This window comes from Lates calcarifer, linkage group LG23, assembly GCF_001640805.2.
Source record: "Lates calcarifer isolate ASB-BC8 linkage group LG23, TLL_Latcal_v3, whole genome shotgun sequence".
NCBI classification, from domain to species: Eukaryota; Metazoa; Chordata; class Actinopteri; family Centropomidae; genus Lates; species Lates calcarifer.
The window spans coordinates 13,674,117-13,781,696 of NC_066855.1; the positions used below are offsets into that span (position 1 = coordinate 13,674,117).

The 107,580-nt window shown below is 40.3% G+C and overlaps 5 protein-coding genes and 1 long non-coding RNA gene across 9 annotated transcripts; 2 read left to right on the forward strand and 4 right to left on the reverse strand.

The window, feature by feature from the left end:
- The first annotated feature begins 5,826 nt into the window (after window positions 1-5,826).
- glud1b (glutamate dehydrogenase 1b) lies at window positions 5,827-22,839 on the forward strand. The gene is made up of 13 exons (XM_018675538.2): window positions 5,827-6,399; window positions 10,372-10,452; window positions 10,718-10,773; window positions 11,429-11,492; window positions 13,001-13,095; window positions 13,920-14,099; window positions 15,735-15,872; window positions 16,043-16,180; window positions 16,309-16,389; window positions 17,457-17,580; window positions 19,254-19,345; window positions 20,548-20,610; window positions 21,783-22,839. Exons 1-13 carry the CDS (start codon window positions 6,003-6,005, stop codon window positions 21,900-21,902), a joined length of 1,629 nt encoding a protein of 542 aa, XP_018531054.1. The 5' UTR covers window positions 5,827-6,002; the 3' UTR covers window positions 21,903-22,839.
- Window positions 17,578-19,080, reverse strand: LOC108882845 (uncharacterized). The gene is made up of 3 exons (XR_001960841.2): window positions 18,925-19,080; window positions 18,552-18,616; window positions 17,578-18,452 (listed from the first exon to the last, which is right to left on the reverse strand). It is a non-coding gene; the product is annotated as an uncharacterized LOC108882845 (long non-coding RNA).
- Window positions 22,840-24,110: 1,271 nt separating the features above from the next.
- On the reverse strand, window positions 24,111-34,816 carry sncgb (synuclein, gamma b (breast cancer-specific protein 1)). 2 transcript variants are annotated; one of them, XM_018675568.2, is made up of 6 exons: window positions 34,294-34,816; window positions 30,364-30,405; window positions 29,798-29,925; window positions 28,399-28,416; window positions 27,413-27,454; window positions 24,111-26,501 (listed from the first exon to the last, which is right to left on the reverse strand). In XM_018675568.2, the coding sequence occupies exons 1-6, from the start codon at window positions 34,412-34,414 to the stop codon at window positions 26,493-26,495; spliced, it is 360 nt and encodes a 119-aa protein (XP_018531084.1). In that variant the 5' UTR covers window positions 34,415-34,816; the 3' UTR covers window positions 24,111-26,492. The 2 variants fall into 2 exon arrangements, with proteins under 2 accessions (XP_018531084.1, XP_018531094.1); XM_018675578.2 differs by lacking the exon at window positions 28,399-28,416 and having other exon boundaries at window positions 34,294-34,797.
- A 2,131-nt stretch (window positions 34,817-36,947) lies between these two features.
- On the reverse strand, window positions 36,948-50,737 carry ldb3b (LIM domain binding 3b). 2 transcript variants are annotated; one of them, XM_018675549.2, is made up of 9 exons: window positions 50,426-50,737; window positions 46,497-46,648; window positions 46,059-46,134; window positions 43,034-43,056; window positions 40,987-41,184; window positions 40,033-40,056; window positions 38,397-38,566; window positions 38,197-38,233; window positions 36,948-37,629 (listed from the first exon to the last, which is right to left on the reverse strand). In XM_018675549.2, the coding sequence occupies exons 1-9, from the start codon at window positions 50,519-50,521 to the stop codon at window positions 37,533-37,535; spliced, it is 873 nt and encodes a 290-aa protein (XP_018531065.1). In that variant the 5' UTR covers window positions 50,522-50,737; the 3' UTR covers window positions 36,948-37,532. The 2 variants fall into 2 exon arrangements, with proteins under 2 accessions (XP_018531065.1, XP_018531072.1); XM_018675556.2 differs by lacking the exon at window positions 40,033-40,056 and having other exon boundaries at window positions 50,426-50,736.
- A 5,124-nt stretch (window positions 50,738-55,861) lies between these two features.
- LOC108882805 (melanopsin-A) lies at window positions 55,862-78,629 on the reverse strand. Its single transcript, XM_018675527.2, has 11 exons — window positions 78,166-78,629; window positions 71,509-71,645; window positions 71,172-71,305; window positions 67,592-67,795; window positions 65,210-65,381; window positions 64,602-64,763; window positions 63,569-63,676; window positions 62,830-63,001; window positions 62,519-62,710; window positions 60,816-60,887; window positions 55,862-59,081 (listed from the first exon to the last, which is right to left on the reverse strand). Exons 1-11 carry the CDS (start codon window positions 78,286-78,288, stop codon window positions 58,881-58,883), a joined length of 1,677 nt encoding a protein of 558 aa, XP_018531043.1. The 5' UTR covers window positions 78,289-78,629; the 3' UTR covers window positions 55,862-58,880.
- A 7,296-nt stretch (window positions 78,630-85,925) lies between these two features.
- LOC108882795 (GTPase IMAP family member 8) lies at window positions 85,926-90,434 on the forward strand. Of its 2 annotated transcripts, XR_001960836.2 has the most exons (6): window positions 85,926-86,075; window positions 86,166-86,852; window positions 87,323-88,066; window positions 88,180-88,383; window positions 88,466-89,934; window positions 90,173-90,434. XR_001960836.2 is itself a non-coding variant. In XM_018675506.2 (5 exons), exons 1-5 carry the CDS (start codon window positions 86,051-86,053, stop codon window positions 88,675-88,677), a joined length of 1,872 nt encoding a protein of 623 aa, XP_018531022.1. In that variant the 5' UTR covers window positions 85,926-86,050; the 3' UTR covers window positions 88,678-90,434. The 2 variants fall into 2 exon arrangements, 1 of the variants encoding a protein (XP_018531022.1); XM_018675506.2 differs by having other exon boundaries at window positions 88,466-90,434.
- Window positions 90,435-107,580: the final 17,146 nt, after the last annotated feature.

Consider the following 107,580-nt stretch of genomic DNA (forward strand, 5'->3'; position numbering starts at 1 on the left):
TGAACTGACCCTTTAATGTCCACTGTGCCTTTGTTAAACAACTCCAGAGAAACAAAATAAATAGAAACACAAAATCTAAATCATACAAATACAAATTATTTAACACAAATTATTTTAAAAATATATCAAACACTCAGACACATATATTTGCTTTAATAATATGTTGGACATTTCTTCTTACTATTATTATTATTATCATCATCATTATTATTTTGCCTGATCCAGGAATCTCAGCTTGGTATGAAGACTGTGTACCTCAGTGAACTTAAATCTTTACACTGATGCAGTCAGACCACAGCATGCAGGGAAAGATACTTGCTCCATCTAGTGTGTAACTCTTGTCAGTGCAACAAAACACATGCTGCAGGCAGCAACCACCACATGGCAGCCATGTTCCTTGCCTGAGGTTTGCATTGAAGCAAAGCAAGGATGACTAGAAAACCTTCACCTACTTCTGAACAGGTATGAATAATATCAAAGAAAGTATAAAGAACAATTTCATTGTCAAATCAATGGGTTTTGGCTTGTGGCCCTCATTGGGGTCTTTTGGACTTTGCTTAGGCCTTGGACATGTGGGCTAAAAGATTCTTTCACAGACTCCTATGTTTAATTTTTTGGGAACTGTCAGACCCCTAATCATTTTTCCTTGCTACTATGTCAGAGAACAAGAGACTGAATAACTTCAAAACAAATAACTGATGTAAAAAGTGCTCTGCAAAAACACATTAGTGTGTCAGGTATACCTAGCCACATATTTGCCTGTTAGAAAACATTACATAATCAAACCAGCATTGATCTAGCTTGGCCCTAGCCAGTACTGATCTCTTTATTGCTGATTTATTTGTGTATTTATTTGGATCCCCATCAGCTGTTACCAGCACAACCTCTACTCTTCCTGGCATCCATGGGAAGAGTCACAACAACAGCCTAATGTGATTATGAATTAGTTTAGTTATGGTTGTATTGCGTTACAAAAAGCTGCCTTGTCGTGTCATAATTTTTAGCCTTAAGTCTCTTCTTTGATCTCTACTGATCATTTACTGTAAATAATGTCAAGTCCCTGCTCTGTCTGTCTTTGATTAAAGGATATAAAAGATGATTGTTTTCAATAATCTTTTTATCCAACCCGCATGACCATCTAAGTATTAAGTCATTCATAAAGTCACAGCAGATTTTGAGCTTTTACTTAGCCAAGGAAAGTCACATGAAGTTTGCCAAATGGGAAAAAACATGACACTGTTTTTTGTCCTTTGAGTTTAAAGTGCTTCTTCATAACTTGGCTCTGGGAGTTTGTTTTTTTTTTTCAGCACGTTGCATTAGTTAAACTGCCATTCTCTGGTTGACCATGTCAGTTTTCAAGGTGACCCTTTGGAATTTGTGTCACCAAATGTTGTTTCAGAAGCCTGATCACTCCAGCATGACCCAGTATGAGGCACGGAGGGCGGAGATAAGAGGTGGAGGAAGTCACGGTGGCGGGTTGAGGGTTAAATTCCATACTACCATGAGCTTCCATGTCGAACATAAAACTTTCACAACCTTCACATGCATATGGGACCGTGGCCTCTGTTCCTCCAAGCTCTAGTGCATTTCCAGTGAAAGTACCACGTGACCCAACTGAACAGGCCCCTGTTTACGTCAATCCCCATATTGCCTCTTCTTACCCTCCTCTCCTCCCCCAGTCACACCCCTATGGTTGGGTGGGTGTTGTCAGGCTGTAAGCCAATGACATGACAGTGCTCAGCCTTTGAAACACAACTGTGATAAATCAGTGTGTGTGCCAGTGTGGGGAGGAAAACACAGAGGGGCAGCAACAGGGAGGATGATACAATTAAAGATAAACTGGGGCCACACGGAGGGAAACACTGGTGGGGTGATGAAAGCAAGAGCTACATGTAATCAAAGGGAATCTAAGTTCTAGCTTTTCATCTATATATTTGCATTTAATCATTAATCATCTTTTATTGAAGTCATTATTTTATTGTGTAATTAATATACGGTATAAAGAAAGGGTGCAAAAAACAGACCTAACTGAAACTGACCTTTGGTGCAGAGTTCACTGTTCAAAGTCTTTTGACTGATATATGTTCTACATGACAGGTAAAAAAAAAAAAAACAATATCTGGTTGATTCCCTGGTGTGCAAGCAGGAACATGCACAAGCTTAAGAATTTGTACAGGATTTTTTGTATGACTGTAGCAAAGTGGGAAAAAAATTCCATAAAATTGAAAAACACTTCAAGAGAAAAATTTAATCAATCAAAATGGGGTAAAATGAAATATTAGTACTTCCAAAAGTACACATAAATATGAAATAAGGGAAATAAATGTGCAGGAGAAGAGGGATGTTTCTAGAGCTGATTTGAAAGTAGGTAAGGTTGGGACATATTTAAAGGTGTATGGGCTTTGGGATAATTTAGGAAAGTCATTCATTTTATTAATAAGACAAATCTCTCAATTTTTGACTACTCTCTACGCTTTGGGTTTTTTTTTTTTTCCTCTTTTAAAATCAATTTATGGCAATCAGTCAGTCAAAGCAGAACACATTTTGGCCTACATGATCTTCGCCAGGCAAAAAAGCTCTTATTTATTTTGTGGAAAAAAGCTCTTATTTTGAAAAAAAAAAAAAAGTATTGCAAACAATGTAAAAACAGCAAAAATGTGTACATAGGTTGTGTATTGACAACAATCCTTTCTTTATAGGACATGTGTCCTAATTGTAGACGCAGCTGTCATTTTTGGTCTGCATATATTGCCTGCCTGTCTTTTTCCCACATGGATATCTGATGAAGATCTTGTAGGTCAAAACGTTTGCTTTAATATATTCTTAGCAACCTGCAAATTTCATTATGCTGACAATCTGTCCTTTTCCTTTACTTGTTGTTTTTGGACTGCACCTGTACTCAGCTAGGGTTGGCTCCTTTACTTTGAAAGCATGTGGTTGGTTACATGAGTGAAGCAAAGTGAACTATTTTTCAAATAATGGGCCTCTTAAAACATAAAAAGGCAGCTGTGTTCAGGATACATTTCTGAGGTGTGACTGTTGGATATGGAGCTTCAGATTATCTTTACTGCTGTTTGCCTATCTCCCACTAAGATCAGAACAAACAAGCATAAAATATTCAGATATTACTGTATATCCGTTTTGTCTTTCTGTTTGGTCAAAAATTTTGCAGTTTCATCTGTCAGGATATCAGCCTTTGAAAGGCAATAAAGCTATATGGCCCTGTAGTCTACCAACAGAACAATACAGTGATAAGCTCTTCCATTATTGCATTAGTAATCCTGAGACATTGCCTTGACTTTGTGCCAGATGCAATGGGTAACATAGTTACTATTGATTACTTTGTCCAGCTGACATCAGGGAGATGATACATGATGTTCAGAACATACAGATTTACAATCTGACCACGCGAACCTGCACCAAACCTGTGTGCTTACATATATTTAACATACTGTATGCATAAAATCACACCTAATTGAGCCATAATTCAATTTGCTTTTCATATTTTGCAATCATGCGTTTGTACCACTGTTTAGTATGAATGTGTATTTGCATGTGTGCCCGGGGGGAAGGATCTAATCTTATCTCCTGTGCAGAGTCCACGGGTGTAAGCCCAGGTCAGGGCCTTCGCTCAGACGAGCTCAGCACTAAGATTCTGCCTCTGTGTGCCATGTAGAGTGCTGGACAATGTTTGCATGTACTGTATGTTAGAAACAGACATGAAAGCAGTTTTACATAAGAGCCACTTTGTACCTCAGCTGTGCTCAGACTGACTGCTCATCCCCAAGAGTTAAAGTCATATTTAAATGTGTATAATTGCTCTCACATGTTGGTCGCTGCGTAGTAGCAGAGATTTACTGCAGATATTCAATGATGCTATTGTTGGAAACATCGCTGTGTATGCAATGAGCACAAAGTAGGCTATAAAAAAAGCTCTGCTGATTGGCTGATCAGTAGGTTGTACCCATGTACCTTGCCCCTATGCTGAATCAAGAAGGCTCTGGTGAAAATTATCTTGAGCAGCCTGGTAGTGCTGTCGCAGCTCAGTGGAAGACAGCAACCCCTCAGCTCTCCTCCACACACACACACACGTTCATCTGCCTTGTTCCAGCTGTCTCTGAAATGCTTTCCAGCAACCCCCTATTCACACACACACAATGAGTGACCTGCTGCCCTATATTATGTTGTCTCATATGGACACATACAATTGTGCACACATTAATGCACCATAGCACACATACATCTGGACAGAACATGCATAGATGGGCTGGTTTGTCTCCATAAAGTATCAAGAAACTTTTTGGCTTTATAATTAAGCTTAACAAGAGGATAATCACCTCAGCCACTGATGTAAAGGTTCAGCTCCTTCAAGTTTCAGGTTGGCTTTCTGCAACACCAGTGCTGTTATTTTTCAGTGGAAATTGTCAGTCTTTTGTTTTGAAGATCAAATTCCCAATTTTCATGCTTTAATTTTGTAGCCAGGCTAGCAACATGGGTCTGAGGATGATAATATCGGACTGTCTGTTGGTTGGCCCACCACTTTGTGTGGACATTTTGTATGTTCATGGTTCTCAGAGGTTGTATCCCACTGACTTTTTGCCACAAGGCCAAACTTTTCACTTATCCAGCAAAATCTCTCAATGTCTGCTAGATGGATTGGCACAAAATTTGCTGTAGATATTCATGGTTTTCAGCATGTGATCAGATAGTAAAATGTCTCAACAAATATTGGATGGAGTGCCCTGAAGCACAGGCAGACATTTACATTCTCCGTCAGGACGAATTGTAATGGCTTTGGTGATATCTGAACTTTTCATCAAGCACTGTCCAGTATTGGTTTATGTTAACTAATGACATTCCCATCAGCCACAGCTTACCTTTGCGTTTAGTTCTTATTAATAAATGTAGTAAAACACCCACTACGTTATCCAGTATTGTCACTGTGGCCATGTTTAGCATGCTGATGTTAGCATTCAGTTAGTAAAGCTTATAGTTATTTCTGCTGATAGTCACAAACTGTACATCACCAGTACAACTCCCCATTAACTGTAGCTACCTATAAGGGTGGTTAATGACTGATGCAAACACAATGGGCCTTTACAACATCTCCCACCTGACCCCCCCACCCCCTTCTCTCTCTCTCTCTCTCTCTCTCTCTCTCTCTCTTTTTCCTGTGTCACTCACTCAACAGATCAGGGAACTGCTGATGACAGCAGGGCCCTGCAGAGATCCTTTGATCAAGCAACAAAGTACAGAACTGTAACACTGTGGTTGCAGTACAAAAGCTAATGAATGACCAGGCTGATACACTTTGTATCCGCCAGCTTATGTTCCCATCAACTTAATACAATTATAGTAATGTTTGTAAGTGCTTATAATAAGGTTGTAATGTGCAGTTTTTGTTGGAACTGTGTTTAAGAGGTGCTGATTCAGTGTGATTATTTTGGAGGCTGTAGTCTGTGGAGCTGTTGCTTTATACAGAGAGAGGTGTTTCTGTTATTTAGCCTTCCCTCATTGATTCAGATGGAGTGGAAAAAATAATGGGAACACCTGTAAATAGAGTAACAAACTAATGCGGTTTAATAATAATCCTCACGAGGATATGATTTGTTGCAGGACTGCTGAATTAGACTACATCACTCTTATCTGGTTGTACCTATTAAACTGACAACTGAGTGAACACTTGGCCATTAAAACTGACCCTGAAATTAACGGTGCAAACTCGGGAGCGCGCACTGTCAATTGCCTCGCACGAGCACGCGCACGCGATGGTCCTCCTCTTCCGCGTGCATCCCGAGAAGCCCCTGTTGCCTCCCTTGGCTCGCGCTGCCTTTTAAAGCAAACCGACACAGCATGCCATTCCCCACTCGGCCAGAGGACGGGACACGGTGAGGAGTTGCTGTGTCGCTCATTCTACCCCCCTCTCCTATCGTCACCCCCATTGTCCTTGTTGTTTAGTTGCCTGTTTATTTGTTCGTTTACACGGTTAGCTAGTTTCAGTCATGTATCGTTATTTCGGGGAGCTGCTGAGCCGCTCTGCGGGTAGTGCCCTGGCCTCCGGGTGCGTGGACTCCGCTCTCCCGGTGTCCTCGTCCCTGATGCGGGTCCGTCACTATGCCGACGCAGCCGACAAGCCCGACGACCCCAATTTCTTTAGGATGGTCGAAGGCTTCTTCGACCGCGGCGCCGCCATCGTGGAGGACAAGCTGGTGGAGGATCTGAAGACCAGGGAGAGCCCCGAGCAGAAGAGGAACCGTGTGAGGGGCATCCTGCGCATCATCAAGCCCTGCAACCACGTCCTGAGCGTGTCTTTCCCCATCAAGAGGGATAACGGAGAGTGGGAGGTGGTGGAGGGGTACCGCGCCCAGCACAGCCAGCACAGGACACCATGCAAAGGAGGTACGAATCTACCCCCGACCGGCCCCTTTGACAGCTAGCCAGCCAATTAGCATTAGTTAGCAGCAACGTTAGCTACTTAACAGCACAAAACACAAGGCAGCTGCTGTGAACAGCAGCAACAGTAGCTTACCGTTACACATAGCTACACCGGTTTTATCCGGAGATAACCAACGTTACATCTGTATTGTTTAGTTGCTCATATGTGCTGTTTACAGTGACCTTCCTGCTCACCTGTGGCTCTAACGTCGCTTTTGTTTGCTAGCTAGAGGACCAACAGCGAGCTAGCCGTTAAAATAACAAATCTGTTGAGTTCGAGCCATTAATCTTTAATATTATCTTTCATGTACAGTAATTTTGCCAGCAGTTTATCATATTCCATTGGTTTGACCTCGATGGTTGCACTAGTGTATTTACTGTCCAATCACCAATGTAGTCTATTCTTACTGTAGTTTATGTGGCACAGTTTTAATATGATAGAAAAGGCACACCTCAGATTGTTGATGTCATTGAGCATTTCAGGCCCTGACATTTCCACATGTGCTGCACAAAACACATGGCTGGCCATTGAAGACCTATTGCTTATCTGTCAGGTGATCCGTGCACACAGACAAACCCCAAGCGTCAAAAGCAGGGCAAGTACACAGAATGTGGCCCTCGCCCATTCTGTTGACACTACACTGTTTAAAAGGAGCTTTATGTGCAGGGTGTCAGGTGTGGGCAGAAAAAAATATAATATGACAGAGTGACATATGCTCTTGGGTTCAGAGTTAAAGGTTCAAAGCAGGAGCATTATGGGCTACTGTTGCAGTGCACTCTGGGTAAATTGTGAGTGGAGGCATATGATGTATAGGAAGACAGGAGGCGTTAGACTTGGGGAGGGGGTGGTTGTGTTTCAGGCACTCCTATTTGTCAGCACTGTGACAGGTGGGGGAGGGTGCTGTGGAGAGGAGGCATTCTCAGCAGAAAGAGACATGCTCTTCAGTCAGCCAGTCTAAGGGTATGTTTGAATGGTGTAGAACGCACATTGGCCTGGTATTAACACTATGAAACCCTCCACCACACCTGCTTGAAGTGGCAAACGTAGGCCTATTCTTGGGAGGACTTATTTCTGCTCATGGTGCTTTGGCTATACACAAGAACTGGTTGACAATTTTTTTAAAGGAGTAGATTAGAAAACTGAGTCAGAGTGGTATCTTTTATATCACCCAGATAAAATATCTGCTACAAATTTCTCCATCAGATCACTTAACAGTAATGGATCAGTGCATGTCTTTATGAATTTACAGTGACACAGACTGTCCAGCCAAGAGGCAATATAGGTAAAAATCAATAACTTTAAAAGAGCGTCATTGCCTATATCCATCTCATAAAAGCCTGAGAGGAGCTTAGCAACACTCTAAGTCAAAGCTATTTGAAAACCCATTTTAACATTAACAGGCCTGTGGTAGGAGTATTACTAAAAAACTTCCTCTTTCTTGTATTGTGATTGAAGGAATATTTAACCAGTTGTTACAGTGGTAGGCCACACAAATCACAGTAAGTGTTAACTTGTGACTCATGTAGATGTCATAAGTCATCTTTTTGATTTATTTGTCAGCCTGCCAATTGCAGTTAAACTATCTTGCACATATTGGAATCACTGTAAGACCACAGCAAGTATTAGAACTGATCTTACTATTAATTTGGCCAACACACTTAACTACCTGTAATGAAACCATTTTGTTGTAAGTGTGGCACAATAAAGTCTGTTAGATCCCCTGTGTTAGACTTCAGGATAAAAGCTGTCCAGCATGTTTAATCATTGATATGGTGCATAGACCCCTGCCTGTGTTCAGATCAAACTACAAAGTGCAAAGGCTGTTTCTGTGTGGGCATGTGGTGCTCAAGCTCCAGCTTTGACAGCCACACAGAGCTACAGCTGCTGGACTGGGCTGCACTGCTCTCTACTGACTACTGAGAGAGCATCTTAACTCAGGAACATCACACAGGGAGTGTGAGTGAATACATGGTTGTTCACACACCTCCAGAAGTGAATGTGTGAAAATTGTGGAAAATTGTCTTGTTGGTAAAAAGTACAAGCCACACAAGTTTTGTTTAGTCTGCTAAATTGTCAACATCCTTCTCCTTTCTGTGCAGAAGTGGAATAAATCTGTGGGTGTTTCATGTCACTGTTGTCACATGAAAAAACATCTATTAGTGCAGCAGTTGGTCTAAGTTGCATAGGTATGTAATAAAAGTTAAAAGCCATTCAGTAAAAATGATTTGTCAAATGGAAATTAGATGCCACATGGTTTAATTAAATGCAGTGTCAGAGTCATTTTCACACTAGTCAAAATCTCTCCTGGACAAGTTCACATTTCAGACACTTTTTGAATATTTGCAAATTATTGTATTTAGACAATATCCTATTCATGACTATTATTACTGCTATTATTTAGTGTTGCGTTGTTTGAGAGATCTTACTTTCACTAGAATTGAATTAATTTTCTCCATAATTTCCTTTAAACATCTTTAAACATGAAATACAGCTGCCATTACTACAGCTTCCAATGCCATGGATCATTGCCAACATTAGTGAAATACCACACACACAGACTTACTAAAAATGGTTATGAATAAAAAGAAAAAATATTCATGATAAGACAACAATAATAATATAAAAGATACAGTCATTTAAACCAAACACGCATTAAGCAAAAGCCTCAAAATGTGTTTTAAAGGAGTCTGTATGTGTGGCAGGTTGCTGTTCAGAAGCAGAAAGCCTCATCACATCAGGCCCTATGTAGAAATTCAACTGCAGTGACTCTGACTGCTTCATAAACTCTGAATTTCAGCATAGGCTCAGTTCATTTCCAGAAAATCTGCCCTCCATTTCAGAGGAATGTGTTTACAGATATGTTTTGATTCTTGTTGCCGTGGTGGGCTGTTCGTTGGGCGGATAAATGGATGGTTTGATGGGGGATGGGTAGGCAGCCAGGCTCTCTTTTTTCCCCCTTTTAATTTGATCACTGAGCTCAAGATTGTCCTCTGCGACCCGAGGTTACCCGGCTCGGTCTGTGGATGAATAGAAATGAAGATAAGAGGGAGAACCACAGCAGCGCTGTGAAAGATGGAGCTTTGCTTTGGGATGTTTGATCTTGACTGCAGTAACACAAATGAAAGTAGCTGGGCATGAAATGATGTCAAACTTAAAGGTTACATCATAGTGGGTGGGATTTTACTTGCACTTCCTGTGTTTTTGCTTGCAGTTGAATATGCACAAATAGACACACTGTGCTTTTGTCTCCTTAAAGCAATCTGCAGTCTCCTCTTTGTGTTGTTTGCCCTTGGGTTTCTCTGTGGAAGCTAATATATGCTATATTTGGTTTTGCTGGTCAAACTCACACATACACACAAATACACACTGTGCCAATGAGACGGAGTAGCGTGACTTGTGCAGTCTGGCTGTACCAGTAGCTGGCTATATGATCTCATGTAACACTGCACACAGACTGGCCCACACATGTTACTCTGGCAACGGTAGTAAACTTCAGACAACAGGAAAAAATGACTGCAGCTTGAGGGCTGTGGTAAGAATGGAGGTCTGCGATTGGCTTGTTCAGTCTCCACCCGCCCATTTCTGTTACTATGACTGTCAGACACGTCATTGACCTCTGACCTGTGCACATGGTTTGGTGTGGTGGTGGAAGAACACACTGCATGTGATCACTGGCCCAATCCAGTCTTTGGCAATGCTCTATCTATCCTACTCATTTTCTTATTATGTCATTGAGCTGCACATGTAGTGGAGACAGTTTAAATGTAGGCTCATGAGTTCCCCCTCCATCAACTAGTGTGTGTTTGATGACAAAAAATCTATTTAACATAACAAATCCACTAGGCCATTCATACATTTATTTTTTTTTCCAATTTTTGTTTATATGGTCAATGTGTTTTAAACCTCCCCCTGCATATGTGTGTGTGTTTCCTCAGGTATCCGTTACAGTACAGATGTGTCTGTGGATGAGGTGAAAGCCCTGGCTTCTCTGATGACCTACAAGTGTGCTGTTGTTGGTAAGAATTAAAGTCTAAGCTTTTCACAAAGCCTCTTGGTGGTTATCCCAGTCTCCACATATATGTGTGTACACACACTCATATATTCATTAGGTTGTTGATCATGCAGCAATAGCAGAGTTATCAATCTTTTGTTTTGCCTTTTCTTCCTCTGATTGCACCTTAAAGATGTGGTTCTGCACATGTATCTTAATGTCTTGTGTGTTGGCGCACGCATATGTACTATATGTTCCTGTGGTTTTTAAGCTGTATTATGCTCCTCCAGATGTGCCATTTGGGGGAGCCAAAGCTGGAGTCAAGATCAACCCTAGGAATTACTCTGTAAGTCCTGTAATATCAGTCCCCCTCCCCCACCCTCTCACGCATATGTAGACAGGCATTGTTTAACTGTGTCCTGTAATGCGTAGAGGAAAGCAACAAAGCCTAAGATGAGCACTTAACATTCACAAGGCTGGCAGACAGTGCAAAGGTATCAGTTTTCTTGTGCCTCTTTCTCACATCCAGACAAACCCAGAGGATGATTCAATCACACAAGAATGCAAAAGGCAGGGCTGCAGATTCTCATCCTTTCATGTTGTATTTGTTCGTCCACACAGTGAGGGGAAAGGAGATAAATGTGCCTCTGTATCTACCTCTGTATCTGTAGTGGCAATAAATGACATACAGTATATGAGTATTTTGAGGTTCCAGTTAAATTTTCTTGTGCCTGCCCTGCCTTTTATTGGATTATAGTTAGAGATTTTATTTTATCTGTTGATGGATACAGCGAGATAAACAGTTTTAAAGGTCACTGATGCCCCTGAGCTCAGAGTTGACTGGAAGGAAAACCTAAACAAAAACCTGCCAGTTTTATCAAAACACCCAAAGCATCTCTCTAAATATCAGATTGAAACTATTACTTTATATGGAAAATACACTCATTGGTTCAAGTTGACAAAACGTTTTCCCTAAACTCCACACTTCTTGTCTGTTGCAGGATAATGAGCTGGAGAAGATTACCAGGAGATTCACCATTGAGCTCGCCAAGAAGGGTTTCATTGGTGAGTTTTTGTGTGTTCATTTAAACAGTTTAAATTATTTATTGCACTGTTTTGTATTTGGTTCATTACTTGAACTGGTGTCCTTGTCACCCCTTTGACTCCATTGAAATAGCTGTAGTGATTGATATTTCCATTCAGAGAAGTAAACATTTCCTGTCATCTAGTGCTGTTTATTCAGGTTGAGGTTAGTGCAGGGTGCGCCTGTGCCAATGCAAGTCAAAAACATTTAATCACAGGGAATAAGTAAGGGACTGGGCTAAAAGTTTAACTTGAATTACCGGTGACAAAAGCAGAAATAACAACTTACCTGCTAATGTACATTCTGTATGCAGTGGTAGAAGTAGTACCTGGACATTTTACTTAAATAAAAGTAATAAAACTACAGTGCATTCAAAATTGAATTTAAGTTGAAGTATAAAAGTATCAAAATATAGGCTACTTAAAGGATCAAAAGTAAAAATGCTTGCCATAATGGCCCATTTCAGAGTACTGCATAATATTAATATATTACGAATAGTTTTATTGATGTATCAGTGTGTATATTACTTTTATGTTGCAGCTGGTAAAGTTGTGGCTAATTTTACCTTAAGTACCGTTAACTATATATTTAGTATTTGTAATCTAAATCTGCAAAGTAATTAAAGTTATGTACTGTTATGTAATGTAATGTAGTGAAATAAAAAGTACAGTATTGGGGACACGAGAAGCGATGTTAGCTTATTTAACCTGTAAACTTAACATTACAGACATTGAATTAGTTTCTGCAGGAAGTTGTAATATTAGTGTTAACTATGTTGAGCAAGATCACGCAATAACATATACACTGGTTCAACAGGTTAACATCCCCTTATACAGGCTCTTTCTTTCACCCCTGCCTGGATGCATGTTAATGTTTATAATGTGTTCAGTTCAAACACAGCAAAGAGTGATATGACACTGTCTGTTATGTCTATGTTGGCTTTTTTATATGCTTGCAGACAGCAGTAGTTGTTTCATTTGGTGAGGTTTTATAAAAGGGCCTTCACTAGTGAATTCTTATACATCCTGGAGGTAAAGCAGTACCCATTGTACACATCACTGCCCTGTTCTGTCATTGTGAGTGTAACATGGTCAAACTGCCCCTGCTGAGAGATTCAGTCATCCTTTTCTCTCTCTCTCTCTCTCTCTCTCTCTCTCTCTCTCTCTCTCTCTCTCTCTCTCTCTCTCTCTCTCTCTCTCTCTCTCTCTCTCTCTCTCTCTCAGTAGTCCCATCCCCCACCCCTCTGCATGCCTGCTTCTGTTTTTGGACCTTGTTTCAGGATACGAGACACCCGAGAGCACATATATACATGACACAAGGACACAAAGCCTGGTGCTCACTTTTTCCCCTGCCATCCAAATCTCTATTGTCACTGACATAATGTTTATTCACATTTTTAGGCTCAGGAAAGGTACACAGTGACTGGCATGCTTTACAGAACTCTCCCACTTTTCCCTCCCTTCCTCTCCTACAACTCTTTGTTCACCAGGACCTGGCATCGATGTCCCAGCTCCAGACATGAGCACAGGAGAGAGGGAAATGTCCTGGATTGCCGACACATACGCCAACACCATTGCACACACTGTGAGTTCTCAACAGAACCTTTCTGTCCGACTCGGCTGGTTTTTTGGCACAACTTTTAAAATAGGCCAAATTAAAAACAAGGAGTGACTCACATGTAAACCATGAGCAGTGGTTTCCTGCCTCTCCCTTCCCAGCTGACCACGGAGACATTCCCACTCCCTTAAAAGTAGCTTTACAGACTTGAGGCCTGTGTGTGTGTTGTTGTTATCCGTTCAGTCAACCAAGAAAAAGGGTTTTAGTAGACACTTATTTTCCCTTTCCACCCTCCTCTAACCTCCTCTCACCTTATCCAGTCGTGTGTCCTCTGCTCCAGATACCCCTGGCAGGTTTTTGGAGTGGGTGACACATTCCTGCTCTGGGTATCTGAGGGCAGAGGATTATGGGTAGTGTGTACTGATGTTCAGTCAGCTGCTGCACTGCCTGGTGCTGTAGCACTACACAACCTTTTAGTGTGCGCATGTAAAGCAGTCAGAACCATGGTCGAAAACTAAAGCTGGTGCAGGAGGGGCCTTAAGATGCAGTACCACTGATGGCCACTAGATGCTAGTTTACAGAAATGTCAGACTGTATTGAATTTCATTGAAACTGTAGTAGGTTTCCTACTGAAATATAACAATTTGTTTCTTGCTAAAAGAAATGGTCTCAGTGCTGGTTTCAAGACATCTAAAGGAGATCTTACTAAGTTGAGGCTATAAGAGTTGCATTGCTTGACTGATCAACCCAAAATAAGGCTTCAAAAATTGGGCAACAATGCCAGTGCTGTGTACATAATTTTCCACAGTTTACAGTCTATGTTTTCTGATCTTCTTTGCGTGTCTGTGCAGGACATCAATGCCCATGCGTGTGTGACAGGAAAGCCCATCAGCCAGGGAGGAATCCATGGACGTATCTCAGCCACAGGTCGTGGAGTTTTCCACGGCATCGAGAACTTCATTAACGAGGCGTCCTACATGAGCATGCTGGGCCTGACCCCCGGCTTCCAGGACAAGACCTTCATTGTCCAGGTACACACAAACACACACATGCAGAGACAGAAATGAGAGGAAAGAGACCCTAGATGTGTTGTAGATATTTGCCCACATATACTCACAGGATTTAAGGTTTCATTTGAAATCGTGATGAGGGGTTTTAGAGCTGCGCCTCAATCAGAGCCATGCCATCTGTTTTACTCTGGCTCTGATCTCCTCATACCAAGCAGACAGCAGTGAACTGAAGGAGCTTCTCTTCTTTGTTCATGGGAAATGATTCAGTATGAGAGTAAAACTAATTAACAGTCTTTTGCGAGAAATGGGCCTGCTCTGCTCCTCTAACTCCTGCATTTCCAACTTTGTGAGACTCATTTAAAAAAATCAGTTATATGGTTAAGTTCAGTGGGGGGGGGGTTGTTATGACGACAAGGGTTAAATGTAATCAGTGGAATATATTAGCGGAAAAGTTGATGAAAATAAAATTCACATAACACAAAAAAGTAAAAGTCGTAAATCAAGAGGCAATAGAAAAACTGTTAAACATTAAACTAAAGCCTTACTTTCTTTAAGTGTGCCACTGATTTAAACTGTAAATTTGTAAGAAGAGAAGTGTGTGTGTGTGTGTGTGTGTGTCTGTGGGGACAAAAAAGCAGCATTCTCCATAGCAGTTTCACTTCTACTTGTCACATGGCAGCTCCTCACGTGTCATGGACTCACAGACACACACAGACACACTGACACATGGCAAGGAAACCCCCAGGCACTGGCCTCCACTGCTTTCCTAGAATTCTTTCTATAATTAACACATTTTCATGTGAACAATATAATGTGGTATTCTTGATTAACAACCCTGTATGTTTCAGTGTTTGTCAGGTTAGCTGTAGCCTGTGTAACCTTAAGACACGAAAGAGAGAGAAAGATCTGTTAAACTGTTAATACTTGTTTCTTTACAGGATGCAGATTGCACCCACAAATATTACAAATATCCTGTACTTGTTTTATAGAGATTTTCAAACAGGCATGTTTTCAGAGCAATGATAAAGACATAGTTGGAGAAGTTGATAGGAGATGATGTTTGTAGTGGGGGTATTTGAGTGGTGATGGGGTCATGTGTCACTGAGGGGGTGACGAAGTGGAGACAACAGCTGAATCATGACGTAGATTTTCAAAAAGCTAATCCCTCTCTTTGTGTGTGTGTGTGTGTGTGTGTGTCTGAGGATTAAGTTGTGCTGAGATTACATTTTCTTAGAGATTTATTAGTGAGAGAGGAGAGAGCAGATCTTTAATATGGTATCAGCATCAAAGCAGGAACAACAAAAAAAAATCTAAAATATGTATATATATATCATTAGATGTATCATGATTTATGATTATCCATATCTACCCATAATATCATCTGAATAATCAAGTAACCCCAACAGTCATTCTCTTTTTCCTTTCAGGTCATTGTATTAGAGCAGATGATGATGTTATAACTTTAAATGTCCACATGGTGGCACCAGAGTATGTAGTTACATGTAGCTGAACTACACTTTACAGTTTAGTAAAATGTGTATAACAAGAAAATAAAAGTTTACTATTATTATCAGTAATTATGTTTGATGGTGTAAAAGTAATTATCTTAGTGATCTTGGACCATGGCAATCATTACTTCGCTGTGACTTTTCACAGGGCTTTGGTAATGTGGGTCTCCACTCCATGAGGTACCTGCACAGGTTCGGCGCCAAGTGTGTGGGTGTTGGTGAGATTGATGGAGCCATCTACAACCCAGAGGGCATCGACCCCAAACAGCTGGAGGACTACAAACTGGTACCAGCACAACTGCATTGCCCTCACTTTTTTTCTTAGTTAATCTGTTTTTCCTCCCAGAATACTTCAATTCTCCTTTTTTATATTTTATATAATATTATTATCAGATTACTTTTCTGTTTCTAACCTCCTGATATTTTTGTGTGTGTGTGTCTCTGTACTTTCTGCAGCAACACGGCACCATTGTTGGCTTCCCGGGAGCCAAACCCTATGAAGGGAACATTTTGGAAGCTGACTGCCACATCCTGATCCCTGCTGCAGGAGAGAAGCAGCTCACACGTAATAATGCCCCCAGGATCAAGGCTAAGGTAAACACTCAATCTGATTTACCCAAAGTGCGGTGCTTTTTAAATTGTCATTTGGAATAATAGGAGTAAGGACGGAGTATCTTGGACTCAGTCATGTGAAGTGCATGTTTGTTTTTTGTTTGTTCTAGATCATTGCTGAAGGTGCCAATGGTCCCACCACCCCAGATGCTGACAAGATCTTCCTGGAGAACAATGTCATGGTTATTCCTGTAAGTATCACAATGCACACACACACACAGACATGCAAACTAGACAATTTTTAAATATTTGGATGGAAACATTGGAATCACTTTCTGTACTCTATACACTACTGATCCTGATTTTAAGCAGTTTTGAATGAATTAAAAACTCCACATTTGTACAGTTAAAGTGAAACTGGTTTCCTGAATGTTGGCCATGAGACAGACATGACTAGAGACTAGATCTTGTCAACATTGTTTTCGAAGATGAAAGTACAGTGCAGATTTTAACATGATAGGGTGTTAAGTGCTGAAATAACAAAACATAAGTTTGATGCAAAGAAGTTTTCAGAACATTTTTACAAGAGTGCTCTGTTGTGGCAAGTCAAGTTCAGTGAATCATTAAAGGCCATGAAAACCAGTTTACTCAATCAGTTTCTTATTGAGAGTGATGGTGTTCTACATGAACACACAGCTTTCTTCCAAGGTTGGAGGAGTTTTTTTTCCTCTTAGAGCTCCTCTCACTGGTTTGAAGGGGGTGGGGCTTAGTTATGACATAAATGTCACTGAGCCCCAGTCAGAATGTAGCTGCAACTGAATCAAAATCTGATGACAGGTGTTGAGATTGTTTGCTTATGTTTCCAACACTGTCAACAAATATGATCAAAGCCCACTCACACTCCTGATGAACATTAACCGAGTTTTGAGTGTTAAGCTCTAAATAACACCTAACTAATTGAAACTTGAAACACAAATATGTCAATACAATATCTAAACCTAAACATAAAACAGGATGAATTATTCTGAAAATAAGAAACAAGTTTGTAATAGTCACATAAACAACTTCAGTCTGCTTTTATTCTCATTTTCACTGTTCTTGCACCTGTTTTGATTTGGATTTGTCAAATCAATAATTTCACAAAAGCATTTCTTTTACAGTTTACTCCAGTGTATTTATTTGTAAATCATCATAAAACATCATAAACCATCAAGTAATTTCCCCCCACAATCAAATCTTAAAAACATGTTACAGTACAGAGGAATGGAGATTGTTCCAAACAGGCAGATGTCTGAGTGTGTGATGCTTCATGCTGCAGGACATGTACCTGAATGCTGGTGGTGTGACAGTGTCTTATTTCGAGTGGCTGAAGAATCTCAACCATGTCAGCTATGGAAGACTGACCTTCAAATATGAGAGAGACTCAAACTACCACCTGCTCAGTGAGTACAAGACTGCTCTTTAATTCCTCTGTAACTTGCAGACAGAATATAATGTGCTATGGTTATAAGATACAGTCATAAGATACATCATCATTACATTTCCTTTACATGTGATGTTAAATTTTCGATTATTGTGGCATCATTCTAAAACAGGATGTAAAGACCAGAACCAGAAATTGTCAAAGATATGCAGTGTATGACACACATACGCAACACATGCAAATCAGGAAAAATATGTGATTGATTTTACAACCCAGTCACCCATTCATGAAATAAATTTGTGGGAAAAAGCTTTAATTGGAAGTGATGTACTGCATAATGATCATATGGTTTGTTTTTTTTTCTGGTCTGTCTGAACTTGCTAAACAGACCTAAGCTTTGTCTTTTCTCCCTGTTATTTTATTTCGGGAGAGGGACTTTGGTCCCTGGACATTGATCCCTGCCTCATCAGAATGTCATTCTGTTTCACGATTGGATTCAAGCCTCATTTCTTTTGTCAGTCTTGTTACTGTTTCTGTTTGCATCTCTTCACGTAGCTTTTCAAAACTGATTACAAATGCTTCAAGGTTTTCTGGTGTACCTTGTATCAGAACCTTTCCACTAGGGAATATGCATACAGTGCCCTTGTTGTCGGAGAGATCCAGTTTGATTTTACCCTCTGGTCGACTTTTCACGGTCCCAGGATAAGCATTGCATATTACAGTTTCCCAGTCTTCTTTAAAATGAGTAAAGAAGATGAGGTTGCACCTTGACCCATCTGCTCTAGTGTCCTCAAAGAGAACATCTGCATGATTCATCAGAATCTTCTCTTTGTACTGTCTCCTGGCGTTCTCTCCAAGTCCAGCAGGGTATATAATTCTTGAAACAGCCATCTATATTAAAACAGAGAGAACCATTATGTATTGTAAATTAACATGCTAGTGATAAATGGAACCACACATTCAATAATGAAGCTTGCTGTGGTGTTATACCTTGTATTTCTCTTGGTGTTGTGATGGTCTGGTTTTCTCTCTTGGATGGTTGATTCAGCTGCTTCCTGAAGGCACAAGAAAAACCTCGTAACAGGATTTGTATTGAATGAAGATGTTATAAAGGCAAACCCACCCATAGTATATCTCCTCTTATCTCTCTTCTTTTACTGCAGCATGTATTTCAGGATGTTGTATGTTCTGTGTACACTGAAATAAGCTTTTACAAAATAGTATCCTTAAAACCCAAGTTTTGAAGTCTACAAGAATCATGGATAACTTCCAGTCCTTGCCAAGTAGTATATGATACCTGAAGGTTATGCATCCCTAACAAGGCTGCTAATGTATCTTAAATGCAGGATTAATAAATTCTTACCGAATCTGCAGCAGTTCAGGTGGCGTCGGTGATGTTGCTTCAGAAGCTGGTGTCAGCTGATGTGAAAACTGTGTCCAAGACAAGGGACTGCTCTGGACAACCGCTTCACTTTTTATTTATACTTTCTCTCTTGTTCACATACAACCAATCATAAAATGGCAGAATATTTTTTTTTTACCATACATAGTAAATATAAATTTGAAAAAAAAAAAAAAAAGCTGTAAAGCTGTAAAACTAGATTAACTAGATGAACTGTAATGGTGTGTCATTACTGATATTTGCCTCTGCTTTCTCTTTCATTTCTCCCTTTCCTGTATTATCTCTTCTAGTGTCTGTGCAGGAGAGTTTAGAGAGAAAGTTTGGCAAGCAGGGGGGACCCATCCCCGTCGTACCCACTGCTGACTTCCAGGCCAGAGTTGCTGTGAGTAACATCTGCTGACATGCACTTATCCAAGCACAGACTAGTACTGATGAACCAATCATTCTTTTCTACTGATACTTTTGCGGTACTGATATGTATCAGGTCTCCCCTTGTAACTTCTGCTTTCAGAAAATTGTCACACGTTTGCAGACTAACAGACTAACTGTTAGCCACATTATGGTTACAAACACTGATGACAAACACCAGAATGATACCAGAGTCAGAATGTAGTGCTTATTAGCCTGTGTTAGCTTGATAGTATTCCCTCCACCTGCAGAGTTTGGAGAGACTCACAGCTGTAGTTTGGCTGATATTTAGACAACTTTTAGTTCCTGTTGTGTTCATCATAGTTTTGCATTTTGATTTCAATACATCACCAGGTCATTTCTTATTCATTTTACTGTTACGATACAACATATATATGAGTTGAGTTTAATTTGTTACAATAAGTAAAACACTTAAGAAGTTATGACTTTTCTAGCGCTTACAGTTGTGAGCTAGGATGATGAAGCATATTGTTTTACTCTTCACGTGATACCAAAATTTCATGTCAGTGTGCCCTGGAAACTACTGGCCTGAAAGTTGCGCAACACTTGATCCTCAAAAACTGGAAATACTAGAAATGCTAGAAATTCATTTAGACACAGGAACATTGAGACAGCAGAACAAACCTTCCCACCGCTGACACAAACACTGAATGTTTGCATGTTTTTTTTTAAAACAAGGCTTATTATCAGAGGACATTCCTACAGAATGTCACACAAAGGGAATAGGAGTGTCCCATACTTTCTCAAATCAAAGAAAACATTTTTTAAGCCACTTGATTGACAATTCACTAACAACAGTCTGTCATGAGTTGCCATGATATATGAACCCTGACCATCTGGAAGAGCGAATGCTAATTGTATGTGACATTAATAAAGGTCTCAAATTGCTGACACACAACAAATGCCCATCACAAGTTATCAGAGCTATGTTTTATGAAGTGAAATATTCAATTTACACTTATGTGAAATAGCAAAAAGCACCACATTCTTAAATGTCAATCGATAACTAAGCTAATATTTGTTATTGCTAATAATGATACATTTTCTGCTGAATGACTAAATGACTAATCAATTTAGGACTGCTCGGCATACATAACGTCTAAAAAGTGTCCTTGAGATTGGTTAAGTGTGGTTAACATTCGTCTCTCTTTGCAGGGTGCCTCTGAGAAGGATATTGTTCACTCTGGGTTGGCCTACACCATGGAGAGATCTGCTCGGGTAAGTGATCATGCCAGACATCACACTGTCAAACGTGTTTGAGTGAACAGGTACCAGATGTAGTATAGTAAATTGAGGTGAAACATATGATGTGCACTTCAAAAATCTGAAAATGTGAGCTTAGTACAGTGCTTCTCAAACTTCATCATAATCCCCATGGTACTGTAAACCAGGAAAACTTCTACCAACCATTTACAATGCTGGGAAAATTTGTGGAAACACAAGTCAAATTGAACATTATTTCAATGTTCAAGGATGTGAACTGGATGTTTCCTTCAAAAATTACATTTGTTTTTTATTGTGTAAATGAAAACTTAAAAGTTAAGTTAACCTTGACCCAAGTTTACACAAAAAAAGACACAGGGCTCTCAAACTGAAAGTGATCCCTTAAGTAAGATAGGCTTTGTAATATTTTCTTAACTTCAGTTTTGACTGCCATATTAGCTTGATGAGCTCCACCTTCAAAACCTGTCCATCATCTATATCCAAAGCCTTGCTAGTGTGTTTTGTTTATTTTGTCCAAATTAATCAGACTTGAGTCACGTCTGTATTGTTGTATTTGTGCAGTCTGTGCACTTCTGTATTCAAAAAGAATGTTTTTTTTTTTCCCCTCTGTCATTTAGTACATCAGTGCTCTCTTTTTTGTCCAAATATACAGTCTCTATATGTTACTGCATAAAGCTTAATGGGAACATTTTTATGCACTGTAACTTGAGTCCAGCGGTGCTGACTGTAAAGCAACATTACCCAACTATTTTACCTTAAAATAACAGCCTCAAAATCATTTTATTACAGTGACTTATAATGGTGCCTCTGTCATTCCCACTCTGCACCCTTAACACCTGCTCTTCCTCCATGTATCTTTGGTGAGTGGGTGTAATCTCCCTCTAACTGAGTGATAGTCAGTAGTTTAAACTACTGGACTCAGGCCCAGCAAGTTCAAAAGAGCTTGATAGGCTGTGTTTTCTGTACATGAAAGCAATTAAACTGTGCAAAGTTGGAGCACAACAGAATTAATTTCCACTTGTGGCTGCAGAGGGCGCTGCTGCTCATTAACATTAATTTTTTTTCTTTAAACATTCGCAAGCACAAGTAGGAAACTCTTGAGATCTTTGAGTGGTTAGTATGTCTGTTAGCCAACATCTGTACCGTGTGTTCTTCTGCCTTTTTAGCAAATCATGCGCACAGCAAGCAAGTACAACCTGGGTCTGGACCTGCGGACAGCTGCCTATGTCAATGCCATCGAGAAAGTCTTCAAAGTCTACAACGAGGCGGGGCTCACCTTCACATAAATGACCAATCACGACCCACACTTCCTACCCCCACCCCTTGTCCCCTTGCTATTGATTGCCCTTTCCTGCCTTCTTCCACCTACAGCCTTCAGAACATATCACTGTTTACCGCTGCTCTTCAGCTCTTTCACACACGCATATACAGCGTCACATTGGCTAGCCTAGTGTTTATCCCGTGATCTTTGTGCTGCCATTATACTCAATCTGCATCTCTATTTAAATATTGCCCTGTTCTTGCTTTTGCCTGAGGTTACTTTGAGGAAAAAGCAGATGGAGAGCTACGTCCTGAGAGAGAAAGAAATACCCTGTCCTCCCTCAGCCCTTGTATAAATGTTATATGATGTTGTATGGCAGCCATGTTCAAAACACCCTTCTTGTGATCGCTGAATGCATGTGTGACCCTCCTGTTGCAATTGTTTCAGTTGTAAGCACTACAGATGCCTTATTTCAGAGAGAGGTCTCCTGTTAACAGGGAGCAGTTTAACTTTAATCGAAAGGGATTTAGATTTAACTTCATGTGAATAAGAGAATAGTAATGTTATTACTCTTGAGTTTGTCTTCTCACCCGTAAAGGTGTAAAGGTTAGTAGTGATGTTGCCAAGATTCCCAACAAGGATTTTTTTTTGTGTCATAGTTAATGTTTTTACCTCTCAAGATTCGATAGATGCTCTCCCACTCCTCGTCCCTTCCTTTTTTCCTCCTTTCCCCTTGCTTTTCCTCATCTTAAAAGCAGATTCTCCCCGATTCCTCCGCTGGCCAAGAAAGGGGAGCAGGGAGGGGACGAGGTGTCACTGTGACCGTCTTGTTCCCTGGTCGAACTTTCCTCAGTTTTAACCGTCCAGTTCCTCAACATAGAAATCATTTTGGAGGAAATTACTTTTTATTTTTATTTTATTCATTTTGTGGAAACCAATAAAATGTTCAGAAAAAGGTAAAACTGTGTTACGTTGAGTTTACTGAGTTAAACTAGAATGACGGTTGAAAGGGTTAAAGGTGTGTGTGATGCATCCTTTTCAGAAAAACTCATGGAATGTCTCTAAACAACAGTTTGCCAGTTCACAGAGGTTTATGAGCTGGATTATTTATTGGCTGGTACTAGTTGCCAAAGAAACTAGTACAGACTCCAACAAGTCAGTGCTCCTGGCCAAGAAATCATCCAACCCATAAATCTCTGCAAAGTAACAACGTGTCATTTGCACTTGAACCTTTTGTACGACTTAAACAAACAACACTTTGATGTAATAATAATATCCTGGGAGCTGCCTGCCATACACCTGTCATTATAAACACTTGAGGTGTTGAGGCATGAATATAACTATCTAATAATGTATATAATAGTGTAGTCTACCCTTGGGATTTAATTGTTAAAATGTCTTGATGGTGCTCACTGAAGACAAAGCTCATGCTAATCATAGAACACAGTCTGAGTTTTATAGAATGAATTAATCTTTGATGGACACATTAAAAATGATCCATTGATTTACCTGACAAAGCAAGGCTGGATTGCAAATAGTGTAAAGACTCTCAGGAATCCCAAAGGCCCCAGATTCACTGTGAGTACTTCTGTATGTTGATTAACTGCCATTAACTGCAAGTACAGTATAATCTAAAATAAAGGCCTCAAGATGCCTCTTTTGTCTTTATCTTATCCTGAAGCCCTGTCTTGTTGAAGGGCTTTGTATTAAAATCTAGTTTTAATAGCTTTATATGTCAGTTGGTTTTTTGCATAAATGCTGTAACTTCCACACAGTCAGGGCCTTGTTGACATGATGAAATTGATGTCTCTCTCATGTGCATTAAGTATTGATCTTGAACTGACAGGTGATTAGCTTAGCGGAAAGACTGGAGACAGTCTGTGTCAGACATTCCAAAATATGCTATGCACCTTCAAAGCTAACTAATTAGCACACTGTATCACTTTTGTTTAATCTCTACATAAAGAGAAATGTAAAAACACTAAATGGTACATTTGGGTGGAGTTACGTGCCAATTTTACTTTTCTGTTTGTATCCATTTTAAACAAAGAAGATACAACAGGTTAATGGGTATGCTAATAGGCTAGCTGATGCTAAGATAATTTAACCACTTTCCAGCACAGACATAAAAAAGTGATAGCTTTCTAGGTTAGCAGACCATGTATTTTCATTCAAGCAGTGTTCACTCAACGCTCAGCGATACACCCCTTCAATAAATTGTTGACACAGTTGCTGGATTTCAACAAAACCTTTTTAATTTCACTGGTACTGTTTATAAAATCAGCAAGTCTGCTTTGATGCCAACTTAAACATGGTGTGTGATTTGTGTGTTGCATTTGAGGTGGGATGTGTGATTGTGTTTTGTTTAGAGTGTATTGTGTGAGTGTGTGTGTGTTAGTAGGTGTGCCGTGTATTGTATGGTCTACGTGTGTGTGAATGTCAGATTGCTTAATAAGGCAACATGCAGTCATCAGTTTCCATTGGCCTCAAAGTAAAAACACACAAACCTGCTCCAGACACAAACACACACACACACACTTTGCTGGCTGAACCCATTCTATGTTAACACACACATATACACACACATACAGTGCATTCAGACACACACTGACACTGGGCAGATGAGCAGTGAAAGGTGGCGTAATACTGACTGACAGAAGGAGGGAATCGTGTGATTGACTGAGACAGTTGATGAGTGGGAGCTTCACAACAGCTGGGGTTCAGTCAGACTAGCTAGTGTGAAATAAAAACTACCCTAAAAAACAACTACATATCCCAGAATTCAAACTGTACATGGAACTACACATAAAGCTGATCTACAATAAAACCCAAACCTTAATTCTCAGCGGACTGATTCCCTCACTGAATAACAACTGACTGATGTCCAGACTGCTCGTTTTTCTTGGCTCGCATGCAAACCAGTTTCACAAAGACCAAAAAGCTACACATCTACAGGGCAAGAGGTGATCATTATCAGCTGCTCATTTTTCCCCTTTGAGCTCCCTGAAAACCCTTTTCATCCCTTTAAACCCAATTTTCCCTTTTAATTACGCCTCTGTGTCTGTGACAGCTGTAGCTAGAGTTGTGATATTTTCAGGTTTTCCGTTCCACTCTTGTGAACACGACGTCTCAAGAACCCCCTGACAGAATTTCTTCAAATTTGGCACAGACATTCACTTGAATTCAAGGATAAACCTCTAAGATTTTGGTGGTCAAAGGTGAAGTTCACTGTGACTTCACATGTATCCCATTCTTGCAAATGTGATATTTATCAGGAACACCTGTCATATTTGGAAACTTGGGGATCTCTACTAGGATTTAAAATAAAGTTCTGCAGCTTTAATGTATTCTAACTTATATACGTATACTAACATTATTTTCTGCTAAAGTTAGGAAAACACTTGTTATTTCACAGATTTTGGGCAGGATTGTGGCAGAATAGAATAGAAATCAGGGATTTCCTTGAACCAATCAAAATTTAGTGATCAAATCTGATTGTTGAACCAAGTCAAATCAAACCAACAGTTACTTATGCTAATTAATTTTTAGCTCCTATTTTTTTTCTTTGAACTTTAACTTTGTTTTTTTAGCCACGGGTATTTAATGTTACAGTTAAAACCTTTGGAAGTTTGATACTAAATCAGAACTGCTCGTTTTCATGAATCATAGCTGAGAAAAATGAGCTCTGTGTATTGCTTCTTGGTTGATGACACTGTAACAACCCTGTTTCTAAATGTTGAGGCGAAAAACACACTGAGCCAAAAGCTACACAGAATAGCTGCTACTCTATAGTTTCAACACGTTGACAAGTCATTCTACACATCTGTTCATGCAGTCTACTGCAGCTAACTAACTACTGCACACACAACAGAATGATTATCTGCCATCAATGCACGATTCCCTGCACAAGCCTTTGGAGATTTATTATACTTTATACGCCAGCAGCTACACATGCACACACAAATATGAGTTTACGTGGACACACAAGCACACAAACAGCAGCTCACACGCCCTCTCACACCTTGCCTCAGTCACACAGTGAGTTATTGTTGTGGACTGCCAAGCCTTAACTGTATTTACACACCCAAAATTTCATTTTCTGCAGTTGTCAATCATTTGCCCAGTGTGTGCGTCTGTGCTGGCATTTATCGTATGTACTGTATGTGTGTGTTTCATGCATGTGCCTAATGAAGGTGTGTCTCTTTTTGTTAGTGTGTACGTGAGTGTTTGTGTGTGAGGTTTCCTTATCAGTTGGTAGGCATGGGGGCAGTAACAACATCAGGGTTCATATCGGGACGACACTAACACACGGGTGAGGTGAGGGTAAGACGGGCAGTGGAGGAGAAGCTACAGGCTGCAGAAAATCAGAGGGGAGGACAAGGGGGTGGAGACAGGTGACAGAGGGCTGCTGAGGGGGCGTAAAGGGAGGGGGGGCATCGGGGAGTGCCGAGGCAGAGGGGCAGATGGGGGCTGAGGTGCGGCATCCGGAAGAGTCTGTTTTAGTTGATTTTGGTTCTGTAAAGTCACAAAAAAATATGTTGAACATCTGGAGTCTGCGAGGCGAGGGGAGCGGGGAGGCTGCTGGAGAGGATGGGAGGGGAGGTCCTGAAGACGACTAATAACCCTTGGAGGAAGTAAAGAAGGAAAAGATAGAAAGATGTGTCAGATGTGTTATTTGAGTAAAAAAATAGCAGTAACACAATGTAGTAAAAAATAGACCATTACAAGTTAAGGCGCACTCCACAAATAATACACATCAAAGTAATTTTACTGGACATGAATAAATAAATAATTAGCAGCTAAATGTATTTCAATATCAAAAGTGAAAGCACTCCTTGAAATAATGATCCCCTTGAGATTGTCAGAACATTTTTGTTGCTCTTCCTGTTTTACAAGACCTGTCATTTCTTCCTTTGCTGATGGGCACAGCTAGTCTTTTTCAGTGGCTAAGGAGTCATTTTTAATAATTTTTCATGAGGTAATTGAACTTTTTGAAGGAAAAACTATAATGGGCACAAGTTATTATTGAAGGAATATTTTTATGTTGGTGGCATTACTTGAGTCAGTATCGTGTGGAGCTGAGGACTGCATGTTAAAAAATGAGAAAAATCAGTGGCGTTAGAAAGACATGAGGTTACCAGACTTTTGTAGCCCATTGCTAGTGTAACACACCCAAATCTCCTCCTGAACTATTGGTGTTTGGAGTTGCAATGTTGGTAGCAAGAAGAGGAACTCTGTACTTTTTGTTCATTATTGTCATCTGTGGCAACCTGTGCATTTACAGCATAGGTTCCACAGAAGTGTAGTGGAAGAATGTGTAAAGCCTCACACACTGAAAATAGTCATGCACAAGGATCACATAGTTATATATAAGTGCAGAGCTGGGGAAAATGTATTTACTGTCCATCTCCGAGAGACACTCATATTAATGGTGCACTCAGCAAAGTGTCACCTATAATTTGATCTAACTGAGCTGCTGCTTACAAACTATCTGCTCTGCTTTAATCCCAGCAACACTCTGACTTGTTTTCTCACCTCTCCTCCTTCGCCACCCTGCTCCATTCCCCCATATTCTCCCTGTCGAAGGAAAGAAGAAGAGTGAGAATAAATTAGATATTAAAAAAGAGGTGGAGGAGACTTTTCTGAGAGGATGAAAAGATGAGATTATGGCAGGGCGAAGGGCCACAAGCACCGGCCATTTATCTAGCGCACATTTTCGCTTTCTCCAGCTCTAATATAATAATGCAGTTAAGACTACAGGGACCATGCTGTGCCGTTGACTCAGTTATTATCATGCTTAAAACACTTCCCAAGGGAGGCCAGTTAGTTGATTAGAGCTTCACAGCATGTAAGAGTAAAACCTCCACCTGCCAGGCTCCAGGTGCACAGGCCTTGTTCAGCCTGAGCAGTGCATGAAGCTATTTTCGGTGCATGCCATGAATTCAGCATATTATATACTGGCTTGTCTGATGTGCTACACAGATCTACATGGTTAGAAATGGAAAATTTTAGTATTTATTGTTGCCTAAACCACATTAATGAGTGCATGTCAAGAGGTCAGAAGAAAGTGAGCGCAATATATAGAGTAAGAACTTGTGACATATTACGTCACATATTTTTATTCAGTTCAGTTATTTAATGGAAGCTTTTATCCAAAGCCAAAATACAACAGGATTTGCTCATTTTAACTTGAATAACAGCAGCTTCTGTTTCTTCTTTAACCTCTTGACACTCACTTAGTCTGCTGTGGGCTATTAGCTAATATACACTGGGTTACCAGATTATTAAGTACACCTGTACAATTTAATGTAATCCAGTGCAACTGTCCTGCAATAAATCCCACCTCAGAACATGATGATTCTGCACACAAAAAGTCAGATTTATTGCAGGTTTGTTGGATTAGATTGTACAGATGTACCTAACAAACTGATAACTTGGTGCATGTAGCATGCAGAGTGTCCCCTCTTTGTCTCTCCTTCACCCCAGCCCACCCAGGATGACCTATGACCCCACACTGGCACCTCGTATACAGGCTCCTCCTATCGGGGAAACACAGATGAGACACAAACAGCATAGAAAAGAAAAAGTGAGAACAACAGCAACACAGAGTGACACACACCACAGAAGCATTGCCACAATATTTTTAACAAAAGAAGCAACACACAACACGCAGAAAACCATAAATCAGAAAGACATACACAAAAGACACAAATGTTGGATGTTCTTACATCTAACATTTGAAACGTAGGTTTGACAACAGAGTTCATATTATAAAAGCACAAGAAGGGAAATCAGTGTTAAGTGCTGTAAATTAAATTAACCCACTATTTTGTACACATTTTTACAAACAACTGTATGATTATAGTACAACTTCAATAATCTTGATAGAATAGAATAGAATAGGCTTTATTTTTATTTTATATTAGCTAAAAAAATGCAACAAAGCAACTAATTAAGTGCAGATATGTAATGGTTTACAAATCTATTTTTATATTGGTCATTTTAGGTCAGAAATTAATAGCTTTGTGACTTTGAGTGACTCTTTGTATTTATCATTTTCTGTTTTATTTTGAAAGGTCCTCACTTATTGGTTCTGCTTCCTGTCCTTGTGTGTTTTTTTCCCTCCAGTTTTTGACACCCTCACCTGTTCCCACTTCAGTCCTGCAGTCACCTGGTCTCCCCTCACCTGCACCTCATTCTATAATCAACCTGCTCTTCCTGCTCTTCCTCCTTTGTCAGTTTGTGTGTTCTGTTTCCTTGAGCTATCTCATGCTTTTGCTTTTGGGTTTTTCTTTTTGGTGTTCCTGCTTCCTGCAAGGTTTTTTTTTTATGTCTACCAGTGCTCCTGCCATCATTCCCATCTGCTTGTAAGCCTGCTCTTTTTGTTGTTTAATTTTCATCACTAAACCTGCCTGCTCTGAACTCTGTGTTTGGGTTCAACCACAACACCTTGAGCTTTGAGAGATTGTGATCTACATGTTTCACTTTTAAAAAATATATGTTTTTGAGTTTAAAAAAATGAATCAAATGTAAATAATAATAATTAGTAGTAGATTGTAGATAATAATAAATTGTACATTTTGTAAGCAACATTATGTGTATAGTATTACGGTGAGATTTCTTTGACAAAGAGCTCTATCTAGTGGCTGACCTCAAACCAGGAAAAAAAACAAACAAACATTAAGTGTCAGTTTTGGGAAGAATTTAACTTTCGGACTTGTGTGTATAGTCAGGGTTTAGTCTGTTTTTCTTCTCATGGTGCTGTACACTGACATATTTTTGAGATACTTTTGTTATGCCTAAAAAGATTTTATTGTTGTTGTTTTCAGATGTGTGCTCTTGTCTCTGGCTAACCTGGTGGCAAATGACTCAAATCTGTGAGATCCGATGATGTGACCCGCTGTTGTCATGACTACTGACCTGGCTGATCATCCCGGTCGACGCGGCGACATTCTCGACGCCCTCCACGGTTGCCTGTGACGCCTCGTTGGCCCCGGCAGCCGCTGTGTCTCCCACGATATTGGCCTGGTCCACGGTCCTGTTGGCCACTGGGCAGCAGAATTGAAGACGGTAAGTTGTGAAACTGAGACTCACTCGCATGCACTGGCAAAGTACACAAACTTAAATACATGGTGGTTCCATTTGTGACCTCAATGCCCTGTACTTTACTTGGTGACTTTTGCGTCTTTTCGTGGTCTCATGTGTGTTAACCTTCGGGCCATGGTAGCGTTTAAATCTGGTATTTCCTCTCTCAGAAAAGTGCGCTGAACGTTGCACGTTAATGGAGATGGGGTGGTCAACCAAGCGTTTAGAATCGGTTTGCCTTAATCCGTAAGGTGTTTTCTCGTATAAAACAAAACAATTGTGTTATGTGCACTTATAAACCATAAATATCACATTTGTGTGCTGTATATCTCTCCAAGTCTTGTGCCATGAAGTGGCCAGTGTTGAGGTCACAAATGGGGCTAAACACAAACTTTTCTTACCTGTGTTTACTGATGACACAACTCCCTCCTTTGTCTTACTGCCTGTGGATCAAAGAGAGAGATGAAATCACACTCATGCACATAACTCATGTATGCAACTAATGTCTCCTACTTAAATAAAACAACATATTTTACATTTCCTTGTTTTTTTTTTTTTTAAGTTTATTTCCATGATTTTTATTCATTAATAAATGAAACTGTGACCCTTATACCTAACTGATGTGATAGATATATTAACGATTTCATACATTAGTGCTGGTCATCCCAAGTCCGTCATCAGATAAAAGGGTTTCACTTCTTTTCGCAGTGTGATAATGTGATGTTGCTTATCGGTGTTTATTGGCTTTGTCTAAGTTTTCACCCTTTTATATTAGTTTGATAAACACATTTTTAAATGGCCTCAAAGTCTGGGAATTATTATAAAAATTGAAATGGTTTGATAAGATGTACTTTTTGAAACATTTCTTAGCTGCTGTTGCCTGCTCCAGACTCTGACCTAACCTTCCTGAGAGAGTCAGGTCAACAGTATCGATTTGCTCTTTCTAAAAATACATTTAAAGACCTACTTTTACTGGGTGACTGATGTGTTTTCCTGTTTGTTTAAAGTGAACTTGGTCCCCTATTTTGTCTTCTCAGATTTTTTTATACTCTTTCAACCTTAAGGGTCCATCAAGCTCAGTTGACTTGACAACTTTGTGTTTTATGGAAATATTTTGTATTGGAAACATCTTGTGGCCAGTAGTGCATCTCTGTATTTCCCTCTCTGCTCACAAGTCCTGTGCTCATTATAGTATGATCCCAAGCAGATTAAATTCTGGTTATATAATCTGACAGAATGTGGGGTAGGAAGAGAGAAATATCAGCTCTAAAAGATGAAAGGGAGGAAGGTAGAAACTAAGGATGCAAAGGAAGAATAAATCTGAAGAACGTGTGCACACAGACTGTTCTGCCTCTTTACTTTTTACACAGATGCAGATGCTACCCTTTAAAGTCTCCTGCATCCACCCATCCTCTCTCTGTCTCCTGCTTCCCTCCATCTCTCTGCACGCTCCCCATGGTACATAAGCCACGTGCCTGAGTACTGAGCAGTACTGCAGTACAGCCCAGCACACACTTGCACATACACACTCACACTGCAATGACACAGCTTCTTTCTCTCAGTCAACAGAGGGAGCCCAGTGAGTGTCACTGCACTTCATGAATATTTGTACATAAGCCTGTGGTGATCTGTCTGCCACCATCATACAGAACAAACTGGGCTATGGAAGAGTGTTCGGAAGGAACTGTTTACTTCCTTTTTTCATGCAAATTAAAAAAAGCAAGCAATTCTAGCAGGCGATGACGCACAGGACACTGCTGAGCATATAACAAGAACAAGAAAGCAACTGTTTAAATAATCCTGATAATAAATGATAATCCTGATCAAAAGCTTGCAAATGAAGATTGCATGGATTAGAGTGTGTGAATGCTTTTTCCTATCATGAAATAATGCATTAGATGTGAAAAAAATATGGCTTTAGTTGGAGGATTTGTGCTTTAGCAGTCTTGATGAGATGAAAGCTCAATGTGTCCTGTATTTAATGAAAAATCTTAATAGCGGGGATTTTATGTGTTTGCAGCAATGTAAAATACATATTTTCACTGAGAGATTCATATGTGTACAGACAATTTTCCTACATAGACATAAAAAGAAATCTGCACAAGAGAGATAACAAGCTGAGTGCTTGTGCAAAAAATTAACTCAAGGAATGAGAAAAGAAATATATAATGAACAGCATATATTATAATTAATGAGGAATGGAGAGCCAATTGCTGGACCAAAAAAAGAAAAAGAAATGCTACTCATAGATAGTTTTCATCAAATAGCAGGAAAACACAAATCCTTCTCTAGAAAAATTACTAAATCCATATTTGAATATCGGTGCAGAATTTAGCACCCTTACTGGCATTATTATTGAGTTCTTAAAGAAACATCTCCCTCTTTTTTTTAAGGTTTATTCTATTTATTTATCCATGAAAACAAGGAAATTGCAGTGTTCCCATTCTGATTGACCAAAACTGATCACCAAAATATAGGAAGTAAGTGACAATAGTATAAAACTAGATAGATAGATGGATTAAAAAACAGCATAAAACAAAGTTTTTGGAGCCATTTTGTGGCAGTTTGAGCTCGGTGACTTGTGGGGTTTTTACATTTAAAAGTACGCCCTGTTCTGTGTCCAGGTTTGGCCTGTGTGTGAAAGCAAGCGTGCAGATCTTGACACAGTGTACCCACATTCACATGCTGACGTGTGCGTTCTGCTGCAGGCAGATACAGTGGTTTATTAGAGCCATCGACCCTCTTCACTTCAGCGATCACGTCCCCTTTCTCTCCCTCTGTGATCTGCATTTCCCTCTTCCCTTTCTCCCTGTCTCTCAGCTTACCTTTACCTCCTCCACCCGCCCTCTCCTCTCTCCTTTACCTGAGCTCGTCTCTCTGGAAAGTCTGAGTCTCTTCCTTCCACCTTCTCCATCATCCTGCCGTCACTATGTGTCACCTGTCTCTCTTTCTGTCCCTCCATCTGTTCATCCAGGAGCCACGGGACCAGCAGCCCAAAGCTCTTTTTCTGACATAACACCCCTCCCTTCTCTGTCCCTCTCCCTCTTTCCTCTCTCTGTCTACATCCCTCCATCCTTCCATCTTTCCCTGGGATGGGTGGTGGGAGTGTGGGGGTTGTTTTAAGAGCTGTGGGGGAGGAAGGTGGTTAGTCATCAAAGCAGCACGCACTAGCAGGCGAAGCCAGTGGATGGGGAGGGGGGTGAATTGCTGCAGTGCTCAAGTGATCCTTGCCCTGTCTACCACTCCCCCCTTCCTCCCTCCCCTCCCCTCTCTTTCCTCACTATTTCAGCTTGTGACAATGACTCTTGCACACATATATTTCCCCCCTTCCATTTTCATCATCCTGATTATGATTTTGCTGTGTGAGAGTCGGATGGAGTGCTGAGGAGACGGGCTGCAGACGACAGCGACGCAGACTTCCACTCCGCTAACTCCTCACCCACCTTCTTACTCTTACACCCCCTCCCCTCTTCCCTCTTCCCTCTCAGGCGGCCTAAAAGCCTGATACTTGGGGTAACCTTGAGATGTGACGCAGTTGCTGCTTGAGCTAATGTAAAAGTGCAGGAAACTACAGCAGGACAACATGGCATCTGAGGCATTTTTAAAAAGTATAAATTCATACATTTTTTAAAGGCCTGCTGTCATGCTTGCATTTTTATAGCAATTTTATTTATTTACATTTATTTTGAAATATATGTCAATATACCTCTACATTTTATGGGAGCCTGTTAAATGTGGGTCAACTCTATTCGAAAAAATTTAAAAAGCAGATAAATGGAGTCTCTGGGCACTTCATTGCTGCAGCGAGTTTATCACCGGACGTCCCTCTGCAAAATGCTGCATCAACCACTGAATGTGAATCAAACAGGACAGGTGATAAAAGCCGGAGGCAGTGCCATCACAAGGTCCTGCAGTATCCCTCCCTCTTCCTCTCCTCTGCTCTTTCCCTTTTATTCTCTTTTTCACAAGTCAAACCAGTCATCCCCCAGTGACTGCCTTGCCACCCAGTTCCAACTTCTTCCATCATCTCTCCCTCTGTATAACCCTCCTCCTCACTCTGTCTATCCCTCACTCTTTCCGACCCCCACCCTCTGCCCTGCACCAGTCCTGCAGCACTATCCTGCCAGCGCTCACTCCATCCCCTCCTCTCTTCTTCCTCCTCTTCCTCTCTCTGTTCCTGTCACTTCTCACAAGTGTCCCAGACATGGGCACCCACAGGACCCCACCTCAAACGGTGCAAAAAACACTGAATGCAACGACACATGCCAGAAAAAAGAGTGCATCTCAACACAAAACTTACCGTCTTTCCACAGACAGGATGTGTAACGTACCTACATACATCACCCCTTCCTTGGTCTTGGCTGCTGCCTCCTCCATGCCAGCTTTGGTCTTCTCTGCGGCGGCCACCACACCTTCCTTGGCCATGGAGAACCCCTTCATCAGTACATCCATCTTGGGCGACGAGACGGCTGGGCTCCCCTGCTCCGAATGGGCCTGGCTGGCTGGCTTGGTGCTTACCGGTGAGTGTGCAGAGGAGATGATGTGGGATGTCAGAGTGTGTGTGTCTGTGTGAGTATGCGTGTGTGTGTGTGTGTGTGCTGGTGGCTCCTCCTCTCTTTGGTGCTACAACAGAGGGCTGAGAGGACCGCACAGCAGGGCTACAGCACGCAGACTGAGAGAAAGAGGGGGGAGGACACAACCAGTACGCACGAGATGGAGAGAGGAGGAGGAGGAGGAGAGACGGTCGGATGCTGCAGCATTTTCAAGTCATGCTGCAACCCCGCCCCTCAGCCATCCCTCCACTCTCATCCATCTTTCTCCATAATGATTCTCACTCATGATCAGCAGAGCCTCTGGCTTGCTGTTTGCATATTTTGATTGGCAGGTTGCTCTGGACACACCTTTCTAGATGCTGAGCTTGTGAGCAATGTTACATAACCAGCAAGGCTTCAGCACTGAAGGCAAATAGGATTTACTTTTTCACATCATATGCCTTATGAGATTTTGTCATGTAATCTGTAATTGCATCACACAGCTTGTCTGAGTGATGCAATTCATTCCTCCTTTTTCTGATTTCTGAAGTATTAAATTATGCTTTGACTAACAAGCTGTTTAACAACTGTATATTAGTAGTTTATGTATTTCTCTGTTTATGGTTTATGCTTTTTGAATGCCCATAAAGCCTCACTGAACTGAATTACATTGAATTAAGGGAGACAAAGAGACCTCTTGCAGCCATTTTTATTGTTGTGAGAGAAAAGAAAATGCTTTGTCATCTCCACCTGAATGAGTCACAACTGCCCTCCCACCCCCACCCTCTTCCTCCTCCTCCTCCTCCTCCCCATAGTCCCATTTCTGCCAAACTGCCGACTCAGCAGCACAGCAATTCTTTGGATGCTTTTGATATGACAGCAGCTCCATTTTTCTATATTCATTTTTAACCAAAAGGGGGCAAGCAGAGAGAAATATTTGTGGACAAAAATAAAATCTGCTGCTAAGCAATAGTTTTCTTGGCTCTCCTTTTATATACCCGATAAAGAGACAAGGGAAGAGATTTATTTGGAGCACAGTGATCCATGAGGTACTGTTTTACTGAGGAGGGGCATGTCTCGTCTTTTGAGTCTTTGAATGTAAAGATTTATACTGCCCTCTGGTGATCACAAGAAATTTGACATCGTGACGCAGCATTATGGCTGAACTGATGGTTTGCTTAAAATCTAAAACATTGTTCAGACTTTTAATGGTCAGAATTACTGTAAAATCATCAGTTGTAGAGCTGTTTTAAGCTTTTATGGATGGAAAGTCCAAGTCAAGTTATAAGTCCTTATAAGCAAATTGCAAGTCATGATGCAAGTATTAGAATGCTGGCCATTAAAATGACACAGCATTTGAATGCTTTTCAGTGCTTTAAGTGTGTAGAGATCAAGGAAGAAAAATATTTTGACAGTCAAATCCTAGTTATGTCTCAAATCCTCATTTTTATGATTTAATGCTGCACTGACGGATATTTTTATACAGTGATCAAGTCACAATGTGCAATGTGAATGAGACTGCTACAGTGGCAAACTCATGCATAATTATCACTCGACTTTGCAGTTCTCCTCAGTTCAACAGAGCATTTTAGCATCTTTCAGCTCATTGATTTGGTTTTCCAGTCAGCAGCTTTACTGTTATGGTCTCACTGTTCTCATCATTCCCACCTGCAGCAGGCAGCAGTTTTGAGCCAAAAAGCTCAAAACAGCACCAAACAGCGTGCAGACAAAGTTACCAACTGGCTCATTTTAAGCGGACCAAATACCAAATAAATACCTGACTAAAGAACCAGATATTTCTTTCATGTATTGGTGGAGACCAAAAACAGAGCTAAAAGGAGAATATATATTGGACTTGCATATAACAGTTGGCTAACACTACTCCAAATGAATGCCAATGTTGCCCTGTGTCTGTTGGATGTATGAACTGCTTGCAAACATGCTCACCATATCAACTTGATAATCTTTAATATGTCAGTGTTTATATCTTGCTCCACTGCCCCTGAGTGGTCACAAAACACAAGCCCCAAGTCTACAACTCTGATCCAACTGTCTTAGTCATCTGTTTCATCATCAAAAATGTATTTCTTTTGTGTCACATGTTCATTAAGCAGAAACAAACTTTGAGAATACAGCAGTAATATTCTGCTCCTCATGCAGGGTATTTGAGGCTTTGTCAGCCCTGTCACTATAACTGTGTTACTGTCCATGGTGCCACCAGCTAATATACAGTCTTATTATCCTGTCAAAATCTATTAGATGCTCTTTCTGAATGACATTCAAAGTCGTAAACACCCGCTCTGGGATCCCAGTGGCACTAGAAGTGACAGGAAATGTGACTCATTTATTGAGGAATGTCTCTGTCAATCATGACTCTACTCCATGCCTCCAGGTTTGAGTCCCAAGACAATGACACGATCATTTTGTTTGTCAGTTTGCAACAGTTCACTCAGTTGTATAGTTTAAAGAAAACATTTATTCACATTGATATCAGTACATTTTTGAGTGCATTTTTTACATACTGTATTTGTGCATGTAGATAAATCTCTGTGTGTGTATTTGTCCTTGTGTGTCTTCTCACAAGCATGCTGATAGTGTTAAAATTTGTATGTTTGTGTGTGAAGTTTATGTACTTGGGGCATAAAAGAAACATCATCAGTTCTGCATTTTCTCTTGAATAGTTATTATTTTTGTACATTTTCCCTTTCAGTTAAGAGAGACAGAACCCAAACAAACAGGAAACGAAAAAGAAAAACCCAAATGCGAGATCAGGTCTTAGCAGCGGACGGATACATTTGACAGGTAATACTGAGCTTATGAACACATAGCATTCTCACACTAACCATTAGTGTCTCACATTCTACTAATCTAGTCTAACACTATCTCACGTCGCTGAGGAGTTTCCTCCTCCTCCTCCTGCCCCTTTTTTCCTCCATAATTTATCCCCTTTTCCTGTGCTTTTGTCCATGTCCTCCTTTACATGTCCTCCTCATCTCTGTCTCTCTCTCTCTCTCTTTTTTATTCTCCCCTGCTCCTCTTTATTCCTGGACATTGAGGATCTGTGCAGACAGTCCGTGGTGCCAGTTCTTCAGCTTGGCAAAGCGAGGTCCTTTCACCTCTGATTCAAACTTCTCTCTAATGGTGAGGAAGGCAGGACAAGACTCTTACATCAGGCAATGTAGGTGTTTTTAACTGCATTTTAAGAGAATAGCTCAACATTTTAGAGCACACTCATTTCGCTTTTAGACAATCGATACCATTCTCTTGTCTGTACAATAAGTATAAGGCCAGAAACTTATTAGCTTAGCATGAAGAAACACACAGCCTGGCTTTGTTTTAAGGTAAAGAAATACTTCTGCTAGCAAACAATATATGACATGTTAATTTATGAGCTTTAGAGTAGCCTCAGTTTTTTTTACATTTGAGTCAGAGGGGTAAACATAATTTCTCTGAAAAATAATTACCCCATGATGTTTCAATATGAAAGGTGCCTTGAGATAACTTCTGTTGTACAGAAGTGAGAGTTGATTTTTTTTTTTTTTTTCATCTGATGAAAAGCAAATAAGCATATTCCCCAAAATGTTGGACTCTTCCTTTAAGGAACATGAACTAGTATTCTTTATGTATCCAGTAAAAAAAATTATGCTGAGCTGTAGTGCTGCTGTCTGCAAAAGTGAGGAGTCTGTGATAACTCCTCCTTACCTCGACCTCTGCAGGGCTTCCTCATCTGGGTCTTGCACTGTGGAGAGAGAGAGACTTGTTAAGGACTCACTAATGAGATGATAACTGAGTGTGAACAAGAAGTGAGGATTAGCAGAGATGAGTATCAAGGGGGTCAGGAGTGAAAGTAGGGAATTCATAGGATGGAATGAAGGATAAAAGAAAGCAGTCAGTGTACTGACGGTATTCGGTGCCAGTGACGTGGGCCAGGATTCTGAAGCTCTTGGACTGCAGGTTGGCAGCACGACGAGCCCAGTCAGACATGTCCTGGGTGGTCTCTCCTGGCCTGATCACTGCCTGGTACACCGGAGATGCACAGTCTACCACAGGGTCCTTGATAGGCAGAACTCCACTGCAGGGTAGAGTGTGCTGTTAGAGCTCTGAGTGTATAGTACTGCATGTACTGTATGCAAGGCCCAAAATGAAAAAATGTATTAAATGCCCATGATGCACTATGATTTACAACCACAGAGATCATATTACTCCTATCTTTTCTGAGTATGTTTGGATATTTTTGGTGTTCACAACCATTCTGTCTCAAATTGTGAAGAATTTAGAAATTGATACCAAATACTGTCAAATTATCTTAAACTTGACAAAACTGCATTTTCTTTGTCCCTGATGGTACCTGCCTGTTAGCTTATGCTATGAAAAATATATTGACTTTTGTTCTAACAGTTAGGCAGTAGTTTCATGTCTGATGTCTGACCACACATCCCTTTATCATCACTGCTGAGTGTGGTTAGATGTATTCAGAAGTGTTGCATCCATAACCACACCCAACAGTGATGCCAGTGTATTGACACACTGAGTGCACTCCTACATCACTGCAGAAAGGTGAGATGCTAACTTCAAATTTCAAGTTGCGATTTCATTTATAGTGATTCTGATTCTAATCACATGTTTTTGGTTGTGTAAAATTAGTCAATTTTGGTGAATGTGTTGCATTGTTGCTTCCAGTCTACTTATGTCTGTTCCTGACATTGCTGTCTGCTATTCTTTAAACTACCACTAGGGAGCACCAGTGTTAGACATTTTCAGATTTTACAGAGTGGCTTTATTGTCGCATGAGAATTGTAGAAGTTGATTTCCCATTGTGTATCTTTTATTATATTAATAACTAAGCGTAGTGAACTGTGGGCAGTTATTACATTTTGACCAATTATGTTTTTCTTCCCTTACATACAGTACAGTGTGTTTGTTCATTGTTTACATTAACTGTATTTGTGTTGTTCCATAGTTTGCCTCTGCCTTAAGTGTATAGTATAGTAAATACTGGAATGAGTTTGCACAGCAACATGACTGAATAGTGTTTTTTTTTTGTTTTTTTTTCCAGCATTCTGTGTTAGAAAAGTCAGTCAATACCAATCGGGCAGTAGTCATTTGAAAACCTGTGATTTGATACTCAGAACATTCCCATGCCATGAAATCCCATCAGGTTCTTTAGGTTTTGATGCTGTTGGCTGTTTTTTCTTTAGAGGAGGACTCCAAAACGATCCCAAAACATGACTTGCACTCTCACACGTTGACCAAAGTACCTCTAAGTACTTCTACACACATAACTGAGTCCATGATGGCCCTGTGGTTAGTGAGTTTATCCATCAAACATCTTGGTTTGACACGGAACATCTCAGAAACAGATATAAAAACATAAATACATTAAAGTAGAGAGATGCTGTGGTACTTGCAAAAAAATTCAGTGGGATATTAGTTTATGAGACATATGGAGCAATGCACAAGCTGTTATGAAAATTATGAGACAAAGGAGACACATGGATGAAGAGAGGCGGGATGGAGAAGGAGCACCGCTGTACTTACGCCAAGGGGGAGCCTGCCTCCTCACTGAGGTCGCAACCAGGAAGGAAAGATGGGGAGGGATGGGTGGAGGACAGCACAGGTGTGGTTGGTTGTTTGATTGTGGATGGAATGAGCAGAGGAAAGTGGGTGAAAGGCACAGAGGAGTACATGGCACGAACACAGACAACAAGGAAAAGCCCGGCCATACGTACAGTACAGTGGACATCCAAGTTGTAGCAGCGTAGGCCTCAAGGTATGCCTATACGTTTAAAAGCTGCTTTTTGTTTGGGCTTTTCAGGCGAAGTACCTTAAAGGGTTGGTTCAGCCAAATTAAAAAAGAGGAAATACATTTTCCCAACTTTCTGCAAGTTGTATCAAGCCACATAGGTAGTTTAGTAGATAGTAAAGGTTGGTTTGGTATGGTGAATGGATCTAAAAACTGACACCCATGAGCCCAGGTAATTTTGCTTGTGCAAGCCTGTGCAGAATTTTAAGCTCAATGTTTTGATGTTTCTTACACAAATGCTCTTTGGGATTACTTCCTATGTTTCTGTATACAGTTTTTTCCCCCTATCATCACCATCCAAGTCTTGAAACTGCTTCAGTTAACATTGTCTCTGTAGAAACTGAACATGATTTTTACTTACTTACAAAATTCTGGACCCCAAAAGAATACTCCTGTGGGGTGTCAACGATTTTCATACAGACACTTTTTTGGTAGACGGTAGTTCCAGTATCCATAAAATATATCTTTTTCAAAAAAAGGATCTAACCTAGACAAAAAGGTCCAACACTATCTGCTCAGCCTCATGCCCCAAACAGTATGTGAGAAACCTTCTCTGTGTTTTTTTTTTTTTTTTTTTTTTTTTTTGGGCGAACCAACCCCTTAATTTGTCAGCTTGCAGGACAGTTTGGCAGAGTGGAGAGGGTACCTGAAAGACTGGAGAGGGGGTTAGTTGGGTTGTGTGACCTCACCTATCGTGTCCCTTGGCCTGCGACTGGCCTGCTATGGCGTCCATGATGGCGTCCTGTGAGTACATGCTGATTGGTGTGTTGTACTGAGCGTGAACGATGGTGGCCTTTCCCCCCGGACCCCTCACCTCAATGGGCTTGTGGGTGGACAGGGCCGAGTCTTTCAGAGCTATGGGGTTGAAGCTAGGAGTGTACTCCACACTGTCAGTGTGGTGGTGGTGGAGGGGGGTGTCAGTTCAGAGGTCAGTGGGTTGAAGAGGAGGTTTCAGGTGCAGGGGTGAAGATGAGAGGTCGGGGGGGAGGAGAAGGGAATTTGAGAGGAAAGAAATGACAGAGAAAGCACCAAAGTGAAGGTAGGAAACTGGGTCAACGTGTAGTGATACAACTGACAGACAGGGGTGGCTGTTGTACTGCTCAATATTAACTTTAACTATACTATAGTTGTGTCCCAATTCCATAATACATATAAGTTTTAAGCATTTTTTGAGGCTGAAGGGTATTCATACTTACGTGTCAACATTCAGTGTATGCAAAGCCCTTCAAGAATGGAAATTAATTTCCATTTAAGAGAGTCAGTTTGATTCATGTGCCTTTGGTGCATGTCTGGTATAATTTCCTCTTGGTACACACTGCATATTTTGTTGTATGCTAACTTACATATTAAAAAATAAATACTTAAAATTAGTACATTGTCTATACTGTCTAGCATTGCTATGTAGCAGTGTTGTAGTACTTGAGTCCTGTTTTTCAGGACCTGTGACTCAACTTCGACTTAAGCACTGATGACTCGGACTGGGACTTTGACTCGTGCATTGACTTCATTCATACTTGGAAACTGCAGATGAGGACTTTTTTGTTACTTTTTGTAATAGGCCATAATAATTGATAGCTATATTAGTACTATGACATTACTCAGCATGAATTCACATGCATACCATTAGTAACAGTTCTAAGACTTAACCTTGATGACTCAGACTTAAGTAATGGGGACTCAACTCAGACTTGGTCTCAAGGTTTAATGACTCTACTACAACACTGCAATGTAGTCTGGAATTGGGACAGAAGCTTAATCCATCATGACTTTCAGCCAAACAACTACGTCACATCACGTCACTAAAGACAATAAACATTTACTAGAGCAAAACAATGATAAAGCCGACATACCAGTCCAAAGTAAACCAAACATGCTACATTATCACAACCACCACCAGGCCAAACCAACACTGATATTTGCATTTTTCCAATGATGCATCATGAAAACACACATACGCACTGCAGATTATGTTTTACTAATACACACTACTGCTCATGCATTTATTCACAGAAATACACTGTAGATCAATTCATATTCATAAAATGAATATGAAAGCTAACGAGGACCAGCAGAGGTGGAAAATATAGATAGGTGTCATATTACAGGAAGAGTTCAACATTAAACTGAAGAAATATCAGCATTAAAAGGACAAAGACTCATTTAGGTTCTTTTCAGTTGTTATTCTATACATGGTAAAGTCAAACTACCTCATATACTGTAATCTAAGCAGGTTAGTAGTAGTTAAGCCTTGCCTCATCTTACATAATTTACTATAATTTTATTAAGTATGTGTTGTAAAATCTTTATTAAGTCACTTGTTCTACAGCTACTACATATATGAATGAGTAAAATGTTGTGAAGGAAAAGTAGAAAATTTCACAATTTAGTCAAGTAAAGGCAGCAGTACCTTTACACTGTACTGAGGTACAGTACTTGAGCAGATGTACTTTTTTTACTTTCCACTTCTGTTGACCAGATGCTGTTAATAACATTTCTTAAAATTTGCATTATTGTTGTAGTTACCTGAAGAAACAATTGAGCAGCACACTCAGTATGCTGTTACAGTTACACTGAAGCCTAAAGCTTTAGTTCAGCTTTACACACATGAATCCATGTTGGACACAGCTTCACTTCACACCAGAATCACCAGTGACCGATAACAAATGAAACAAATACTCTACCAACGTACTTTATACTTCATGCACATTAAATACTGAGAAATGTGACGGTACTGACTTTGCAGCTGTGTTTGCGATAACCTGAAACACACCAGAGAGGGACGGACAGACAGAAAGAGATAGACAGAGAAGGAAAGAGTATAATGAATCACCAGAGGTATTTTGGTGATAACAATGGCACCATGTGTGTTTGTAGGAAACTATCCAAGTAGCAGTGCTGTCCGCTATCCTGTAATCCTATGTACAGGTCAGAATAGCAGCCGTTTGTCATCACCAGGATATTTCCAAGCTTCCCCTGCAACATCACGAGTGACTGACAAGAACAGAAGTGTCTCAATCACATGGACACGGGACTGGGGGGGGTTTGCAGAGACACATTTAGCACAGAACAGACACAAATATACACAACTACACAAACAACACAAACCACCTCCACTTATGTAAGAACTGCTGCCATTACATACAGACGAATACATGTTGTACGGAGAAGTAGACAAGCTGCTATTACTGCAACACGTGTAATGTATGTAACCTTTGCTTTAAAATCTAAACTATTAAAGTGGTTACATGTTGAAATGCTGCCATCTGCAGTATCATGTGTTTCCAGTTATTAAATCATGCATTTTTTCTTCTGCGAATCATAAGTGGGGAAGAAATACTTCCTGGGTTTAATTAACTACTTGATCACACAGCACTTTCACATCCAGATGGTGGAGATTGGACAGAGGCAGTTCATTAATATAATAATAGAGTGTGGGAAAGAATATTTTTCAGGAGGACTGATGAAAGTAATGTTGAAAGATTGCAGCATTGAATTACAGGAGCTGGGATGTGAGGTCATGACTCAGGCTCTCTATACAGTATGTTCATGTGTTCAGGGTACAGTAGGTAAAGTGGAACGTGCTTGGCAACACCTCACACGTGGGACATCTCCCCACAGACTGTGGAGGGGAGGGGGTCTTATCCCAGGTTTGGAAATAAGGCATTCAGGGGATTCAGGATGATGGTGTGTAACAGGAGCAGAACATTCCATGACCATGTACAACAGCTGCGCTCTTCTGTGTGTGTGTGCGCGCCACAGGAATCAGAGTCTCCATGAGGTGGGGCTGCTGGCATGACACTACCGTCAGCGTCCTGCAGTCTGTGCGGAGCACGTTTCCTGACACCTGACTTACCATTACTGTAAAGCAGCTTGGCTCCAGAGGGGAAACGCATTAGTAGAGACTGATACCTGGATGTGATATGTCAGAGGCCGGGCACATTTTGCCCTTAATTAACCTCTACAAGTTTTCAGTGTCTGAGGCTTCACCCCAACTCATGCCATCCCACTGAGAGTTCCCTCAGCGATGGCCACAGCTTAACTCCCTCCACACTCCAGCCATTGCAACATAGATTTCAGTCAGGATAAAGTATCACTGGATTGGACGTACAGTGCAAGCAGATCTAAACCTTTCTGTGTCCTGCAAAAAATAGTCTCGAAAAACCAACAATGACTTCATCCTGCTAACAAGTACCTGTAATGTCTTAGTAGTGAAAGTCTGAGAAAGCGTATTTCTTTAATGGATGACATGATACCACATGGGGGACACCGTAGTTTATTTTGAGAAACCAATGGGCCTGATGAGTGGCAAGTCAGAGGAGGGGTGTCACAAAGTGTTGCAGGACATTGTTAGTTTTGGTCTTTTCAGAATTGTTGGGAGAAAGAAAAATATCTAATATCCCCACTATTGGCGATGTGACCTTTGACCTCTAGTGGCTGAGGACCTCTAAGCATCCATTTGCTTTTGCCTCACTCTGACTCTTACATTGTTACAAATTGTCACCTTTCTGTAACCTCATCAGCAATTTCAACTCACAGAAAAAGCTTTACAAGCAAATCTCTGCTTTTTCAGGCAAACAGGAATAAACAGCCTGTTCTGAGCTTTGCCTTCCCATCAGCATCAGGGGACGGGGGAGACATGTTTGCTAGAAGATAAAAAGCCTTTAAAAGGGAAATCAGGGAGCTGAACCAGCAAAAGGGGTTCTTTAAAAAGATTTCCTTTTTGCAACATCATCTCCTTCGATTTTCATTTCACAATGAGTCTATTTACAAAAACTGAAGAAACTCTTAGAAAGTCTTCTAATCACCTTTTGAGCTCTTGAATCTCTATTTTGAATTATCTTTTGGACATTTGAATGGGGTGCTGAAGCCACTTGACCTTTAGTTTAGTGTCTAAGATCTGCCTGTAATAAAGATCCTCAAATTACCTTGTAGTCTGACCTGCTGCTATTCTGTTACCTGGATACAGGCCAGGTATGTTTGTGTGTACTCTCCCAAAATAGTGCCACGTGTGAGAGGAATTCATTCTGGGATGGTGATGGAAAGTTCTGAGTGTATTTTCTCATCATGGTCCTGTTAATGTGAGGTTAAACAAAGACTGTGCGACTAAAGCAGTATTTTTGTCACACTGTGTTACATTAGTTCCTGGATGTGTTGGTTTTAGGGTGATCCCTGAAGGAGTTACATAACTGGAAGTTAATTATCCCTTTGACAACCTACCACACCGATGAAACTCCCCGGGCAGCTGCCGACCCCTCTCCTAACTTCCCCTGCATCAGCATCATTTCTCTGAGAGTTTCGGGAGAGTAGAGGCCAATTGGGGAATTGTACTGCCCCCGCTGGCCTGGTGAAGATACAGCAGCTGTTGTAGAGGAGGCAGGAGCTCTGACCGGGGTGCAGAGAATCTCCTCTTTCATCTTCTCTAACTTCTCAAGAAGATGGGAAGAGGTCAAGACGGATAGAAAAGACATCTTTTAAGTGAAATGAGACTTAAGCAGCTAATTTTGTCTTAATTTCCTGTCATGTGGTTGGTGTTTGTGCTTTGACCTCTGACCTCTGCGCAGGACTCCCTGCACTGTGAATATCTTACACTAGAGGGCAGCAGGACACTGCCTGATGGCACCATTAAAGGATTGAAAAGATGATATTCTCCCAAACATAGGACAAGAATACAAAATAGGAATGATAGGCATATATACAAATATGTGCAAGTATGAAGACATACATTTTGTGTTTTCTTAAAGACACTGTGGGTGTGTTATACCTTCTGGTGGGGGATGACTGGCATGGGTGAGTCCATTCTAGGAGTTGCTGTGGGAACTGGTGCAGGACGTCTTGATCTGTGGATTAGACAACAAAGTATGTGTTATGTTATCTGTTTACTCTTAATGTAACACTTGGATGTTTGACTTTCACTGCACAGAAAGATGCGGAGTGTGACACCAGTTTTTCAGAGTTTAACTTGTCTACCTGTGCAAGACTTTGTAGCATTACAGTTATTTTTATGTGTCTTAAAATGTGTGTGAAGCAGCATGTGCATCAATTTTTAAGACTCTGATTTCCTCCTAAAACATCCACACTGATTTGTCTCCATATTCTTCATATTTCTGAAGTTAATATCATCTAGCTCTAGTACCTAGAAAGTTCCCTGACTAAGTTTTTTGGGGAGGGGTGTTTTGGTGTAAGTGTGCTGGTTGTTTACTTCTGCATGGTGAGTGACAGTTTGGTGGTAGCAGACTTGATCTTGTTCTGGGCGTCCAGGTGCGTCATCCCATCAGTGCTGACCCCATCGATGGCTGAGATGATGTCGCCTTGAGCCAGGCTGCCGCCCGCTGCCTTGCTGCCTGGAGTTATCTGCGGAGGGGTCAACAGAGCAGGTCACACAAGGACCACTGACACAGATTCCTCAGAAAACATACAGGCAACTGAAAAGGATATGCAGGTACAAACACATTATAGAGTGAGTAAATAGCTAAACCTAATTTGATTGTTCATTACTGCCTTAACCTCAGGCCAAAACAGCTTTACAGCTCAGCTGATGCAATTTCCTCCATGATGTAACACCTCAGTCCACAAAGCATTTCTGCAGTGAATGTTGCAGCTCAGTAAATAAGGCTCAAAGGTGGAGAAGAGAAAAGCTGATGAAGCAAAATAAACTAATCCATCTGATCTACAGATGAAGGGCCTGGATAAAAAAAATTCTGTGTTGGGTAGAGTGCAACCACATTTTAATTTAGTCTAATCAGTCTCCACAGCAGCAAACAAGGCTCTCGATCACTGAAATGAAGGGGATGAAAAGCAGCAGGATTTCTAGTAAAGAATCCATAAAATGCAGGACAGAATGATCCTATTTCTAATGTTAAAAATAAAAAAGTGTATCTTTGCATTGACTGAGCAAATGAAATAATAAAGTTCCAGTAATACAGACTAAAACAGACTGAGGACAGAGATATGAGACAGGGAATGAATGTCTGTAATAGTTAAACTCAAGCAACAATTTTAAAAAAAGATCTTTTATTTTGGAGTTAATGTGAACTGTTTCCTCATTCTTATCATTTTCACAAGACTACAGCTGTCATTCACTCATATTGACCTTCAGCTGAATATTTATTCTACAAAACCAGACTTTCATGGTTAATCTACACTGAGCTCAGAGACCTGGGGCATACAGCATTGGGTCTAGGTTTACAGTCAACTCGTTAAAGAGTTAAAAATAAGCAATGCTGTTGATGCCCGTGGCTTCACTGTGATTGACCTAACTGTGCCCCCTCTCCTTCCATCCCCCAAACACAAACAGCTGCTACTGACATTCATACAAGACTTCCTTGATTCTGTCTTTTTTCTGTTTACATTAAGTATAGTGCTCCTCTCTACAAGCCATAAATTTCCCTACATTTTCCATTTTCATTTCACTCTACACAGGGTAATGTTTCTCAGTTTTGCTTCACTTTAAGACTGTCACTCACGTCCCCGGTCCTCCCATCAACTCTTCTCTTGTTTTTGTTTGCTACTGGCTTGCCTTTTTTCCATTATTATGTGAATTCTGGTCATTATGCCTCTTTTGTGTAGAAAGCAGAGTTGTAGCAGAAAGGCAAGGTGATAGCAAGCACAGAAAAATTATCTCTGCACAGCTGCCTCAGTGTAATCAAACACACATGTAGACACATAACACTGCCCGACCACTCTGTCATGCATGTTTTCATATGAATCAAGTGCTTCAAATGTACCAGATGACAAATGGGAGCTGGAGATGAAGATAAAGAGAAAGAGCAGCTTTATCTTGGTCAGATGAGGTGTGGACAGTGGTTAATTTGTGCAGGGTGAGTTTTCTTTGAAAATATGTTTTTTGCATGTGCTAATGCATTAGATATTTGCTCACTTTCTGCATGTGCACAAGCTCATGAGAGTAGCCAATCAGAGACCAGACCAGTGTTATTTTCATTCATTTAGAAGTATCTCACCCTCATAAGAGGATGTAAATAGACTAGAATGACTGGGATAACGCATATTGAGAAGGTTAGCTTCAGGAGTACTACTAAATTTGAGCTGTTTTTCATAATTTTAGCTATGACAACTCCACTAATAGTCATATAAAAATAACTAGACAGCAGCAAACCAGTTTTTTTGTCATATATTTAATTGCCAGCATTTCAGCCTGACTAACAAGATGTAAGGAATCCACTGTCTTCATTCCTCTTTCCTTTCTTAGTTCTTGGCAAAAGTAGGCTGAAATCCAAACCACAGCAGTGTTACGTCAAACTGTAATGGCACCCCGAGCTGTCACGTCAAGCTGCAGTGTTTTATGTTAACCTGCCAGAGCCCATCATGACCACAGGATGAACACAAATCCAATGATACAATGTCACACCGGTCTCGGGTGAAAGCTCCCCCTATAGTTCCCTAAGACTAGGATCAGAAGACAATAAACTAACACGTCTGGAGCTGTGAATCAATATAACAAAGGCTGATCACCAGCTGAGCATCAATCACGGACTGAGGAATGAGGAGCTGGAGGTGTGGGAGGAGGCAGAGTTAATACCCCCAATGTTCTCCTTAGCTAAACATCCTCTCCTCTACCTCCACTCTATCCTGAATCTACCCCCCCCCAATCCCCCCATCCATTCCTCCACAATGATGTTGTCCTCTCAAGAACAGCTCCAAAAGCTGAATCTGAAACTGATAACAAGTGAGCAATGAAGCTTACTAAAAGTAACACAAGCCACTATTAGCTTCCTTGCTCACCTCGCTCCCCTCCTGTCCCCTTCCCACCCCTCTCCAGCCATCCACCTCTCCTCCAATGCTATTTAAAGGAAATGCTGTAAATAAACCAGCAGTCCTACAAGCAGAGAGAGAGGGTATCTCTCTCTCTCTCCTCTCTATCCACTACAGAAGTTAAAACTAATCTGCTGTTGTCACTTGTAGAGTGACACTACATTTTCCCCACAATCGTAGGAATATATTCTTTGTCGTACTTGGTTGGTTGGTTTAGAATGTGTCAGGTTTGTCTGCTGTCATTTGCAACATTAGAAATGAATGAGATTTGACAGATAAAACAATCTCAATAACGTCAGTAATTCATAATTCTCTCCAAATTGGTCATTTGACTCTACTGAGCTAAAGTAATTCCACTTTAGCCACTTAAGATGATTATGACCAAGCATACATTTGTGGGTAGAGGGGAGATATTTGCAGTTGTATGTAGTGTAATCAAGGTATGTTTTTTACTCAAGCAGCTTTCATGAAAACTAACAGCAGTAAAAGTTGGCTAATGCAGCAGCACCTCCACTCCAGTAAAGGTATTCCTGTCTTTCCACTGCTGCTCTATTCTAGAAACCTCTCTTGAGATTTCATATGAGCCTCTCTGCCATCATCATGTACAGCAATATTACATAACCATTGCACACCCACTGCTCACACACATACACACACACACACAAATCACACCTGCGCACTTAGATATCACACATATATAGTGCATGTACATGCACACATAAATTTGACAAAGTTGTTTAGAACAGGCAAGGTGTTATTGTCAAAACAGGTAAAAAGATGATTTCCAGTTGAAGAGGATGAAAGCTTGGCCAAATTTGGTTTGAAAAATGAAAGTTTGAGGGATGATATTTTACAATGTAGGAGGTCCATTAATAAACCTGTGTCACTTAGAGTCAGTAGATAGATGTAACCTAGAGGTCTAAAAAAACATTAACTTTTCTACATAATTTAGTTTTTAACAAGACACCTACAGATCATTTTACCTGCTAATCACCAAAATGACGCTTAGTCTGATATTCAAGCTGGAAAATGTGATGAAAGAGAAGCTTTCTGAACTTAGAGGGATAAGTTTGGCATGATGAGCTCTGTGTTTACGTTATTGTGCATATGTACATTGGTTTTTATTATCTTTGAGTAGATCTGTTCGACAGAATCAGACACCATAGTCTGCGCTGAAGATCTTTGGTCTCAGTTTGAAATCATAGGTGTAGCATTTTTGCCAGTGCGTTGTTTCGTCACAGCAGTTTGCCATAGGTTGTGAGCTATCTTGTCGATGCCACACGGTTTGTTGCTTTCTCTGTATGGGTAAGTAGGTTTGTCACAACACATCTGAGTCAGTGAGGGTGACTCTGTCCTTACCCTGGAGATGGTGAGTGGCATGTTGAAGTCCTTTCCTCCCTGTAGTCTGAAGCCCCATGGAGCAGGGCCGTTCAGAGTCACTGTGTACGTACTCATCTTCGGTTAAATGTCAACACTCCACCTGCTAACAACTCCTGCTGGCTGTTTGGTTTCTTCTCCTCCTGCTTGGCGTGCACCTTGTTCTCCGTCCTCCCCTGCTATCCTTTTGTCCCAGCCGGCGCCTCCTCCGTCAGCCCTGGCTTCACTACCTCTCCCCGTCTGCTCCCAGCTCTCAGGACAAACACCCTGGAGTGGTGGTGGTGGGTGGGTGGGTCAGGTGCTGTGGAAGCTCTGTGGAGACACACACACACACACACACACGCACACACAGAGGCATGCATTCGTGCACACAAATGCACACAGATACACACGCGTGGACACACACAAAAGGAGAGTGAAGAGCCCAGCTGAGATATGACCTGAAAAACCACCTCAAGTTCTTTTCCTGAAATGAGAAACTCTCAACAAACCTCAACACAGAGAAAGTGAAAATTTTAAAAAATCAATATTAAACTAGGTATTAAGATGGAGAAGAGTTTCTTGCCTGCAGGGTTGCTGAGGGTGAGGGACAGACAGCCTAAGAATAGCAGAGGCGAGCAGAGACACAGGGGCCCTGGCCCTTATAAGGCCTGTAACACGAGGCCCCAGAATGCTTCACTGCCGATTCACATCGCCAATATAGACCCCTCTTACTGCAACACATTCTCTCTCTCTATCTCTCTCTCTCTCTCTCTCTGTGCTATCAGTTCATGCTGCTAACACCCTATTATCCGTAATCAGGTTCTGTACACTGATGTCATTTGCTTTTCAGTCTCTCTCTCTTTTCTGCTCAAGACAGGAAGCAACAAATTACTCAGTGCCAATTCCCCTAGAAACACCCCCACCAAACTGATGTAGCTGCTGGTCCTGTGTGTGTGTGTGTGTGTGAGAGAGAGAGAGAGAGTGAGTGTTTGGGAGCAATTCAATTAGCACAGCTGTTAGGGTTAAATGAACCCACACAGCAGATTCAGGCATTGTTTAATAGCTGGTGACACTTGTTGCGTTTTAAAAAAAATAGCGTCTGAATATTCTTATGAAATCACATGTATCTTGAAAGTGAGAGGTCAGTGCACCATTGTGAAACTGAACACCAGACTTTAGAGAGCGTTTTTGATCTGGCAGTAAGTGAGTATGAGCAGCATAGCCAGCCTACCACTCAAGTGCTTATCAATGCCTAAAGGTCTATACTGATGACACTCATTTACTAGGGATTTTGGAGTTTAAAGAATAGGTTCACATGTTAGGAAGTGTTTTTGTTTTTATGCCAAGGCTTAGATTAGGAGATTTGTAGGTATTGTTATCTGAATATGGTAGTGTGGCTGGACTCTGTACTGCTCTAATTAGCCAAAAGAGCACTGTTTAACCACATGGGATTTGAAGCTGCAGTGCTTCTATCAGTTATAATAGATGCTACATCTATAGTGAGGTAAGAATTTCAGAAAAGAAATTCCTACTGTGACTTTCAGGGGGTTCACTGATCTAGCAAAGAGAGTCATGCTTCTTTGTCTGGGGCAACTTCTGGCAGCAGCCTGAAGGATGGAAGTCAAACTCGACCATTAGGACTGGGGCTTCTTTACGGTATTTGTAATCAGGAGTTTGGTGTTTGTATCCTTTGAGATTAAAAAAAGTGGAAGAAAGAAGACATCCTCTGGTAGATGATTTCTCAGTGTAAACTAACCTGCTAATTTATTCACATGGCAGTCAAGCGTCTTCACACCAAAAAATAATATGTTCTTGGCAACAGGGGTTGTGCAGTATGTCCTCAATGTTAGGGAACATACTTGTGTTTGGGATGAGTGGACTGAATGAGATTACTTTGTGTCATGCGTCATAGGCTCATGTACTTATTTATTGTTTTTGCTTCCCTGAGCTGCATATTTATTCACATGTATTTTTAATTAAGACTAATCTACAGTGCATTGAAGCTTAAGTTTCCCCACGGGGATGGGGAAATTAATCAGGATCACACACTTGCAGTCATTTCTCTCACTCACAATTATACACACTCACGTGAGCAAATGCACTCAGTGGAAATTCGTTTCTCTGATGGTCTTTTGTGTCATCTTCTCTTCACACATACGCTCGAATGCACATGTGTACACACATACACAGGGGTGGCCACCAAAGAGCAAGCAAGCCTGCTAATGTAACATGACCTCATGCAGGTTTCAAAGAGATTGAACACACTTTAGAGAAAGAGAGCTACACATCAGAGGCAAGTTGTATACCACAACAAAATTCAATATTTACTTTGAGGGAAAACAAAACACATTGCCAAGGAAGCAGAAATATATGTGAGAGCTTGAAGAAAAACCAGCAAACCTTCTTTTCTTCCATGGTTTTCATAATTCCGTTTGATTATTAAACTGCACTTTGTCCCATCTCATCTTGTTTTTTTTTTTTTACAATACAGTGATGGAAAAAAGTTTTTGGACACCCTTAAAATTTTACACAATCTCGAATATTATGAAATGTTTGGGGAAAAATCTTTTTTGTGTTTCAAAAGGTATGGCTGCATTAGACAGACACAACAAATACAAATGATGTTTTTTTTATTTATTGTTTACAAGAAAAACTAACAAAACTAAATTCTTGACAGTTTCAATACATCAGTTTTCAACATTGTCTGTATCAAAGTCAACAAATAACAGAGAATGTGTTTATGCTTTGAAACAGACCTTTTGATAATCCACCACAGATTTTCAATGGGATTGAGCGGGATTGAGCAGGCCACTCTAAGACCTGGATACAGTGCTCCTGCAGCCAAGTTCTACTGGCCCTGGATGTGTGGCAAGGGACATTATCTTGTTGAAACATCCAGTTTTGACCTTGATGGAACAGTGCACGTGCAGAAGGGAGCATGTGGGTTTCGAGAATGGCACAATACTTGGCAGAGTTCAATGTGCCATCACAGACAGTGAGATGACCAACACCAGTAGCACTCATGCATCCCCAAACCATGATACTGCCTCCACCATGCTTGACAGTAGATACTGTACGTGCTGGAGATAATGCTTTGCCTGGCCTTCTGCGTACCCTCACATTATCAGAGAATAAAGCTGGAAACTGGACTCATCTGACCACAGAATATTCTTCCAATTCCTGGCTGTCCAGTTGCTTGGGCCCAATGACGCTGAGCTAACCTCTGTCTCTCATTGATCAGGGGCTTCTTGAGCCTTGTGGGACCTTAAGCCATGATCTATAAGTCGGCCATGTACAGTGCGGGTGGAACACCGGACACCAGTTTGGTTTGACCACTGCTGCTGAAGCTCCTATAATGTCATTTGGCGGTTTTCTCTGCACATGCAGATCAGGTTATTTCTTGCTGAAGAAACAGTTGGACGCCCAGATCTCGGTTTGTCTTCCAAGCTGTTGATTTGTCTGTATTTCTGCAGAGTGTATCCAACTGCTGAAGGACTGCATCTGCACTATCTGGCTATCTGGCGGCAGCTGTACACTTCCTGGCTGAGAATCTGTATCTTCAGGCATGTTTCCTGTGTTAGGTTCCTTGTTTTAGCCATTTTTGTCTCTGAAGAACTCTCAAATGTGCTGGTTTTGTATAGATACGGAGCACGGCATCAAAAATTGTGTCTTTTAATAAAAAGCATGACCTTCATTAGTGGATCACTGGTACCAAAATGACCCAATACCCAAAATTTCTTATGTATTTTTATGGAACCAATCAATTTTAAGTTTTTAATGGCTTTTTTAGGATTTGTTTAGTATTTTGGCAGTGACAGTACTAAAAGAAATTGCACTTGAAGACCTAAGAGTTAAGAGACTTAATGTAATATTTCACAAATGCATGGGGTGTCTGAAAACTTTTTTCCACCACTGTATAATTTCCATACCATTTTTTTGTCTTTTTTTTCCAGAGGCATGTAACTAAGTACATTTCATCAAGTACATTTATGTTTACTCATTTGGTAGATCCATCCAAAGGCATGACACTCAAGCTTCAGTCCAGAAGGAGACTTTGAATAAGGATTAAGTACTGAATCTGTTCAGTGAGACAAAGTGCATGGAGAGAGAAGTGCTCAGTAAGTGCTATTTTAGCATGTTAGGGTGTTTTGAGGTGTTAGGAGGAGAGGTGTTCTTGCAACAAATAAGTCTTCAAGAGGTTCTTGAGGATAATGAGGGCCATTCCTTCTCTGACAGTGTTTGGTAGTTTGTTCCACCATTGGGGAACCACAAACGAGAACAATCTACACTGAGACTGAATTGTGTGTAGAAATGGGAATGGTACATTCCTTGGGAGATTGTAGTAGCCGAAAAGGAGCATAAACCTGTATTACTGAGTTCAAGTAGATGGATACAAACCCAGAGATCGCTATGTAGGGAAGCATTAGTGACTTAAATTTGATTCGGGCAGGTAGATAGCCAATGGAGGTCAGTGACCAGCAGAGTGACATGTGCCCTTTAGGCTGATCAAAGACCAAACATGCCACATCATTCTGGACCATCTGTAAAGGTTTCACTGTGCGTGCAAGAAGGCTTGCTAGCAGGGCATTGTAGTATTTATCTGACAGCTGTGCTTACTTGTTAAGATATGACACACAAAATATATAAAGAGTTGATAGAATACGATGCATTGTTATAGATTAAACTACCCAACAGTATATTGCATAGTTTGAACTACCTCTGTTGATACTTTTTATATTCAAAGTCAATTTTGCTATTCCTTACTTTCACTTAAGTGACATTTTCAATGCAGAACTCATAATTGAGTATTTTTACATTGTAGTATTGCTACTTTTAATTTAGTAAAGGATATTAATTATTCCTCCTGCTTTTTTTTCTTACCCACAAATGTGTAATCATTGTACTGACATTGTAAATCATGTCACTAAAGTAAACTTGAATGTGGGAGTGAGAGAAAATGCAGATGTTAATGGATGGGAATGACAGATTACTCTAAATCAGTCTCTCTCACCCACTTGCACTCTCTACTTATGCAAATCGAGTACCAACTCTCACCTCTGCAGGGCACCATAGTTCTGCAGGGAGGCCTATCCAGGTCAAACAGCATGCAGAACTATTATGCATCATATCTGCTCTCTGACATATTGGACAGATGACAGATATGACCTACAATGATGCTACTCTGTTATCTGACATCAGGATGTTCCAGCTTTTATCTGCTATGCCGGATGGATCTATTCCATTCAGGAAACTGGCCCAGACATTTATGAAAATATCAGTTGGCTGACACTGATAGACAGATAATGCATTGGGAGCTGCAGTAATCACAATGATTATGTTGGTGCACATGAATGTATCTGGAGTGTGCATGTGATATGCGAGCAAAGCAAGATGATGTTTAATTTTTCATCCACTAAAGGTTAAAAATCTTTTTTTGTTTTGACTACTAGAGAGCACTGAAATGCAAAAGTAGATGGTGTAATTTAGATATGTATGAGATATGTATAGCTGAAATTATTAATTACACAGTTGATCAACATAAATTTAAGTGCCTAAATATTAGATAGCTGATCAGCCATTTAAGCTATTTTAAGCATTCATTGGTTCCAGTTTTTGAGACATAAGAATTTTCTGAATCCATGTGGAGTTTGGACTGTTTGATTGAGTAAATAACTTGACTGGACTTTGTAAATTGTAATGGTGTATGACCACACCAAAGGTCAACACACCAAACTCCTTAAAGGTGCTATATGAAAGCTTTTGCTCTTGCTACATAGCCAATGTTAGCATTAACAGCTGTTCAGCATCAAACATCATTCCTTTAATCACCAATGTTGACAATTATTTTAGAGACCCAGCCCATCCCATTTTGTAATACTGCTTATATCCAGTCTGCCCATTTTGTCATGTTTCTAACTATAAACCCTTAACCCTAACCTAAAAACAATATTAATTAATCCATAGTGAAAATTATCATTAGTTGCGGTCCTTGCATTAATTCATGGCTTACTCAAGCAACACCAAAGAGATAGAGAAACACCCAAAAGTTGAATTTAGCAACATTTTATTTAGAAAAATAAATAAAAACAACACAAAACAATTTGTACAAACAAAATCAACATGAAACCATCACTTCAAAAAAACAAAACAAAAACAAAAACAATCACTTCATTAAAGCGGAATTTTAATTTTAAAAGTTTTTAATATTCATTTCTGTTCTGTCATTATACCAAAATTTTATCCATAACATTTTACACATTTATAATTTTGTACATTCATTGATGGAAACAGGAGGGCAAATAAGCAACAGTGGGAATGTATCAACTTTTGTTGCCATATTAACTTAAAGATTTTCATATTTAGTAACCGTTTATCTTTTAACAAACACAAAAATGACCACAGTGTGTCAGATTTATTTCAACATGTGAGGATAAGAGTTATTACAATCATTGTCAATAATGCAGCAATTTTAGGAATCTGAAAGGGAACAGCAACACACTGAAGCGGAGAAAAAAAACAGCTTTGGAAAAGTGATGTTCATTGAAAAAGTTGGTGAAAAGCAGTTGTTGAGGTGTTTCTGTACATCTGTCTACGATGAGGTCTGTGATAACAACCCTGAAACCATACTTATAAAAACAGTGAAGTTGTTTAGCACACTGTCTCCTGTTTATCTGATACTAGATATCACAGCAAGGTATGGCATCAAGAGGAATCCTGAATTACAGTACTGAGTCCAGTTCTTCACTGTGGACACACACTCATACTCTCACTCACATGCTCACACAGTATTGGGTGATGTACTGTGGTGTTATGACACATTTGGGACCCGATCTGTCTGATCTGTGATACTTCATGTCACCAGGACTGGAAAAATCATTGACAAAGAGTCAGAGGGGAAACAAAATATTTTTATCCTCTCTGTTGCATGTATGTGTATGTGTATCTGTTTATCCAGTTTAGAAGTAAAATGCCTCGTATTAAAGCTGCATTAAATGTTTGTTTACCACTTCAGGACAGAAAGGCTGGAATGACTAGTCAGTTTCTAGTAACTAACATACAATATTAATAGTGTTTTACTGTATTTAAATTGTGAATCAGTATTCACATTCACAAGCGGACTCTTGTTCAACTGTTGGCATTTATAGATAAGTGCATCACCCCAGAAATACATGCTAAACTTTCAGCAGGTTTCCAAGCAGACTAATTTTTCAAATAATAAATAGAAAAATAAACAGAGGGAAAAAAAGTCTACATGGGTGGGCTGTCTGAATAAATTTCATATGTGGGGGACAAAAGCATAAACAAACTCCTCACTTGCCTATCTACCACCTGTTAAATGTACCACCAGTACCCACTGTCATTTTAGATAAGATGTCATCCACCACCTCCTGAGAAAAGCACGTGTCTCTCTTAGGGTTACTAAATATTAAACTTTCTTCACCAGTTACTTGTTAACTTTGTCTGACATTTCACATTCTGTAGGAGCAGTTAGCTTGTGCTAACTCCTGTGCTGGTAGCTCGTCACAGTTTTATAACCTAAACATGGTTTTAGTTTTAGTTTTGAGAACCAAAACAATGAGCTCAAAGTGGTGTAAATCTGCATTATCAGTGGTATCGGTGGTGTCACAAGTCCTTATACGCAACCAGGAGTCATTTGATTCAAGGCCATTATAAAAAGTATCGCTTAATGCACCTTTAATATCAGTATTTATAGTGTATTCTCAATTCCTCAAGTATAGTAGAAAAAAGAAAAACACTTCAGGCTGGGTAATGAGAACCTGTCTGGTAGTTACATATACATTAACGTACAGTGTTTTAATATGTGGCACATAAACAATGTGCAAAAATAATTTAAAGCATTTTTGATATTCCTAGTTGTAGTCGCAATGCCCCAGAAACAGCTAATGGTACCACACCTAAATCAAGGAGCAGAAACAAGTTTTTAATAGCAAATATTAAATTAATGTACGGCAAGATAAAAAAGCCAAAAACTTTTTAAATGCATTGTCATTAGTAAATATATTTTGATTTTTTCAACTCAAATTATATGAGAAGAATCTGAATGAGGAATCGATAAAATTTAAATGAATCCCAATCGTAGAGATAAAACCTTTTACACTGTGTTTATTAAGGCTAATTTGTTGCCTGCAGCTCCGGGATAAACCATCTTCAACGATCACGATATGTCAGAAACAGTAAAAACACATACAGTATATGTATGCAAATATGCACACATGTATTTAAATTTTACTGGGCATTCACGCTGACATACTCACACAGTGTATGCAAAAAAATTTAAAATAAAATAAAAAGAGCATGCTCTGGTTTTGAGTTACTGTAACTAGCAAACAGCATGCTAGTACAGAAAAGTCCCATTAAGGGAAATGCTAAAAGACAAGCACACTTCCACACACACTCATACAATCATGCAGTCATTGCACTTTTCTCCAGCTGTTCATTGTAATATTGTTGTCTCCAGCCTGGCTACATCAAGGGGCTCCTTGGCAACTGGGCTGTAAGTTTTGGTCAGTTTGTGGATACCATGAAAACCTGGGGGGCTGTGCAGTATAGACGGGCTCGATATGGAGGTGACAATGACAGATGGTGTTGTTTTACACGTAGTCCTTGGCCCCAACTCCTCAACCACGTTATCCAGCTGTGTGGGCAGGAAGAGAAAGAGTTAGATGCTCAGGTACTGTGACTGAGAGTGAGTACTGTAGGTGGTTGGATGTTTGTGTGAAAGAAAAGTGCAGAGGGGAGAAGGTCAAGGGAGAGAATGAAGTTTTATTAACTGTTGCTCTGATTTGGATCAATGCAGCTCTCCTCCACTTAACCTGCCAGCGCAAGACATGAAATAGTCCCAGCTGATCAAAGGCATTGATTGGCTGGATTGATGAATGACTCTCCCACAATGCCCTTGCACAACAGGAGCATAGTTCTCTAGCTGAGTGTAGATTTTCTGTTTGATTACAACTTGGGTCTCATTTTTGAGATTTTGGCCAAACTTTTAATCAGTAAAAATTTTATTGCACTCACCAAATTAAAAGAATAATTTGACAATATTGGAAGCATGCTTATTTGCATTCTTGCTGGGAATAGGATAAGAGGATCAATACACTTTCATATCTGTCTCTTGAATATGAAGCTGATTAGCTCAGCTTACTGTAAGCACTGGAAGTGGGAGTGAACAGCCAGACTGCTAGCCTTTGATCACTTTGGTGAGTACAATGTATTCATCACTGACTAAAGCTATATAAATAAACCTGAAGTTGTAATAACCTGGATTTATCCTTTAAGACTGACTTATTTTTGCACATGCAGTAAAACTGACCATGTCCAGAAATGACACAATCAGGATGTTATCAGATTTTTAGGTTTCATGGTGTTTCTTCTTAACAGAAGAATCGTTTCACATTAAACTGAGAAATTAAGTCATTTGTTGAACAATCAGTAGCTTTTTCAGAGTTGGTAAACAGATTGAACAGATTAGATTAAGTGTACCTAAAAACTTTATGATTTCCCTTTGGAAGTAAGTCTTTCTTTTTAACTTGGATGATTCTTCAGTTTTCTTTTTATCTGTCAAGAACAGTCAATCGATATTGTTTGTGGAGCACAGTTAGTCTGTCTTTATAGCTTTAGATGACTTTCACACTTTTGTATTGACAGTAGAGGAATCCAAAACATCTAACACAGTCACTTGGTTGCACAGACATGAGGATTGGATGTGAAATTGAGAGCAGAGGGTCGAAAGTCGAAGCTTATAAGCTTTTGATTTTCCTCAAAGTTTGATAAAAATTGATGGCAGAGCAGCAGGGAATGAATGAAGCTGGGATGGGAGCACAGTTGATCAGATGGACTGGAATGAGCAGGGGGGAAATAAGGAAGAGATATGCCAACCATTTCACATTACTTTACAGTTACTTTTAAAGCTGCTTGTTCAGCTGTTCTGTTCAAGTTCATATTTATTTGCAGTAAGTTATTTTAAATGTGGTTGCGTCACTGAGCAATGCTGAATGGGTGACATACCCCTTTAAATAGTCCTAAAACACAAGTGACTACAACACCTGAGCTAGACAGATGGAAAATAATAAGCTAAAGAAAAAGGCTGGAGCAATTCTATCTGGTTATTATCACCGACAAATCCCTCGATAAGACCAAAATGAACAAAGAATTTAAATATTAGCAATGTGCAGACCAAATATGGCTGTAGGTAAAAACACGTTACGCGTTCGTTTTTTTTTTTTTTTTTACTCAGACAATAGTTGTTAGTCAGATAAATTTGCTGTTGCTTTCATATTTTCAAGGGATTTGTCGATTTTCTCAATACAAAAAAACCCAGATGCCACATATACTGCACAGAGCCAGAGGCAGATGATTGGTGGACTCTTACAGTAGCAGGCAGATGACTGGCAGGCTGCAGGCTGATGTCCGACATGGAGATGTCTTCAGGCTCTGTCAGAGTCTGAACACACATAAACACAGCCATTTAGTGTTAGTTACACTCAAAAGATCTTTTCTACTGCCTGGGCCTCTAGGTCACACTCTTACGAAACACAGCAACTTTTATGCTGGGATTCAATAATGGACCTTTCATATAAAGGAGTATTTCACTTGAAAAGTATGTCATGTTGTTTTTTCCCATCATTCCAGTGACAGCAATATGATTAGCACTGAGAATGCTAGCTGTAGCTTCATATTAGCGTAAAGACATGAGAGTGGTATCGATTTCCCCATCTAACTCTTAGCAAGGAAGCAAATGAGCATATTTTCCTAAAACCTCAAACAAGTCCCTTAAGTCTAAAAGTTTCAGGCATTAAAAGTACTTCAGAGGTACCCTATGGTAGAAAAATAAACTTCAGTAAAGAAAATAACTAGGCAATATTGTAGTAAAAATAATTTTGACACAAAAATCAGTCAAGATGAAGATTAAATGTAACAAATCACACTGCAAAATACATCAGTAAAAGTACATTTTGTGTCATTTTACATGACTGGATCAGAGTGTTTGCAAGATCTCAAGGAGGTATAAATAAAAGTAAAAGTAAATATATCCTCTGCTCTGTGCAGAAATGGAAGCAGATGGGGGTCAGAGACTCCTAGAGAATCTGCCATCTTCATCTGCCAACAATCGCAGTATGTTGAAACATGGGGTCCTGCCATGCAAGCTGTGGATTAAGTCTGAAACTCGCAGGATTACCACTGGATTAGTTTTTGGACCCTGTGTAATGGAGTTCTCAATGAACCTGACCTGCATGGTAATACGCCTGCATGCATGTGTTTGCATATGTGCGCCCATGTGGGTTACTAGTCTGTTTTTTTCTGTGAAATAAGATGATTACAGAGAGGAAATGCTCCATATATTGGATGTCCCACATAGGATGACCTGTTACTTTTCATTGGCCCGACAGCATGAATCACTCCTATAAAGAGTGTTGGCTTTCACCAAACCGCAACTTGCAGAGTGGATATATTAAAATTTCTTTCCTTTTTTATATTTTTAACAAGTCCATGGTTCAACATATGTTATTGCTGCTGGAACTTTAATTTATGTGTATTCATACATTTTAAAAAACTGAGACAAAACTGTTTAAACCAGGCTCCAGAGGAACAAGTAATACTGATACACTAGAATCCCAAAGTAATGCCATTCAGCCTTAGAATGTAATAATCAGATTACACGCTAAGGAGTCCTGTTCATAACCCTGAGGAGCCTGGATTTTAAGAGAGCTCCAACCAACCTCAGAGAGCTACTTGCCATGAAATACCAAACATAAACATGACATCTATTGACTTGAACAAGATGTAAAAACAACATGACCTCACTTCTCATATTTAGGGGCAGAGGATTCAGATTGGACTTGACGTAATGACAAAACAGAAGCAAAACCTCCATTCAAAAACATCATAATGCTAATGTGAGAAAGTTTAAACTGAGCCCTTACTGACACTCTATCTCAGTCTGATGATACAGAAAGCAGTAAAGTTAGAAATATATGACTTTCTGACAAATAAATCTTCAGCGTAATACATACTAGTTGATATTAAAATATGAATATAAGAGTATGTTGACATAAACCAGGCCTCCATACTCACATTGATCTGAGAGAGGTGACATATGGCTGGGTCAGTGGGGTTGTGGGCAGCAGTTCTCTCAAAGTCTCCTGTGTGGTAACCTCTCACCTTCAACCTCTGGCTGGTGGGGCGCACCTGTTTTACATCACTGGACAACTGACGAGCAACAGGCATCCGAGATGAGTAGTCCTCTTCAGTGTCTGAGAATCGAGCCTAAGACAACAAAAAAATTACAGACACACAAGACTAAGATCAGCAACTCGTAATTCATAGCATTTGTCATGGGAAGTGTAAGACAGAGACATACCATATTAGATATGAGGTACACTCACTGATTCACTATCAGAGTGGGAGGACTGGCGGGGCTTGCCGGGGCATTTGCTCTCTGATTGGCTGGTGAGGGTTGATCGCCGGGTGGACTGGAAGCTGCTGCTGCTGAAACGGTCTCTGCCAGTAACGCACAGCAACACCCCGAGGTAGGGAATATACCTGCTGAGTGCAGACCTGAGAGCATGGGGGGAAAAAAAATCATAGCCATAATCAGATCAATTTTATTAGATGATGGCGAAGCGTGATGACCCCTGACATCCCTGGATGTTGAGCTGAATTAGTCCAAAAGAGATTTCTATAAGCACATTAAAGCCAGTGACCCCCAGCTCTAACATTGTCTGTGTTGCCAAGAAGAGGAAACAGAAAAGTCCCCCAGCTGGTTGTGAGGCTCTGCTCCTTTACAGTTAGATTTACAGTGTGAGTTAGTTGTGGTATAGTTACTGAACTTATACATGTAGCTGCCGTAGGGTATGGCATAGCTGCGGTACATTCTTAAGTCAAGTCAACTTTATGTATATTACCTAATCAATAAAATTAATTTGCCTCAAGGCATTTTACAGTCTGACCTTTACAGCACACAACATGGTCTATCTGGACGGACATGCCAGAGATGTTGTAGCAAAAATGGAAAATTGGATGGAGATGGTAAATGGATAAATGGTAAATCGAGCATAATGTTACATCTACGCCATTAATTTCATCTACTGTTTATGAAACTCAACATTCGAGTGTGAATCCTACCTGTATTTTGGATGTGTAATAGCGTATATGATGGGGTTGTGGATAGCAGATGCTTTGGCGATCACAGCAGGAACAGAGTTCATATAGGGAGTCAGCAAGTCAGCATACCTGAGAGAGAGAAGAGAGAGGGCGAACAGCAGGGACAGATGTTGGTGAAAGGAAGAATAATGAGAGAAGGAAATGAGACACATTCGTGTGACAAGGGCGGTGGTGGGTGTGTTGCCTCGTATGGGTTTAGTAGAGACAAAGAGTGCCTTATATGAGAGGTGATTAGTACATTTGTGGCCTAAGGTAAGAGATGAGTTAAACATCTCTTGTTGCCTGCATGCACAGTTCAACTCTGAGTGATTATACAGAAAGTTTTAAGTTAGTAACTTTTGTGGTATTTCTGTTTCAGTTGAATGAAAATTGCACTGTTTGAGAAAATGATCCACAGCAGCGGTGACCTTGCTCATTATGTGGAAGAGGGTGCCAAGTCAGGGTGGTTAAGTTGTGCACAGTAAAAACAATGATCGAAAAGTCATTAAAAAGCTGCACAGAACTGAGGGAGAATTGGAAAGTCTGGCGATAAGATGATAATCATCACACTGAAGGACCACTTTCACATTCAAGTAGTCATGTGATTCTTTGTTTAAATAAACATATTAATTACAGCCATGCTAATATAATTTTAGTTTAGTTTCTGATGCTGTGAGCAGAACAAATTAAATTAGTTTCCCTGGAGGGATATCTCAAAATCTGGGTCAGCAATACCAAATGTATTTAAGCTGTTAGATACTACTAGAGAGAAGTAAAAAACTTTTTTGTTTTTTTGTGTGAATTGGGTGAAATGACCCTTTAAGTACAATTTTCACAAAAATTCAGCTTCAATAACATGGCTAATCACTAAGTATCAGCACTACTTTAAAACTGTAAACCACCCCCCACAAAAATATAGTGCACTGACAGTTTTCTGTTCTTACGTAGAGGTTTAGACATCATGAGGTTGTCTCTGTAGCAGTTGTTGGTAAAGTACACACACATACACACCTACCCAGCAAATGCAGTGAGGGCTGCACAGGAGTAAGGGGCCCAGGAAATGACAAACAGCAAGATGACAATGAGTGCGATCTTGGCCATCTTCCATTCACTCTTCATCTTGTGGAACCTCTTTGCAGAGTCTCTGGTGCGCTCACAGTTGATCTTTGTTATCGCTCTGTCAAACACAGACACACTTACCATAGTTAGAAAGGTTAGATTTGTTTTCAGTATAATTGGTAATTTTGGACAAAGAGGGCGTTTATTGTATTTTTATTTTCTTGTAATTAAGTTTGACAGCTCTGTTCTTTGACATACACTGTATTTGCGTGCACTCACACACAATTTCATCATCACCATCATTGCCAACATCACTCGCACAGGCAGCATTAGTGTTCAGGCTGAGCGAGACATGAGTGGAAATCGATAGACAAGCCCAGACATGTCATTAATCAACAAGGCATCAGTACCAACACACATGGAGCAACGTATCTGACACTCATGTCTTCATCAGGGTGTGTGGCAGTATGTGTTACAAGAGTGAATACATACATGTAGGGGGCATGACTAAACATAAACAGTGTGTGTGTGTGTGTGTGTGCGTGCGTGTGTGTGTGAGCTAACCGCGTTGTGTGTCGGATGGCTCTGAAGATGCAGCAGTAGCAGAAGATGATGATAAAGAGAGGGATGAAGAAGACGAAGGTAAAGAGCAGCATGGTGTAGGAGCGGACAGAGGGGGTAAATGTCATATAATCCCAGGAGCAAGACGTCATCAGACCCTCTGGGACATAGGCACCTGTGAGAGAACATACACACTTTAGTGGCTGGTTTTCAAGCTGACATTATCTATTTATATGTGAGCTTCTGGATTGTACAGCTCCCTGCTTCTTCACTATGAAAAACCTCAAACTGCTTTCATTTCTAATATCACTAACACTAACACACTCTAACACATCTGTCCTGACAGCTGTCCTCCGAGTGTGTGATCTCCTTACGACAACCCTAGGCAGAAATGAACTTCACATTGTACCTTGTTTGACAGACAGATGTTGGGCTTTATCATGTTGGTCCATAGCAAATACAAGCTGTAGTTCTTCACCAAGCCCAGTCTAGAAATAGTACCTATTAAACGAACAGGATATGATGTGTTAATTGGTGAACTTTAGAAGGTGGTGATTGGCGGATTTAACAGAGCCAGCCTAGCTTTTTTCTTCTATTTCCTTATGCTAAGATAAGCTAACCAAGCTGCAGGATGTTGCCTCATATTTAGTGTACAGACATTAAAGCAGTATCAGTTGTCTTTTTTTGAATTCTCAGCAAGAATACAAATAATAGAAAGAAAATAACATGACTAAACACAACTTGTGTCAATTTGATGAAATTTGTAATAACACATTTTGAAGCTGTAGTCTGCTTTTGAAAAACATAAAGTCTGTAGCACCTACAATTGATTGTTGGACTACAACTGTTTTGTAGAATGTGTAATATATATGCTGTATCGTCTTATATGTAATATCACCTCTCAAGCTTGGGCTTTAATATATTACTATGGACCTGTGGTCCAAGTGCAAAATCCATCAGAGAAAGCAGTTGGAGCGCTCCCTGGTTGTTAGTATTTGGTATGCAAACCACAGGGTTTTTCTATATGGGGCTGCATCCTTCATTTCACACAAAAGAAAACAAAAAATGACACACCATTGTGTCTTCACTTACACATTATAGATCATAACTAGCCATACACATCCCGACATATTGAGTTATAAATATCATACAACTGCAGGCTTAAAAAACACAATTTCTTTTCAAGACACGAAGAACCATACGTCACTTTTATTACATGTTGTGTTAAGCTGTTGTTGTGGTGGAGGCTCCAAACCCTGAGAATTTTTAGTGGAAAACAGCCACTACAGCAGAGCAGCTGCAGGGTGGCAGAACGTCAATAAGAACTACCAGTATAGATAACTTCTGTTGTGAGTTGCGCTATATAAATAAAATTGACTTGACTTGACAGTATAAGTGTCTAATGCAGTTTCACATACACAATATGTGAATATATGAACAAATGTAATATATTACAGAAACCTAACCTAATGGCTAGATACTAGATTACCACAAGAAAATGATGGTAATCCATACCTTTTTAAAATAATGGTTACATTATATCTTTATTGTATGTATATATAACATATGTTTTCCTTGTCCTATAATAGATTATATGGAGTCTACTTAGATTGTAGAGCCCATTTATGGACAACAGGGTCGGTATCTTATGGTCAGTTTTAAATTGGTTTAGTTCATAATTGCTATTGGCGTTCACCAGGGCTCTATGCTTGGTCCTTTACTGTTCTCTGTCTACATGGTGCCACTCAGTAACATTATACAAAGACATAACACTGCTGAATTTTTATGCAGCTGGCACTCAGTTGTGCTTCCCCATGACAGTCACAATCTCCAGAAACTTGATGACCTACACAAATGTGCAATAAAGGAAAGTGCATATATATGTGATTTCTCTCCTTGTACTCTGGTCCCAGTCAGTGTGTTTTGTTGAGCTCACTAGTCCATCCATAATTTAAACCCTGTGCAGACATGTGTCTGAATGTTTGAGAGTGGAGAGTTCCTATTACTGAGTTACAGCTGCTCAGTTCATTCCCATTTGGGAGCAGACACAACAAAGTAGACTTGTAAAGCTAGTAGGAGAGGAAGACTCCATGACCTCTTCAAATGTTGCCGGGCTGTTGTAATGTCAGCTACATGTAAGCATGAGGTGATCTGAGTTCTGATAGCTGATTTTATATTAAATGTATGTGGCATGTTGACAAAAGAGAAAAGCAAGATCTACTTGACATAGTAGTATACCTTTCAGCAGGAATTTGAGATGCAGACACAAATAAAAACAGTGAGAGAGAAGTACTAAGACAGAGCTCAACAAACTAAATCCCTCAGAGGAATCATGCTGATCAATAATGACTCTGCTTCCAGGTCGCTGAGTGTAGTTGTACTCACTCCAGCCAAAGAATGGGGGTAGGCTCCAGCCCATGGAGTAGACCCAGGCAACTGCAACAATGCTCAGGGCTTTCCAGCGAGACATCGCCCCAAGGGAGGCCAGAGGCCTGGTGATCACCACGTACCGGTCCACCGCAATCACCATCAGTGTCATCATGCTGCAGATACCAAACAATGCTCCACAGAAGGCATACAACTCACAACCTGTAGGAGGAGAGGTAGGATGTTGTTAATGACTGTAGCTGTCAGGATAAATTCATTTCCTGGCAGTAGTTCCTGCAGCTCTTGAACTACAGCTAGAAGTACTGCAGCTGATTGTGTATTTAATCTTATAATTAAGTTTTGAATGCATTTCTGTTCTGGTTTGTCAAGTGGTTACTTCTCTGCCATGTCAGGTCATTTTATATTTCATTAGTATCATATCGGAAAATAGTTGGTTCATTCTGAGGTTTGTAGGACAGTCCTCCACACATAATGCATTCCAATTAATGCTTTTGTTCAAACATATCATGTAAAAAGAGGAAAAAAGATGAAAAACCCTATTGACATTTCAATCCCTGCCACCAACATGTCAGAATTAACACTTGTTAGCTGTATGTGCATGCTAACCACATACTTACATACTAAGATTACATTGCCTGTTTAACAATTTTAAGACACTAACACTGTCATGTCTGATGTATCGCACTTTGGGAAAAATTGATTCCCAGTTGTGATCCCTTAGATGTATTATCAAAGGAGTAGAATATTAAATATGTCTGTATGATGTGAATACATTAGCACAAAATGACCTTTTTCCTAGCACCAAGCTCTGGTTAGACTTTACATATTTTTTCCCCAGTAGTGATGAGGAAATTATAAAATTACAAAGCTGATTAAGTTTTCAAACTGCTTTGTTTTGTGGTGGGACCTTTTGTCTTTATATATATCACATGTCTTTTCCAAGCGCATTTCTTCCAAATCAACTTAGTATGTAATTAGCCATTGTTCACAGCCAATTGAAGCCTCTGGAATATCTGCCAAGCTTGTTTTCAGACTTGTTAGGCATCTCCAAATTAAATTTCTTTTCACTATTAATGTTTTGGTCGATAAAAAATCAGTCTCAACTATATTCCATACTTTGGCACACATAGTTATTTTGTGTTTTGTTGCAACAAAGCCCATTTCAATTGAATTAAGCAGATGGGAGAGGGTAGGGAAAAAGAGAAGGAAAAACGGGAGCTTAAAAAATGAAGGGAGGATCGAAGGAAGGAAAGAGGACAGTAGAGGCAAGGAGAAACAGGATAAACAGAGGGAATTGGAAAATATGGAATAATTAACAGGAGGTACTTGGATAGGAAAGGACGGGAAAATGAGGTAGAGGATGGAGGAGAGGAGCCCAAGGTGAAGGATGAGCTGGTGTGTCAGGTGAAGGGAAATAGCAGCAAGATCAAAGATTATGTGGGTTAACAGGAGCAAGGACTGGGAAAATGTGGAATCTACAAATAGCATACTGTATTCATGTTTAAATATTTAATACATGTTGAACACACAGTAATGAAACTATTACATGCTGTGCATGGTTTCACTCAGAGACTGCATGAGAGACTTCAAACGTGTCTCTTCTCGTTCCATAATGTAAAGTGCTGTTCTTGATACAGCCGACTATTATTCTGAATGTATCCATAATGTATGAAGAAATCTGATACACACATTCATGTACACTTACAGAAGTGCGAGCATATGTACACAGAGACAAACAACACACTGACAAAATACACACATTCAATCTTCACTCTATCAGCTGTTGTCCCTTAGGCCGGGTGTGTGATTACCACTAACCTGTCACACATCATGTAGTAACAGCACCAAGTCATCACATCCAAGCACAAGACAAAATCTGAAGTGTGTCGCTTGTGTGAGAAAACTCAAACAAATACCACTCAGTAAATTACATATGTATGTATATGCCTGTGTGTCTGTCGCCCCGACTGTCTGTGTGTGTTTGACAGCCCTTGTTAAGTTACTGAAACTAATGAAACTCCAGATTGGCTCCCAAGGAACAGCAGATGTTCTCTGGAGACGAACAATATTTTAAAGTCTTGGGGCGTTTTGTTGTAACAGCAAAGTTTACTGCATCGTGGTCAAGTCAAGATAATGAGTAAAACATCTCAGATATGGAAAGATTGTTTAATAAGGTCGTACAATGAATGTGTTGGGAGCAAATCTCTCTAGGACACACTGTTAATAAATGCATTTCCATTCTCCTGGTTTCATGTACATAAATTAAATGGAAATGCAGAAATTTTTGGGGGAAAAAAGTCACTTTAATAATTAGCAGGTGGAAAATTTTAATGTATAGAAACCTGCATTTGGCTTCATCAGATGTTTGTTGGAATGAATTTCCTTGCATATCAGTTTTCATCAACTTTCCCAAAAAGAGTTAATCCCCCCCCCCCCACACACACACACATTTCCTGAACAACCACAACTTGCTTTACACATTAAAGCTAGGAAGCTAGCTAGGAAGCAAGCTTTAAAGCTCTGATTGGCTGTCCCGAGTCCTGGTGATGGCGCCACAGGGACAAAAAGCAGAGGATCAACAGCATCATCAGAATTCATCCGTTGGGGACGATGAATGTCTTGCACCAAATTACTATCTAGCAATTGTCCAGACTGTTCCCTCCACAATAAAAGTGTTCAACCAACAGACTGACAGATCCAACTTTACCATACCTGCTGCTAGAAACCCTCATCATTAGAATGCATGGGGAGTCTTGAGTCCTATGAATTCTAGTAAAATAAACACAAATAAAATGCGAAGCTCAGCTGGCATTTGCTTTGTGCTTTTCATTTACCTCGTTTATGTTTGTCTTCTCTTATTATGTGCATCTCCCTTTGTCTTTTGAAAAGGATACACAGACAAAGACAGACAGGTTTTCTAGGTGTTTGGGGGGATGGTAGTGGTTAGGAAAAAAAAAATCAAGAGGCCTTTTGCAGTAACTGCCATTGAGCTTCAGATCTGACAGCGATTGGCTGCCTTCATCAAGGTCAGGACAACTCCTGAAGGAAAACACAGCGTTCCAACTATCAGTGTTTGATCAGTGGAGTAAGGAGCCTCTTTTACTACCTCTCTATCTCTGCTCCCAATAGGTTGCACGCTTGGGTAAAACACACACAGTAGTGCAAACCCACCCACACCACAAATGCGCTCATGTAAAACATGCTACCGACATGCATTCTTGCTTGCACTTTATGATCGATGGAACTTGGATACTGCAGAGTAAGCCGCGGGTGCTGCTTTCTCCACCGTGGCAGAAAAGGATGATAGAGGGAGGCAGGTTTTGTGAGTGTGTGTGGAATCTTAATTGAACTGTAGGTCACACTCAAAAGGCTAGGGAAACAACACAGGCCCCTATAGAATTGTGTGTCCATTGTTAATGATGTCTCCAGGCGCACACACATGTAAAAGAGTGTGTAAAGTATCATGAGTCTGTGTTTAGGATAGTTGTTGTGTTAGAGGCTTTGTGCAGCATTTTTAAATATAAGACAAGTTATGTGATGATGTTTAAATGCCAAACTGTGTATGTGCATGTGTTACCTTTCTTTCCAAAGATCCATCGCTTGTGCATGCTGGTGATGAAGAAGATGGGCGTCTGGGTGAGACACATGAGGAAGTCTGTGACTGCCAGGTTAATGATGAAAATGTTTGACGGCGTCCGTAAGCTCCGGCTCCTACACACACACACACACACACACACACACACACACACACACACACGCAGCTGTTGAAATATTGTCATTAACTATGACTATGATTAAAACAGACATCTCATTATCACATATATTATCACAGGTTTACAAAAATGTGGTGCTGAATAAGTTTAATGAAGGTCATTTATTTAAAACCTGGAGCCTAAGTGCAAATAATACAGTACCTGCAGAAAGCGTATATGACCAGGAAGTTTCCCAGCATGCCTGTGATCCCCACAACCAGAATGACCACACCAATGGTGTAGTGAGCGTGGTCTGGGACGTCGACTGTTGGAAATGGGTGGCTTGGAACTGTGGAACCCTGGCAACAGATAAACAAGAAGGATCAATTATTCATGAATCAGAGAATCATGATATCAAGTCATAAATGGATAGTAGTAGAATCCAAAAACAATCTGATTTAAATCCAAAAACATTCTGATTTAAAATGAGGACTGGGATGGAGACTTGATCACTCATCTCACAGCAAGAAGGTTCTGGGTTCAAGTGCCAGTTCACTTGGGGCTTTTCTGTGTGGAGTTTACATGTTCTCCCTGGGCCTGTGTGGATTCCTTTCGGGCAGTTCGACCCGCCCACAGTCTAAATATATCTCTAGAGTTTCCAATTATTTTAATTGGAGACTTTAGATTTCCCATAGGTGTTGGATTGTCTTTATATGTGCCCTGTGATGAACTGGCGATCCGTACAGGGATCCCCAACTCCAGCCATTATCTATAAGTGGTATTGATAATGAATCACTTATAGTCTGATTGGTTTTGGTAGGGCTCAGAAAGCATGACAGATCATTTTACCCTAGAATTAAAAGAAAAAATGGAAAATTAAAGAAAAAAATGGCATTAAATGATTATGATCTTAGTACTCAGGATACAGAAAGGAACATGAAAAAGAAAATTTGATATTCAAATGACAAATTAGTATTGTGGAAAGGCAACTGTTTCAGCCACAGCTCAACTCAACTAATTTACATACAACTCAAACAAATGAAAATACCAAATGGAAAATGGGAATTTTAAAAATGTTATATCTTAATAATTAATAATTCATTTTCTCTTTTGAATTTTCACGTCTGCATTTTCCTTTTCAGTTACACATCTCACTTTAGGATTTTGCATTTAAATGGTCACATTAAACTTCTCTATTTTCCATTTTTTTCCATTTTTAAATTTCACATTTTATTCTCAAAGTGCTATTTCACAATATCAATTTGTCATTTCAGTGCTTACTTTTTTTTTCCTTTTCTTGTTTTGCATTTAATAGTAGGCTCATTATCCTGAGCACAATAATAGTTTCTTTGCCAGTTCCTCTTTTAATTCTCCATTTTCCCTTGTAATTTTAAGTCCTGGTGAAATGATCCTGAAGAAAAGACAGAGATCTTTCAGATTGAATCTGTGTTCCAGCCATCACGTCCTCTGTCATAAACAGAGCTGCAGACCTACTGTACATAAGTACCCGCTCTGAACAATTCAACAGTTAATCTTGTTTGAGGAGCTGAGAGAAGATGAAAGCATCTATCCATGCTTTATGCTCCAGTAGCTATTTCTATTTTGAAGGTCATCTAGAGATTGATGACTATCGACCTCTGTCAGCAACAAAGAAACTCTACAAGGCCTCTGGCACAGCTTGCATTGGCTTACAGTGTCTGTAACTGCTAGAGTTTAAAAATTCACATTTACACAACAGTTTAACAAATGAAACAATGACTCATGAGCAGAGTTAAACCAAAAAGCAGAGGCTGAAGATGTTTTTCTGTTCTTCAGTTAAGTAAAACAAGCAATAGAACGGTGGAGGAATACTGTGTTATGAACAAATGTACGACAGTCACTGAGCATCTGCTGTAAAAAATAATGATGAAACTCTTACGACATTAGATTATACCACTCCTTTCTTGCAAACTGTGGAACACTTTGTAAACAGTGTTCTCATATTGTAGCTTGTCCAGAGTTGCTACAGTCAGACAACTCATATGTTGTCAGATATAAAAGCATCTGTAGTGACTCCTTATAACTGTGAATTGATAGTGCAGACTGTTTTCTAAAACTGCATTGCAGCAATCCCAAACATTTAGAGAGTTAAAAAGTTTCCATCTGTGCATGTTTGAGCAGCAGATAGACCCTGATTCAGATGAGGAGTCTGTTGTGCAGCTAAATTAGTGGCTAGCAGACGTATCAGAATGCTGCGAGTAGTTTCCATCTTGCGTTTGTTTATGTTGTCTGTTCGCTAGTTAGCTCGTAACTGGCAGTGGCTGACACAGCGTTAGTGGTTGTGCTAATACAAACTCTTGCCCTCTTTGATGACAAGACTGCTTTGCACTGGAGGTTCCAGATTTCTTTTGCCCCACCCCAGGATTGGTTTGTAAGGTGTGTGACATATGAAACCTAGACTGTCTGAATCACTGTAATCTATGCAGTGAAGAAGAGGCCTGTAAGTGATAAAGCATGGATGTCAGCAATGCAAGTATTAAATATAACAAATATTGTGCACTCCATATGACAAACAATGTGTTTTATGCATCTTTCCCCACTTTCCTGAAGTTTTACCACTTTGATTTTTTAGGATGCTTTCCCAGAAAAAGACTAAATATTAATAAACCTAAAAATACAATGTTTGTTTTTGGAAATCCATAAAAGCAGACTTCTTTGTCAGGGACAGGTTTCCACTTGACACCAATATTTTGCGTATGAGAAGCCGCTGCACCTCAGAGCGCACAGCCCCACTTGAGAATTCATTTCAGGAATCCTGACACACTCTCTTGCATTAACACTTTCCTTTTGTCTCTTACTGTGTTTCTTTCAAGCATGTGCACACACACAGATACAGGAACACATGCACTCACACACAATTTTCACTAAACTAAATCTTCCCTAGCCGTCCAGTGTTCAACTAGATCACACACACACACACACACACACACACACACACACACACATCCTTTCATTAATCCTGGCTTCCACATTTTAGCGTGCATGTGTGTGTTTTTCTGCGCCTGCACTTGTACTATATGTGTGTCCAACATCTGTTTCAGCAGTCCCACTTTCCCGCAGAGTCACAAGCTCCTGTTACTAAAAGAGGGACATTTGAATAGTACAGTGAAAAGTGATGGAGTGGTTATGTAAGCAAATGAGTGAAAAGGTCATGGGGATGTGTTACTGAAAGACTGGTACAGTGAAGGTGGAATACAGATGTGGTGTGCGTGTGTGTGTGTGTGTGTGTGTGTGTGTGTGTGTGTGTGTGTGTGTGTGTGTGTGGAATGTAAACACACTTAGATCCAGTCTGACACTGTCACTGGTGATGGGGTGGATCACAGTCAAGGTCTCTTCCTCCCTCCTTGAAGGAATGAAGTTTCTATCCCAGCCATGTTTCTGTTTTTCTCTGTCCACTCTCCCTGCTGGATCTCTTTCTCATCTGTCACTGTTCAATCCCAATCCCTATAAATTCCCTCATTCACGTCCATTCCTCTGTTCCCTAAATCTGTGTATCACTCCTTTCCTTCCTCCTGCTTCCTCTCATGGCACCTGTCTTGCTGCTTGAGCGGCTCAGAGGCCAGATTAATGGTGATTGCATGGCAAGGTGGAAGGAGAGTCACAGTGAGCAACGTGGCACGGAAGTTGTTTGTGAGGGAGATTTAAAGACTGAAATAGTGGGTGGTAACATGGCTCTGTAACCTACGTGTGTGAGCACGTACTAAAGTCACAGTGGTGTCATCTCTGGGTTTTTGTGTTTATCATTGGAGAGCAAGTAATTTAAATGTAAATGGTTCTGTGGCTGTCTAATGCACAGCAATTTAGAGCAGGCAAAGAACAAACTGGGAGAGACAGAAGACAAAGATTAGAGGAAGAGAATTAAACACCCATTGTGGGAGTCAAATCTGAATTTAACTCACATGCTTGCACATACAGGCATAGTTATGCACGTGTGTGTGTGTTTGAACGCTTACACATACATGTACTGTAGTTGTAAAGGCTTTTTGTTTACAGGCAGCATATGTGTACACACCGATTAGTGTCCATATACAAAACACAGAAAACTAAATCAGTGTGTAACAGCTAAGACTTATCCTATAAACATATTCAAGGGGGCTACACTTTAAATAAAAAATACCTCTGGTGGCAGGATTATCATACTCACAATCAGTGCAATGGTTCATTTATAGTGGAGAAGTGTATTTTCCATTAGAAACAAGTCTTCATTATCTAAGTCTGTAACCACTTGGGTATCATATTACCACAGAGAGCCGTGTGACTCAGTGATTGAGCATTAACAGTAAATGAAGAGCTTCACTTGCATATAAAAAGCAGTATAGATGATAATTCAGTTCTGTGCTATGGGCAGCAGGAATTCTATCCTCTGCCTGGGATAGTACCCAGCCAGGATAACCAGACACCTCTGATGAAAGTATTTCTGTAGTAAATGTCATTGCATGCATCATTTCCATTCATTGCAGTTGTGAAATGTACTTTTTTTCAGATATGATCCTCTAACTTTTAATATATTGTCATTCAGTGGAATCACACTATGATTATATCCTCATATTGGGTTATTGTTTAACTAAATTCTGTTGTCAATGTTAATACACAAAGTGATATTTATCATTTAAAGAGCCAGAGAACTCCATAAAGAACAAACCCAGCACTATGTTACACTTATTTAAACATGGAAAACTTACACTAACTCAGACATAACGTCATGTACTGACAAAATGCATTTAAAAAGTAACAACATTATCAGATATAATGTTGGATTTTTGTTATTGGACTGAAGAGTTTCGTCACATGTAGTATTTAACAGCGGCATTTAATATGACGTTGCATATGTATAAAATATTTTGTTATTGATTTCAACTATATTGTCCAGCATCAAGATATCCACTATGAGGATGGCAGCTGATACATTTTAACAAACCGCTTATTAGGAAACAATCTGGAGTTAAAAACTGAGAAAAGAACAGCAAAGTGAATGATGACGAGTTTGCTTGCTCACATGTTAAACTGACTTCATACTTAATTGACATAACTATTACACTGCTCTGTTACTCTTATCTACTGAATGCTAACGACCAATCAAAAACTAATGCTACCTTTTCTTTAGTTGTCCAGAGACTGAACAGTATTGATAAATGCTACACTCACTGCACAGCTGATTACTCATCCACTGAATCTGCTACATGTCAGGAGCAAGTCTTTAATCAGTGAATCACCAAGTTGGCAAATAAATGGTTACCTCCACCTTTAGAGGCCAACTCATTTGTTTATCAGCGAGCACACACTAATCAACTGCAGAGCAGTCAGAGGACTAGATAGCAAAAGGCCACCCACCCACACGCACATAGACACCTGCTTTATCTGTGTCTTGCACAATGGTCATTCAGGTTTTGAGGACTTGTTGGCAACTTGTTGTCAAATCCATATGCACACACACACACACACACACACACACACACACACACTATCACATCAGCAGTCAATGACACATCATTTTCATGTTACGGTCACTCCCTTGCACAAATGTGTGTGCATCCAGAATTCATGAAGTGGACCCATATTGCTTTATAATTGAGCAGAGATTGTAGCTTAGATAGTTGTAAGAGAGAAAGAGCAACAAACAGCGGGTAAAGAGAGTTTAGTAGAGAGAGAGAGGGAGAATACCTAGAGTTTTTAAATGAAAACCACTATTCTGGAGTTGGAGATTCCATCTGTCTCAGTAGAAGCTGCCCTCAGGCACTACTTCAGTATCAGCTTTCCCAGCACTCCCACCATGAAGCCCTGACCACAAAAGCTACAGAGACCGAAGCCTGCAGGTCTGAACTTCAAAGTCAGAATCCAAACCGAACCATTCACACTTGTTGAACCATATTTGCCAAAGTGGTGCAACCCATGTGTTTCTCAGTACATCTTTCAAACAGCTGTTACTCAGTCAAATCAAACTCAATGTCTGTCAGGGCTCCTGGGGGGCAGAGTTAAAGCAGAGTATTTTCTTTTATACTGTATATTCTCTTACAGTACAGAGGTGGATACACTGCTACACATCTGTGTAAAAGGATTTCCCTGAAGGCTATTCGTAAACTAGCCCTACACTCAGGCAGAGAGGGAGACAGATCTGATTCATCTATGAGACTTGGTTATGAAAACATTCTTTCTGCTGGTAACCACACATCTGGACTGGAGTACAAATATAGTCATATAGGATAAGATTGGGACAGATCAACGCAATTTGGTGCAGCCAAAAGAAATGTTGCAGGATTACAGGGGATGAAGTCCTTAAACTCACCACAAATTAAGATAATTATGAGCAATAATGAGACTAAAATGCATGAATTCCATTTTGTCACGCTCACAGACAGCGACACAAAAAAGATGCACACTTTCTCCCGCTACAGCAGTCTTTAACATTTCTCCAATAACACAAGCTGAGGAAACACCAGAGATAAACCGGGCTCATTCAGGACCAGGTGCTGAATGAGCGGAGCGCAGATGCGCAGCGGGGGAGGCTGGTGAGATTCGTTCATTCACAGAGTTAACATCTCGCTCGTTCACATCTCCCTCGTACTGTATTTCTCAGATTTTGTGAATGAGGAGCGAGTATGGGGGAGTGAAAACCAACCAATGGTAGTTTCTTCGCTTGTTTTGCCAGATGTGGCGAGGTGGTATTTGGCTGCTCTGGAATCGGATCTTGCCGCCGTTACGCATCGCTGCGGCGCACAGAAGTTCTCCAGTCACACCAAGGGGTATTCCTTCAAGCAACCAAAATAAACCAGAGGGGAAAAAAAACAAGACGAGAGAGGAAGAAGAAGAAGAGGATGAAATGAGTGGGAGCGGGGGACTTACAGCTGTAGCGACTGGAGACAGCTCCATGAGCCGGTACGGACTGATGGAGCTGATGTTCCAGGGTGCCCGAGCGGTCGGGTCCGGTGTGGGGATCCCCGGTCCAATCAACAGCCTAGAATCCATCCCCGGTCCACGGGTGGTTAGTGAGAAGAGGTTGTGTGTGTGTGAGAGAGAGAGAGAAGTGAACGTGAGAGGTGTTGAGTCTAGATGAGGTGGTCTAGGAGTCTAAGTGGCCAGTCGTCATCGCCTCCCTGCTCTCATATCCCACTCTGACAGGACCACTGGTATTACAGCAGCTGTGGATGGGTGGGAAAGAAGTGCTCTCTCTCTCTCTCATACTCTCACTCTCTCTCTCTCCCTCTGTCCAATCCCAGCTCTGGGGATGCCTCTGAGTGTGTCAGTAGGTCTGCGTTTGTGTGCACAGATAGAAATGGCCACTGTTCTGTTTGTGTGTTTAACTTTAGGAAATCAATGAAGCTGTTTTTCTTCTCTTATCAATACCCCCCCCCCCCCCCCCCCCCCTTGCATGTCTTCATCTCCATTCCCCTCCCGTTTTCAGATTTCTCACACTCTCTCCTCTGCAGACAGTTAAGTGGTAAACATTAACATCACTATCAAGAAAAGAGGAGTCAACACAAGGAGGATGTGTACATGCTGTATGTATCTGCGCGGTTTGTGATCTTTAAGTCTCCCTTGGCACCAGTAGAGAACTCCATTTTCATCTTACAGACATCTTGCTCACATCTTCTGCATTTACGCAATAAGAAATAAAATCTGTTTTTATTGTATTGCAGAGAGGTGACTCAAACAACTGGAGTGTGTTTTATTAGTGCGGGGAGAAGCTTTGGATTTTGAGTGCATCTGTGGGGAGAGGTCGAGGTCGCAGCAGAGCATGCAGCTCTGTAAAGACTAAAGAAGGATAGGAGAAATGGATAGATAATGGAAGGATTAAAAGGTATTTGGTTTTTTGGGTTGATTTGGTGACATATTGTGTGTGTGTGTGTGTGTGTGTATGTAATGTTTTAATCCTAAAGAAAGGGAGGACAGAAGGTGAGGGAGGAAGAACACAGACCAAAAAAAAAAAAAGAAATGGAGGGGGGTATTTACAGAAACGTCAAGACTCTTCTAGTTTGTGCATCCACTTGATTAATGTAAGTCCCGTTTACACTATATTTACCTCTTTGTTTGTTCTCCCACTAAACCCTGAGGGACATATCTGGCTCTTTAGCTGCTAAATCATCCACTATGCTTGCAATTTTTGATGCTGGGCAGGTAAAGTGCTTTTGCTTAAAACAGCTGCCTGCTGCAGATAAAAACACTGTGAGAGCAGTGACAGTGAACCACAGCAGCAAAGATGTGGAATGGAAAAACAAAACAGTGAGCTTAAAGACACTGAAACTACATAAAACTGAAAGGAACTGCAGGGTTGAGCGATAATTCTTGTTCTATTATTAATATGAAAATATTTATTATAGCCCAAAGATAAAACATAAAGATGTTTTTGCTTAAATTCTAAATTAAAAGCTACATTTTTCTGCATAACTGAGATCACATTTGTGCATCTGAATGTATGCAGAGCTTAATGCCAAAGTTTATTCAGTGCTGTCACAGGACAGAATCACAGACACAGCACTCAGAGATGAACTAATTTGTGCATAACCGCACCACTGTCTCTGTCTCATGATTTCTAGAGAGGGTACATCGAGTTAGCTGAGGTACTATAGAGGGAGGGAGAAACATGTTTGTATGTGACTTGTAACTGCTCTCGGGTGAACAATAAAGCATGCCTTTCACCTCTACAGATCCAAGATCCATTTAGCCAAGAGCGCTCTACCCTGTGGATGGGCAGAACGGCGGAGAGGCTGAGTGATGGATTGGGAACAATGGCCGATTGTCAACAGGAGAAGAAGGAATTTAAGCGTGACAATCCTCCCCGTTTTTTTGTTCATTCTAGAGGGAAGTGCAAAGTCCTTCGATGCTTTTCTCATTTATGATATAACATCCTCACTTCCCTAATCTCCTTTCGCTCTCTTTTCTCCATTCTGTTTGCCTTTGGGCTTGAATTTGGTTTTTGAACACTAAGGCACACTAACCCCTGCCCCCATAACCTATTTCACTGTTTATGTAACACCCAATTCCGTACTCTACAGTTTTCAACAATAATATGTTCCTAATGCTCTCTAATGCTGTTTAATGCTACATACTACAGCATAACTGCCTCTTCAGCTCCCTTTAACCCAATCAGGTTAACCCACCTCTGGAATGGTACTTGTTGATATGAGGAAACTCTAGGAGACACCGGCTTTAACCTGGTGGGAATACAGTTTTTTGTCCTGCAGAAAGATGTGATTGGTTACGGGGGAAGGTGTGTCACAGAATCTTGTGTGCAAAGAGTATCCACCACTTTTTCCAGGCTTGATCCCTCTGCACTAGAGGTCACCATGCTTTCCACACGTCTGCCTCACTCATAGCACTGTGCCATATCATTCATTTACTTTGAGCAAAATCTCTACCACAATATATCCACACACACACACACACACACACACACACTGCATGTGAGTTTGAAGTTGCAACATGTTTAAACATTTAACTTCTATCCTCTTCCCTTCTCACTGAACTCTCTAACAAACAAACACATCCTTCCTGCATGGATGTTGTGTATTTTCATTGTATGTGTACAGCTTGTGTGTCTATGCGTATGTGTGTATTTGCAAACAACGCAGCCCTCTGGCAGCTGCAAGACCCATGAAATAACTGGTCCCATGATTGGGAGTTCTTGCTGATATTAAGAGGATCAGAATCTGGGTCTGGACTTACACAACAGTAGCATTATACAAACAACACAACTAACACAAATGGCAAAACAATGCCACCAGTGTGGCGTGACCCCCCCGTCATCCTTCCTACCTCCATATCTTACTGGTTCCTGTTCAGGTCAAATAAGGTTATTTTTCATCCTGCGCCATAATGATCATTAGCTTTGAATCCAGTGACCCATTTTCAGGTCAGGCAAGTTGATGTGTACGGGATATTGCAGGCATGTTTGTTTTTGTTGAACATGTCAATAAACTGAAACAGCCCAATGGGTCCATTCTGACAAAGTAAACTGTAACACAGTAAATTGTAAATAAACATGCACAATACACATATTTAAACTAATGCAGAAATAATGATAAATCACAGGATAAACATCTGGGTTGTGCTCAACATCTGACCAAGGTGAAGTCTCATTTACCTGAGAGAAAATGTAGCTCTTAGTACAGTATGATGAAGCTTTTGTGCAAAAGGCTGTTGCCAAATTGATTGGTGGATGCTCTAGTCTGGTTTTTCTAAAACAAGAGCCATCAGATGTGGAAATGAGGCTTTCATGGCAATGGCACATGCAGGGAGGGAGGACCACAGGAGGTCAATGAGCCACTTCTGTCTAACATGATTGAGCCAGATGTGATGGTCTTCTTCAAGATATACTGTTGGAATCAATGTTTCATTGCTGAGTATGTGTGGGGGACTTTGGAGAAGCCCAGTGTCTCTGAGGCCTAGATTCAAAAGCTTTCTTCCTTCCACTGATTTAAAATTCCACCACTGTGTGTCTGTGGATCCTCACCAGCACATCCTTGACACTCGGGAGATACAGGAGGCATCAACTGGCAGCAAACTGAAAAGGCAAAGGTAAGCATCCTTCAAATCTGTTACAGTAAACTAGTTTCACAGCCGCACCTGTAGCTTTTTCTGTTTGTGTGCATTCAGAGAAGCATACAGGCAATTCATGACTGAGACATGACTCATATCTCTGGTTTTATGTCCTCATTTTCCAGGAAATAACAAGAATAGAGGCCTTTCTCCTTGCTCTTGATAGGATCTACTAAATAGGTCCCCTAAGAAGCAGTTTCTGTTCTCTGCTGAAGAGGATAGGACGATCTTTTTTTTTTTTATTACACTAGCAGGGGTCGTGGATCAGCGAACTAGGAGCAGCTCTGAGACTGCTCCATCTTGTTTTCCAACTCAGAAGACGACAACCAGCAGCTGAGGTTAGTGTCATTTCAGACACGAAACTGACATTTAGAAAATCTGTCTGGGTGTGGGACAGCAGGTCAGGCTGTGGGCCAGGCCTGATAATAGCGCTAGATGAAAAATGAGGAGATCACTTAAGTCTGTAGGGTTCATCCAGCCACCCAACAGTGGCTGTGAAGTCAGCCTCACAGTCACTGTTGTTTAAGCCACTACATGAATTGGAAATTTCAGGACTTTGGCATCCTCCAGTGGTAGTATCAAAAAAGACCAAAAGATGTAGACAATTAAAATGATTTAAAAGATGATATCACTTAAAAGATATAGACATTGTGGATTTAAGAGCGAAGGACCTGGCACCTGGAACTGTGTTATATCACTAAAACCCCTGAACTGAAGCAATCACACATACTGACTATACTTACTGTGACAAAATATGCTGTAAGATACAAAGTTAAGGAAGGCAGCTGAAGAAATTTGTAGCTGCCAGCAACCGGGAGGCATATAAAAACACCTGCAAGAGGAGGAATGATGTTAATGTAAAGGCACATGAAGGCGTACACAAACACGTCTACAAACACAATGTTTCCCCAAAAGCTAAACAAACTAAAAACACAGTAGCTCCACAGTATTGTTTTCACAGGGAAAACAATAGGAACTTCCCATTTGGGTTCCAGGAAGTACAAAGGAATTTCCCAGAGGGGGTCTTTTGTTAGCTTTATACTGCTAAATGCAATTTGTTCTCTGCTCTGGACCTTTTAGTCTCTTCCATATGGGGCAACAAAACATCCTTTCAATAGGCTAATTATAATTTCCCATTAGACATTATAGTATTAGAGGTAATTAACTACTCAATGTGATAGGCATTGTTATATTGTAATTGCATTACCTGTATTCAGTACTGGACTTCCTTTTGGTTTATTAACCTTCTTGACATTCATCTACACCTCCCACAGCCTAGATTTAAAGGTACATCAATTGCTATTGATTATCCACATTTAAAAAATGACGCATGCAGCTGTCAGACAAAGAGGCTAGGTAAAGACAATGCAATGTACATAAATGTCCAAATTTAATTAGCTCAGAGCTAATTATAAGATAATTAAATTGATTTTCAGTTTAAAAATTGAATAGTTTAAAGCCTCACACGAAATGACAGAGAAACTGTTGATCATTTAAAAAGCAAAACTAGCTGTAGAAAACTATATTCTGAGCTTTTTGGCTCCTCAGGTTGATTTTAAAATAAACAGGCTTCTTCTAATATTTTGTAGCATAGCATTTCCTCATTTTCTGAAAAACATTGCAAGTAGTACTTTAAAATATAATGCAATACCTGTTCTGGGTAACACTTTATTTGGGCATTTAGAAGCAGTATGTAGACATTTGATAATGGTCTACACATTATAATGTAGTTGTATGTATGTATTTGTGAACAGCTCTAGCACCAGCTTCCAGTTATGGTGTGGACACCCATAACTGGAGGCTGGTGTATTAACAGTATGGTGAAACACAATTGTAATAATATAAAATATGTCTTCATAGAAGAGGTTATGATTGTTGTTAAATGCTATTCATTTATAAATCTTTAAGAATATAAAACAGTCAAGTCAAGTTAAATTTTATTCATATAGCCTAATATCACAAATGACAAATTTGCATCAAGAAGCTTAACAGTCTGTTCAACATTACGACACCCTCTGACTTTATACTCCTGAACTGGACAAATGGAAGAGCAACAGAGGAAGATTTTTTTAGAGAGATAGAGAGACACTACAGACAATCAATGCCATATGAAGTTGATTGGCATGGCAGTATGGCAGTCAGGGTGACAACAATATAGATTCTAAACGGTAATGAAGATTATGGTCTGAGATGATGTCAAGCAAATTCTGGCTGTCTCCAATAGAAAGGACCCGACCTACGTCCTATGACCTTAGCTTCACCATGTAGACCTGGAAAGGGTACAAGACTGCACAAGCATACAAGAGGCAAAACAGACACAGGCACATCAGACTCACATCTAGGAGAGGGAAACAAACACAAAGGGAGAGAGAGATAAGGAGGAGGCAGAGAACAAAGATCCAGATCCAAAACATCTGGAAACAGGCACACGAGATACAATTGTGATTACGTTAGGAATTTTGTTTTGAGGGATTTTATCAGGTGTTTTGTGGTGCACTTCACCCCCACCAGAGGTAGAAATGATGATTAGATTTTTCATATTTCATATATCTTCAGGGAACCTGTGAGTAAGACAACAAGGGAGGGAGACAATCCCAGTGTTACAGAGCGGGCTATCACTCAGTCTGCATTCTGATGATGTCCCTGTCTGAACATATTAACTAAGCTAGTGGACTCCAAAACCACATTAGCTATAAATTTAGCAGGCTCTCTAATCACCTGTCAAACCTGACTTTACCTCTGTGTATATTCCTAGATAAAATAGCAGCACCTATTCCAGAAGAATGAAGGCCTTTCAGCAGGTCAGGGTGGCCCTGGAGAGAGGACCAGTTATCAACAAAACTGAATCCCTGCTTACTGCAGTGATGAGCCAGCCAGCAGCTCAGTGAAGTAAGTCTACTGTACATCTCATCATTACTCCACACTGGTAAAGAACCAGAGACAATTACTTGATGCCAGCACATCTTTTGGGCAAATTCATATTTCCCAACCAGGCTTTGTTTTGTGTGTGTGTTATCTGCTTGCAGATACATTATGATGTGTTAAAGCCCAATTATTAAATGTTTATACTAATACTGTTTATAAATACTAAATAAAGGGACTTCAAGTGTTGCCTTGTCCTAATTATATAAAAAAGCTTGATTAATCTTGATTTTCATAAAGCAACCATTGTAGATCTCTAATGTCCAAAGTATGCAAGGCATTGTTTGACTCCAGGGATCTGGATTAACATGAATAATTATTAGAACAGATGAAATTGAGTTATAGGCCCATCTGGTCGAGCTGGCAAGATCTCTGTGCCCCCTTTCTGGCATAATGGTATTAGATGTACAGCTTTACAGCTTTGTTTTAAAACACAGATTTCCAGGGTATCCTGCTCACATACTGTTGATCAAGGAAATAAAACCAGAGTGCTAATAGTGAAATCAAACTGGTTGGTTGTCATATGTCTGTGTGATGCTTTTAATTTGGTTATGTAAGAGAGCTGGCAGAGGCAGCAGGTAGAGCCTGATGCTAGAAAGCTGCTTTGGGACCTGGACCGGCTCCAGAACAACCAGTTCAACAACATACCAGCACTAACGTCAGAGTTAGTTGGCATAGAAAGAATTATCTGTTCTCCCCCATGTGTGTCCACATGACCTCTCTACTCCAACCTCAGATTAAAATATGATTTATCTATGGTCACTGTTGCAACAGAATGTGCAGCAATTGCCAATGAAACACATGAGCAAACACAAATTAACCTAATGCCCCCCAAATAATCAATAGCAATAACAGATCAAATGGAAAATGTGTGATATTTACGTCATATACATACTATGAATTCACTCAACGCAGGCTACATGTTGCTGATGGAGTAGCAGCCACAGTACTTTCTTGTCAGAAAAAAGTTTTATTGGGAGAAGCAATCAAAGAGCACACAGGTTTTATGAAACTACAGGTGTGGTTTAAAATGCAAAGTGTGGAACATAGAGAGATAGATTTGGCTGACAACAACATTTCTCACTCATCTGATCTCTTCTACATGAAAATATGCTGTTGGTCTTGTTACTGGGTGACGAAGGAGGAAGTTTCTATTACAAAAAACAACAACGGTGTTAGTTACATTCAGTGCTCACACAATCAACAACAAGAGATAAAGGAAATGAGACCTATTCGTAGCCTTATTAGTTGATGACCCTCTTCAGAAAACATGGAGAAAGATTCATCTGCCAAAGGTGAGTCAGTAAAGAAACTTTGTGAATGAAACATGATCCATCAACAGTCTTCTTCATGTCACTAACTCTGTGTCCCTCTCTTTCTGTCAGAGCTGAATGTGGTGATTTTGGGATCAAAAAGCTCCCAGAAATATCTTGTTGGAAATATTATACTGGGAACAAATGCATTTGATGCAGTAGACATAACATCTGACTGTGAGAAGAGAGAAGGACAAGTATGTGAGCGCAGAGTCACGTTGGTCAAAACCCCTGGGTGGCTGCCTGGATATCGCCTCTGTGATACACCAGGACTTTTCAAGACAGAGATGATTCTCGGTGTCAGTCTGTGTCCACCTGGACTGCATGGTTTTATCCTGGTGATTAATGCTGAGCTACCATTCAGAGGTGTACACAAGAAGGCAACAGAGGAACACCTGCATCATTGTTTTGGTGAGAAGGTGTTGGATCACACTATAGTGATCTTCAGTCACAGAGGTCTTCTAGACCAGAAAACTATTGAGGATCACATCAGAAAAGAAGGGCCACCACTCCAGTCACTCCTGGAGGCCTGTGGTAACAGGTATCATGTTCTCTGTGATGATGGCACAGACAACGAGGTGAAGGTCAAACAGCTGTTTGAGAAGATTGATGCCATGGTCACAGAAAACAGCTATTATAAAATTGAGAGCACGGTGATGCAAAGTGTTGAGGAGGGGAGGAAGGAGATGGACATAAAAGCTGAGGAGTTGCGTCTTCAGACACAACAACAATGGGAAAAACTCACAAATCTCCTGAGAGGTCAGTTGAATTTGTTTATTTTTTTATGAATGTTTGTTAAAAGGAGAATTCTTAGGTCTTATTTTTACAGTTTTGGCCTTCATTCCTGTAGATAATGGAAACAAACAGCAGCTGTCAGACGATCAGACAGGTTGTTAACAAATGCCCAGGTTAGCCAAACCTATTTGGAAAATCAAACAAAGGAAAACATGAAATTATGACCTACACTGTTGTAAACATCTATTACACTTTACAGACCAATGCCTAGTTTCCTTTTGGAAACAGTAAAATCAACAAAATGATGTAATCTCAAAGGTGAACCTACAAGTTTTCAGACGTGACAACCACATTTCACAGTCTAGTAACAGCTGTCAGTTACAGTAGATCTTTTGATCTCATTAAGGGTGTTCTGTTATAAATTTGAAAAAATACAATAAACAAGGATTGTCCCTTAAAATAATCAGATTTCTAATTGCTTTCTTCTTATACAGAGCCAAAGCTGAACCTCAGGATCTTGATGATTGGGTGGGTCTTTTCTGGGAAGAGTGCTGCTGGGAACAGAATTCTGAGAGCTGAAGTGTTTCAGTCTGGTGAGAGAACATTGAAAATTTTAAAGCAAAGTGGCGAGGTGGAAGGAAGAGAGGTCATCATCATGGACACTCCTGGATGGTTTAAGTTCTTCCCAGCGGGGTTTAACCCTCCAGACTTAAAGTCCGAGATTTTAAAAGCGGTGTCCCTGTGCTCGTATTCACCAAATGTAATTTTGCTGGCAGTGCCACTTGACACATCATTTACTGATGAACAAAGAAGAGTCACAGAAGACAACATGAGGTTTCTTGGACAGAGAGTATGGAGACATGTTATCGTCCTATTTACATTTGGAGACGCTTTGGGGAACAAAACCATTGAGCAACATATTGAAAGTGAAGGGCAGCCTCTCCGTTGGCTTATTGAGAAATGTGGGAGGAGGTATCATGTCCTCGACAACTGGAGCAATGCTGATAATCAGGTAACAGAGCTGCTGGAGAAGATGGAGGAGATGGTGGCAGGAAACAGCTCATTTTATCTCAGTGAAACAGATGATCCACAACCTGAGGAGGACAGAAGCGAAGAAACAAATCAAAACAAAGATGAGGACACAGCCAAGGAGATCACAGAACAACTTATGATCGAATGGGATCGCAGGAACTGGAAGGAATTTAAAGGAAGCTCAAGTATGATCACGCGAGTAACCTGTAAGTATCCAGAACCATCAACAGAATGTTTTTTTTAATAGACCATAAACTCAATTGTCCTTCAGGACTGCATGCATTTCAAATCATGTGTGTGTATTGCATTTTCCAACTAGTTAGTAAAGGTGAGCAGAGGTCTGAGGGTTCAGAAGGAGAGGAAGAAGAAATAAAGCACCAACATGAAGATAACCAGTTTCTTGAGCTAGAAAGTGAAGACGATGCAGGATCTGACACTCTGAACAAAATGAGGCGATTGCTGGAGAGAGAGTGGAGCAGACGAGAGGCAGTAATGGAACTTTTCTACAAGCGTGTTTATGGAGGTGAATAAATGAAATACCTATGTGCAAGTAACTTATGTCTTGTTCAGTTCTGTTTGCTTTAACATTTTATTTTCTGCCACAGACACAAGAAACATGTCTGAACCAGATCCCTATGAACTATGGAAATCAAGAGAAAAAGTAACACAGTGGCTGAAAACCCAGCATACAACATCTGGATATGAGAAAGAGAAAGAGAATGAACATGGAAAAAGAAGACCTGTTCTTCAGCCTAGGAAATGTAGACAGTGGTCACCAGCTGGAGGTATGGCAGTGAAGAAGAAGAAATCTTTTTAAAAGAATTACTGGAATTAGTCTTTTTGCCTACACCACTGTCTAAGAATCATGAGTGAATTGCAGGTGAGTTTTGTTTCATACAAACCTCATAATGCAATCCACCCTGGGATAAAACACACACCTTTTTTTTTTTTTTTTTTAGAAAATACTATAGGAGATTACACAAAGTATTATTGGAAATAATATTTTAATGCAGGTCTATTTAGCTGTGTACATACCTAAACTACTATACTAATTTTAATCCAGGCCCTAAATGTGCACTTTGTAACAGCTGCTGTAGTGTAATCCAATAGGAAAGTGTCCATGTCAAAGTATGTCCATTAAAGAAACATCACTATATATCACCACCAGACTCCACTGACAAAAACAGTAATTTTACTGAACAGCAAACAGAAGTTGCTAGAACACCACTGCCTTGATCAGTTAGTTTGTGTTATTATGTGACTTTCAGGATTGGGGATAGTATTCATATCCTTTACGTAAGTCAGAGTACCACACAATAACACAATGCATTGCAGCAGCTGTTCACAGTTGCCCAGATTAAAAAATACCAGAGATATTTTTTACTTTTAGCACATTTTGATATGTGACAGACAACTTGGCAGCACTTTATTCAACCAACATGTTTGGTATACAGTTACATACTATAACACATTGTAAAGGGAAATTTTTCATAGGTAGTGATTCACAGCTGGTTAGGTTATATAGATGTATGGCAGTGTTTCATTGTATACAATACAAAAGCTAAAGTTTCTTTGCTGGTATTGGCACTGAAAAGTCACAACATCCAAGAGACAAGGCAGGTGTTCCTTTGAGTGAACAAACAAACAACATGTTTGTTTGCCCTGCTAAAGTGACAGCAACTTATGAACTAGGATAGAGATTACTGTTTTTTTTTGCTTGTTTTTTTTAAATTTTACACAAGTTGTGAGGGTAAAGAGAGATGAGAAAATAAATGTTTTTGTGTAGTGTAAGGTACAAAATCATATAACTACTACTACTGCTGCTGCTGCTACTTTTATAATATACATTTATGTTAATCTGCACCAGACACAGTAAATAAATATGGTCTAGGTGATAATTCCTGTTTGTACAATTGAAATTCCAGGAGCTGTCCTGTACAGACTGAAGCTGTTTCACCATTAAACCACACCAGTGAAGCTGCTGCAGACAGAGAATGGCAGCAATGATGGATGATAATAACCTCAAATACCTGCCACACTGCACACTGTGTCTCCTGTAGGCACCAGTACTTAAGTAAGAAAGTCATTTTGGGAACCAAAAAGTTATAATAACATTATTCTGACAAATGTGACAAACAAAAGTGTGAATCTAAATCTAAAAAACAAAACAAACAAACAAAAAAGCTTAAGCTCTGTATCTTTCCTTCATTTTATAACATGTTAAGGCACTTTTTTGCTGACTGGTTACTGAAACAATGCAGTGCATCTGTTTTTATATAGCTGTGTATTATCCTTTTGCATCATTACTGTAGGTCTGTGCAGGTTGAGGTGGTGGAAGACATGAACTCTATGTTCAACCTATGCACAAGTTGAACACTGGGAAGTGAGATCTACTCCATTTTCCCAGGAAATACACCTGCAGGAAACCTGGATTTTTATCACATGCATGTCTATGTGCACTGTTGTATGTGCTGAAAAATAAATGCCTTCTCCAGTCCTAAAGCTACACAAAAAAACATCAATTTAGTAACACTGTTATTATACAAATAAAGCTGGATAAAATTTTCAGGTGAAGTGGTGTTTTCCAGTTACTTTACATGCTAAAATTGCAGCTGTGTGGAAAAATACATTTTACAATCATTGTGAATGAATCAACGAATGGAAAACCTCTCATTGAAAGCTCCTCAGAAGCTTTATCAAGAGGCTGGTGGGCCTCCACCTCTGATTCAGAGTGCAGAACCACATTCAACAGGTGAAGCATTGAGTGTATAAGATCACCCTAATGTTACAACTAAAGGTGTTTTCACTCCTAACCACTTTTCTTTAAACTAAGTCTTCTGCTTTTCCCTGTTTATTTGAGTTCATTTAAGCTGTTAATCAAACTCCACTATCTGGCCACAAACCGTCATGGATGACTGCCCAGTCAGTGACTGACGGCAGGTCGTGCAGCACTTTGCTGCTTCTTATGTTTTTATTTATCCTCTCAGTTCAACCAGTTAAGACCACTACTGGTTGAAACACTGTCATGACACTGTAGATTAAGAGATTAAGTGTTTGAAATAAGATAGCAACATGTGTGTATGCCCTGCTAAAGTGACAGCAATTTATGAACTACGATAGAGACTACTGTATTTTTTTTGTTTTTGTTTTTTTAATTTAACACAAGTTGTAGGAGGGTTTAGCGTTGTATCTTTCCTTCATTTTATAACATGTTAAGGTAGCTTTTTGCTGACTGGTTACTGAGACAGTGCAGAGCAGGAAAAACTTCAAAGGTGATAAGATCACCTTCTTAATTCTTTCTGTCATCATTAAACATATTCAGAGAACACAGACTATCCCACACAGCTATGGACTGACAGTGCTGGAGGCTTCAACTCAGTACAGCACAGACATCCAGTTTATTTAATAATGAGCGTCAGCACAAATACAGCAGAAAAGTCTGCACCCATCTGCTCTTGCTTGTGTTTAGGCTGTATTGCAGGAACCAGGGACAGACTGAAAAAAATAGAATCCACACACGGCTTCACCCCTCGAAACAGCAAATATCCAGAGTCAGTTCACCACCTGGAGTCATCACAGTCCAGTAAACTGTGACAGGTGTGCATTTAGAGAACTGTTGTGGTTTTCTTTTACCCGCCACTACATTATTAATATCCTTAGGTCAGCACCACAAAGACGTCCATACAATCCCATCAAACTACTTTGGTGAAATGTGAAGAAGAGCATTAGATTTAGAGTGATAAAGAGCAGGGAATGTGTACTTGAATCCTACTGAGGCCCCTGAGCTCATCAGCAGGACCAGGGGAGGGGATTAGGAAAACCTTGGATTACCAGCAGAGTGGCGAGAGGGGATCTCTCTGTTTTATCAGAATGAACGGTAATCCAGAGCTTAAACCCTCCACATCTCTGTACTCACAGAGACACAGACATCAATATATGAACACACACACACGCTCACAGTAGTGATGTAGTGTCAGATATCACACGGTGACACCACTTACTATGATGTGTGTTCACCAGTTTACCATAAAAATGAACCTTTAAACATTCCTCTTATGCAAACACACATAAAAGACCAACAGGTGGGTTTTAAAAAAAAGAGAGGCAGAGAGAGGAGGTGGTAGGATGGTAAACAAAGAAGGCAAAGGTAAAAAAAAGAAGAAGAAAAAAGAGAGGGAGGTGCAGAGGTAATGGTATCTACAGATGTAGATACCAGTCCTGCTCTGTCTCTAAAGCATCTGATAATGAGCCACACTGTAGCAGCCCTCCTTTGACATGCTGCTCATTGATATGGGCTGGCATGGTGTTGTCTTTTTTGTTTGTTTATGTTGTGACATCTGCACAATGCAGCATGTATATATAGTATAGCCAAGTTCCTGTTCTGAATGTGATACTATACAAAAGTGATATGTCAGTGTTCTCTCTTTTCTACTTAATTCCCACGGGACAGAGCATGTTTGAACCTGCATGGATGAAAAGAGAAAGAAGAAAGTCCCCTTTGTGCTCAGTCAGATGACAACAAGTCAGATACCAGTGTTTCCTCTTCTTGGTGAGTCCGTCCGTCTCCTTCCTCTGGTTATTATTCAGAACTTATGACCACAGATCAGGGCGAGTCAAATTTATCATTAAAACCCCAATACCTCAAATAAAAAGTAAAAGGGGGTTAACAGGCCAGATCTCATAACAGAAGAAGTTATACATAATCAGGGCTGCTCTCATCTTCTATAAGTGGAAATACAAAACACAACAATGGAATTAGACACTAAAACCTATTATTATTATAGGGTTAATACAATAATAGATCAAGATAAGACTGAAGACTGACCTTTGCTGTGTGGCTCAGGTTTCTCTTCCCCGCTGCTGTCTGGTTCAGTGCTTGCATATCTGAATCAGTCTTACCCTCGTGTGTGTGTGTGTGTATATATAACAACCACAGATATCTACATTTCTTCACAAGGCATTTTCACCTGAACGGGCAAGCTGCCATTTTCTGGAGCCTTGTGAAAGAAGATAAAATAAAAGCTGTCCTACTGTCCTGTAACCAGAACAGAATCTGCAGTGCTGCTCTGAAACAACAATTGGCTGAAGTCTCCTTTCTCCCTGGCAGACACGTTCCCAGAGATGCTCTGCAATTGTGTGATTCCACAATATCTGGAACTCACCCATCAGTTTCCTATCATGAAAATGGAGGGGGGGGGGGGGGGTCCCTGTCCGCCAAACCTAGCACACTGTCAACTGCTCGTACCTTAACGGTTTCTTAAGGCATGGCTAAAGTTAAACCTGAATTTAGAGTTGTTGTTTTTTTATACACAAACTGTGACCTTTTATGTTGACATGGCAAATATTACCATTCATTTGGGCCTGTGTGTCTGGCCACTTGGTGACTGCAAGTCCAGTACTCCAGTTGTCTACTTTTACTCTCCAGTAACTCCTAAGGGAAACAGCTGGCACTAAATGTCACACAACATTCACCAGCTAGTCACTATTGTGTCTGTCTTTGAGAACAGCTGCCTGCTGTGACTAAAAACAAATCCTTGACAGTAGTGAGAGTGAATCAAAATAGTTAAGCTGCGAGACAGAAAACCAAAACAATGAGAGTGTGATAATCATTCTCTGCGAGTTCGATTCTTCTTATACAATAGCTGCTTCTAGCAACTACTTGTAAAATGATCACCATAGTTAAGAAAAACAGCACTGCTTGCGGGAAGAAGATGAAACAGACAACTTTGTATGCCAAACTATTCACACAGTCCTCCTCCTCAAGATTTTTTTAGGGAGATAATTTCAACAAACAACCATTGCTGCCATTTCTATGGGGAAGACAGTCATGATTTCCTAAACTGCAAGATGTCACTCATCAGAAAGTACTGTTGTTGTTTTTCTGGTGTGGATGGTTTTTCACTGTCTTGAAAAACTCATCTACCCAGCATGTCTCACACTGGGCAACTGAGATGGAAAAAAAGAAAGAAAAAAAACACCCACATCAATAGCTAATCATGGCTGCTCAGTGAAAACAGTGATTCTCTAACGCTGGTGGTTTTTACGATTATTAAATAAGTTGAATGATTGCATGCTCTTTTATAGCCTGAAAAAAATTGATTTTCTCTTAATTATTAGTATTAGTGAGGTTGTTTTTCATAGTTCTTGGGAGGTAGGTATTACGCTTTCAGATATATAGTGTCTATTTGACAGAGGTGAAATGCTGTGGTAGCTGTGAGGTCAATTTGTAGAACTGGCACATCAAACATTGATCAGGCTGCTCCTCAGAGGTCTGAAGACGTCAGATACATATCTGGTCTTCTGCCACAGATGCACAAGAAAAAAATCAGTTACCCTCAAATAAATTTTATTAAAATGATTGAGGACAGAAAAAGGCTCTGTTGCTGTCAAAGCTACATTTGCACATATGTAAATAAGTTATTGCTCCAGACCAAATTAGAGCTGATGCTTTCATATATGATTGATTTGCTCCATTGGAAACTTCAATTCACATGCAAAATGTGTAAGGAAAATAATCAGTTAAATAAATTTTACAAATGTAATTGAAGACAGAATAAGGCTCTGCTGCTGTCAAAGCTACATCTGTATATATTTAGATAAATTATTGCTGCAGTGCATGTGATTGATTTGCTCCACTGGAAACATTAATTCACATGCAAGGGGAGTGATGTAATGTTGCAATCCCAGAACAGATACCTAAGAAGAAAAAGAGGGGCCATTTGACTTTGAACCCTTTAGGGGAAAAACCTGATAAACATATCAGGTCGGGGAGAGCAGAAAATATCTGCAATAAGACAAGAAATGGAAGGTTTGGTTGTTTAAAGACAGTGTGAGTACAGTGTGTATGGGATTGATTGTAAGAAAATCACAGTGCTGATGCAGAAGACGATTACATGCTCATCAAGTCATTTTCAACACAGACAGAGGTTGTAGAAGATTCGACAGCATTATGATTGCTGCACAGGCGTCTTCATGTTTATGTCTTTGTGGAGGACAGCAGTGAATGAAACAGTGGATGTCACTTAATGTCAACATGACGGCTCTTGTGTCTGCATTTGATGCAGTTACCACAAAAAAAGCATCTGCTTGTCCTGTGCACTCCTCACATAAAAGGAAAAGAGATTAGATAAAAATGGCATACAACAGATTAAAATGGCAGATCAGGGGTGGGGGGTGATTTCCTACAGCTGGGAGATGAGATGGACGAGGGCATGTCAAAAACTGACAAACAGCAATTTGGGGCTCTTTCTCCATGCGTATGTGTGCGTATACAAAGAGGAGATTAGGTGAGACAGACTGAATGAGGAAGAGGAAAAAAAAAATCATCAGCAGGTTTTGAAAAGGGTAGAGAGGGTAAGGACTGTGAGGGAGGGAAGGGAGCAGATTTTAAATGTAGAATAAAAATGAAAAGAGAAAAGTAAAAATATACTTTAAAAAGAAAAAATGACATGTCAGAGGGTTACACAGATTTCGCTAAAAGAGGCTACACCAGATAAGCCTCTCTGTGCCCACCTGACCCTTGAAGTGAAACGTTTTGGGATAGAAAACACAGCCATGGCATTGTGGGTAGGAATCATGATGTTTGAGCAGGAGGGAGTGAACACTGTGGCCACATCCAAACATTATTTTGATGTTCTTTACTGAAATATCTGACAACAAAGGACATAAATGAGATGTAATGAGGATTTCACCATCTGCTCATATTCTACATAAAGTACACACATGGTGTTTACAGTGCAGTGATGCCAGGAGTGACCCATGTTTAAATGCATACATTCAAATCAACCCTCTCACTCTCAACATTCACTTCACTGTGCATCCATTACAACTAGATATCATTTTCACTATTGAGTGCCGGACACAGTTTTTACAGTTTGGTTTTTGATGGATTTAACAAATAAGAGCTTGTTAAGCTAAGCTAAATGGCTGCTCATTCATTTAATAGCGAGAGCAGAGTGACATTGATGTTCTAACTCTCAATGTTCAGTTTTTCTTATAATCAAGTAAATGTTTCAGCACTACTTCCAGTATGGAGAGGCATGTGGCCTGCAAAGCCTCTTGTGCTGCTGCAGGATCACAGGATCTCCCTGCGGGCTAATCAGATGGGTAATTTGACTTAGCTAAACTGGCAAGTCAGCTAAAAATGCCAAAGATAAAATGGGGTTTAGGTTGAACAGGGAGGAAGAGAAGACTGGGGAGACAGCGGAGGGGTTCATCTGTATGGAGATCAGGCAGGGATTTAATGTAAACGTGTCACACTGAGCCTGTTGCACTTGGTTCACAGGATGCTGCGCTGACATCCTCATGTAAACAAACATCTTTTAAGCAAACTATGTCCACATTAATTTAGCCCGGTATATGTGGGATGCACACTGCACACACACACACACACACACACACAATCTGTCTGCTGTCCTGCTGCTCGTCCAGTTATGACTGTGCCACGGGGGACTGGGTTAAATGGTAAATGGACTGTACTTATATTTCTAGTCTTTTCAACCACTCAAAGCGCTTTACACTACAGATCACATTCACCCCATTCACACACATTCATACAGCACATATTCTATATATTTGATGTGCTTTCTAAACACATTCACACTTCGATGTGAAAGGCAATTGGAGGCAATTTGGGGTTCAGTATCTTGCTCAAGGATACTTCGGCATGCAGACTGGAGGAGCTGGGAATCGAACCACTGACCTTCTGATTGGTGGACGACTGCTCTACCTCCTAAGCCACAGCCTAAGCCACTGTAACAATCAAACCTAAGACTCATATTGGCCCATTAGACATGAAGGCTTCTGATAAAACACGGGACAACAGAGTACGGGGATGCACATGATGAGGATGATTCAGCTGGTCAGCAAAGATAAATGATAGATGGAAGAACTAAGGAGGAGAGATAAATCTCTCTCGAGGAAAAGGAAGTGCCAATCAAGTGATGAGGATGTAGACGGTGAGAGCCCGAAAACCCAAATGAATGTCACCACTTGAGAAACCAAGGGAAAAAAGCAGATGGACCTCAGATGGAAAAACGCATCTGCCCAGTATTTCTGGGAATTGCTCTCATGTTGGATGATTCTTCTGGACACAATTTACATATAATACCAGTAACATTCAAATGCAAGAGCAGTAAATAGTGTCTTGTTTATGCAGCATGGAGAAAATGTAGGGTATAGTCAGACTGAATGTGACAAGCTGCACAAAACAGCCACTTATTTTATCTGAGAGACAGCAAAGGCTGCATGAAGGTCAGAGTTCAAACAAATTAACTTTGACACTCAGGGGTGGAGAATAGTGGCGTAATTACTGATCACAGATGGAATGGATTGTTATGTTAATATGCACCATGTTGATGGCTGGCATCTATACTTAGACTTCCCACTCAAGGCTGCGCACAGCGACGAGTGGGGAGTGACAATACCTTCCTCCCTGGCTTAGAGCCTACAGGTGGGTGCATGACACCATCACGTCTCCACCAGTCTGCCATTTACTACAGCTGCCATTTACTGTATAGCTGTTGTAGGAACATTTACTTCCATTTGGCAAGTCAGTTGGATCTCATCTGACCACTTTGCTCATTTTGTCTGACATTAAAACATAATATCTTTTTTTCCCCCAACCCTCAGGTAACATTTCAATCGATTGTTTCAGTATATTATTAATAATATGTCATCTGGTTGGAGCTACTGCATGAGTGACAGGGAACAGTTAAGCCGCCAGATCTGGAGGGATGAAGTGGGGAGATATGAGACATTGGAGGAGAAGGGGGATTGAAAGGGAACGGAACATGAGAGGGAGATGGAGACAAATAGGGAGGATTGTAAATTCATAGAAAAGAGCAAAGGAGTCAGTGAGACTGAAAGACAGAATGATTTAAGAGGCAAAGAGTGTCCGACCAATATGAGAAGTGAATGTGGAGAAGGATTTCCTAGAATAAAGCACGACAAGAGGCCATATAGAGGTGAGATATTGATTAACAGCCACTCAGTTACCACTATCACCTCTAACGCTGCAGTGTTTTCAATTATAACTGATGTCAATAGAATGGTGGGATACAGGGGATGGAGGTGGTGGAAAGGTATGAGAGCTAGACATGATGAAACAGGAGAGGCGAGTGGAAAATCAGGTGAAAGAAAAAAGAAAGAGATACAGAGATAAGCAAAGGAAGAAATCCATTATGCTTGTAGAGATCAGATGGCCTTGGCATCAAGCATTACTGTGACAGATTAAGGGTTAATGTCCAACTGGGGGCCCTCAGTTGAAAACTGGAATACTTCCATCATGAACACACACACACACACCACACACCACACACAGGGAAGAGTGCTGCTGAGTGTGCTGCCGAGGGCTGAAATCAAAAGCGGGGACTCTGATAATAATAATTGCAGTGATTACTGCTTGTTCGCATATCTCGCAGTCATTATTCCCTTGTTTTTATTTTTTTCTAACCAACTGTGTAGCCTGCATTAAATCTCCTCGATCTCTGACTCTGTGAGCAAGCAGAGCTGAGGAAGAGATTTCATGAGGAAAGGAAAAGAAAACATCCTCATGCTCTGGAATCACAGACGAGCTGCTGCTGAAAATGTCATCAAAAAAGGCTGTTTTGACTTTTGTTCTGTAGAAAATAATACCAGGCTCATGGGTTTATGTGTGTGTGTGGCTTGTCAAACTACATACAGTAGTATGTGGGACCGGCAGCACGCTGTTGTTGTGAAGCCAGTTTGGCAGACCATCTTACATATGTACTCATTTCAATTCACAGACATGCCTATTCCTACTGTGCAGAAAATATAGGGTATTAAGTTGTTTCACTTACACCAGTGACAATGTGATTGCAGCCAGCTTAAGCTTGCACAGAATGTGGGAACACTCAGTGACCAGAAAATTGCAAAATGTAGTGCAAGTCACTGCAACACACACTACCCTGTATAAAACTACCGCTAAACTTTACTTTAGAGCAGGGAACTTCAGTCCTGACCTTTGGGAATAGTCTCTCAGGTGCACATGTTGTAGCTCTCTGAGCAGCTTTGTCTCACTGTCTTTATTCAGATTAAGTGTCAACAGGTAGAAATACATCTCTGACTTGACTTAACACTGCATCTGCACAGCGCCATCTCAGTCTCTCACACAGAAACTTTATATTTCATGACATCGGTGCTGAGGTTTCCATTTCCCTGGTCAGTAATTATAAGTCAATGCAATGCCCCCACAAGTGAACCAAAAATATCAGCAAGGCAGGGAGAGAGAGGAGGACAAAGGAAGAGAACTGTGGAGAATCAAATGCATCAATGAGTGAGTGAATGAATGAAACGATTGATGAATAAATGAAGGAAGCAGAGAATGAATGACTCCGTCTCTGCACGTGTTAAAGACTAATGGGTAAGTCATGGTTGCCATGGGAACAGTGCAGTGTTTGTCTGAGATGTACATACTGTACTTTGTTCCTCATTGATAACCTGGTGGATTTATCACAAAAAAAGTTGAGCTACAGCACCTGTCTGGAAGTGGTGATGTGTGGGAGTCTTAAGGAAGGAAGCTACAAGTATATGCCATCCATTCACTTTACATACCCGAGTCACAGCCTTCATGAAGAGAAAACTTTATTCAACTGAACATGGGTTTTAGAAGCCAGGGAGGACGCATAAAGACAAAAAGAGACTAATAAATAAAAAAGGCAAAGGGGTTTTTACAGGGGAGACAGAGTTGCAACAGAGGGACGCGTGGGGGTAAAAATAACCTCTGAGTTTCTATTTCTCTCCTTTATAGACTCCTCGAGGTCCTCTCCCTCCTCCGCCGGTATGCTATTTTTAGCCCACGATGAGTCTCCTGCAGAGAACGTGAGCGCCTGTCTGCCACCGCGCCGCACGTGAGTCCTCTGCACGTGTGGCTCCTCTCCGTGCCGTGACAGGCAACCCGGGCGTCAGACACGACCCGCACCACCGCCGCCGGTGCCAATACCGGAGGAGGGGAGGGGAGGAGAGGAGAGGGAAGAAGGGACAAGAAAGACAATGAGGAGGATGATAGAGAGAGATAGAGAGAGAGGCTGGTATTCAGTGTCTACTGGAATGTTTGGTTTGTCATCGATTAATGTGATCAGAATAATTCCATGAGAGATGGGTCATGAAAGTGACAGACACAAAAATAAAACCATTCATTCATTTATTCATGAGTTTTCTCCAAAACACGATCCCTGCCAGATAGAAAAGGACACAGGCATACTAAGAAAAACCAAACATACCAACAACAAAAATCAAAATACTTAATGACACAATCATAGTTATGACCTTAGTCACAATTGTAAGAATTACTAAACCAAAATTATAGACTATTGATGTCATATGTGCCCAGAATTTGCCTCAGCAGTCAATACTGTGAGACAATAAGTCATGTGTTTGGTTTATTTTACAGAGTCAAAATTTTGCCAGTTACATACTTTTCCCAAGATGAAACAACAACATAAGTATTTAGTGATTTGATGGTCTGGGGAGTTAGTCAAACGTAAGAATATGTAGAGTACAAGCTGTACAAAACAAACAATTACACATACACACCAATGTCAAGCTCAACAACAGCTCACCTTGGGCTGTTGAATAATTTAAGCAGTCTGTAGGAATGAGGTGAAATAATCTAACGTGCGGATACAACATGCAGGGTTCAACAGCTCAAAGTGTTGTATATGGAATCTTGAATTAAGTTGTGATGGGCTGGATGCAGTGTTCGTAGCAAAGGTGGGTATTTGCCGTAAGTTGTTTCAGCAAATACCCATGAACAGCACTTCTTTATGCTCAGGTGACATAGTCCTCCAGTTGCCAAAGGAAATGTAACTCTTAGTGTTGGGAGTAAAGGAGCCACTAAGTCTGCAAAAAAAGGGAGGTTGGGGTTGATGGATGGGATGAAAAAATGTTGCGTTTCAGTTTGTTCAACCATGACCACAATCAATCCCCAACCAAGTACTTATCTGAACACAAACAATGATGTTTCCTGAACTCTATCCGAGTAATTTTCCTGCCAAAACCTAATCAAAACTTAACCGTAACAGTGCCAGGTCAAAAACAGTTTAAATTCTTGCAGTTCTGTAAAGCACTGACCAATGATGGGGGCACCAGGTCAGGAAATGCTTTTATGTGTCCTTCAGGAGGGCGAAAACAAATGACATATTTAGTTGTGTAATGTGGAGGACTTGTTGTATGATTTGTATCTCCTAAATCTAACCATGTCTAACTCTTCATCCATTTTACCTAACAGAAATAGACCTCCACAGTTTTCTCACACTGTGGGGTTGAAGTCCTGACCAAGTCTCAGGACTACACATGCCCCTCAATGTTTTGCTCCTGTGCTACCAGTATGTTTAGATTTGGTTTCTCTGTTTTATCCTTGGATTTTTGTGGATAGTTCGTTTTCAAAAAAGGGATTTTCAGTTTTGTGGACTTGCCCATCTGGAGTTGCGTTATGTTTGATCTGGGATCAGCAGTTGGTCTTTTAACCCTCACAAGAGTCCAGCTAGAAGTGGTTCCTTCTCGATATATCCATCCTTCTCAAGCTATTTTTCAGTAAGTCTTTCACTGGTTTGGTCACTGTATGTGCTGTCATCTGCCTTTGTGCTGCTGGAATCTGTGTGTTGCATGGGATAAAAAAAAAATGCAAGCTAGGGATCACAACCATCTGCATGTGTTTTCTTTAGCATGAATGAGACATTTTTGAACTTGATTTGAAAGCAGGAAGTCTGGGTTTTATCTGATTATGTGGCAAAATCCCCACTATTATGAGCATTTTAGCCACACTAGCAGCAAGGTAGGAATGGCATTGTTGGTCTGTTGTGATTGCCCCACCACTCTGGACAAGACTTAAGTCTCAAAATCTTTTGGATGGACAGCCAAGACATTTTGTACAGAGATTCGTGGTCTCTAAAGGATCAACCCTACTGACTTTGACAGTCCTCTTACTTTTCCTTTTAGTGACAAATCTTTACATCACTTGAATGTATCACCATGAAATTTGGTATAGACACACATGTCCTCCTCAAGATAAATTGTAAGAACTGTGGCGATCCCCTGCACTTTCCTCCTGCCCCATAATCAGGTCCGAATTTCAATCCACAGTAGGTTTATGACCAAATAACTACAAAAAAAATGCCTACCAAACTAATGATATTCCCATCTCTGTCAAATGTAGTTTGTTAAGTGACAGATGTGAGCCTGTACTAGTGAACCACATCAGGACATCATAGATTAGTACAGTAATAATAATAAGTTATTATGTTAATACTTTTTCACTGAAAGTCATCACACTGAGCTTTAAAAAGAAGAGACCTATGGCCTCTCTGGTGCATTACGGTTGATTTTGAACTACTCACTATATCTCTTATTTCTTTGGACTATTAACCAAAAGAGACTGTTTTTTCCTACAGTTTTCAGCCTCAAAGTGTCTTTGATGAATGCAGTCAGGCACTTCCTGTCTTAATGATTATGTTATGATGACCTTGTCTTCCTTAAAAAGAATCCCATCACAGCTCATTATCTCTTATTACTATTCCAGTGGTCCTCAGTGCTCCTATAGGAGCCTGGATCATCTTCCCTGCACTGTCTGTCTTAGTGTATAGAGTGTTCCCTCATTGTCTGAGTGCTTTCACAAAATTTCTACATTTTTGATGGGCACAGGGAGTTCTGACAGTACAGTGGACATCTAAGGATAATGAAGGCACAGCTTACTGCTAGGGCAGTATTTGCATAATGTTATCATAATGCTAGTGTGCTATGCTAACAGTCCAAGTGTGATGAGACTATCCATCCAAGAAAAACAACATTGCAGTTTTGCATGAGGTTGTGTGGCACAGCATTTTCTGGCCTGGCACAGTAACTTCCTGGTCTTCCTGCCTGACAACCAAGAAATAAAAATCAATCTTTTCATCAAACTTTTCACTCAACCAGAAAGTCCATTTGCATATTGAGAATCTGGCCAAAACATATAGCTGTTAACAGCTAAATATGATCAAGGACAGCTGAGGCTGATGAGTGTTGAGCCTGACAAAGCAAAGCTTAAATTAATCAAAGTTAAGCCATGTTTAACATATTATTATGATCACGTTACTGAATTCCACAAAACAGGTGATGTCAGTGTCAATTTATCTACACCCCTACTACTCTTGTGTGTTTTGACCAAACTGGCTACGTTTGCGCTCATCTGTGATAGTGTACCTGAACGGCTGCGCGTAAAAGTAGTCAACGTAGCTACGTAGGCGCGTTCACGCAACAGGTAAGCTGCCTAAAGGTGTGTCTCCGCAAATTACATTTTACAAAGTTGTTCTCAATGCATGAATAAAATGTAATAATGTTGCTTTGTTTCACTATTAACTCCGCTCCATTCAGTTAGTGTTTGGTGAAGGTTTAATTGCAGTGTATTCACTTTTAGATGAATTGCACGTGCGGATATGAGCGTAGTCGTTTTGCTAGCTTAAAACTCGGCGTGTTTTAACACCGTTTTGCACTGAAACTATTTATTTTGTGAATTTTATTGTCAGGGGAGCAGTCTTCGGACCCGAGGCCACGCACACAGAGCTCGCGGTTTTTGTGTTTTGTGGATATCGTACAGGTACGTGTGTTTAAAAGTGTGTTTTGACTGTTCCTATTTCTGTGCAGTTTGGGGACTTTGCAACATTTTTAATTTGTTCGTATTCATGTGTGTTTGTTACAACACCTGACATGTATTATTTCCCTCCAGCGTGCATGGGTCCACTGGCATGTTAATTAATTGCCATTCATGTTTCCAACTTAATGAATGTTTTTATGTTGTGTTGATTGTTTATGATAGTTGTTTATAATTAGTGGGAAAAGCAGGAAAGTCTTATCTGACTGTGTAGGAGGGAGCTGGCTTTGGACCCGAGGTCAAACACACAGCTCACGGTTTTTGTATCATGTGAATATCTAACAGGAGATGCCAGTGCAGAGTACTGATCCAGTGTTGCCTCCAGACCTGTCATTTGAACACCAACACACAACGCAGAGGGACACACAAGTGAACACTGGTGACACAAGGTACAGTTTGAAATGCAAGGCTCTGTGCAGCTTCGCTCACTGCTCACAACTTTCCCACATCTGCTGATGATTTCACATGTAATTTGGTATTTCAGGACAGGAGCTACAGTGAGCAACATTTTCACATACATCACACCTTCCTGTCTGAGCTCTTGGTGCAGTGTTGTGTGTTCAGACAGGATTTAATTGTGCTTTTTCACCTTCACCATGTCTGGTCTGGTTTCAGGCCTTCTTTTCCTCTAATTTGATGTAGAATTGTATTTATGTTTTTCCCCATCAGTATATCATCAGTGTATGTGTCTGTGACATCCAAGCCTTTAATAATAACCTGGAAATTTGCAGATACAGTTTAATCCAAACGGAGGCCACAAAAAAAAAAAAAAAAAAAAAAAAAAAAAAAATAATACAGTGGCGAAAGTTCCTCTATAGTGTTGGGTTTGTCTGGTGTGGGCTACTGTAGAAACATGGTGGTGCAACAGGGCTCTGTGGAAGAGGGCCTGCTAACTGGGTAGATATGAAGGGCTTGTTCAAAGCTAACAAAACCACAGTGAATGAGTTTCAGACAATTACACACTAATGAAAAGAATCAGCAGTTTCCAGATGTAGTGTTGAATGTGCGCAGGTGAGAGCTTTTACAGCTGAGAAATAATTACCACGTGTTAATTACATGATTTCATCCACAGTTGGAAGCTGATAGTGTTCAGCTAGTGTTTATTGCTGCATTTAGATCTTGTAGATAAAGACAAATGCTGAAATTGCTCGTTGGCTTTGCCCCCACATTATTTGCATTATGTCATTCAGTGGGCTCATCAAGCTTCTTAACAACTCTAATTTCGTCCAGCCAGCAGTTTATCCACCAGTCTTGTAGTGATTTATCTTTTTTGGTACTGCGGTCTCTTCCACTGTGGTGTGTTCTCCTTCCAGGAAAGACAAGCCTTGAAGGACATCTTTGTATTCCTACAGTGAAATCATCTCTCTGTGTGTGTGTTTTTTTTCTTTGGTTTTATCATCTTCATTTCAGTACAGGCTTTCAGGTTCAATACCAGCTCTACTTTTAGCCTTGTGGACTATAATTATATGTAATTGCAATTCTAGTCTATAGACTAGCACATTCAGCTTCATAATCTGTACATTTATAAGGGAAATCAGCAGACTAAGTGATATGAAAATTGCCTCAGGAAATGTGTCAGATTTGAAGTTCGTTCCTTTCAGATTTTTGACATCTCCTGTCCATTTGATTTTAGTCACATTAGCAACATGGCTTTTAGAGTGAAAAAAGTCTGACTGTCTGTCGGTTGGTGTGAAATATCTCAGTAACTATTGGATGGATTGCTATGAATTTTGGTACAGATAGTCATGTTCCCTACAGGAGCTGCCATTATCATCAGGTCAAAATCTTAATTCGTCCAATAGCTCTACTTTGTGTTCACTGCTATTTAGCAAAAGTGCCTTGTTAACTGTATGCTAATCTAAGATGGTGAGCACGGTAAACATACCTGTTTACATGTCAGCATTGTAGTATTGTCTGTGTGAGCATGTTAGCATGCTACTGATAACATTTAGCTCAAAGTGCAGCCTCGCCGAGCTGCTGGCATGACTGTAGACTCTAATTCTTGGTTTTTGTCTCGCCACCATATTTGCCTGCAGCACATTAACACATGGTGCATGTGCATTTTCATATCATCGCTTTTCAGTTGGTCTTCGTTTTTGTGCTTTTGTGCATGTTCATATCTCGCTTTCCCATGTGTCTCAGTTGTGCTTTGGTGGTTCCGATGCTTGACAAATACTAATGGCATTATTAAGAGAGATGTCTACTTCTCTTAGCAACATCTCATTCACTAAGTAATGATCCCTCTCACTGTTCTCTCTCTAATTAGAGACGCTTGTATAACATCACAGTTAGCAACTTTGCATTTGCCATGAGTTTGTACACATCTTAACATCTCTGTGTGCACACATGAAAAACTTGCATTATTTAAATGTCAAGTCTGTCATCTTCATTATGGAAGCCCAATCATGTTCTTGGGCGGTACCATATGCTTGGGGTGCATCTACTCCATCCACATGCATGTAGCATTATTTTCTGTGTTGCCCTCAGCTTCCAGGTAGTCTATCAGACTCTGTCAGAATCACCTGCAGTTTTCTGAAATGTTCTAAGCTTGTATTTTAACAATTTTGCTACAAGCTGCTCACTTCTGATATCAAGTTGCTCTAAGCAAAGACCCAAGAGATGTTAAGTTTTGTTTGCCATTTATTTAACCACCTCAGTCTGCTCATCACCAGTCACTGCCAACTAACTACATTTGGCAGAATGAAAAAAGAGAATTAGAGTTTAAACTTAATCCTTGATGTACATTCTAGCCTTTTGAAGAACAGCGAGGAACACTAAAGTTGCCTGAGCTTAATAATGACATCCTGACCTCAAACCTCACTTATTCCTTAAGGGATAACAGGACAAATACTCACACACATATAGAAGAACTATTAAATGTAGCATTTAATAGTTCTTAGAGCAAATATGTTTTTGTGAGTGTGTTTATGTGTCAGTGATGACAGCGTGTCACTACCTCTGTGAATGAGTAGGAGTGACTGAATGGGTTGAGTGAATGCCTGTGGCAGGTCAGTATGTCACTGCTAACATCTAGTGGTAGAGGGGCAAACTGCAGACTGGCCTGATAGTCCCGGGCAACATTGCCATATTCACTGTAGTTAACTTGTACGACATTGATGACAAGTGGTATGTGGAGACACAAGTACTTTTTATAATTTTTTTTTTTTTTGCGTCTCTTTTTCATGGTGAAGATTTTCTTTATTGAGATGGGAAAGTAAATATTTGGCCTTGTGAACATTTGGGTTCTTCAGGGCAATGCAAAAAACAGATGGAAACCACAATAGCTGCAAGATCACTGCCACTGCATGTACACAACAATAATACTATTATTACATTCACACTGAAATAGTGGTGCAGTTGTTTAAATATCACTATGAATTGACTCCAATAATACTGTATTTTTTCAGTGTGTGTCATAAATGACAGTGACTATGAAAAAGGTCTAATTGGACCTATATGTCCCAAACTATTAGAGTAAATAAAATTGTATTACTCCACATATTAATTAAGTTAAAGCTTCAGGCATTAGGCTTTAAAAGATCATAATCTATTCTTTTTTTCATTAAGTTTGTGTAAAAATTACAGTTTATTCATTTCAAGTTAAATCAATGTTAAATGTTAGAATCTTAACATTTCTAGTTTTCATTTTCAGACACATCAAAACTTATAAACACAAGTTCTTCCGACCTGAAGTGTTTTGTCTTGATATGAGTTGAATTAACAAATTTCCCAGCATGCATTTTTCAGAGTGACAACTCTCAAGAGACTCCTCTGTTTTGTAGTTTGAAGAAAATATTCATGATTGAGGCTCTTATCAAATTAAGTGCCCCCCTCCCTCCCTATGAAAATATTTTAAGAAAGTCTGGAACAGCCTTGTATGTCGTCTTTGTACTGACTCTGATACTAAGTGGATCTGACAAGAGAAGCCATAGCTCTAAGTTCTTCATGTCAAATGAGGAACTTTTCAAACTGAGGAAATGTAATTAGAAAGCAAAACCTGTCTGTAATGTTAGCAAGCAATATCTTACCCTTAATGCTGTTTACTGAACTCATCAGGTTCAGGTATCAGGTTCA

Coding starts and splice junctions, on each gene's coding strand:
- LOC108882805 (XM_018675527.2), bottom strand. CDS start 78,288: ATGGATTCTAGGCTGTTGATTGGACCGGGGATCCCCACACCGGACCCG. Junction 71,306..71,508: donor GTCATATACGCTTTCTGCAG/GTACTGTATTAT, acceptor GTGTGTGTGTAG/GAGCCGGAGCTTACGGACGC. Junction 67,796..71,171: donor ATGGATCTTTGGAAAGAAAG/GTAACACATGCA, acceptor CTCCTCCTACAG/GTTGTGAGTTGTATGCCTTC.
- glud1b (XM_018675538.2), top strand. CDS start 6,003: ATGTATCGTTATTTCGGGGAGCTGCTGAGCCGCTCTGCGGGTAGTGCC. Junction 10,453..10,717: donor CTACAAGTGTGCTGTTGTTG/GTAAGAATTAAA, acceptor ATGCTCCTCCAG/ATGTGCCATTTGGGGGAGCC. Junction 10,774..11,428: donor TCAACCCTAGGAATTACTCT/GTAAGTCCTGTA, acceptor TGTCTGTTGCAG/GATAATGAGCTGGAGAAGAT.
- sncgb (XM_018675568.2), bottom strand. CDS start 34,414: ATGGATGTACTGATGAAGGGGTTCTCCATGGCCAAGGAAGGTGTGGTG. Junction 30,406..34,293: donor GGAAGGGGTGATGTATGTAG/GTACGTTACACA, acceptor TTTGATCCACAG/GCAGTAAGACAAAGGAGGGA. Junction 29,926..30,363: donor TGTGTCATCAGTAAACACAG/GTAAGAAAAGTT, acceptor TCTGCTGCCCAG/TGGCCAACAGGACCGTGGAC.
- LOC108882795 (XM_018675506.2), top strand. CDS start 86,051: ATGGAGAAAGATTCATCTGCCAAAG. Junction 86,853..87,322: donor ACTCACAAATCTCCTGAGAG/GTCAGTTGAATT, acceptor CTTCTTATACAG/AGCCAAAGCTGAACCTCAGG. Junction 88,067..88,179: donor TATGATCACGCGAGTAACCT/GTAAGTATCCAG, acceptor TTTTCCAACTAG/TTAGTAAAGGTGAGCAGAGG.
- ldb3b (XM_018675549.2), bottom strand. CDS start 50,521: ATGAGTACGTACACAGTGACTCTGAACGGCCCTGCTCCATGGGGCTTC. Junction 46,135..46,496: donor CTGTCACTCACCATGCAGAA/GTAAACAACCAG, acceptor TCTAATCCACAG/ATCAAGACGTCCTGCACCAG. Junction 38,567..40,032: donor GAGGCAGGCTCCCCCTTGGC/GTAAGTACAGCG, acceptor TCTACCCTGCAG/TGGAGTTCTGCCTATCAAGG.